The following is a 144,179-nucleotide window of genomic DNA, read 5'->3' as shown; positions in this document are numbered from 1 at the left end:
ATTGCAGTGCTATTCAAGATTTCAAAACCCAAGCAGCTGACCTAAAAACCAAACTGGAAAACAGAAATTATCCAAAAAAGGTGGTCAATAAAGGCTTCAAAAGAGCCCGGAACAACAACAGGGAGGCCCTTTTAGAACCTACAGAGAAAAAGGAACCAGACCAACGCCCCATCTGTGTCACAACATACAACTCCAATTCGAACCAGATCACAAAGATTGTGAACAGGCACTGGAGAATACTAAACTGCGGTAAACTAGATTTCCCAAAACCAATGTTCGCACACAGAAGAGGCAAGAACCTCAGAGATCTGTTGGTCCACACAAGACCAAAAAAACTCACTAACGATGAATCCCCTAAACTATCAACAGTTGGCGGGCACCATCCATGTGGCTCATGTACGTCGTGCCAGTACACGCAGAAAAGTCGTAATATCACTTTCTCCAACCAGTCGACTTGGGAACAACGTTCCTTTACAAACTGCAATAGCCGTAACCTGGTGTATCTGATTACTTGCCCGTGCAAAAAAGAATATGTAGGCATGACCACTAGGCCAGTCAAAATACGGATGGGCGAACATCGCAGCAACGTACGCTGTAAAAAAACTACATCTAGAATGGCCACCCATTATGCAACAATGGGACACAGTATCGACGACCTGAAATGGACAGTCATAGAGGCCTTCAAAAGTGACAAGGACCTTCTATCCAAGGAACAACGTTGGGTTTACCGCCTGGGCACCCACTTGACAGGGTTGAACGATGATATTCCCTGGTCCCAACTCAGGGTGTAACCCGGCGAGGACACCTTGACCATGACAGTCCCCATGTCGCAAAAACTGAACTAAAACATTAATGTCAAATTTCAGACGACACCCTTAAGTATCGGTTGGTTGTATTAGTTAATTTTGTGTGAATCAAGATTTGAATGAATACACTGCATATATCCCAGTTTTTTAGCAAAGTGATGTGGATATTGGAATGACAGTCCCCATGTCGCAATATCTGAACTAAAACATTAGTGTCAAATCTCAGACTATACCCCTAAGTATCTGTTGGATGTATTAGTTATTTTTGAGTGAACACAATTTTAATGAATGCACTGCATATATCCCCGTTTCATAGCATAGTGATGTGAAAATTGGATTGAAAAAACTTGCATTCTGCCCCTGTTCACAGTCAGTGGGGACATCGATCGTACCCTCAGTCCCAACTCCTAGGCACGCATACGCGAAGGAACATTACTCCTCCGCACATGCGCAATAAGAAACGAGAGACAGAGCCCTTCCGCGCATGTGCGATTTTGTCTCTCAGACGCCCGGATACACGCGAATGCGTATTATGGTAAACTTTACCCTGCCTCCCAACATAGAGTACACGGAGATAACAAGGCTACAGGGCATCTGTGTGAAAGGAATACAATCTCCCAAGCGCGTTTCTCTCCATTCCTTTTGGGCATTTAACAATGGCGCCCCAGTTACGTGGCAAAACAACTCGGTAGAGCCTACTCACTTTTTTCGAGTTAATCAATCAACAGAGCAATCATCCTATTTTAGCCACACTATATAAAGACCCGCCCCGCTCTGGCTTACCATTACCACGGAAGCCACTGACGAAGGAGGAAGCACCGAGGTGCTGGGGATCAGTAAGTACGGCATAGCCGATAGAAAAGACCTGGAATCCTCTATCTAGAACAACTCGGTCCCTTTAGCAATGCAAGTTCTCAGCAAAACTTTCTCTCCTTTTTTCCCCGATCTCTTTCCACTTTGCAGCTGGACCCCACTTACCCTTCGCCCAGCGCTGGCTCATGGGGCATTGTCTCCTTATTTCAAAAGTATGTATCTTGATGTATATACATTTCTCTCCCTTGACAGCTAGAATATGGTGTTCTACAGTGTTGTGTGTGTGTAAGTGTGTGTCTTAATATCCGTTTCCACGCTCATTTAACTTGGCGACACGGCCTTTTACAGGACCCTCTGACCTGCCGTGTACAATACCTGCACGTGTGTTTCTTTCCTTTTTTTTTGCCTTTGTTTTTCTTACAGGTAACCATTAGTTTAGCGCATTGGGATCAGCGCCTTTCTAAAACCTGTGTTCTTACTCTTTCAGGCTTACAACATCAGAAATTCTGATTTAGCTAGAATACGTATATCTATAAAATATATTTATACACATTGATAATACATTACACTCCCATATTGTGGTAGAACATTAGTGAGTGACAGGGGGATCTATACCCGGTCCTGACGAAGGGGCATGTCGCCCCGAAACATGTTGACCCACACAGGAGAGCAAGCTTAGTAACCCGCCTTTGCTCTCCGCCTCACCCCTTTTAACAATACCAGCCAGTGCCTAGTAAACAGTTTTTTCTACCACTAGGCCAGGTATTTTTTAACTTCACTTGTAAAAACACTCCTGACCCCACTGACACTCACCTCATTTCACTCACATAGTACTCACAATTTAAAGGTGCTCCTGCGTAGTCGCTTGTCGCAGCACTGCCCCGTCCCGCAGCGGGGGCGGGAAGACCCCGATGATGAAGCATGACACCAAGGGCCCTTTTGGTGTGTGAGGGGTATTTTAACACACTAAGTGTATTCCAGCAACACTAGAATACCTACTGATTGAATTTCAGGTGGTCTTTGTTGATTATTCGTACTTTCGCAAGAGGAGGATTAGCCCACCGCGGTGCTGAGTGGCACCACCTCTTCACTCCCTTTTTTGATATCCCTTACTGGGCTCAATGCTTCACAAAAAGGAAGGCACTAACTGCAGCTTTGCTTGTAAAGAATCTTTCACTAGTTAGAGCGGCTAGGAAGGACTATGCTAGGTCTCTAGTGCAGGCAAAGCGTGACTGGGAAGAACAACACTGGCAGGATCTTAAATCCGCAGCCCAGATGAAAAACTCTTCCTTATCCAGGGACTTAATAAACAAAGCTAGGAGAGGGGGAGCTGAGCCCATCACGAACCACATTACTGAACATCAATGGCACTCTCATTTTTATGAGCTATACTGTGGAGGAGTAGAGCTATGTCCTCCTCCACTAGTTAATGAGAATGGTGACGTTGTAGTCATAACCCCAAAAGACCCTTTCTCCAGTATGGAGGTAAAAACGGCCATCAATCATCTGACACCGGGAAAGGCGGTTGGGCCGGATGGGCTCCCTGGGGACCTTCTATTGAATGATCCTGAAATCTGGGCATCCCTTATTTCCCTAATTTTGAACCTAATCGCCAGGGGACATCCAGTGCCGGACTCATGGAAGGGAGCCGAGGTGATAACGGTGTACAAAAAGGGGTCAAGAGATGACCCTGCCAACTACAGACCGATCAGCCTGATTGACGTGGGCCAGAAAGTGGTTGTCAGGGTTATCATTGCTCGGGTTGGGCTTTGGATGGATGAGGAGAATATCCTCTCCCATCTCCAAGCGGGATTCAGGCAAAAGGTGGGCACAATGGATCAGGTCTTCCGATTTCTTACCATTTATTGGAAGACCGTGACAATTGGGAAGGGCAGCCTGTACATGGCATTTATAGACCTCAAAACAGCTTTCGATTTAGTGCCACGCTCGAAGTTATGGTGGGTGTTACAAAAAATGGGTTTCCCCCCTGCTCTCCTGGAATTTATTATGAAATTACACGAGGGGAACTACGCAAGGGCCAGATGGGGTTCCCAGGGACAGCTCACGGAAAGGGTGCCTGCGAAGAGAAGAGTACGCCAGGGTTGTGTAATGGCGCCGACTTTGTTCTCCCTCTATGTGAATGGGGTGGTGGACCATTTGAGGGAGGACCCTGCCGACGCCCCATCCCTGGCGGGGGAAAAAACTCCCACCCTGCTCTTTGCGGATGACACTCTTCTGATTTCGAAAACTCCTTTTGGCCTTCAAAAGCTGTTAGATCGCTTTTGCACCTTCTGTGAGGATAGAGGTCTTACCATTAATACGTCTAAGGCAAAGCTTATGGCTTTCTCTCCTTCCATGAGATTTAAGAATAATGTCTCCCTTAATGGTACTCTATTGGAGTTGGTAGACTCATTCGACTATTTGGGGGTAAGGGTCAATAGTCGGATGAACTGGAAGGACCACCTAACAAAAATGCTTTTAAACCATAAGCGTGTCTCTGGAGTGATTCTTCGGGAGCAGCGAGAGTCGATAAGTAAACCTGTAGCCCCGGGCCCTCTCGATGTATGATGGCCAAGCATTGCCTTCGGCATTGTATGGTGTTGAGATGTGGGGGTTCGAGAACATACATGACTTAGTGAAATCTGACAATAAATTCCTGCGTGATCTGGTGTCCCTTCCCACTTCTACCCCGCTAAAACCATTACGTCAAGATATGGGTAGGCGATCTCTAGCAGACATAGTTTGTCTGCTTCCGCTACTTTATTGGGTTCGTCTGAGGCGGACCCCAGAGCTTTCAAACTATGCGGCTGCCCTGGACGAAATAATCTCACTCAGTGCGGGTAACAAGATCAAGTGGCTAAATAACCTTCGACAGCTGGTCTTAAAACTAGGTTTGAATGATGCATGGGCCACCCAAACACCACCCTCAAAGGATGTAGTAAAGAAACTTTACTCGGATTGGCGACAGGAGGAGGGTTTACGCAGAGACACCGGGGGTACCTTAACAGAGCGGTTCCTAGAGCTTAAGCCTGTTAGGAAACTTGAACCGTTACTTGACTATATACAAAAACCCCTAGACAGAACCCTTTACTTAAAACTCAGGTTTGGGACTCTGACGGTGAAGGATTTCACGGCAGGCTGGAATGTTTCAAGCTCTCCAGATAAATCCTGCCCTGGGTGTGCTGCTCCGAAGGAGTCCGTGGCCCACCTCCTTTTTGCTTGCCCAGCATATAGGGGAGCAAGAAGGACTTGGGTAAAGCCGATATGTAGGGAGCTGGGCCTTAGATGTCACAAGATGGCCATGAGGGTGCTCGTTACGGACCCCCTCATCGTTAGTCTTGGTCTGCGCTGTGGCAACATTTCTGGGCAGCGCATGGTTGACTCGCTTGCGCAGGTTAAAGACCATTCATGCACTTTATTCCCGCCCTTTCTTGAAGTCTTATGCTGCTAGGTTTTTATGTTTTTAATGTGTATATAGTATTTTTTTAAATATTGAGTGTATTTTATATTTTTTAATCGGATTGTTGTACGGACTGACGAATGCGAAGGCTGTAAGAAAGTCTACTTTTATGATAAAATGTTTTTATCGAATAAAGTATTACTACTACTGTTTAGGATGGGACCTAACTGCTAGAGCTGTGGGCCTCGAAGCTGGAGAACCTGGTTCTAGGCTCGGCAGGGATGTTCAACCTCCTGTGATTCTGGGTAAACCACTTAATCTCCCAGGCCTAACGCAATGAATGTCTCTCTTTGTAATGCAACTGGTGCTCAGTAAAGTGCAAGTTCACTGATACCTGCGGGTCGAGTTCGCGCTATATAAAACTAGAACAAAAAGAAACCAATCATCGAAAGCATCTTAATAGGCTATAAATAACATTAGCATTGTCCCGAAAAACAAAGCAGACTCGATTATTGGACAATGAACTCCGAAACAGATGGTTTCGCGCAGCCAACACAGTACCCATTGAGCTATCCATTTAAAGGCTCTGTGCTGACAGAGCGCCAAGATCCACAGCTCCATGGCGGCCTCCGTTCCTCTGCCAGGCTTCCCCGGGCCTCTGAAAGGACAGTCCCCCTCCTCCCGCCGTGCCGTTCTGCCCGATTGCTGTTTTACGTCGACGTGGTTGGAAGCTGCTTCATTCACGAGGTCAGTTGCCCTCCTTATACAACACCCCCTCCTCCCTGGAGTCTCTCCATGTGGGCTATGCCCGGGAGGGACCCTGTACCAAATAGGGTACATGCCACTCCAGCGGGGCCGGCGCACGCCTGCGTGGTGGGGCTTGGGAGTGTGGAATGGGAGTTAAGGGGGGGTGTGCCCACGAGGAAGCTACCGCTAGGTTTAGGCCTCTTTCGCGGGGTTCAACCCGCAACCCAGCACGGTGACACCTCTCTGGGTCTCCCGACTGCAAGGGGGCCCAGTCGTCTCTGGCCGCATACGCCGCCTGGCTAGGATCCCTGGGTGCGGGCGGGCAGTGCCCTGAGGCTGCACCGCGAGGCCCGGCTTATGACGGCTAATTTGCTCTCTTAACTCGGCCACCTGAGTGGTTGTGCCAGTGGGGGGCAGCGAGGGAATGGGGCCCGTCGTTTGGTGGGCCCCACGTGGCAGCAGTCGGATTTTGGCTAGGACTGATTCTTGGCCTATGACTCCCGATGCGTGGGGGAGAACCGGTAGCGCCCCCCACCCTCTTTTCCTAGGGTTTCCTGGAGCTCGTGGGGGCGCACGCTTAGGGACATGATCGTGTCACTTTCCGGTTATTGCGGGGGAGCAATTGGCTCCCGTAGGGAGGAGGCCATGAGGAGAGTCGCTGGCAGTGGTCGAAGAGGGGAAAAAAAAGTAGGGGAACTGTGGGCGGAGAATCAGAGGGCGGGAATAACCTGAGGATTGGATCAGTGGGCGGAGTTAGAGATGTGGCATGGATGCGCAAAATATCCCAATCTTTAGTATTTGTGTGGCATTTCACTGACCAGTTACAGCTTATTATGTTATGTAATTCAACCAATGGATACACATGATTATTTAACGATTAATATGAGCTATTGACATTAGAAACATATTCCACTTTGTGAATTTATTTTAATCACAGAATGTCCCAAAAATGCTTAAAAGTGGAAGCACGAGCCATTTGTTTCCGAGCCATGGAGTTTCTGTCGTCAGCAATGTACACAGAGACAATCAATTTTACGTGTGTAAATGACTGTATAGGAAATGTTACATAAGACAAAGGACTACAAGGTGTAGGAGTCACATTATAACCATACTAGTAGACAGTATAGTTTAATAGTGATTGGCCTGGAGAAACACAAACTCAGAATTTAAAACTTAATATCATGATTGGGGGTTCTCTTTAAAAATCATTATTGATTTGTATCAAAAATAACACTTTTTGCAACATTAGGATAATCGAAGGCTTAGGGAAAAAAACATAACGCTCTAGTTTATACCTTGCAGTTTGTATGCAGCTCTTAGATGAAAGTTAATAGCTCACTGTTCTTTGTTAGGATTTTAACTTATAAACTGCAAGTAGCAAAAGGATCTCACTGACAAAAGCAGTAACCCACTGACCTATTTACAATATGTGCACTTTGTGATGGGCCTGGTACATTTTCTTTGCAGCAGGCACATTAACCCTCTGCGCTATCTTTCCATAAGTCAAAACTTCCAGTAGACAAATCTCTGATCTCGCTCTAGGAAGAAGTTTATTCATCAGAGTTATCATGACATTTTTATTATTGCCGAAAATAGCTGGCGGCCAGGACGGAGGCAGCAAGTGCTTTTAAAACCATAATGTACGACGCCCCCACTCAAAGTCAGCGCCCCTTGCGGTCACACCAGTCGCACCGCCCTAGAGCCAGCTCTTCTCAGGGGTCCTGTGACCTCAGTGGGGAGCCTTTCCTTGAGAAATCACCTACCAGAGGGAGTGCCCGCCTTCCCGCCATCTCGCCGCAGCGGAGACCGAATCCGCCAGTGACCGGAGGAGAAAGAGCCGAGTCCCCCCTGCCGCCGCAGCTTAACATCTACGCGGAAGCAGAGCGGGGGGACTCCAACACCCAGGAGCCTGTGCGGGGGCGCGCGACAGTGACGCGCAAGAAGGCGGCCGGAGGCGCCTAAAACAGCGTCACCACCTCCGCGTAGCGGGACGCGAGCGGGACACAGCGCGGGGCTAAGCCCGGGCAAAGGGCGGGCCCTCTGTGGCCCTCAGAGGCCTGAGGAGCCTGGCCTGGGCCAGAAAATCTGCCTGATTGCCATTTGCCCACGGACTTGGTCACAACTGAACTGTAAGTAGGTTACCCACTCGTTTTACTTTGCAATCGTGACCTTCAGGACTTTGACATTCTGGGATTGGCTGTTTTATTCTCCAAACATACCCCTTGCCTTATTTCTGGGTACCCGTAGGGTCTGTCATGAGTTGCCCAGAAACTAGGAGCAGGGCTGCGGCAGGAGTAAAGAAACTGACTGGTACCCTGGATGACTTCATTGTGCGTACTAACGCTTTAATCGATGAAGGGATAGTAATTATGGATAGAAGGGTGTCCCAGGATCTAGCCGCAGCTAGACGTTCCTCCCTAGGTCTTATCGCCAAAGCTCGTACTCCTAATAATGTTTCTGCTTTGGGAAATCCAGGAAACGCACAGAACGTTAGGGGTCACGTCGCCCCAGGCTCACAGGAGGATCTGGAGGCTACTCCTAATCTTTCTCTGCTTGTGACTAGCACTTCAGTTGAAAATGAGACTGAAATTTTAACTATGGCTAGTGATTTAACTCATAGGGGTTTGAAAGAGGGGGCGATCCCCAAACAGAAGATTAACACTCAAAAAACTGTTAAACCTAACACGAGCAAAGGGAGAAAGGTACATACTAGTAAGAATCAAGACCTGGCCACATTAGAACCTGTGCCTCTGAATGTGAATATTAACCGAGTTGCTCATACTAGTGATAATGGGGCAGTTCATCATCCCAATGTTGGCTTACCACTGAGTCTCCCAGATGATACTGTCTTAGATAGCAGTCTGGAGAATATTTTGGATTTAAGCGGCGCAGTTATGAATCTAGCTGAAGGTAGTGAGGACAATAGTAGCCTAAATATGGCTAACAATAACATCTTGGTAATGCTAAAGACCCTCCTCGAACCAATCGAGGTTAGGCTACGATGTTTGGAAACTATACTAAAAAACATCCATAAAGATATAAGTGCCCCTAGCTTTCATCTGGAAAATAAAATTCCACCTGCAAAAAATCAATTGACTAGGCCGCCATCAGCTGCCAAAAATGTAACTACCACCAAATCACTGCCAAAAACCATACCAACCCCTAAAACTCCTGCCCCGACTGATAAACTAGTGCCAGTCCAAGAAACTCCTAAACCACTACATGATAAAGATAAAGATAAGTCTAGAAAACGGGATGTGCGCAGAAATATACATTTACCCCCAAAAGCCGCACCGTACGTTGTGGTCCTTACAGGAGTCCCGCAATTAAATGAAAATTCTAATGAAAATAATGGCGGACTTGTAAACAAAACCATCCATTGGCTGAATGATAACTACCCTCTCCCGCCAGCTGTTAAAAGTAATATTTTGATGGTTGAAAGGGCCCCATGGATTGGGTATAATAAAAAAAGGACACACGGCGATTGTGTGGTAATAACATTTGAGAATCCATTAACTGCAAAATATATTACCACAAGACCCCCTAGAAATCATGACCTCTCTGTTACGGCTAGGGCATTATCTTATTTTTATCCTGAGGGCGAACATCCTGACAATAGGTGGAGCTGGACTAGGGACAACAGATATCAAGGGGGTAATAAGGGCTGGGCTCCTGATAGTAATCACTATAACATGCAAGGAGGGGGGAGAGATGAGGATGGTTGGAACGTAGTGAAATATAGATCAAGGTCCCCTCACTACCGACCACAGAGTTTTGACCCAGGATGGTTAGGCAATCCACAATTTCCTCCGATCTTCCCGTGTTTTAACCGGTTTGATTGTCTGGAAGCGGTGGATTGACTCCCAACGATAAATGATGAGGTTTTAAGGGCAACTAAACCTGTAGATCTGGGGCCTACAAAATCTTTGGGGTGTGTCGAGATTCAGGAACCTTATGTTGAGACACACGAAACACATGGGGAGGACGAGACTATATTAGGGAGTCTGGGTAGTGCTACTGGAGCTATTGTCGAAGAGCCACTTATAGAAGAACATTGTAAGGTGGTTTTTTGGAATGTGGCAGGACTAAAGCAGAACATTTCTAACCCGTCCTGGTGTAATGTAATTGCCGAAGTGGGCATATTAGCTTTACAAGAAACCTGGACCACCGCAGCAATACACCTTAATGGTTATAGAACTTATTTTACACCTGCGGTGGGGGGAGCACACGGAAGACCTAAGGGGGGACTGTCCGTGTATATATCGAACCTCCTAGTCACCGATAAAATTTCCTTTTCTCCTGGTTCCAGTTACTACCAGAAAATAGTCATTGACACAAGGAAGGGTATAACGATTGTTCTTTTTAATTTTTACAATAACTGTATAAGTAGCGCAATTAAGGATGTATTTGCTAATATAACTGCAGATATACAGAATGAATTTGAGAAAAAAAAGGGTGAAGTCATGGTATTATGGGGGGGTGATTTTAATTGTACGTTGTGCAAAAAGGGCCAGAAGGGTATTTGCGGCCTGATGTTGGAGCAGGATATTAGTTTGACGCACTTTGAACACACCCTTCTAGGTGATTCATTAAACGAGATGATTTTTAATTTTGATTTTGGTTTTACGAACGAGCTAGCCCAACACACAATGCCATTTGTTCCAACATTTGTGGGGCGGGGGGCTTCGACTGTTATTGATTTTAGCCTCTGTACAAATAGCTCGGCGGGCAGATTGATCAGTTCTAGTATTATGCACTTACCATTAAGTGACCACTACCCACAGGTATTAAAAATGGAGAACCTATTTTCTGTTGTGGATCATGAAATAGGTCCCAATATTAAGGCGCCGGATGTGAAATTAGGTACCCAAAATGGATATAGCCTTAAATGGAGTAGAGTGGTCCCGGCTGATTTTTTGTCTAAATTACTGAATAAATGTAGGAGTAGTTTTTTGACCTGCCTGAACGAGCATGCCAACAGAAATGAAATTTTAAATAATTTTTATATTATTTCTATTGCAATCAAGGAGGCGCTGTGGGTTGCAAAGAAAAACTCCCTAAAGTACAATAGAAAATGGTTCGATAATAAATGTACTAATGCTCTATCAAAGCTTAGACATGCGATCCATAAAAGACCACGGGATGTAACCCAAATTAGAATCCTGAGGAGGGACTATAATATAGCATTGAAAGACAGGAAGGCGGCCATAAGAAAAGAGGCTTGGGATGATCTATGCGAGGCGTCACAATCAAAGGACCCGGCAGCTTTCTGGAGGGCAATTAATACCCCCCTTCTATATGAAAAAAAGGCACGTATGGAAATCGCCATCCCAGAAGATGAGTGGGTGGCGCATTTTTCCTCGCTTTATAAGGCTGTGGAACCAGTCCTTGACATAGGTCAGGACTTTAGGTGCCCAAACATAGACACATCCAAAGTCTTGGTTGTAACCCTCCCTGAAGTTCTGGCGAGCTTGAAGGCAACCAAAGGGGGTAAGGCGGCTGGACCAGATGGTATACCAGCAGACCTCTATAAGGCTAATATGGAATTATGGGGGCCTTTGCTTGTCCAGCTTTTTAATGTTGCTCTGGCAAAGGGCTTAGTTCCCACCTGGCTTACATCGATTATAGTCCCAATATTTAAGAAAGGGGACAGGCAGAATTGCATGTGTTATAGGCCAATTTCTTTATTGGACTCCTCTATAAAAATTTTGGGGAGAGTAGTTTTAGACAAATTGCGAATCTGGTCAGAAGAGAATGGGGTGTTAAGCGATTTTCAATTTGGGTTTCAAAGAGGCTTAGGGACCATAGAGCAAGGATTGAATCTGCTCATCCTGCAGCAGAAGTATGTACGGGTTAAAAAACAACGTCTATACCTCACCTTTGTTGACTTATCGTCAGCTTTTGACTGTGTTTCACACAATAAATTGTGGTCAATCATGGCCGAGTTGGGGGTAGACAATGCCATTATATGCTTCTTGCGAGATCTATATTTCGGGGCCAATGCAAGTGTCCGTTTTGGGAAAGATGGTGAATGCACTAGACAATTTGGGATTGGTCGGGGTGTACGCCAAGGGTGTGTTTTAGCTCCATTTTTATTTTTGCTATACATAAATGGATTGGAGAAACGTCTCGTGCAGGAGGGTAGGGACATGCCTATGGTGGGTGGAAGGCCTGTCCCTGCCTTGATGTACGCTGACGATGCCGTTTTGATGGCACGAACCCCAATGGCGTTACAAACCTTGGTTACCTCTTTTAATAGTTTCATGCTTGGCTTAGACTTGAAGATTAACTGTTCAAAAACATTGTCCATGTATTGTGGGCCAAGATTAAACAAGCATTTGAAACCTATTTTTATAAATTCCAATCCCCTGGAAAAGACTTCCACTTTTCCCTACTTGGGAATTCTGTTTCATGAAAGTGGATCATGGAATAGTGCAATCCAGGCTAGATCCCTGTTGTTTTCCAAAACCATTATGGCCTTACAATGTTTTATGAGAAAATTAGGGAAAAAACCCATAAAAGATATTTTAACCATTTATAGGGCAACCTGCTTAGCAGTAGCCACTTATGGATCAGGGCTGTGGGGTTACTCAAATATTAGCACAATTCAAATCATGGAAAATAAATGTTTACGCCACATCCTGTCTGTACCTGAAAGTACTGCAACTATGATATGCCATGTTGAATTGGGAGTAATTTATGTTACTGACACGATTAGGATTCAGCCAATCCTTCTCTGGCATAGGGTGTGGACAAATGATGAATGTCTGGTTAATCGGGCTGTTTTAAAGGACATTTTAGCATTGGACAATATCAATGATTCTAAATGGATATGTTATGTCAAGAACTTCTTCAATGAAATAAATTGTGTTCAATACTTTGAGGACCCACCAACTATGGCATACATATCAAGAAGAGATTTGAAAAATTTGTGTATTGCCCATCTCAGGGACAAAAGACATTTAGAGGAGGCAAGGAAAAAGACTGTCTCTGCCCACCAGGATATTCTATGTGGAGAGAAATTACAGCCTTACTTGTCCTTATATATGTCTAATCACGAATGTTTCCTTTTAACCCGGTTTAGACTCAATATTGTTTTTAGAGTCTTGTCTTTTCCTGTGATGAATTGCTGGTTGAAAGAATTACCCTTTTGCCCATGTGATGATGTTTCCCCACAGTCTGATATACATATCTTATTTTTTTGTAAATTTTATACTTTTTTTCGCAAGAAACTTATCATCCCTATTCTCAAAGACTTAAATATACGAAGATGTCGCTTAGCGTTTTTAGAGTGCCAGAAAGTGGAAACTGTTTTTATGGTAGCCTCATTGGGTGAATTTTTTAAATCCATTTTTAAATGTCGTAAATCGATCTTAATGAATTAATCTCCTTGCTGCACATATGTATTTTAAATAATGAACACATGACTCCCGTGTAAACTGTATTTTCTTTATGCTACTTTTATGGTTATTCTTGTCTTTTTAACCGAATAAAGTATTTTGAATTTGAATTTGACCTCAGTGACAGAGTCACTGTTGCTCTAGGGTCTGCTACTTCGTAGGCCTGCCCGCAGGACTCTAGGTGAACTTCAGTATGGATTGTGGTGGGCAAGCCTTCAAGGTGAACCCACACTTGCCACTGCTAGGGTCCACCTGCTGGTGCTAACACACCAGGGCTTTTCTGGGGCCTTCTAAGGTCTGGCATGGGAATGTGCTCCCTCGGGAGAGTGGTCTGGGGGACTGTTCATGAAGGCTGAACCTGGTTCCCCAGTTCTAAATTTAGCAGCTCTGCCCCCAGTGCTACATCTGCTCTCTCACTGAACACCATACTGCCCCACTGAGAGAAACTCATACTGCCTTCAGCTACAATCCAATTTGACCTGCTATAAATAACTGGATGCGACTCAATTCAAATTACACACGAGGCAAGAGCAATATGCTGCCTAAAAGAAAAGGTAACAACATCCTGGAAAAAGAAAACACTCATAAGGAATGAAAGATTTAATAAAGCATGTAAAATGTAAGCAGGAACATGGTGAACTTAACTCTTTTACAGTCATTATTCAGAAATCAACATGTATTTTTGCCTGAAAAGTTAAGGACATAACTACAGGGCCCAGAAAGGACCCATTTCTATGTCCACTGCTTATATGCTTACAAAACGTAAGCAGTATGGTTTCAAAAGACCACATTTGTGAACACAAAGCCGCCATATACGTTTCGTTTTCCAATCCACTCATCAACCAGGTATTGCAGTACCTCCAGGCAGGGCCGGTCCTAGGATTTTCGGGGCCCTGGGAAAAAGGGAATGTGGGAGACCCCTGAAATCTACATAAGTGACACCTTCTGATCTCGGGGAAGCTGCTTTGTGCAGACTCCACTTGGGCCACAGCTCCTCTTCTCAGCCACCCCAAGCAACTCTTGTACAGCCCATTTCGAACTGAAGGTGTGAGAATTGCTTGGGGGCTGAGTTAAACCTGTGTGGGCTAAAGTGCTGACAATGGGCGCCCTGCTAAGTCTCTGAAATGGCTTGCCTGAGAGGTGTACCCTCCCCTAGGCCTTCCCACACCATCCCTTAGAGGCCCCATGAGGGGGGGTCCTCCCATGAGCCCGTTTGTGTATCATTTCTTTCACTCTGATCAGCATACATACACGAGTACTAGTGGGGTGTTAATTGCCATTGTGGGGGGCCCCATCCTGGGAGGCAGAGTGTCAGGCCCTGGGCAGCTGCCCACACTGCCCATGCCTAGCGCCGGCCCTGCCTCCAGGTAGGAGGTACTGGAAAAAAACAATAATGTTCAAAGAAAGACAAGAAAGCAAAAGTAGCGCTTTACTGGCAAACTCTGTAAAGTGGCGCTAATGTGTTGGGGTTTGAAAAAAATTATCTGGCCACTTTAAGAAGACTCCATCTTGCTTTATTTAATTATTTTCAGAGTTTGAACATTTTATTTCCGAGGCTGCACTTCGGAATAGAAAAATGTCAAAACGGCATTTCCAGCAAATGGGTTTTCTTTTTTGCATCCATTTCACAGGAGTACAAATGGACGACAGAAAGAGATGGTGAGAACCATTTCTTGATTCATGATTTTCGGAAAAGTGAGAAGGAGTTAGACAGAAGGAGAGGGATTAGGAGTAAGAAAGAGGGGGCTGCTGCCAGCGGCAGAGCAGAAGCGGACACCTTCCTTGTCTTATCTGGGCAGGAAGTAAGAGACAGAGACCTTTTCCTTCTCTGCTCCCCGCCCGTCTACGAACAGAATATTTCTGACGTCCAGGGACGCATGTTCATAATAAAAAAGTAGGGGAACAGAATTAAAGAATTAAAGAAGTAGGGGCACGCCGTGCCCTGCCGTTCCCGCCCACTTCCACCACTGGTCGCTGGGGTCCATTTAGGGAGGGTACTAGAACCGCTGGGGCGTAGGTGTTACCTATGCTACCCATGTCTGGCGACTCGGACGGTGTTCTGTCACTGTTTAATGTGACGCGGAGATTGAGCCCCGGGTCTTGAGGTGTGAGTCAGGCGCCTGACTATGTGCCCTGGGTGAGGGTGGGCTGTGACTTACATGGCCGCCCAGGCTGGGTAACGTACGCGCACTGAATTCGGCCACCCGAGTGGTTGTGCTTGGAGGGGGCAGCGAAGGATCGGGGCCGTGCAAAGGTATGGCTTGCCTGCCCCTTTCCCGCCTATACATGCCCTTACCAGCTGCATCTCCCTTGCGCTGCTGCCGTTCATGGGGGTACGGGGCTGAGGGGATCGAGATAACTCCAAGTGATGGGACCTTAGGAACAGCTGCTGATTTAGCTCGACATAGCTGGTGTTTTAGCATTAAGGTTACATTCGTCATACCTTAATGCAGGGGAAACGAGTTGGAGCCTCTACATGAGGCTGATCTGCCGGTTATTCGGGGTATATTTATTATCCTTTTGGTACCTATAAATCGTATGCGTGACCAACTAACATACTTGGTGCTCAGGTAAGCGCTCTGGTACCGGAAGTTTTAGGTATCTGTTTTGAAAGTTCAAGTATTATAGTACACTAAGTTGTTCGACTGGGGTTGAATAGGTTGTCTGATCCGCTTGTTTCCTTGCCCGCGATGTTGCATGCATTCTCCTGCTATGTGGCCAATTATCAGCTGTAGTTGCAGAGCAGTTTGAGGGGGCACAGTTGATGGTTATCTTTGCAAGTTTTGGCGTGCGCACGTAGCGCGTCTTGTCACTTGTGCTTCGGGGCATACTACTTCTAGGTAGTACTGTGGCCACAGGCCGCCTTGGCAGATGCATTTAGATAACTTAAACAATTTTCACCCCACCAGCACGTTCGTGTTAAACGTCTGCAAGCTCGCCCTGGGCAACTTTTTACCCCGAGGAAATTTGTATTTGCCTCAAGCACTTATCTTTACATGAGAGGGACCCTCGCATGTTACTGCACGTTTGTAAATTTATAAACCTTGTAGAGTAAGTACAGCTATTTCTGATAATAGAGATGCATCCCCAGCACAAAGGTTATAGCAGCACACAGCAGTCACGGTGTGCGGAGTGGGGGGATGCTCTAAAACTCCTATCCCGCACCATTGTAGCTGGCTACGAGCAACTTAGCAGCAGCAAGTTTACCTGTTAAAAAATTGCCCTCGGGCGTGGCACCGTCACTATCTCAATCACCAGCGCCCTCACAGCCTGCCAGTACAGCGCTGTCTATTGTAAAGATGTCTACACCAACAGGCATCATGCAATTAATTAGGCATTACTATTCTCTTGCCTGCTGCCCAAGCCATTCTGATAGCGTCGCGGGCCTGGTATAGTCTGAATTTCACACTTGCACAAACTCAGGGTTAGAGTTGTGATGCTAATATGATTGGCAGCACAGCAGGTGCAAGGTGTGGGCCAAACTGAGGTGACCGCCTGAGGTGAATGCAGGCATATAGTTGCACTATGGGCAGCAGGGTGCAGTGAGTGAGGTAGGCGGGCTGACAGGGGTCTTGGGAAGTTCCCGGGAGGGTCTCTGTCAGTGACGGCCAGGCTGATGCACCAAGGAGGTGACAGGATAGAATGCTTACTTTGTCAGGGGCTAAATCCAAGCACACAATTTGTAAGCTCTTTGGTTTAATGCCACTCTGAGAGAAAGTAATCATGGACTTTAATTAAGTGTTGCAGTGGAGCCACAGCAAGGGGCCCTCAGGCTAATGCGATTTCCATATAATATCCTTTGCTCAATTCATGATGGGCCCAGTCCATGACAGACATTAACCCTAATTTCCCTCCCTAACGGGCTAAGGCTGATGTGTTTATGACTGTTGTCTGTGTGGGTGAGCTTCTTGGCGCTGAACTGCATGGGGGCGAATGCCTCACCCCCCCATGGTTACCAGGTACTGTAGTTCCTTCGCAGTTTTGTTACGCAGGAGCATGCGGTGAGCGTTGCCAGGGGCTTGAGGTCCACTCTGCGCAGGGGTCGAGGCCCAGAAGGTTAGTCGAAGGTTCTCTGCACAAACTGGCCAGTAGAACCTGCAATGCGCAGGCACGCTGCTGCGCCTGTTGTAGCTGTGCAACTGCTGCCTGAGGTAGACACTAGTAGTGCAAAAAAAAAAGAAAAGGGGGTACTTCTATTTGATTGGTACCTGCATGCGTTACTAAAGCAGGCAAAGGTTACAGCACAGGAACTCTTTTTCATCCAGAATGAAGGGTCATTAGTCTAGCAGTCCCTTCATGGCAGAACATAAGAATTGTATACATTCTTCTAGGAAGCCATTATGAGCAGGAAGGTATTGAACCATGGAGAGGCAATGGTTGTGGGTTCCTTGCACACCAGCAGTAAGAGAATTAGATTTACTTGTGGTAGGCCTGAGCACACACACTTGTAAGGAAGTTATGTTATGTTATGTTATGTTATGCATTTTTATTAGGCGCACAGCTGCTCCAGCGAAGGAGCGTCCTGGCGCCGCGACAAGGTAGCAGCACAACACAACAAGATAAAAACAACAGAGGGAATGGGCTAAGGGAACAGGAAAGTTTTCACCGCTCGGCGGAATGAGAACAAGTCCCTAAGGGCGCGAATCGCCGGGGGAAGAGAGTTCCACAGCATAGCCGCGACTTCAGCCAGCTGAGCTCATTACGAGTTTCGGAGGCTGAGGAGTTGTTCCCTCTCCAGGGGTAGGTCAAGGATGGTGGTGCTCAGTTGGGTTCTCAACACCGCAGCGGTTGTTGCTCTTCCAGGGGAAGGGATAGGTTAGGCACCCAATAGCTCACCGAGCCGAAGCTCTTCTGAGGGTTGAGCCCATATGTTGGTAGCAGGAAACACATGCTTTGCAGCACCAAGTTACCTTTCAGAAGGGCATACACGGGAATTACGCAAGTTGGGAGTGACATGGGCAATGGCTAGCACAATATACCAACTCAGAGTACTGCCTCAGTATTGCCTCTGGAGGTCCCCACTCACTTAATTTCCACTAGGATGTGTGCTCTGGAATTGAGGGCATGTTACAGTCTTGGAGTTACGCATAACATTCCTCACCCGGAGAGCCATGCAACGCGGGGGTGGAAGCTGTTTCCAAATCCTGGGGAAAGAATGGGTTAAGCACTAGAGTCTACCATGTATTGAGAACATGTGTCAATTCTATTTCTAGATAAGGCAGAAAAATTCACTGATTGTTCCGCCCCCCTGCTCCCACCCACCTGTCTGCTCCATGGTACACATTAGCAGATACGGGGATGTGCACGACTTTCTCGGGTAGGGGCAGCAGCGGGGCTGCACAATGAGGAAACATGAAGTTAGGTATGGCAGTGCTTATACAGTGCACAGGAAGCTGAAGCTTTAATGTCAAGTGGTAACGGGTGGTTTTCCATCGAATACCAGCAGCTGCAACTGGGGGATCCTCTCATTTATGTAATTCCTGCTTATTTGTGGTTTCCGCAGAGTTTGGGGCAGGTAGAGTTTATAGAGGGTTGGTCAATTTGTCAACATGTTCTAGGCTCTGTGGTGACTTGCGGGGGGGTTATTAAGGTATGTAGCTGTCCCTCCCAAAGCCTGAGACATAAACGCTGCGCTCTTATAGAATGAAGACTTGGGGGTTTGATGTGTATGCCTATGAATTCAAATATTCGACCCAGGTTCTTAGCTTTGCTTGAAAGGAGAATTTTTCATGCAACGGAACTTTGTAAAAATTAGGAACTGCGATGTTCAGCAACAAACGGCACCTCAGATCTGTCGGGGTGTTTTTTTTTCTGGTGCTAAAGACAACATCAGTTACTTGTCTTCACCGGTGCCTCTGACAGTTGGCCACAAGGTGGCACTGTCGGCCTTTGAGAGAGGTCCACTACAGCAGACACTGAGTAAGTAAGGTCATTGTTGTCTATTGCCTTCTGCCCAAACCATTCTGGTAGCCGTGGGGGCCTGGAGTGCCTCATTTGTCACACTTCGTTCGAGTTACATAGAGGCGCGGGTCAGCTCTGTGTCAGCTCTGCAATTTTCGATTGCCAAGTTTGCTGCGCCTCAAGGACAGAGGTTGAATGTTCCTGACAGGTTTGGCTGGCACTTTGGGTTCACATTGGGTGGTGATTATCATGATCCTTTCACTGGCGGTCAGAGAAAGTAGATAAGTTGTTTGGATATAGCAGTGCATGATCTGGGACACTTAGCAGTAAACCGGAAAACAGGAATCACATAGAGCGTCATCTGTTAGAGGATTTCAGAGGTGTCAGTTCTGTTTGGACAAATGCTCCTATAGTAAGGGAGCTCCATGGGGTAAGGCGTGAACGGCTAGGAGCTGGGGGTAACCAGCAAAGGTCGTTTCCTGGGTTGGTATAGTTGATGAGCTGGGCCAAGGGGCGGATAAGCACCATGCACAATCTATAGGTCACAGTTTTTGAATACTAACACATCCCGTGCGTAATCTATGTCACAGTTTTGAATACTAGCACACGTCTTAATCACAGTTACTGTTAGGTTCTGATTCCTATACTCCTGCACAACATCACATATATGGTACATTCATGTACACGGCATGTGGGAGGTAGGACCAGGATGAAAGGTGTGCTGGATGAGGCTCAAATACAAAGCGGTGTGGTATCTTTCCAAGGGGCACATCTGGTTGGGCAGTACGAAACTGTAAGTGCAACCGGGGATCCCCTCATTTAGGTTGGAATTTGCTTATTTGTTATTTTCGCAGAGTTTGGGGCAGGTTAACTATCCGCATCTTGTCTTGGTGGGTTTAGGGTGTGGTCGGGTCTATTGACCGAGTACAGCCTTTCCGCTTGGTATTCCGGGGCATGAAGGAATGCCAGGCAAGACTCTAGCAAAGGCAGGTAGCAGTACTTTTGGGGTATGTGATGTATTATCTCACAGGCAGGCCGCCATGCAGGGGGATCATGTACCTAGGTCACTCACATCAGGAAGAGGTGCCCAGTGGTAGCATGGGGGGCACGGCACAGAACACGACACTGCGCATGTTAGATGCCGGGGACTTGGGGCTGCACTACTGCACATGGTAATGTAAAACCTGGACTGATTTACTTGCGGGGTATTGTGGTGGTGGTCCATAACCCATTCTCAGGATCACCCCTTGTTAGGCTTATCTAACAATCATCTTAGGGGGCTTTTAATTTACAGCCTCTTGTTTCTGCCATACTGTGAGTAGGTTAGCCTGGGACTTTATTAAGTGCCGCAATGGCCCTCTAATCGATAGTACAGCATCTAGCTTACCAGGGCTATTTGTACCTTCATTGGCACCAGCAGCGGCTCACAGGGGTAGCAGAATGCTCCCTTTTAATTTGCCCGGGATTGGGGCTCGGCGGGGGGGGGGGACTCGCCACCCGATTTATTGGTAATACACCTAGGAGGTGATGAGTTGGTTCCCTTAGGGCGTAGGGTCCCTGAGCAACATGCTGGGGTCCTGTGAACTATGGGGGTCCGAAATTACGCCCAGGCTTATTGGAAGGGCGCACGGTCAGGGGATGCCATAGAGACCTCGCACAGGCGGGTGAACAGCGCGATGCGCAAATTCACGGAGCAAAGAGGCTTTGGTTTTGCCAGGCATAGGTTGCTACATGCGAAATGCACAGGGTGCTCTGAAGACGATGGGATACACCTATCCAAAGGGGGATGGACCTATTCCTGCTAGACTTAGCCGAGGCATTGGTTGCAGCAGGTTGTAATTGAAAGGTCAGTATAAGGTGGGGGGGCCCTGGGGAGGCGGGGGCCTCACCCAGAGCCATGGCGAAGTTACAGGGCGATCCAAAGGCTGGAAGGTACAGAAGGGTACTTTATAGAGCAGCACAGTAAGGGTGCGAAAGCCAATTATCCCCCAGGGAGGTCCTCGCGTGGGATCCTGGAGAAGCGACGGCGCCCCGTTAGCCCTATGGGCGGTTGTGGACCTGAGCAACAGGGGGTTGCCTGCAACTCTCCGCCCCCCTGTAGTGGGGAGGGGCATGAGTAAGGGGTGGACTGGAGGTCTGCCGGTGGGAGGGGCTATACCTTCCCCCAAATTGACAACACCCCCGCGGTTAATATCACTGGGGTTTATGGCTCATCAGGTGGTGCCCCGGGCCTCTGAAGGGGGCCCCCTAAGAGGGCGGCCACCCTTAGTGTCACATGATGGCACAGACCCCAGTAGCGGTCTAGTGTCGGGACCTGTCGGGTCCCCGGGTGACGTCACTTTCGGCGTGGGAGGAGTCGGGGGGAAGAGGTATATGTACCATCATCGCCTACCTTGCGCCCTCTTTGGTCCTGGTCGCGACGAGGGCAGTCCCCCTCCTCCTGTCGCGCCGAGCTGCCCGATCGCTGTTTTCCCTCCCTACCGCGTACCCGGCGATTGAGCAGCAGGGGGGGTGCTTCATCTAATACTCTTTGCTTTGTGTTGCAGGCGGAGTTACAGGGCGATCCAAAGGCTGGAAGGTACAGAAGGGTACCCTCTACATGAGCACAGGTGGGCAGGTGGTGAGGGGCTGCCTGACCCTGGATCGCCCGTAAGATAACCCAACATGTTGGCATATTGTTATGCAAATAAATCTGCAACAACTTTCTCCACCAAACAATTGTGTTGTGTCTGTTATTCAGATAAGTGTTGTGGGAGGGCTGGGGTATGGGCCGATGTTGGCACTAGTAAACATGCTCGAGACGACATGCCATACTTTCCCGTTGCATCTCCCACCACAGGTAAAGCTTGCTCTGGTAGCTGCTGGACAGGCGGGGGCTGTTGTTCCCAAAGATTCGCCTTCTCCGACCTGCAGACTCCACACGACAATGCTGTAGAGCTCGAGCCAAGCCAAGGGTTAGCTCTAGCTCAAAGAGCCCATGCACACGCATGTCAGTCGTGCACTAAGCATCACTAGAGTATGAAAGGGTTTCCCCAAAAGTCAAGAAGAGGGGGTTATTTAACAAGCTGAAGCATTTCACCTTAGTACATCAGATCCTTTGCAAAAGAATGTATTAAAGTGATATCTCTTTTTTCAAAGTGATCGAACAACCACTCCTGCCTCAGCCCTGAAACTATTGATGAACTTAAGAGGAAAGTCAGTTGTCATGTGTACGGTATATTTTAAATTATATTATTTCTGGAGTAACATTATAAGCTATTAATTCTAAACATAGATGTTCTGTACTGCGCACATCGTCAAAGTGCGCATTCAAATGAGCGCCCATCTTCGATAATGAACAACAGGAGTCTCTCTAAAATAAAGCATTTGCTTAAGATCACGCGATTTGGTGAAGATGGGACTGAGCCCTGATATTTCCAGTTTCACCTGTGCAATTATGCCTCTAGATAAGGATCTTTCTGTTTTGACTCCAAGGACTCAGATTCAAGCGTGAATTGCAGGCAGCATTCACCTTTTGTATCTGGGAGTTTGACATAGTGCTGACCTCTGGACATAAAAGCGCATCACTGCAGAAACAGACTCCGCTACATGTTTTTTTCTGGGTTTTTTTTGGGCATAGGGAGATTTGCCTATGATTTTGATATGGTCAGGTATTGCCGAGTCCCTCACCCCTGAGCATTCCCTTTCTTTCCAAACACCTTATGCACTATGGAACCACAAGCCCTTCCTCCTCCCCCAAGGCATAAAATTGAACATCACACAGTGTCTTGGGTTAAGGGTTGTAAAAACCCCAGCTGCAGAAAAGTCCAGTCCGTTAAATTAATATGTACAGTATTACAGTTGGCTAACTTTAAATATTATACATAGCCATACCTGTCATAACTAAATGATCAACATTATTCCTTTTCTGTGTATCCCCTTTTGAGCCTATACGGCAAGGTCAATGACAGGTCCAAGATTGTGCTGGGTCCCACCCTCCTACCGGAGTGACCTTGCACAGGAGGCCCAGTTCTCCAGAAGGTTACCTCCCCCGGGCACCCCCTATGCCCTCAATATTATCTCCAAGGGGCTATGCTGTCATGCCAAGTTTTTAGCGCCAATGCGCTTGTGCGGGGGTTGGCCCAAAAGCCTACTGGAAGAAGAACTTCCCTTCCCCCCGCACCCTTCCAGCCTACCGGCCATCACTGCCCCCTGGAGTTCCATGAGAGACCAACTGTCCCTCTACCAGGCGTCCTCATTTGACAATGGTGATACCCACTAAGGACTGTAAAAGATGCCCACCGATCATGACCTTACTGCCAGAGGTCAGCATAGTTGACCGAGTATCTGGCACCCCTTGCCCTCTAAGGTCATGCCCTGCTCTGCGGCCCCTCTAACCAGGCTTGTGAGTTCTCAAGATAAAGTTAATTACCAATTTTGGAGAGATGCATGCCAACCTTCAGAAATAACTTTTACCCTCTGATGGACCCATGCACAATAGTCTGTAATTTTGGGGATCAAAACAATTTATCAAACCCCTTATTTATTCTCTATACTGAGTGGTTCGGGGCCCATACTGACTCACCCCCAGCTGGGGACCATGTGCGACCTTGCCAGCACTGCCTGCGGGCATTTCCTCGCCAGCCTACCCACCTCAGTGATTAATGCTACCATCACTCCCTTCCTTCCCAGGTGGACTAGATCGTTGCCCCCAGATACAAAATTACTGCTGCAGGGGGCATGTGAGTCCTATCGAGCAAACTACCCAAAATATCTCTTAGCTGGCCAAGACGAAAACCCCCACGCCCATGTAACGAAACATTGAAACCGGACCGACATGCCCGGTGTGCATAATTGCCTGTAAAGAAAAATTGTTTCAATCTGCTCACATTTGAGTGACCAACTATCCATACTGCCAGTTCTCTTCGCCCCCAGGCGGGAACCTGAGCTGCGACAGAGTGCTCTGATGACGGTGAACCGTTGTGAGCTTCCTCCCTGCAGGACAGGACATGGAAACTGCAAACCAAAGACAACAAAGACACCTTCAGTAATGAATAGGATCCTTTTTTAAAGCATGTGAAGACGCACATAGCGCTTGTAACAACCTGAAGACCACGGACTGATCCTCTGGACCGCACGCCCTGACAGGCCACTGGCCGTGGCTTCAGTGGAGGCCCCTATCCTAAAAGAGTGGGTACCAAACCTTGATGGGTCCACCCCGGCTGTCTTGAGAGCCAATCTGATGACTCTGCTAAACTGTAATTTGGTTAGCGGGGTCCCATCGCCATGTATTGATAAAGAACTGTCTGCACCCCGTTGCTGTGTGGGAGGAACTTTTCAAGATTGCTGATGGGACAGCAAACACTCCCCTGTGCTCTTTTCAATATAATTTGATCCCCTTTACCATCCTGATCGGTCTTAGACCTAGGGATGGATACAAATAGTGATCCTTCATGCACTATCACGTGATTGAATTGCAGCCCCGAGCCAGTCTTGTTTATTCCTCGCTACCAATTCCCCACCCTGAAAGTGCCTTAGAAAGCTAGAGTAAAGGCTGATTTAAAAAGAAGCTCTACCCCATACGATTTACAGACCTGGTCTAATGCCCCGAGTAGTGTTGACAAAGTGTCAATGCCAATTGGGTGCCTTACGTCTGGTTGGGGACCCTGTAAGCGCTGCCACCCCCTTAGAGCTCTTTGCACTATGAAAGTGCTTGTGGGATCGCGCTTACCCTGCATTTTTGCAAAGAAGGAAACCACTGCCATGTGGCGCCTTGTGCATGCCACAGTGCGCCCCATCCCTCATTGCCCTCAGAAATGAGACCACAGCCGAAGACTCATGCCATGCCTCCTCCCATTCTCCCTCAAGAAATTGCAATAGGCACCAAAGGCCCCCTCATAGGCCCGCCTGGTCCTGGGTGCTAGATTAGCTGCCACGAGGTCCGATAGCGGGGGGCTCCAAGTTGCCAAAGCCAGTCTGGGAAAGGCGTTGGGTTCACTGCTGCTCCAGGGTGGTGGGATCGGAACACCTGCATCTTAAAGCGAGACAGCACGCCAGCAGCATGATTCAAAACCCCAGGGACATGTTGTGCTTAAACAGTACATTCAACTTCATACATATGAGTACTATTTCCTCTTGCAGCCACAGCATCATTGTACACTTAGCTGATTGGTGGTTAATGCACTCCACCACAGATATGTTGTCAGACCAAAAGACTAAGTAAAAAATCAGCGAATTCGAGGATTTTCCAGAGAAATCGCTGATTTTTTTGCGATTTGCACTATAGTATTTTCTACTGGCTAATCCAGTCAGTGCTCCCTCATTGGGTAAATGTATAGTGCTTTTACTACACTGCAGCTGCGTAAAGGGCCAGAAGATGTGTCTCCAGTGACCATGTGTGACTGTAACAAACACGCAGTAACAAACATGGCCTTATAGGCTCAGAGGTCCCTTAAGTAAGCTGTCCATCATAGTTGGGAAAGGGCAGGAATACATTTCATAGCGCTAGTGTGTGTGGTGGGGCCAAACGGACGGGGCTTCAATGCGAGTTCACATGCCTCTTGTTTATAAAGGGTCAGAGACCGAGCAGGGCAGCAGATAAGGAGAAAGCAGGCTCCTTGTCACAGGAACTACACGGGGATGGCGCTCAGTAAACTCATGGATGCAGAGACCTCCTCAAGGTTACAGCTCATTTTCGGCGGCAGATATAGGGATAAAGGACACTTGCCCAGCCTCGACCTTGCTCACAATTTGTTAGGGCTAATCACAGCACCCTCTGGTTCACCACTGTCACCCTCTGGTTCACCACTGTCACCCTCTGGTTCATTACTGCCACCCTCTGGTTCACCACTGCCACCCTCTGGTTCACCACTGCCACCCTCTGGTTCATTACAGCACCCTCTGGTTCACCACTGTCACCCTCTGGTTCACCACTGTCACCCTCTGGTTCCTCAGTGCCACCCTCTGGTTCACCACTGCCACCCTATGGTTCACCACTGTCACCCTCTGGTTCACCACTGTCACCCTCTGGTTCACCACTGTCACCCTCTGGTTCACCACTGTCACCCTCTGGGTCATCACTGTCACCCTCTGGTTCATCACTGCACCCTCTGGTTCACCACTGCCACCCTCTGGTTCACCACTGTCACCCTCTGGTTCATCACTGCCACCCTCTGGTTCACCACTGCCACCCTCTGGTTCATTACTGCCACCCTCTGGTTCATCACAGCACCCTCTGGCTCACCACTGTCACCCTCTGGTTCACCACTGTCACCCTCTGGTTCATCACTGCCACCCTCTGGTTCATCACTGCCACCCTCTGGTTCACCACTGCCACCCTCTGGTTCACCACTGCCACCCTCTGGTTCACCACTGCCACCCTCTGGTCCATCAGTGCCACCCTCTGGTTCACCACTGCCACCCTCTGGTTCACCACTGCCACCCTCTGGTTCACCACTGCCACCCTCTGGTTCATCACTGCCACCCTCTGGTTCACCACTGCCACCCTCTGGTTCATCACTGTCACCCTCTGGTTCATCACACCACCCTCTGGTTCATCACTGCCACCCTCTGGTTCACCACTGCCACCCTCTGGTTCATCACTGCCACCCTCTGGTTCACCACTGACACCCTCTGGTTCACCACTGCCACCCTCTGGTTCACCACTGCCACCCTCTGGTTCATCACTGCCACCCTCTGGTTCACCACTGCCACCCTCTGGTTCATCACTGTCACCCTCTGGTTCATCACACCACCCTCTGGTTCATCACTGCCACCCTCTGGTTCATCACAGCACCCTCTGGTTCACCACTGCCACCCTCTGGTTCACCACTGCCACCCTCTGGTTCACCCCTGCCACCCTCTGGTTCATCAGTGCCACCCTCTGGTTCACCACTGCCACCCTCTGGTTCATCACTGCCATCCTCTGGTTCACCACTGCCACCTCTGGTTCATCACTGTCACCCTCTGGTTCACCACTGCCACCCTCTGGTTCATCACTGCCACTGTCATGGTCGGAACGCCGACCGCTGATCCTCTAGTGCCCATAGCCTTATAGAAAAGGGCCGCTGCCCTTTTCCGCGAGATGCGGGAGACATGGTAGGGGGAGGCGGCCTTTAGGAAACTACCGCTCCCAGCTGCCTCGTTGCTCGTCGCGCGCGCACAGGAAGTGACACGACGAGAAGGCTCCGGTCCGCTTGAAAGCCGAAGCCGGAGAAAAACAGAGCGCTGATTATTCTGTGTGCACGGAGCACACGTCCTGAGACCTCCGCGTTTTTCAGCCTAGAGGAAGCGCTCAAGTTTGGTGGGGTAAGGGTGTCAGTGACACCGCTAAAAGTCAAATACTTTGTTCATCACCATTGAGTGTACGGCGTGGGTGACGCCGACAAGAGTCAAATACTTGTTCATCACCATTGCATTTACGGCGTGGGTGACGCCGCCAAGAGTCATTCGAACCTCTTTTACCACTAACTATAATTTCTACACGAGAGGTCTATCGTGTTTCTAATAACATTAAAGCATTGCACTTCTATCGCATTCGGAAGGGGTAACCTATGATGCCAGGTGGTATATCTTTTCAATACCCAAAAACGACATAGGATTGCAACCTGAATATTTACAAGGACAACATTATATTTTTAATTTACAAAGCTATGTGGAATGCCATGACATATATATGTTATTGAAGTGTGTGTGTGTTTGTTTCGTCTTAGCAGGGGGTCTTAGAGTGGTAGCTCGTATAGCTTTCCTTCTGCCCTTGTGAAGCCTAACTACACACCCAAACGGGTGGGTACCAGAGTTACTTTCATTGCATATATCTATTGTATATTACAACTGTAGCAAGATGAGATGAGATGATTTTTTGTTCATTTATTCCCAGTATCCATTATTGCAAGACATTACCAAGGTCAGCTTCCACGCAGGAAACCATATAGTCTAAAAAAAGGCCTGGAAGTCTACCTAACGTCCTTCTGTACAAGGTTTTACCACACTTTTATCTTTCTTTACAGGTAGACAGTGACTACTGTGTGATTTTTAGTAGGTTCTGCTTTACATAACAATATAGAGTTTATATCTCATAGAAACCTTTTTTCTCCTCTACAGATCTCCCTCCCTGCTGTTCCCATCCTTTCCTCCCAACCCCCGATTGACCCCCTTAAACTTCCGTGCCATTACGGCATTTCGGAGCAGAGGTGGTCAATGGGGGGGGGCCATTTTAGCAACGAGCCGATCCTGAGAGGCCTTCGAGAGAATCATGACAGCCACCCTCTGGTTCACCACTGCCACCCTCTGGTTCACCCCTGCCACCCTCTGGTTCATCACTGCCACCCTCTGGTTCATCACTGCCACCCTCTGGTTCATCCCAGCACCCTCTGGTTCACCACTGCCACCCTCTGGTTCACCCCTGCCACCCTCTGGTTCATCACTGCCACCCTCTGCTTAATCACTGCCACCCTCTGGTTCACAACTGCACCTTCTGGTTCACCACTGTAGATTATGGGAGAAAGCACACCTGCCCAGCCTCAACCGGGGGCTGGTCAATGTGTTACTGAATTTGAGCTTCAAGTCCGGCACCTGCTTCCTTATCTGTAAGTGCTTCCTGTTTTGGTTTAATTTTCGTGACAGCCTGGAGCACTGTGCCATACTTGTAACTATTCTCTGACCCTGCTTCGAGGCTCAGAGCAGGGTCAGAGAATAGTTACAAGTAGGCAACGAACTCTGGAGGCGCCGCTCAGGAAGCACTTACAGGGTTACAGCAGTTGACCAAGTTGAAGTTAATTTCTTTGTAACCATTTTGTAAATGGTTACAAATAAATTAGCTTTCAACCTGGGCACCTGCTGTAACCCTATAAGTGCTTCATGTACTTCAGTGTTTGAAAATCCGTCCCGCTCGCGATTTCGCGGATTTTTCTGCAATTTCGCGAGATTCGCGGTCCGCTAAATTGCAGAAAATCCGCAAATTTCGCGAACGGAACGGATTTTACGCCCATGTTTACAAAAGACCACAGATTGATTGCACAGCTGTTCTGCCCAAATGGATAATGTCACCAGGATGGGGAACAACTCAAGAACCCAATGTTACCTGTCAGTCCCTCCCGCGCAGACCACACTGGGCCTAAATGGCATCAACCCCTTCGCTACCTGCCGCATAAATCATTAGGCCAATCTCCAGGCTGGATCTAGTGGGCTGGGCCACACTACATTGCCATTGAAACCATGCAGGAATGCCATCCAAATAAGCATATCCTGCCAGACCTCGCCGGACAACCTGGTGTGGTGATGCTTTTCCTTGAGACTTGACATTGACTGAGTGATTGTGCGTGAGAATGGGCGTGCCATGGGAATAATTTTTAATGCAAAATTCAACTGTCCCACCATCTTCTGCAGCTGGTGCAGGGTAACCTCTTCTTTCTTCAAACATTCCTGTAATAATAAGGTGAAAGCCAAACAATTTTCTTGGGCGAAACGTGACACGCTGTTTACCGAATCCAGTTATATGCCTAGGAATTCAATCTCAGTGGCCGGTACTACTGTTTTGTCTCTTGCCAAAGGGACACCAAATTATTGCATGAGTGCGCAAAACCCCTGCGGTGCCCTACCACATTCCTGTTATCCCGCTGCTACCAAGAAAAGGAAGTCATCTAGGTAATGTAACACTGAATGGTGTCCCGTCACCTGCCTGAAAACCCACTCAAGAAAGGAACTGAATTTCTCCAAGTAAGAGCAGGAAACAGAGCAGCTCATGGGCATGCATTTGTCCATGTAATATTTCCCTTGCAACTGAAAACCCAGCAAGCGGAAATCCTGTGGGTGCACTGGCAATAGGCATAAAGCTTATTCAATGTCAGACTTTCCTAGCAGTGCGCCCGGTCCCAGTCCCCTTAGCATTTCAATAGCCTGATCAAAAGATGCATACCTGACCGTGCATAGATCCCCATTGATGGCGTCGTTCAGTGACTGACCCCTGAGACCCGCCAAGTTATTAATTAAACGGAACTACCCTGGGTCTCTCCTGGGCACTACCCCCAATGCAGAGCAGACAAAACCTTCAACCGGTATTTCATCAAATGGGCCAGCCATCCTCCGCAGTCTCAATTCTTTTGCAATTTTTGATGCTGCTATCCCATGGTTGGATCTTACAGATAGTTGATTGTTGCAATGCGAAACCCCCACATAACCAAGTGCAGGAATTCTAAAGCCGTCCTTTAAACCTTCTACTAGGATCTGCGCTGCAGTGGGACAGCTGTACTTATTTAACCATGGGATCAGAGCATTTGTTATAATTGGGGAGTGGGTGCCTTGGTGAGGCTTCTTAACTCCCCTGTCCTTTGATTTTTTTTTATAAACATTTGGACTCTAGATGTGAGGCGTCACCACAGAAAGATGATGTATATTTAAATTTGAATGTGCCTGATACCCTAGTGCATGTTCTCTTGCTGATATCTCAACATGCCCCCTTCTCCCTGCCTCCCGTGGCCCAAAAGGGCTGTCCCATAAGGGCTGTCCCCATGCAGTGTCATTTTTAAAAATATATTTTTTTATTAATTTTCAAATAACATCTGGAAAATAATACAACATTATTGGTACTCAATAAATAATATTGTCATCCCATCGCGTCTGAACATTCCAGTTCCGGCATCAAAAGGGAGGACAAAACAGTGGTGTCCTATGCTATAAGGGTTATGGATTCCCCATCCCTATCAATGCTTCGTATCCTCCACTTAGATGCAGATCCAGCTTCGCCATTGATCGGGAACCAATAATGCCATGGTAACTGAGTAGTAGAATAACAAGAAAAATTAAAGCGAGCCCCCCCCGCCCCTGCCCCCATGTACCACTGGTGTGCCTTACCTACTTGCAGCGCATAAATGTGAGTCTATCTAGTCCCTCTGCTGTGGTTAACTTAGTAAGAGCAGAACAGGACAAGGGATCCCGCTACCACTCGAGTCCAGCCTTGGCGCCACTGGGTGTCTCCAGTGCTACTCAATTGCTCTCATGGAGCATGGCGAACCCGTCAAGGCCTCCAAGGCTGAACTGACTTCCGAGTCCACCTCAGGCACCTGCAACGCAACAAGCAAAGCTTCCCAGGCCCTAGCTGCCTCCATCCCTTTATCACTATCAGCCCGCATGGCCTGCAGCAGCCGGATTGTACCTTCACTCAGTGCTCATTTGAGTAATTCTGCCATCCACCTCCTGTGATTGGGCCCTCTCACTGATTTCCAATGCGCCGTGATCTCTCTCTTAGCCAATAGCAGGCCTAGATCTATAAACTTACTTGTCACCTTCATTTTAGAGGTATGCGAAAACCAGTGCTGCATACTGGTGCCCAGGTCCGGTTCTATATGATGTTCTGTGATTTCACAGAGCAAGTCGACCACCTCCTCCCAATACGTTCCCAGCTGCAGACAGCCCCACATCATGTGATGACAATTTACCCTTCTACCTTGCAACGGGGGCACAGTGCAGTATCTGTCTTAAAATATTGATTTACCTTAGCAGGGGTTAAATATGCCCTATGCAAAATGAACCAATGAACCAATTGAAACCTGGCATTCCGAGTGCTTTTCCAGGCTCTCCGAACTAATTGGGCCCATGTCTTCATGGGGATCTCCTTGCCTAAGTCCTCCTCCCACTTACTCTGCAGCTCCCACAAGGGTTCCAGCCCCTCAGTCAGCATACGCCTATTAAGACACGTAATGGCCTTGAAGGTGCCCTGCTGCCATCACTACATACAGGCATGCCATTGACGTCTGAGGTTCCGACAGCCCCGCTTTCCAGTGGCATTGTGTTGCCGAGACTAGGGCTGAGTGTAACAGGTAATCTCCCGGAGCGAGGCCATATCTATCTTGCAGGGCCTGAAATGGCAATAAAGCGCCGTCTTCGTACAAATCTCCCAGCACCTGCACACCGAGCACCTCCCTTTCAGCCCATGCCGTCCAGTCCCCGGCATGCGGGAGAGCAGTACACATCCCAAACGGAATCTCCGGAGCATAAGGGCGGTTGAACCCAGCTCTCCGCTGGCTTCGATTGCACCACAGTCTAAGTGTCCGTTCCTCGTTGGTGAGCTGTTCAAGGCGCAGCCGCTGCTGAAGTACTATAAAGGACAGTACATGGCATGTAACGCACCGGCCTTCAGGACCGTCTGGGCCCTGGAACTCCCTAGCTACAGCTTGAGTGAGCCATTGTAACTGAGCTGCTAAATAATGTAACTCAAAGTCCGGCACTTCCATACCCCTGTCAGCTCTCGGGCGCATCATTGTGGTCAGTGCAACCCGCCATCTATTAGTCCCCCACAGAAATCCCCCAGTCATGGAGCGGAGCTGCCTGAAAGTGGAAACCGGCACCCAGATTGGCAGTGTCCTAAAATAATACAGCAACCGGGGGAGCGCTATCATCTTCAGAAGCGCCACTAGGCCTGCCACAGAGAGTGGTAAAGTGCTCCAAAACACCATACTGCTCCTAAGGCCTCTAATGGCCCTACCCACATTGCCCTCCAACAAGTCCTCAGGTTTATGATAAACTTGTGTTCCAAGATAGGGCAAACATCTAGGCTCCCAATGAATGCCTGCAACCTGCGAGGGGTCCCCCTCTAACGGAACCACCGGGAACAGACATTTTTTCACCCAATTCACCCCAGCCCGAGATCGTGCCGAAGGCATCGAGTAACTGCTTCACTCCCTCCAAGGCCATCTGCGTGTTTGCCAGGAAAATAAGTAAATCATCGGCATAAAAGAAAATATACTGCATATCCCCGCGCAGTTCTAACCCTGGATAATGCCGCCCCAACCTGGTGTGCGCAGCCAAAGACTCAATGGCCAAGGCAAACAACAACGAGAATAGCGGACATCCATGTGACATCCCCCTCCCTGCTAGACAGGAGGGAGAAATTGCCGTCCCCGTCGGTATGCAAGCTGTCGCAGACCTGTAAAGGATCTCCCTCAATCCTACAAAAGCCCCCCCAAGACCGTGCTTGCGCAGAACCCGGAACAAGTATGGCCATTCCAGGCTGTTAAACGCCTTTTCATTGTCTACCGAGAGGACTGCTGAGGTGGGGACCATGCTATGGTCCTCTCCCAAGATGCTTAGGAGGCGTCTCACGTTAGTTGCCTTGGTGCATCTTGGGATAAATCCCGCCTGATCTCCATGGACCAACTGCACCATATATGGAAGGAGCCGAGTCGCAAGGATCCTACTAAGTATTTTATAATCAGATGTTAACATAGATAAAGGGTGATATGCCGACCTATCCAGGGGATCTTTTCCGAGCTTCAGCAGAGGGACAATTTTAGCCTTACGAGTGGAGGCCGGCAGCCCGCCCAACCTCCTGGCTTCCTGAAAAATGCAAGCAGCTTAGGGGCCAATATATCGATATAAGTCGAATAAAACTCTATCGGCAGCCCGATTGTGCTCGGTGTTTTATTGCACACCATATGTTTAACCGCACCTCAAATCTCCCCCAAGGTAATCTCCTGTCCTAGTAAATACGCCAGTTCTTTTTTGAGCCGTGGCAATTCTACCTCAGCCAAGAATTCCTCCAGCACGTCTCCTGTAGCCTCAAGCTTGCTCCTGTACAGGTCATCATAATAATCTAAAAACTGCCCATTGATCCCTCGCTGGGTATACACTGTTACTCCCTTGGATGACTACTTATCAAAACAGGGAGCGACCCCACTACCAAGAGAAGGGGTACCACAGGTAAGTAAGAATTCAGAATTCTCTTGGGACAACCAAAAGGTTGTCAACTAACACATAAATTCATATAACTCCCGATATTCAATGGGTCAGATGCACGCAATCCTTGCACACAAAGTTAAAAACTGACCCTATTTGGCAATTATAATACACACACTCATAACTACCCAAGGTATATGAAAAAAAATGTATATTTATTAAAAACAATTTATCAACGAATTTTACTATTCTAAAAAGATCATAGATTGATCAGATTTACAACAATGTATTAAAAACCACAGTACCATACATGTGCAATTTATGAGAGACGCAGAAAAAATGCAATCTATTAGTCACATCACATGTATTGTTCCACATGGAATTCATTTCATTTGTCTGTTCAAATGTCCATCAATAAAATCATCTATCCTGTGGATGAAGCCAAAGCCAATATGGGCGTGCCCCTAGGGGCAGCATTGGCCAACCAGGCCAGCAGTGTGCTCGCTTTGTCCCGTTCCGCATGCGCCCGCACCAAGTATGCCCTATGTTCAAAACAGCGCAACCTCTCTATTTGAGTCGCTACTCCCTCCCTAGCGGCCAAGAGTTCCTCCTGCGCACCCGGGTTCCAGGGCGGGATCTCTCCGCCGGCCGCAACCGCTGTTCCTCTTTCTCTACATCTTGCAAAAGCGTCTTCCGCACTACCACCATTTTAGTTATGCATAAACCCCACACCACCACTTTAAAGGCATCCCACTCCAGTGCCAAGTTCAACGCTGTACCCTCATTCTTGAGGAAATAGTGCTCTATGCCTGCTTGCACCTCCGCGCGGAAGACAGGGTCTTTCAAAGCTTCCGGTCGTAACCGCCAGATAGGAATCACAGGCCTCTCCCGAACCCATTGTAGCTCCAGCAATAACGGTCCTCGCAAGATATTCACTGTGTCCCACTATTGCATGAATGTCCGGGGAGCCTAACATGGCATCTAACCTTACATGTAAGTCATGCAGTGCAGAAAAGTAAGAATAATGCTACTCCCCTAAATGCTGTGCTCGCCACATGTCTATAAGCCCAGAGCTATCTTGCCATTCTCATCTGATTTTTTAAATTCTGTGTGTGGGTGCATCAGGCAAAGGAGGGTGGGATCTGTCCATTGTAATGTCTGTGATAGAGTTGAAATCACCTCCCAGTATCACCGGGCCAGTTAAATAGTGCGCCAACTTCCCCGATAAGTGTGCAAAAAAGTCACCTGTTCCACGTTAGGGGCATAGACACTGCATAACGTCACATCCACACCATTCAAGTGCCCCATTACAGCCACAAATCTCCCTTTTGGGTCCACTAACTGCTGTGTCGGTTGGAGGGGTACCCCAGCGTAACCCATATCAGCATCCCCCTAGCAAAGGCAGAATACGTCGTATCAAAAAGCTGTCCTCTCCATCTGCGCTGCAATGCCAGGCCTTCAGCGCGGTCAACATGGGTTTCCTGGAGGAAAGCAATCTGTACTCCCCTTCATACCAAATAAGCATGGACTTTGTGTCATCTCAGCATTGTATGTATCCCCTGTACATTCTACGTAATGCATTTTAAATCCCAAAAAACGACAAAAACTTCCAACAACCCCTCCCCAGAACAGGCTCTAATAGGCTAGTACCCATCCAAACTATCAAACCAACTGATCCTCTGGTATCTACCAGAGGTCCACTCAGGGAACAAAAAGAAGGGTTTGTGTCCTAATTTCCATAAAGTGATGCTGAGAAGTGGATACCTGCCCACACTCACCCTGTTGGGTGTAAATACAAAAGGGTTGTCTCATATCAAACGTCAAGCACTGTTAGAAACAGAAAAATCATCATCCTCAGCTGTGGAAGACCGATAAGAGCCGAAAGGGTCTAAGAAATTGCCAACCATCCCTCCCCAGGTCTGGAGATCATCTCTCAGTTTATCATCATGTCTACACATTTTTTTCCGAATCTCCTCTGCCACCGCCCATTCAACCACATCCCCCTCCCAACATTACAGACTAGGACCCACAGTTCACATCCATGTGATTGCTACTACTCAGCGCTTGATTCAGAAAAGGGGGTGGTGATGAACAGAGTGTCTGAATTAAGCAGACCACTCTTACCCAGTCCAAAGATCAGGGCTTGATCCATCACCGTTATTTAGCTCACTGCCCCATCCCAGCTCAGAACCTGGCTATATGCAAATTAGTCTGTCCCTGGCCCAGTGCATCATGGGAACAGGGCAGACCAAACTACCAAGCCAATTCTTCACCAGAAAGGAGACAAGCTTCCGGGGACCGGTTTCTGCCATTTCAGGCGTCGTCGGCCCGGCTTGCTTGAATCCTGATGGAGCAGTGAGCAAGGGACTCATGTCTGAGTATACCCTTCCACGCTTATGGTGGACAAAATGATTCAGAAAAGGGGGTGGTGATGAACAGAGTGTCTGAATTAAGCAGACCACTCTTACCCAGTCCAAAGATCAGGGCTTGATCCATCACCGTTATTTAGCTCACTGCCCCATCCCAGCTCAGAACCTGGCTATATGCAAATTAGTCTGTCCCTGGCCCAGTGCATCATGGGAACAGGGCAGACCAAACTACCAAGCCAATTCTTCACCAGAAAGGAGACAAGCTTCCGGGGACCGGTTTCTGCCATTTCAGGCGTCGTCGGCCCGGCTTGCTTGAATCCTGATGGAGCAGTGAGCAAGGGACTCATGTCTGAGTATACCCTTCCACGCTTATGGTGGACAAAATGATTCAGAAAAGGGGGTGGTGATGAACAGAGTGTCTGAATTAAGCAGACCACTCTTACCCAGTCCAAAGATCAGGGCTTGATCCATCACCGTTATTTAGCTCACTGCCCCATCCCAGCTCAGAACCTGGCTATATGCAAATTAGTCTGTCCCTGGCCCAGTGCATCATGGGAACAGGGCAGACCAAACTACCAAGCCAATTCTTCACCAGAAAGGAGACAAGCTTCCGGGGACCGGTTTCTGCCATTTCAGGCGTCGTCGGCCCGGCTTGCTTGAATCCTGATGGAGCAGTGAGCAAGGGACTCATGTCTGAGTATACCCTTCCACGCTTGTGGTGGACAAAATGATTCAGAAAAGGGGGTGGTGATGAACAGAGTGTCTGAATTAAGCAGACCACTCTTACCCAGTCCAAAGATCAGGGCTTGATCCATCACCGTTATTTAGCTCACTGCCCCATCCCAGCTCAGAACCTGGCTATATGCAAATTAGTCTGTCCCTGGCCCAGTGCATCATGGGAACAGGGCAGACCAAACTACCAAGCCAATTCTTCACCAGAAAGGAGACAAGCTTCCGGGGACCGGTTTCTGCCATTTCAGGCGTCGTCGGCCCGGTTTGCTTGAATCCTGATGGAGCAGTGAGCAAGGGACTCATGTCTGAGTATACCCTTCCACGCTTATGGTGGACAAAATGATTCAGAAAAGGGGGAGGTGATGAACAGAGTGTCTGAATTAAGCAGACCACTGATCTTTGGACTGGGTAAGAGTGGTCTGCTTAATTCAGACACTCTGTTCATCACCACCCCCTTTTCTGAATCATTTTGTCCACCATAAGCGTGGAAGGGTATACTCAGATGTGAGTCCCTTGCTCATTGCACCATCAGGATTCAAGCAAGCCGGGCCGACGACGGCTGAAATGCCAGAAACCGGTCCCCGGAAGCTTGTTTCCTTCCCAGTATAAGAATTGGCTTGGTAGTTTGGTTTGCCCTGTTCCCATCATGCACTGGTACAGGAACAGACTAATTTGCATATAGCCAGGTTCTGAGCTGGGATGGTGCAGTGAGCTAAAAAACGGTGATGGATCAAGCCCTGATCTTTGGACTGGGTAAGAGTGGTCTGCTTAATTCAGACACTCTGTTCATCACCACCCCCTTTTCTGAATCACTACTCAGCGCTTAGCCAGCAACAGGCGGTACAAAAGGGGGTGGTGATGGACGGAGCATCTGAATCAATCAAACACTCACACCTAGTCAAAAGATCTGGGTTTAATCCATCACCGTTCTTTAGCCCACTCTGCCACCCCAGTTCAGACATGGCTATTTGCAAATCAGTCTGACCCTGTGCCTCATGGGAACAGTCCAACCCGAACTGCCAAGCCATGTCTTCCCTGGACCGGAAACAAGCTTCCGAGGACCGGTTTCTGGCATTCCAGCCGTCTTCAGCCCGGCTTGCTTGAATCCAGTGGCAAAGTGAGCAAGGGACTCACGTCTGAGCATACCCTGCCACACTTACGGCGGCCAAAAGCAGTACAAAAGGGGGTGGTGATGGACGGAGCATCTGAATCAATCGAACACTCACACCCAGTCAAAAGATCTGGGTTTAATCCATCACCGCTCTTTAGCCCACTCTGCCACCCCAGTTCAGACATGGCTATATGCAAATCAGTCTGACCCTGTGCCTCATGGGAACAGTCCAACCCGAACTGCCAAGCCATGTCTTCCCTGGACCGGAAACAAGCTTCCAAGGACCGGTTTCTGGCATTCCAGCCGTCTTCAGCCCGGCTTGCTTGAATCCAGTGGCAAAGTGAGCAAGGGACTCACGTCTGAGCATACCCTGCCACACTTACGGCGGCCAAAAGCGGTACAAAAGGGGGTGGTGATGGACGGAGCATCTGAATCAATCAAACACTCACACCCAGTCAAAAGATCTGGGTTTAATCCATCACCGTTCTTTAGCCCACTCTGCCACCCCAGTTCAGACATGGCTATATGCAAATCAGTCTGACCCGGTGCCTCATGGGAACAGTCCAACCCGAACTGCCAAGCCATGTCTTCCCTGGACCGGACACAAGCTTCTGAGGACCGGTTTCTGGCATTCCAGCCGTCTTCAGCCTGGCTTGCTTGAATCCAGTGGCAAAGTGAGCAAGGGACTCACGTCTGAGCATACCCTGCCACACTTACGGCGGCCAAAAGCGGTACAAAAGGGGGTGGTGATGGACGGAGCATCTGAATCAATCAAACACTCACACCCAGTCAAAAGATCTGGGTTTAATCCATCACCGTTCTTTAGCCCACTCTGCCACCCCAGTTCAGACATGGCTATATGGAAATCAGTCTAACCCTGTGCCTCATGGGAACAGTCCAACCTGAACTGCCAAGCCATGTCTTCCCTGGACCGGAAACAAGCTTCCGAGGACCGGTTTCTGGCATTCCAACCATCTTCAGCCCGGCTTGCTTGAATCCAGTGGCAAAGTGAGCAAGGGACTCACGTCTGAGCATACCCTGCCACACTTACGGCGGCCTAAAGCGGTACAAAAGGGGGTGGTGATGGACGGAGCATCTGAATCAATCAAACACTCACACCCAGTCAAAAGATCTGGGTTTAATCCATCACCGTTCTTTAGCCCACTCTGCCACCCCAGTTCAGACATGGCTATTTGCAAATCAGTCTGACCCTGTGCCTCATGGGAACAGTCCAACCCGAACTGCCAAGCCATGTCTTCCCTGGACCGGAAACAAGCTTCCGAGGACCGGTTTCTGGCATTCCAGCCGTCTTCAGCCCGGCTTGCTTGAATCCAGTGGCAAAGTGAGCAAGGGACTCACGTCTGAGCATACCCTGCCACACTTACGGCGGCCAAAAGCGGTACAAAAGGGGGTGGTGATGGACGGAGCATCTGAATCAATCGAACACTCACACCCAGTCAAAAGATCTGGGTTTAATCCATCACCGTTCTTTAGCCCACTCTGCCACCCCAGTTCAGACATGGCTATATGCAAATCAGTCTGACCCTGTGCCTCATGGGAACAGTCCAACCCGAACTGCCAAGCCATGTCTTCCCTGGACCGGAAACAAGCTTCTGAGGACCGGTTTCTGGCATTCCAGCCGTCTTCAGCCTGGCTTGCTTGAATCCAGTGGCAAAGTGAGCAAGGGACTCACGTCTGAGCATACCCTGCCACACTTACGGCGGCCAAAAGCGGTACAAAAGGGGGTGGTGATGGACGGAGCATCTGAATCAATCAAACACTCACACCCAGTCAAAAGATCTGGGTTTAATCCATCACCGTTCTTTAGCCCACTCTGCCACCCCAGTTCAGACATGGCTATATGGAAATCAGTCTAACCCTGTGCCTCATGGGAACAGTCCAACCTGAACTGCCAAGCCATGTCTTCCCTGGACCGGAAACAAGCTTCCGAGGACCGGTTTCTGGCATTCCAACCATCTTCAGCCCGGCTTGCTTGAATCCAGTGGCAAAGTGAGCAAGGGACTCACGTCTGAGCATACCCTGCCACACTTACGGCGGCCAAAAGCGGTACAAAAGGGGGTGGTGATGGACGGAGCATCTGAATCAATCAAACACTCACACCCAGTCAAAAGATCTGGGTTTAATCCATCACCGTTCTTTAGCCCACTCTGCCACCCCAGTTCAGATATGGCTATATGCAAATCAGCCTGACCCTGTGCCTCATGGGAACAGTCCAACCCGAACTGCCAAGCCATGTCTTCCCTGGACCGGAAACAAGCTTCCGAGGACCGGTTTCTGGCATTCCAGCCGTCTTCAGCCCGGCTTGCTTGAATCCAGTGGCAAAGTGAGCAAGGGACTCACGTCTGAGCATACCCTGCCACACTTACGGCGGCCAAAAGCGGTACAAAAGGGGGTGGTGATGGACGGAGCATCTGAATCAATCAAACATTCACACCCAGTCAAAAGATCTGGGTTTGATCCATCACCGTTCTTTAGCCCACTCTGCCACCCCAGTTCAGACATGGCTATGTGCAAATCAGTCTGACCCTGTGCCTCATGGGAACAGTCCAACCCGAACTGCCAAGCCATGTCTATTCCCTGGACCGGAAACAAGCTTCCAAGGACTGTTTTCTGGCATTCCAGCCGTCTTCAGCCCGGCTTGCTTGAATCCAGTGGCAAAGTGAGCAAGGGACTCACGTCTGAGCATACCCTGCCACACTTACGGCGGCCAAAAGCGGTACAAAAGGGGGTGGTGATGGACGTAGCATCTGAATCAATCAAACACTCACACCCAGTCAAAAGATCTGGGTTTAATCCATCACCGTTCTTTAGCCCACTCTGCCACCCCAGTTCAGACATGGCTATATGCAAATCAGTCTGACCCTGTGCCTCATGGGAACAGTCTAACCCGAACTGCCAAGCCATGTCTTCCCTGGACCGGAAACAAGCTTCCGAGGACCGGTTTCTGGCATTCCAGCCGTCTTCAGCCCGGCTTGCTTGAATCCAGTGGTAAAGTGAGCAAGGGACTCACGTCTGAGCATACCCTGCCACACTTACGGCGGCCAAAAGCGGTACAAAAGGGGGTGGTGATGGACGGAGCATCTATATCAATCAAACACTCACACCCAGTCAAAAGATCTGGGTTTAATCCATCACCGTTCTTTAGCCCACTCTGCCACCCCAGTTCAGACATGGCTATATGCAAATCAGTCTGACCCTGTGCCTCATGGGAACAGTCCAACCCGAACTGCCAAGCCATGTCTTCCCTGGACCGGAAACAAGCTTCCGAGGACAATTTTCTGGCATTCCAGCCGTCTTCAGCCCGGCTTGCTTGAATCCAGTGGCAAAGTGAGCAAGGGACTCACGTCTGAGCATACCCTGCCACACTTACGGCGGCCAAAAGGGGTACAAAAGGGGGTGGTGATTGACGGAGCATCTGAATCAATCAAACACTCACACCCAGTCAAAAGATCTGGGTTTAATCCATCACCGTTCTTTAGCCCACTCTGCCACCCCAGTTCAGACATGGCTATATGCAAATCAGTCTGACCCTGTGCCTCATGGGAACAGTCCAACCCGAACTGCCAAGCCATGTCTTTCCTGGACCGGAAACAAGCTTCCGAGGACCGGTTTCTGGCATTCCAGCCGTCTTCAGCCCGGCTTGCTTGAATCCAGTGGCAAAGTGAGCAAGGGACTCACGTCTGAGCATACCCTGCCACACTTATGGCGGCCAAAAGCGGTACAAAAGGGGGTGGTGATGGACGGAGCATCTGAATCAATCAAACACTCACACCCAGTCAAAAGATCTGGGTTTAATCCATCACCGTTCTTTAGCCCACTCTGCCACCCCAGTTCAGACATGGCTATGTGCAAATCAGTCTGACCCTGTGCCTCATGGGAACAGTCCAACCTGAACTGCCAAGCCATGTCTTCCCTGGACCGGAAACAAGCTTCCGAGGACCGGTTTCTGGCATTCCAGCCATCTTCAGCCCGGCTTGCTTGAATCCAGTGGCAAAGTGAGCAAGGGACTCACGTCTGAGCATACCCTGCCACACTTACGGCGGCCAAAAGCGGTACAAAAGGGGGTGGTGATGGACGGAACATCTGAATCAATCAAACACTCACACCCAGTAAAAAGATCTGGGTTTAATCCATCACCGTTCTTTAGCCCACTCTGCCACCCCAGTTCAGACATGGCTATATGCAAATCAGTCTGACCCTGTGCCTCATGGGAACAGTCTAACCCGAACTGCCAAGCCATGTCTTCCCTGGACCGGAAACAAGCTTCCGAGGACCGGTTTCTGGCATTCCAGCCGTCTTCAGCCCGGCTTGCTTGAATCCAGTGGTAAAGTGAGCAAGGGACACACGTCTGAACATACCCTGCCACACTTACGGCGGCCAAAAGCTGTACAAAAGGGGGTGGTGATTGACGGAGCATCTGAATCAATCAAACACTCACACCCAGTCAAAAGATCTGGGTTTAATCCATCACCGTTCTTTAGCCCACTCTTCCACCCCAGTTCAGACATGGCTATATGCAAATCAATCTGACCCTGTGCCTCATGGGAACAGTCCAACCCGTTTCCGGTCCATGGAAGACTTGGCTTGGTAGTTCGGGCTGAACTGTTCCCATGAGGCACAGGGTCAGACTGATTTGCATATAGCCATGTCTGAAATGGGGTGGCTGAGTGGGCTAAAGAATGGTGATGGATTAAACCCAGATCAGTTGACTGGGGGTGAGTGTTTGATTTGCTCAAACGCTCCGTCCATCATCCCCTTTTGTATCGCTTTGTTTGCCCTAAGTGTGGCAGGGTATGCTCAGACGTGAGTTCCTTTCTCACTTGGCCACTGGATTCAAGATAGCCTGGCTGATGAGGATTATGAATCCGAAACCGGTCCCAGGATGCTTGTTTCCGGTCCATGGAAGACATGGCTTGGCAGTTCGGGCTGGACTGTTCCCATGAGGCACTGGGTCAGACTGATTTGCATATAGCCATGTCTGAAATGGGGTGGCTGAGTGGGCTAAAGAATGGTGATGGATTAAACCCAGATCAGTTGACTGGGGGTGAGTGTTTGATTTGCTCAAACGCTCCGTCCATCATCCCCTTTTGTATCGCTTTGTTCGCCCTAAGTGTGGCAGGGTATGCTCAGACGTGAGTCCCTTGCTCACTTGGCCACTGGATTCAAGATAGCCTGGCTGATGAGGATTATGAATCCGAAACCGGTCCCAGGATGCTTGTTTCCGGTCCATGGAAGACATGGCTTGGCAGTTCGGGCTGGACTGATCCCATGAGGCACAGGGTCAGACTGATTTGCATATAGCCATGTCTGAAATGGGGTGGCTGAGTGGGCTAAAGAATGGTGATGGATTAAACCCAGATCAGTTGACTGGGGTTGAGGTGTTGATTTGCTCAAACGCTCCGTCCATCATCCCCTTTTGTATAGCCAGCAACAGGAGCACATGTATGAATTTAAATGCAATGTCCTGGCCTTTTTTTGGGGATGTCTCTCAAAAGGAAAGTGATGGGTTCTGCTTGACATGGGATTGCTATGACTGCCATTGGCAGAGCAATTAGTTATCCAATAGGCATGCACAGATTGGCAATTCCATTCCAAATGTAAAAAAGAGGCTGCAGGGTGTTGGCAGCGTGGGCATTGCAATGGCCTGAATCAACCCATCCGATACAGAGTCAAAAGAGTTATAGAAGTGCGATGATGAAAAAGAAAGTGAGTGCTTGAATCTGGCATTGCTCGAAATGGACTTCCCCAGGCTGCACATTCTAGCCACTTGGGTGTCATCAATATGCATCCCCAGCTCAATGTCCCAGGATGCTCTAGCGGAAGTGGTTGGCACTTCCGGTCAGCTGACATGGCTTTATAGAATAGGGAAACCAAATGACGCTCCCTTCTGAAACTCCAGCAAGGCCCGGAAGGTGTGCAAAGTGCTCAGGCTGCCAGGAACAACCTCCATACGTCTTTAACTAAATCTGTTAGGCTAGAGTGTTGTTTAAATTGCCCCACTCAGAAGTTGAAACTGTTCTGGGCGTCCTCAAATGAGATAAACTCTTCATTGGGATGTAGATCCATCAGCGTCATGACATGTTCACCGAGCCCGTGAGCACCCTAAAGGCAGGCAAGTTCCAGAATATAAAATCCCGGGCAAATGGGGCACTTTTCTAAAGCAATTTCACAAGCCACGCCCATAAAAAGCAGTTTGTTTAATCAGATAAGGCACTTAACCAACACCTCTATCGCCATTCGCCACCCGTCCAGATCAAAGAGGTAAGCAGTAGCGGTCAGTGGTGGGAGTAGCTGCGGGGGTGACGTGGGGAGGGGGAGGGTGGGGGATAGTAATCTATGGATTACAGAAGATTACAGGTAAGTAAACATATAAATAAATAAAACGAATTTCGTTGCGCGCACTGCATCCCCAAATGCGATGTAGTGCACCCTGCCCCTCCCCACGTCACCGCCCGAAAGCTACTCCCACCACCACCCGCTACTGGAGGTAAGTAGTGTGTGCAGATGCCAGTAAACTTCCTGGGTAAGACGGTCAAATGAATGTTGAAAGGAGTAGAGGCACCATGGCCAAAAGACCATTAAAGAGATAGCTATTAGCCTCATGAGAGAACAAGCAAAAGGCAGTAGGTCTCGCCTTTGATTAATTTAACCCCTTCGACGCTCATGATGAGCTGGGCTCGTCATGAGGTAGCCTCCTCGCACGCTCATGACGAGCCCAGCTCGTCATGTAAAGTGCACTTTACAGATTCCCAGCGTACGGGCGGAATTCCGCCCGCACGCATGCGGTTAAAGCCATTTACTTTGCTAATGGTATTGTATAGCTAAGCAAATGGCTTTAACTTAATAAAAGGCAAGACCTATTGCATTTTTAATGTTTTATTTTTGTTGCAATTTAATGAAAGCTTTCACGAACATGGCAAAAGTCGCAGCATGTGGTTTACGCACACAATGCCGATTCCGATTCGGTAAAATCCCCTACGAATAGCTGTAGGGAGCGTATTTCCCATACACATCGTACACCTTCAACGTCCCCATACGTACGATCAAGTACGATCCAAATCCAAAGCAGATCTCCGTACGAATCGTACCAAACACCGTACGACAAAAAAAATACATACGATTTGTATCCGGTTCACGCAGTACGCTACGTCCGTACGTAAACAAGCAGCAGTTTCCGGCCCAGCAAGTAAGATTCGTCTCTGCGACACTCCGTACGACCCTTTTTCTGCGGGACCCGAAAACGTCCGTAAAAGCAGAGTCCGGCCCGAACCTCACCCCCGGTACGCGACATACACGCCATGAACCCCATCGTCCGTGTCATCCCAGTCCTGTACGCCTACGACCCGGTGCACAGAAACTGACGACGGCGCAGACGGTGAGAACAACGTACCGCAGCAACGGAAGTGTACCTGTACGGTGCGTCTTACACGCTCGCATATACCACCATTGCAATAGTGATACGAGCCGCACACATGCCATGAATGTTGGGGTACGGTGCGTTTCACGCGCTCGCGTATGGCACCATTGCAATAGTGATACGAGCCGCACACACGCCATGAATGTTGGGGTACGGTGCGTCACACACGCTTGCATATGGCACCATTGCAATAGTGATACGATGCTCACACTCACCAGGAATGATGGGGTACGGTGCGTGACATATGAGGAGTGGGTGGATATGACTCCCAGCTGTGCCAAGACATATGAGGGATGGGTGCAGAGGACTCCCAGCAGTGCCTAGACATATGAGGGGTGGGTGCACAGGACTCCCAGCAGTGCCCAGAAATATGAGGGGTGGGTGGATATGACTCCCAGCAGTGCGCAGACATATGAGGAGTGGGTGCACAGGACTCCCAGCAGTGCCCAGACATATGAGGGGTGGGTGCACAGGACTCCCAGCAGTGCACAGACATATGAGGGGTGGGTGCAGTGGACTCCCAGCAGTGCCCAACAGTATGGGGGTGGGTGGATATGACTCCCAGCAGTGCCCAGCAGTATGGGGGTGGGTGGATATGACTCCCAGCAGTGCCCAGACATATGAGGGGGTGGGTAAACAGGACTCCCAGCAGTGCCCGGACATAAGAGGGGTGGGTGCATACGACTCCCAGCAGAGGCCAGAGATATGAGGGGTGGGTGCACAGGACTCCCAGCAGTGTCCAGACATATGAGGGTTGGGTGCACAGGACTACCAGCAGTGCCCAGACATATTGGGGGTGGGTGCACAGGACTCCCAGCAGTGCCCATCAGTATGGGGATGGGTGGGTATGACTCCCAGCAGTGCCCAACAGTATGGGGGTAGGTGGATATGACTCCCAGCACTGCCCAGACATATGAGAGGACAGTGCACTGGACTCCCAGCAGTGCCCAGACATATGAGGGCTGGGTGAAGTGGATTCCCAGCAGTGCCCAACAGTATGGGGGTGGGTGGATATGACTCCCAGCAGTGCTCAGACATATGAGGGGTGGGTGCAGTGGACTCCCAGCAGTGCCCAGACATATGAGGGGTGAGTGCACAGGACTCCCAGCAGTGCCCAACAGTATGGGGGTGGGTGGATATAACTCCAAGCAGTGCCCAGACATATGAGGGATGGGTGCAGTGGACTCCCAGCAGTGCCCAACAGTATGGGGGTGGGTGGATATGACTCCCAGCAGTGCCCAACAGTATGAGGGTGGGTGGATATGACTCCCAGCAGTGCCCAGACATATGAGGGGTGGGTTCACGGGACTCCCAGCAGTGCCCAGACATATGAGGGGTGGGTGCAGTGGACTCCCAGCAGTGCCCAGACATATATGGGGTGGGGGCACAGGGTTCCCAGCAGTGCCCAACAGTATGGGGGTGGGTGGATATGACTCCCAGCATTGCCCAACAGTATGGGGGTGTGTGGATAGGACTCCCAGCAGTGCCCAGACATATGAGGGCTGGGTGCACAGGACTCCCAGCAGAGGCCAACAGTATGGGGGTGGGTGGATATGACTCCCAGCAGTGCCCAGACACATGAGGGGTGGGTACACAGGACTCCCAGCAGTGCCCAGACATATGAGGGTGGGTGCACAGGACTCCCAGCAGAGGCCAGATATATGAGGGGTGGGTGCACAGGACTCCCAGCAGTGCCCAGGCACATGAGGGGTGGGTGCACAGGACTCCCAGCAGTGCCCAGACATATGAGGGGTGGGTGCAGTGGACTCCCAGCAGTGCCCACATAAATGAGGGGTGGGTGCACAGGACTCCCAGCAGTGCCCAACAGTATGGGGTGGGTGGATATGACTCCCAGCAGTGGCCAGACATATGAGGGGTGGGTGCACAGGACTCCCAGCAGTGCCCAGACATATGAGGGGTGGGTGCAGTGTACTCCTAGCAGTGCTCAACAGTATGGAGGTGGGTGGATATGACTCCCAGCACTGCCCAACTGTATGGGATGGGTGGATATGACTCCCAGCAGTGCCCAGACATATGAGGGGTGGGTGCACAGGACTCTCAGCAGTGCCCAACAGTATGGGGGTGGGTGGATATGACTACCAGCAGTGCCCAGATATATGGGGGGTACATCATCATCAGCAGACCACAACTACATGAGGGCATGCGCACATCCCTAATTTGTGACTATAATGATAGTGCCAGAGCAACACATCACTTACACCGGTGTCCGACTCCCTGGAGGATGGATTACTGTCAGACACTGTGTGACACACCACATGTGGGTGTGAAGTAAAATTCCACATGCATACCCACCCATGGAGGCTGTAGGCGAAATACACACCCTACCATCATGACACAATAGTGTATAGTCATGTACTAGCCCACCAAACAAAGAAAGCGAAAGGGACACACACTGCCACGTACATCCCTGGGCTGATATGAATGTCCAGGTGGTGGTCAGACCACCAAGATGTAGTCTCTCATGGAAGGAATAGGGTTGAACAACCTTAGATACAATGCTCAAAATTGTGAGTCATGTGCCTAAATACCCTGCAGAACAATTTCCAACATTTGGGTAGGCTGTGATAACACACATGCATAGTGGTAAAAAGGGTGAATGTGTACATGAAGGCATTTGTACATACTCAAAACACAAGTACAGTGGGTAGCATGGATGGCACAGACTAATGAGCAGTACACATCTGTGAGCAGGCATGGCCATTGTTGAAGGGAACCGTCATCAAAAATGGAAATGTGCACACATGTCAGCACAACAATTGTGCAACTGTCTACAGTGAAGATCTCAGGTGTCACATAGTAAGGAACACTCCTTGGGACAATGTCTGTAGCCAAACTGAACCCACACAACCAATGATTAATTGCAGAGACATTGTGATGGCACACAGATACCATGGTCCACCTCATGACCATCATCAAAAAACATCTTTCAGAACCCCAAAACATTATCATGACACCAACTCCAGGGCCCTCAGCACCAACAGAAAGTACCTGAAATGCAATAGTGTAGAATGCAAAATATAAGGCTTTATTCAGCTTTAAATGAAATGAAGTGCAAAAATGAGTCACAGCTCAAATAAGGCCAATGGCCAGTCCACAACAATGTCTTGTAGGGGGACGTTGGGGAGGTCGTCTACCCCAAACTTGCCTGCACAGGAATGTTCTAATGGGCTGTTGACCCTTGGGGGGCATCATCTGGGTCAGGACCAGGCACCGTAGGGACAGTAGTGGGAAGGGTAGGTGTGGTGGGTGCAGGGGAGGCGTATCTTCCTCAGTGGCTTGTGCAGCGCCAATGGTGTCATGTATTCCTATAGGTTCTGAATCGATCCCCCTATTCCTGACCCTATTCTAGTTAAACAAACCAACAAGTTAACTAGCAGTCAGCCCATGAGGCAGAAAACCCCCATGATGCAGATACCGTTATCTGACGCAGTCACACTACGGCACAGGAACGTGTTATCTGATTAGGTCATAACGCTTGCGATCTAATTAGACAAGCGATATTCCTCCAGCCCCTGATAAGGCATACGGAGTTCTCATAACAAATCAAACCTATGACAACCTGGGCAAAACCCTGCGGCCATTGTTTTGATTTCACCGAGAACTTCAGTAAAAGAATGTGCTAACGAGCAAGTCGTATGACATCCTTATTGACGTATCTATGTCCATCCTTATGTCAATCTCGGCACCTTAAAGGTATAAATATTACCGATCTTGCCCTATGCAAACACACGCGTGGTGACGAGACGGAGCAGCCATACTTGCCGAAGCCAAGAGCAGAGCAGACCCCGCTGGCAGCAGCCCCGCCTTCCTGACGCGCTGAGAGACGCGCTGCTTTCTCCTGCCGAGAATCCAGCACCGGCGTTTCTGGGTAGCCCTCGCAGGCAGCCTGGAATATCGAGACCAGAGAGAGAGATACCATTCCTCATTTCATCCTAACTTCCAGGTACAGAACTGTATAACCCCTCGCAGAGAATTCTTTAGTTATTCACTTGGCAAAAACAAACTTAACTTAAACTGTAACTTTCTATTCCCGCCCACGTATTAGGCTTAGGTCAGGTACACGGGGTAGGCGTATCTAGAAACACCAGTTGAGCACGTTTAGTCAAATGTATATGTGTATGTAATATATTTTATTCATTTTAAAACATCTTATGGCTTAGAAACCATATCAATGTTTTTACAGTATTATTTTATACTATTGCTTTTAATGTATGCACTTTACTTAGCTATAAGTATTGCAATAATATCGATCCATTTCTCTTGTATGAGAAAAGAGACTGATCAATAAATAACACCTTTTTATTGAACACGCCCGTCTCTTCCTTTTCTCTACATTCTGATGAGACTAAGAATGCACGTACTGACTGAGTAAAATAAATTGCCTTTTGTTCACACGACTCTCGAGATATACTCTTGATTAGGGGAGAGCAAAGTTGTCATGTTCTATGGTTGTCAGAAACTAAATCCCTTCTTGTCTAATCAGGGAAGTTAAGTCCTCCTTGAACATTCGAGAAAGTTTCTAGTGAACTCTGAGCTAAGCTGGCAAACCCAAAACTTTAAGTCTAGTATCGACAGTAGTAGACCTAGTTAACGTCTGGCCTAGGCCTTTACTGCTGTAGGTATTATTCCAATGCGCAGAGCCTATTGGGATGATAGGAACTACACTACATGGCGCCCAACGCGTTTGGAAAGGGCGATAAAACTAACGTAAGACATTTAGAGTAACTCAGTCGTGCTTTCTCACTCAGACCCCTTTTCCCAAATACTCCAAAGACGTCTGGAGTGGGTGAAAGGTTATATCCGCCAGACCTCGCAGGAGGGAACTCCTATGTATGGTTCTTGGTATAGTCAACGTTGAAGGATACACTGTTCCAAAATATTGTGCATCTAATCTTTGTTTCCATAAGAAACCTGATCTGCAAACAAAAGAAACAACCTTCAGGACAGTAAAATGTCAGACAATGAAGAAGAAAGAGAGGCAGTTAGATTAGCAGCTGAACTCGCAGCGGCTGATGCTGCAGCACTAGATGCGGACGGGGATATAATACTCATCCCGGTCATCAAAAGGAGATCTATAACCCTGAAACTTATAGAAAATGGACTGACACCTAGAGGTGGCACAGTCATATTCGTAATTGAGGCACACGAATATCGGCAGACAGAGGTATACTATTCATGGATACATTTTCCAGCAGCAAATGCTGTAACAAAGTACTTCCACTATTACAAAATAGAGGAACCTCCTAATGAGTACACTCCTTTCGAGGAGGTGGAAGTACCACTCAAATTTCAAGAGCATTTGCTCTTATTTGATGGCGCCCTAAAACATAACAATCACATCACCAGGCTCGGTCCTTTAGGTAGACCAGGAGCAACGTGGCCGGTCCTAGCCGGATACACACCACATCCAGACATCAATGGGATGTCTGCAGCAGAGCTGTTAACACAGCTAAAACAATTAATAAAAATTCATAGACAATTAGTTCAGTATGTGATGCGGACATCAACAATTCAGCCAGCGATTAAACTTCCACAGCTGACCCCTCACCAGGGGAACACAAATAAAATTACACCACAGAACATCCAATCCTGCCTAGGTAAAGTACCGGCTAAACGGGAACAAATACCATTCTGGCTAGCGCAAAAAATCACCCAAATAGAGGCGGTGTTTCCTGACACCACCCCGCTAGAAAAGCACAGGATTCTGACTATCTGCCTTCCAATGGGAATCGCACCACACATTGAGGACTGTGACACTTGGGGTACAGTCTTTGCTTCCATCTACACAAAAACGCACGGTGTTCCATCCATTTCGGTAATACCAGGTGTGCTAAAACAAATTCAAGATGAATATGGACCTGAACCCGCTTTAACTCTTGGTATGAAATTACTAAAAGACTTCAAGCAGGTCTCGGCTATATTATTAGCCAACATAAAGGGAGAAGCAGCAAACGTGGCGATCCGCCAGAGGTTAAAAGAGACAGATATAGCAGACCAACCAGCTGAAATTGCCAGAATCATAGAAAAATCCTATGAGGAACTAGGTAGAGATAGTTTAGGTGGAATACCAGTAAAACCACAACTGACTGAAAGTCCAGAAAAAATATTTTTTAATAACAATTCACCAAAAAAGAACTGGGATGGAAACAAATAATCCAATCCTAAAGAAAAGAAATTCCAGTCCAGAGGAAGGTCTCCTAGGCGAAGAGAGAAATCTCCGAACCAAAGACACAGGTCACCCCAGAGTGACCCCTCTGGGAAAAGATATAACCTTAGAAATAGGGATAATATAAAAAAGCCTGATAGATATCAAGACATTGATACACGTCCCTCTCAATCTTTTCAGACTTCCTCGCAGAAATCGGAAAGAAGAGGACGATCAGAACAAAGAGAAGAGCACACCAAGTCCAAAGACAAGGAAGCTGCTCAGCTAAAAAAGAAATTACAATTTCCAAAAAAGAAGGTAGCCAGTATCAAGGTAGTTAACAATGCCGAGAATACTGAGGACACAACTGAAAAACGGAGATTGGGCTCAGACAATGCTAGACAGCGCAGCAGAAGTGAGCATAGCTCGCAAAGTCCTTATGAATCATCTGGAGACAGTGGACACGAATGAATATCTTCAAGTGGAAACTGCAGACACCAGAGTTAGCAAACCTCACAAAATATACAAAATAACATTGCGTATAGAGGGAGATAAGACTAGGAAAATAAGGGGACTATTTTGGGATAATCTCTCCAAGGGCTATGATATCCTTCTAGCTGAAAAAGATTGGCCACCAGAGTTTGTAAGGGAGTGCCCTCATGGCGAAGAAGTAATTATGCCTGCCTTCTCAAATCAAATTCCAATTCATAAAAAATACACACTTGCTAGAAAGTGGGCAGTGGCTCTAGCTCCTGCTTTATATAAAAATCACGTGGGATGGGATGAGGATTCTCCTCCTCACAAAATCCAGTTAAAATCACAACCAACTGCACAAAGGCAGTACCCAATTAAGCAAGAAGCTAAAAAACAGGTAAATGAAATACTAGATCAGCTAGAATACCAGGGGGTGATTGAAACTTGCACCTCACAAATGAACAACCCTTTGTTTCCGGTCTCCAAACCAGACAATTCATATCGTCTAGTTTTGGATTACCGACACCTTAACACATGTTGCAAAACTTTTGCAGTGCAAAACTCACACAGTGCTGCACTAATGAATAACCTTGGGGCATATTATCAAGGGGGTTTATCTCCGCTTTTTTGGCTTTAAAAGCCAAGAAAGCGGAGATAAAATTATCTCCCTATTACCAAGCTGTCGCTAACACCAGTTAGTGACAGCTAATAGGAGATAGCGACCATCTTGGGCCCGCTTTGCATGTCAGTGATATTTATCACTAATGACATGCAAAGTGGGCGTGCCAAGATGTTAGCGACTGGAAACAGTCGCTAACATCGCTATCTCCTATTACCAACTTTTGGAGATATTCGCGCTAAGTGCGAATATCTCCAAAAGCTAACACCTGCCCTGAGCAGTTCTTCACCATGTTATCCAATGGGAGGTGGATAACATGGCTAAGAGCATTTGCTCGATAATGCATGAATATCGCTGACTTTTCAGCGATATTCATGCATTGCGGCCGTTTTTTATCGCATTTGCGATAAACCTTGCTAATAGCAAGGTTTATCTGCGATAAAAATCGCCGATGTGCGGCGATAATTTTTGTCTCTAAACAAGTTAGAGACAAAAATTATCGCTAGTTGTTGGTAATATGCCCCATAGTGCGCAAAAAATACAAAACAACATTAGACATCTCTAATGGATTCTTTTGTCAAAACATAGCACCAGAGAGCAGATATTTAACTGCATTCTCAATAAATGGCACTCAAAAACAATTCTGTCGGTTAGCCCAGGGGTACAAGAACAGCCCGGGGGTATTCTCAGCGAGAGTAACAGAATTACTACAACTATATGATGATGAAGCATTATCTTATGTCGATGACATTTACTTAACAGATGATGACTTGGAGACTCACTTGAAGAGAGTGAACACCATAATACTTGGGTTCGCAGCAGAGGGTTACAAATTCAATTTAAAAAAATCCAGAATTGCCCATCTGACAGTCCTATTCTTAGGATATGAGTTATCAAGTGAAGGCAAAAGCCTGGCTGACAATTTCCTAGAGAAATGTGCCGTAATCCAAGCACCTAGAACACTAAAAAACCTACAGTCGATTCTAGGCTTCCTAAATTTCGGAAGAACATACATTGCAAATTACGCAGAAAGGGTCAAACCCCTTTATGATCTGATAAAACCAGATTTTAAAAGATCCAATTGGACTCAAATACACACAGAAATTTTGTGATCCCTACAAACAGACATGCTAATTAAAACAAAATTAGAAACACGTGATAACACACGCAATCTTGTGATTCGAGTCATCCCAGGAAGATGCGGATTCACATACCTGACCTCTAATGAGGGAGAAAAGGTACCAATTGCATTCAAATCACACTTGTACACAGAAGCTGAACAGAAATTCAGCAACAAAGAAAAAATTGTTCATGCAGTTCAAACCGCAATAGCTAGAGAAAAAGATCAAGCTGACGGTAGACATGTCACAGTCAGAACAGCAGAATCAGCCTTTGAGGCACTAACAACACCGTGTAATTTACCAACAACAACATTGAATCCAAAGTGGATACAATGGGTGAATTCAATCACAACGGACAAAGTATACTATTACCTTGATCCAGAACTAGAAGAATTAAAAAATCTAGAATATGAAGAAACATATCCTCTGCCAATCGACATTCTGCCTCTACGACATTACGCCTGTGTAATTTATACAGACGGACATGCTCAACCTCCCGTTTGGGGAGAACAAGCATACAACCCCACATGTGGGATTACAAAAGAAGTGTGGCGCGGAGGTAAACTAAAACCTCTATTAACAAAAACACACTCAATAGAAACTAATTCTGAACAACAAACAGAAATAATAGCATTGAAAATGGCGCTAGATAATGCGGATCGCGAATTCCCGACACTTATAGTGTCAGATTCATATTACTGCGTCAAATCATATAACAAGGATTTGCAGACATGGATTCAAAACGGTTACAAAGATGAAACAGATGCACCAATAAAGCAGAAACTGCTCTGGGAACAAATAGCTCTTTTACAAAAAGAACTACCAAAGACTCACGTGACACACTCACTGAGTCATCAGCGTGATGGCGTTCACGTTGCAGGGAATTCATTGGCTGAAACAGCCACAGCGGCAGCAACTAAAACGGCTCCCGTAGATCGAAAAAAGCGTACATTAAAATACATTGACGGTGAAACAGTGCTGGCAGTAAAAACGTCATCAAAAGGCGACTGCTCAGCGTTACCGATCAACTATCCACTCAATTATACATACATAATCGATGCAAACTCCGTCCCTTTTGCTCGAATCCCTGGAGTGGGGGATAGAGTGATTCCAAACATGGACAGGAGAAACTTGTTAATCGCAGACGCACATATGGGCGAGGGTCTCAGACACCTCAAACTAAAAGATTATCTGGAAGAATTACAATCAAGGTACTGGTGGCCAGGCATGAGCCTGCGTCACACCATGTTTGTAAAAAACTGCCCAAACTGCAACAGAGATCGCAGTGGGGAGAGAAACAGTTTAATACCTCGTCGGTTTACTCCAGGAAAAATCAGGAGTAAAAAGGAAGGGTTGCGATTAACTTATACAGGCTAGTTCCACTTATAATGTAGATCACCAGCACTCGGCTGACGTCCGGACTGTTATACAAAGATTTGCGAGTCTAAATGGCATATACGCTAAGAGCATGCTACGTTTGACCATTGTTTTCACTTTAGCCCTCCAGCCTGAGGGGAAACATGGCCAAATGAGCATAGCCCAGCGGGAATCTTCTCACTTCCTTCCTGAGGGTACGGGATGGTGTAAAGAAAAAACCAAGGCATAAAGCAATCTATAACGGAAAGGATATTAGGTACGGGAGCTGGGTGGGTCAAACATCTAATAAGTGTCCAACGTAGTCTCAATAACTTGCCAAGAAATTCTCTGAAGGGATTCAGTCCGTACGAATTATTATTCAGAACTAGGATGATTATCTCTGACCTTGACAGTCAGACTTCAGTGGTGAAAGAAAAAAGCTTTGATATCAAAGACCGTTTGGCTATTTTGCAGGACTTAAACAAAACAAGAAAAGACCTGAGCAACATAAAGTTGAAACAACAGCCAACAACCACTGAAGAACCACCACCTGTCCCAGCAAGACCTGTCTGGATTCCTAAAGTCGGGGATCTAGTCAGGGAGAAGATCGCGGTAAAGAAGGAATTTGGGCCTTCTTACAGACAAGCAGTTCCTGTCTTGTCTGTCAACGGGACAAGATCAGTTGTACTACCGCCACTTGCTGGTAAAAAGGAGAACCGAGTTGTATCCATCGACCTGGTAAAACCACAACATGTGGCCGATAACAAACAGTAGGCCAAGTGGACTCCCAATAAGTAGCAGAACACCAAGGTTTGCTACCAGTACAGAGGTCCTAACGAAGAGGCTCATCACATTCGAAACGCCTACAGAAGAACAACAAGGACTATGCAACAATGCAATAGAACTCAGACCTCTGAAAACCCAAATAAAAACATTTAGCAGAGACACACCAATCTATAATGAAGTACCAAGTGAAAATGCAAGAAACAGTAATCCTGAAGCAATTGGAACAATTGACAGAACAGCATCTGGCTACTTCATAAACTTCGATGATTTCTCTGAAGGCTTCAGTGAATCAAAGACACAGCCATCATCAAAAACCTTTAAAGATAAAGCTAAAGAACTTTTGAAACAACTGAAAGAAACATATCTGATTTCTCCATGGATTGAATTTTGGGTGGGTTTTGGTGCATTTATACTCATACTTTGGCTCATCATGATACTAACATTGGGACGCTTTATTGAGGGACAATATGCAAAAATGGACACAGCAAGTCAGAAAATCAACTTGATCCTCAAACCACACACATCTTCACACGTCGAGAAAAGAGAACTTTCTTCAGCCAACTTCACAGCCAATCCGATACCTGGTGGGGTAGCCTGGGACAACACTGACTATGAAATTTATGGTCCGGTCGAGATCCTGAAATATCCACACCAAATTAAGATCTCCTTGAGTGACTTTGTAAAACCAAACTCGTTTGCTGATGATTGGGACTTCGAAAGCATTAATAATATGATGTCTGATTTAGTAATGTCTGCTAAATTTACCAAACATGATTATTTGCAGGGTTCTACCAATTATGATAGTATGTACTGTTATAACCACTATGATAACCATTTTTTACATAGATCTGCACAACCTAGAAATGTTTTAAACTATAATCAATGGGAACATTGTGCAACACCTCCAAAAGGGAGCTCAAGAACCGTTTACGACAAATATTCATATTTTTCAGGTTTTAACACAAGTAATGCTGAAGCATTTTATTTTAAATTATCAAATAAGACAGGGACCAAGACCATGATAACCAACACAAAATTGTTATATTCAGACTCATTCTTTGAAAAAATTAATACCTTTGGATTTGATTATTGGGACAAAAATGTTGAATTGAAAAGTGTTTGGGGTACAAAAGATTGTCAAGTACAGGGTATAGAAGCTTTGTTTAGAGCCTGCATGATCCCAGAACAAATGATATTTTTAAATGACACTGTTCAACAGACCACCTGTCTTGGCTTAGCCAAAATCAAAGATTTAAATAAACCGTCTATTCCAAAGCCAACAATGTTTAGCAATAACTCTGATACAGATGAAGAGATAGACGTAAACCATATATTAAACCAAAACAGAACACATCCTGATTGGAAACAGTGGTTGATCTGGCCCACAGATACTAATAACTGTCAAGACAGATTCCTGAACAAAACACAGGGGTTCAAAATGACCAGGCCAGACCCTAGATATCCCCAAAGACATCACCCAGGGATAATAACCACCTACAGTGTGGGCAAATTATGCCTTCAATGGCTAAAAACTTCCACACTGGCAGAAATTAAGCAACACCTAACTTTACTTACTGATGGTGCTGACTTGCGTGATTTCACTATGGGACCACGCAAACAGCGTCAAAAGCGTTTCATAGCAGCCTCTGTATATGCAGCATACAATGAGGCCTGGAAGGTTACTCAAATTGAAACAGCAGAGAGAATACGGGAAATTGACCGTATTAATTTGGAAAAATCACTTTCTGTAGTGGACAATGGGTTAATGACTCTGTCCTCCAGAATTTTTTCTTTGGACAGCATTGTGTCTTCAGCAATCGATATATTATCGCAAGACTTACTGTTATTACAACACGGTCAGTCACAATTGCGTTCTATTGTACAGCTTGGCTGGACGTTACAAAATCTGCGTTCAGGCTATGTGCCTTGGCGTCTAATCAACACAACGTCATTATTCCAAATCTTTAACCTTACTGATAGACAAATCAGTATGGCACAAAAGGGTGCTGATTATACAATCTTGAGCATTGAAAAACTCGAAAGATTACCAGTGACAATGTCAGAACGACCTGTCAGTGAATGGATAATACATGGGATAATAAATATTCCAATCTCAACCTTCAGGTTTCAATACTGCCAAAAATATATACAGGCTGGCATGTACGAGAAATTGGGAAAGGGGTACCTTAAAACAACATGGAACCTGCCCTATTCACATGCATGTGTCAGTAATAAAGGACAGAAAGTGTTTCTTAGTGGCAACAAATGTGCGATGTCACTAAGTGGCACACTTCTGTGTAACGGAATTAGTTTGCATGGAGCCTGTGAAGGGAATTCATACAACCTTTCATGTCACCAGCAAGGCGCACCTGCAACAGAAATAGAACCATTCTTTCAAAGACTCTATAATGGGAGTTACATTCTAATTGTAGACCGCAGATGTTGTAGTCTTATGCCCGGGACTCCTTATCTAGTAACTACCACTGCGAAGGTCAAGTGCTGTGGACGCTCGTTGTTCCCCAGCTCCTTCCCAGACAGGGAGGCAAGGGCATGGCCCGATTTGAAAATTACTTCTATTCGAATAGATACTTTAAGCAGAATGAAAACAGTGCTTCTTCAGACGCCTACCAGGCTCTCGTCATCAAAAGAAACGTATGATCTACAAGTCGCAAGGTCGACTGCAGAGATACATACATTATTATCAACTAATTCCCCCGTACATTTCGCGGAAATCCTGAATGAAATCTTAAATATTTCTGATACCAATGGGGGTCTCAAAGGTATTTAAGACAGTATTTTCAATGGCATTAACACCATTCAAAGCCATACTGGGTATTTTTCCAGATTTCGTCCATTCGATTTTTGGCGGACTTCCCCTGATCCTGGGACTAATTGCAGGAATCCTATTCTTAGTCCTTATTTTTCGTTATGGCAACCCATGTCACAGACAAAACTCTGGCGACAAGAGAAGAAACAATCCTAGCCATTGGATACCGGGACCGGATATCAAAAATCCTGGGACTCTCCCGGCTTAGAGACCCGAACATGACTTGGTTTCTATCATTTCGACCAATGTGGCAAAGATGTGTTTTACCTGTATTGAGGTGTCTGCTATGCGGAGAAGAATGCGTGTTAGACACATGTCTGACGCTACAATCGGATGCGCCAATGGATGCAGAAACATTGTTGAGCCCGATCAAGGTTCATGCTTTGTGCTGCCCTCAAAGGCTACCAATCCTGATGACGGCATTCGTGGAAGCTTCACCACTGCGATTGATGGGTAGTGAAGTTCAAGATGAAAGCAGCATTGAACAGGTACGACCTTCTGTCAGCAATGCGAATCAGAATGTCAATGGAGACAATCATGCACAAGAATGCATGATTACACCTATTTCCGAGTTAGTAGAACTTTCCCAGGAAGCTGTTGACAGTTTTTTCGAAAGCCTAAATGATATGATGTTCTCACCCGAACAGAAATAGAGACTTTTGAGCAAGCTCGCACACGGCGTTCCCTGAATTCGGCCTTCAAATTTAAATAATAAAGTCACATGAACTATTTTTCACTCCAGTTCACGGACAGCAACTCTTTCAGAAGCCCCAATTCATTTTTTCGGTTTTTCGGGACACTTATCTTCTGCTTAAAGTAAGAAACTATTCCTAAAGAACTAAGATTTCTATTTTTAGATACTTTATAAACTTTAGCTGCCCGCTGGTATGTTCACAAATATTTTATTCTGTGATGGAATGGTCTCGAAACTTTTTTCTGTATTTAAGAAACCATTTCATGTGTAATTCTCATATACCAAATAAGCAATAATGTATACAAATGCGTGATTACTTTAGCATTATTCCATAGCTTGAGTGCATACAATATATATGTCTGCAAATTTTCCGTATATTTGAAGAATTTCAAAATGCATTTATGTATTTTGGGGTGGTAAGGTATACACACTACTCTATAGTATGTTGTACTATGTTATACTATGCCTAGATTAGTAAATATGTCCATAGTTAGCGTGGAGTGGGTGTCATGTATTCCTATAGGTTCTGAATCGATCCCCCTATTCCTGACCCTATTCTAGTTAAACAAACCAACAAGTTAACTAGCAGTCAGCCCATGAGGCAGAAAACCCCCATGATGCAGATACCGTTATCTGACGCAGTCACACTACGGCACAGGAACGTGTTATCTGATTAGGTCATAACGCTTGCGATCTAATTAGACAAGCGATATTCCTCCAGCCCCTGATAAGGCATACGGAGTTCTCATAACAAATCAAACCTATGACAACCTGGGCAAAACCCTGCGGCCATTGTTTTGATTTCACCGAGAACTTCAGTAAAAGAATGTGCTAACGAGCAAGTCGTATGACATCCTTATTGACGTATCTATGTCCATCCTTACGTCAATCTCGGCACCTTAAAGGTATAAATATTACCGATCTTGCCCTATGCAAACACACGCGTGGTGACGAGACGGAGCAGCCATACTTGCCGAAGCCAAGAGCAGAGCAGACCCCGCTGGCAGCAGCCCCGCCTTCCTGACGCGCTGAGAGACGCGCTGCTTTCTCCTGCCGAGAATCCAGCACCGGCGTTTCTGGGTAGCCCTCGCAGGCAGCCTGGAATATCGAGACCAGAGAGAGAGATACCATTCCTCATTTCATCCTAACTTCCAGGTACAGAACTGAATAACCCCTCGCAGAGAATTCTTTAGTTATTCACTTGGCAAAAACAAACTTAACTTAAACTGTAACTTTCTATTCCCGCCCACGTATTAGGCTTAGGTCAGGTACACGGGGTAGGCGTATCTAGAAACACCAGTTGAGCACGTTTAGTCAAATGTATATGTGTATGTAATATATTTTATTCATTTTAAAACATCTTATGGCTTAGAAACCATATCAATGTTTTTACAGTATTATTTTATACTATTGCTTTTAATGTATGCACTTTACTTAGCTATAAGTATTGCAATAATATCGATCCATTTCTCTTGTATGAGAAAAGAGACTGATCAATAAATAACACCTTTTTATTGAACACGCCCGTCTCTTCCTTTTCTCTACATTCTGATGAGACTAAGAATGCACGTACTGACTGAGTAAAATAAATTGCCTTTTGTTCACACGACTCTCGAGATATACTCTTGATTAGGGGAGAGCAAAGTTGTCATGTTCTATGGTTGTCAGAAACTAAATCCCTTCTTGTCTAATCAGGGAAGTTAAGTCCTCCTTGAACATTCGAGAAAGTTTCTAGTGAACTCTGAGCTAAGCTGGCAAACCCAAAACTTTAAGTCTAGTATCGACAGTAGTAGACCTAGTTAACGTCTGGCCTAGGCCTTTACTGCTGTAGGTATTATTCCAATGCGCAGAGCCTATTGGGATGATAGGAACTACACTACAATGGTGGAAAGATACTCAGAGCTGCACACTGCTGCCAGTTCCTCCAGACCAACCTCTGCACCCGTGGTCACTTTGGGAGTGGAGGTAGAGGGCTGTGAGGGTTGCGGACTTTGACTCTGACTGCGTGTCTGTGGTCTGACCCCAGTCCCTGTGTGTGTGCCTGCAGCCCTCTGAGTTTGCATGCCAGGAGGTGTGCACTTAGACTTTTGTGGTGGTGTGCTGCTTGTGTCCGTTGGTGTGCGTGATCGTACCTTCCTGTGTGTGCTTTGGACAGGTATGGGAGAGGGGAGTGTGGCTGGGTCCGAAGGAGGGGGAGAGACGGACCGCTGCAGGAGGGCAACTGCTGTCGTCAGTGAGGAGTCCATGGATGTGAGAATCCGACATTGGTCAGACATCGTAGCTGACATGCCCTCCATGAATGACAACAACTGGGTCAGTATTTGAGTCTGGCCATGGAGGACATTCAGCATTGATGTCTGACCAACCTGAATCTGGTGGAGTAGGTCCACGGACTCCGCACTGAGGGCAGCAGGGGAGACAGGGGCAGGGGCTGCGGTGCCGGGCCGAGCCGAAGGAGACATGGGGGGCAGCACGGACAGAAGGAATCGGAGCAACTGGGAGGGTGGAGATGGTTCTGGAGGAGGGGGGGATAGACACAGTGATGCTGGCAGCTGTTGCGGCATATTCCCCCTCCACCTGGGAGTCAGAAGCGGATATATCTGCGTGGTAGGACGTGTCGCCTTCCAAGAGGTCCGCAGGCTGACTCCCCTCACCCTCCGTGCCACTGACTCCCTCCGACTCCTGAGCAATGGTGGCACTGTGGCTGGGTCCCTCCTCTTGGTCCGTGCTAATGTCTCCTTCTGTCTCTGTGGATGATGCTGTGGGCAAGGAGAAGAAACAGAAATGCATCAGTCACCTGTACACATCTGACACATGAGCACAAAATCAGTAGGTCACACTGCAAATCATGGCATGCATCATGAGTTACAGCCAGATAGCTCTGCACATATTTGAGACTTGTACTGCCCAGTTGGTATAGACACAATGCTACTTGGACACAAGGATCGAAAGAACACACCAGGCCACAACTTGAATGAGAATTACACTGAGAAGCTACTGTTTGTTTACAGGAGAGCAGATCAATACAATGAAGGGATACCACCTCAAGTTCACAAAGAAATAAACAGTAGTGGTGCCCCTCAGGGCAAACTAACCCACCTCACTCCCCAAGGTGACACCACACTCAGAGCCCTGTAAGTACATTGGGCAAAAAATAAATGTAAATAAATGTTGCCATCTTGGGACTCACCACACTTTACACAATTGACATGTATTGAATGTGCTAATTCGCCACCTTGAAAAGACAACACGTATGTGCCTGCATGCCAGATGTCTCACAATGAAATGCACACAAAAAAGATTTACACATTCTTTGAAACAGCTGGCACCCTTTAAGATAAAACACTGTTAGAAACAAATGGCGTTGCAGATTTGCCATATACATGGTCCAACGGAGGTCTTGATGGCTTGACACTCATTAGTTTGTACAATTGACAACAAAGGAGTTTCAAGACCTCAAGACCACTGTGGGGACATGTATATGGAGATTAAGGCACACCATTAATCACTAACACTGGCCTCTTTCAAAAGCTGCCTGCTTGTTTAAAAAAATTGGAAATGTCGTTTTGTGTGCACTACCTTGTGAGACAACTATCATGCAGGCACATAAGTGTCCTTTACACAATTCGTCATATTAACACATTCAAAACATGAATAACTTTTACCAAGTGTTGTGAGTGCCAAGGTACAATCATTAATGTGAGACAACTTGAAATATGTCAGTCCTCACAGGGGCATCCATTCCCTGAATACACAGTTGCTTGCACATAAGACTTACTGGCTGTCATGTGAAATGGCCCACATGCCCCGAATCAGGACAATGCTTAAGCTAATGGGCCTGCAATTGTGATGAACAAAATCATTGCTGCATTGTGGACACACCCTTATCCCCAGGCAAAATGTCAACACAGAAGTGTGCACACTAAGACAAAACAGCGTTGCATCACAACTACATACATGTGGCAAAGATGTATGAGGCACAATCATGTCTGGAACCAAATGACATAGGCTGTGAAGCCCCAACTGAAAGCACTGGCCACCATCACAGGCGCAGTGCATGGTAAAACATTGATCAGCCAATTCTCACCTACAAGTCAGACCTGGCAAGGCTAAATCAGGCAGGCCCATGTAGACCTCTCCTGCACAACACCCCCATCCCTCAGTCAATGTGATTGATACAGCTCAAGAAGTGAGAACTCAGAATCTGGGTAACAAAAACGGCGCAGCAACAATTCTAAAAGTAACCCAAGCTCACCTCGTGGGGCAGGCAATACATATTAGTCACAAACAACCAACAACAGATTGTTGTGAATAGACACAAAGGCACTGCCCAGTGTGAATATGCACAAGCCAAATCTTGTATCAATGTCCAGTGGACACATGTAGCAGACACAGGAAAAATACAAACTATGCCAGGGACCAATGCCACAGAGGCAGACCCATGCTGAACCCACATAGAATGGGCACAGTGTTGGATGACACACATGATTAGGAGGCCAGGGTGTCTCAGGGGACTGTAGTGGGCACACTGATCCGTGGGTCTGAAATGAGCTGACTGTACCATGAGTAACCGTCATGACACTATGCATATCTCCCAACTGATGTATATCATGCCTGAGAAAACAACATGGGTCATGCATGCTGCAAGGGTGTGCAGTTGAAACCTCACACTCCTATGTTGAGACTCATCATCAGTGCAAACAAATATGAAGCCCAAACACAGTGCACAGGTCATGGCACAGGCAAGTTCCCAACACATGTCACAGACCACCCTCCCACATGATGTGCAAATCAATGCGCAGTCTAATTATCTTGCACCCTAGATGAACATGTGCAAATGTGATTACACACAGACCAGGGGGCGCATGTGAAGGAGGGGAAGGGATGAAAATGAGCACCAGGTGACTATGGGGAATCGAAAAGACACTGCACATATAACCTGTCTGACCAGACACCCCAACTGTGGGAATGTAGCCAGGCTTCAGAGCACCTCAAGAAGCAGGTGACACACAACACAACAAACAGCCATGTACCGACCCTGTCCTTGCTGCTGTCTCTCCTGCAACTACCTATTGAGGTCTGGAAACACCACTGCCAGGACCCGGAGCATGTGGGGGGTGAGGTGACGGCTTCCACCATGCCGGCGTGGAGGCTCCATCTTCAGCTGGACACGGGTCCAGCATCGGATGTCTTGCCACCTCTTCTGGACGTGGCCCCTGCAGACCTGACGGCCCTGACAATGTCCATCCAGATTTCCCCCTTCTCATAGGCAGTTACCTGTCAGGAAGACAAAGTGAAACAACATCACTACACCTGCTCCATGTCCCAGAGACACACACTTGCACACCATTGATAATGTGAACAGGGCATAGGATGCTGACAGGACTTGCATCATTATCCATGTGAATTAGGCCTGTGGACAAACCCCAATGCACTACATGGCATTGAAAGGCAACAGATGGCGTAACGGGTGCAACACACTCACTGATCATGGCACACACTGGCCAACACATGCAACTGCAGGGTTTGGGACAGCACTTGGCAAGCAGTCACATATCCCACTCCACTTAAGAACCCTCAGCAGACCAGACAGACACACCCTGGCACAGACCACTCGCCTGTCACTGACAACAGCGGATACAACCCTCACTTTGCACGTGTGCCACTTGACAATGGGGTGTCACAGGTGTGGTGCTAACTTTGCAAGTCAGGCACACAGCACTGCTTACTTGTCATATCAGATGGCTAGAGCTGCTGCATACGCCATGCAGCAGTGGAGCAACACATCACATACACACTCACCCAGATGACAAGGAACATTCACACACTTCAATGTCCATGAGGTTAAACACATCATTTGGACAATCTCACCACAGGTCCCCTCAAGTCATAAACATCTGTGAGTACAGTCACCGTCACTCCAGTGGGAACACTGTTCCACCTCAGGACATTTGGGAATAAAGCCACCAAGGTGTGGCACGGCTGAAGGTGTCATTCACTATGCAGTGAATGTCACAGTAAGCACAATGCAAGTGAGGAGTGAACACACATGAACTACATCATGCTCTGCATGGGAGACACCACCATGTACACCCCCGGGACTCACTCACAACCACATTGCATGTCTGTCCCACCCATACACAATGCCTGTTGTGACACTCACACAACAGGTGCACAGTCAAAGGTAGTGCAGTCAGCACTCACCTGCTCCCCTGGTCTCCCATACAGCTTGCTGTACTGTGGTAGAAGGGCATCCAGCAGGGCCTGGTTTTCCTCTTCAGTGAATGCTGTGGCCCTCTCCATAGTACGAGCCATAAAATACTAGAGGATGCGGAGACAGCAGCAGTGTGGTCCACTCCAATGGTGTGCAGGCAGGTGCCCTCTCAGGGCTTCAGGCTGCCTTAAATCAGTGCTGCTGAGGGGCTTTCAGTTTGAGGAGTACAGAGTGATAGGTCAGAATCCTTTGCATCCTACGTTTCCACCAATCCCTTTAAACATAAGGCTCTGACACACATTTGCTTGGTTTAAAATTTTGACCTTCAGCTTCACAATCATTTTGCAACATTGTATATTTTTGCCCAACTGACTTCTGCAGGGCACCTGTAGCACACACTCAAATCTCAGTATCTATGACAACTAGGATGCATTCAGTGCCTACTACTCGTCCCCTAGGTGTCCCCTCAGTTTTTTTGAGATCCACACACGTGTACGGTGTGTTTCACGCGCTCGAGTATGGCACCATTACAATAGTGAGACGATGCGCACAAATGCATGGAAAGTAGGTGTACGGTGTGCTCGCGTATGGCAGGATTACAATAGTGAGACGATGCGCACACGCACGGAAAGTAGGGGTACGGTGCGCTCACGAATGGCACAATTACAATAGTGAGACGATGCGCACACATGCACGGAAAGTAGGGGTACGGTGTGTTTCACACGCTGATGCCAATGCAGGACTATGGTGCGTTTCACATGTTGCGTTTCACACGCAGATGTGAATGCAGGGGTACGGTGTGTTTCACACGGTACGTTTCACACACAGATGTGAATGCAGGGGTACGGTGCATTTCACATGTTGCGTTTCACATGCAGATGTGAATGCATGGGTACGGTGTGTTTCACACAGTGCGTTTCACACGCAGATGTGAATGCAGGGGTACCGTGCGTTTCATACGTTGCGTTTCACATGCAGATGTGAATGCAGGGGTACTGTACGTTTCACACGTTGCATTTCACACGCAGATGAGAATGGAGGGGTTTGGTGCGTTTCATACTCTCACGTATGACACCATTACAATAGTGATACGAGGCGCAAACATGGCAGGGATGTAGGTGTACGGTTCAAACAAGGTCTATCAAGTGCTTGTCATTGCATACTTACATGTGCATCTAATCTTGTTGTACAATCGATGTGTTTTGACCTGTTGACACATGTCATGTGCACTATGTGTTACACATCACCTTTACACTTGTCCCATATGTATCATTATGCAGATGTTGTCATGCACATCAACACTGGGATGGCACAGTCATCACTACGGGCACCTGTCTCATGATGCCAGGGACCGGGGCATTTTGTCACTTGACATTTCACGCTCAGCATGACCCTATGTGACTATGTCCGGTGTGTGTCATGTTAAACATTGAGCTTGCTGTTTGTGTTCCGTAACCTGCATCTGCTGTTGGTGCATCTAACATGGGCCTGTGTTGAGATGGGAATGGTTTCACATGTACGCACACCATGCCACATGTGCATTCCCACGGCTTTTGGGTCTGATGGCATCATACATCATTTTTCCCCAGGCATACATGTCTGCATTGTGACAATGGCTGTGTTGTTTTGTTGTCACATGCACACCTTAATCGCAATGTGTTTGATAAGTACATTTGACATTCCATGTGACCTGTGCGTGTGCCTTGCAGTCAGCTGTCTGGATGGGTTGACAACCTTCCACTGCAGGTTTGTTGACGTGTGTCACTCCAGTGATATCTCGGGCTGTTCACTCAGACCAGCAGCTCATTTGAGGGCATGTCATCTTTATTTGTCAATCAACAGGTGTATCTGCTCAGCCCTCCACAGGGCTTGGTCGCCCCACTCACTGCTGATGCTCCTGCCTGGCTTGCCGACCCCTGCCTGCAGATTCCTTCGCTCGCTGCCCGCTGCTCCTGGGAATTTCCCGCTGCTCCTGGGAATTTCCCGCTGCCCGCTGCTTCTTGGAATTTCCCGCCGCTGCCTCCCTGTGGCCCCGCCCCCCTGTGATTCCATTCGCCGCCCCGCTCCCGCCACCCAGCTGCTCCTCCCTCCCGGCTCCTTACTTAAGGGGACCACAGAGTGTGACCGCTCAGCCCTCCACAGGGCTTGGTCGCCCCACTCACTGCTGCCGCTCCTGCCTGCCTTGCCGCCTCCTGCCTGCAGATTCCTTCGCTCGCTGCCCGCTGCTCCTGGGAATTTCCCGCTGCTCCTGGGAATTTCCCGCTGCCCGCTGCTTCTTGGAATTTCCCGCCGCTGCCTCCCTGCGGCCCCGCCCCCCTGTGATTCCATTCGCTGCCCCGCTCCCGCCCCCCAGCTGCTCCTCCCTCCCGGCTCCTTACTTATGATGCCCCCAGAGCGACCGCGCAGCGGACGCGCGCAGCGGGAGCGCCGATTGAGCGCCGAAGGTGCGCCAAAGGTAAGACCCTCTGCGCCCGTCCGTGCCTGGCCCGTGCCCACCGCCAGGACCCCTGGCCCTCCCCGCCGAGGCAAGACGACCCGACTGACCTACGACGCCGCCACTCTCAACGCACTCAATGCCGGCCGGACCCACGCCTGCTGCCGAGCCACCCCGAGACGCACCCACGGACCCTTCACCTGCTGCACCTGCAAGTTCACCTGCCTCCGAACCTGCCCCACACCCACCAAGACAAACACCAGCAGCAACCACCTCAAGTGCATCCTGATCAACACCCGCTCCGTCCACAGACACGCCGTGGAACTCTGGAACCTCCTCGACGCTACATCACCGGACGTCGCCTTCCTCACGGAAACCTGGATGAACGCCTCCTCTGCACCCGACATCGCCATCGCCATACCGGACAGGTACAAGATCATCAGGAGGGACCGCATCAACCAGACCGGAGGTGGCATCGCCATCGTCCACAGGAACACCATCCGCATCACGACCGACGCCAATGACTCCTTCGCCGTAGCCGAACATCTCCACTTCCAGATTCACACCGACCCTAAGACGACCCTCAGAGGCACCCTCGTCTACAGACCCCCGGGACCACGCACACAATTCAGCGAAGACATCACAGACTTCATCAGCCCACACGCCCTCCCCTCCACTGACTACATCCTCCTCGGGGACCTCAACTTCCACCTGGAGAACAACAAGGACCGCAACACCACCTCCCTGCTGGAAAACCTCGCCAACCTCGGACTCAAGCAACTGGTCAACACCCCCACCCACTACGCCGGCCACACGCTTGATCCCGTCTTCTCTTCCAGCAAGTACATCACCTTCAGCCACGCCACCGGACTCCACTGGACTGACCACAGCTGCGTCCACTTCAGCTTCAAAAGATCCACGACCCACCACCACCCGCAACAGGTACCTCACAGGAATTGGAGCAAGATCACCGCAGACCAGCTCACCACCTCCCTCAGCCAGAGCCCACCCGCCAACACAACCCCAACGAAGCAGCCCGCAACTTCACACAGTGGCTGACCGCCTGCGCCGACAACCTCGCGCCACTAAAGAACCCTCCCAGCAGACCCAGAAGCAAGAAGGCATCCTGGTTCACCGACGACCTCAAGGACTCCAAGAAGACCTGCCGCACCCTCGAGAAAGCCTGGCTCCTCAACCGGACCACCGACAACATGACCGCCCTCAAACACGCCACCCGCAAGCACCACCAGCTCATCCGCACCACCAAGAAGAAATCCCTGAAGGAACGACTGGACAACAACGCCCACGACAGCAAAGAGCTCTTCACTATCGTCAAGGAGTTCTCCAACCCCAGCACCGACACCAACGACATCACTCCGTCACAAGACCTCTGCGACTCCCTCGCCTCGTTCTTCCACCGCAATATCGCCGACATCCACAACAGCTTCGGCGCCCCACCCACGCACCCAACCGTCGAACCACCGCCCCCCACCGCCACCCTTCGCACCTGTACCACGGTGACCACCAAAGATACAGCCCGCACGATGAACACCATCCACTCCGGATCACCGACCGACCCCTGCCCACACCACGTCTTCAACAAGGCCGACTCCACCATCGCACCCCAACTCCGGAACATCATCAACGCCTCCTTCAACACCGCCACCTTCCCGGAGAGCTGGAAGCACGCCGAGATCAGTGCCCTCCTGAAGAAACCTACAGCGGACCCCACCAATCTCAAAAACTTCCGCCCCATCTCGCTCCTCCCTTTTCCTGCTAAAGTCATCGAGAAGATCGTCAACAGACAGCTGACTGCCTTCCTCGAGACGAACGGATCCCTCGACCCCTCGCAGTCCGGCTTCAGAGCCAACCACAGCACCGAGACCGCCCTCATCGCAGCCACCGACGACATCCGGACCCTGCTCGACAAGGGGGAAACAGTGGCCCTCATCCTCCTGGACCTCTCCGCTGCGTTCGACACGGTCTGCCACCGCACCCTAGTCCAGCGCCTCAGCAACATCGGTATCCAAGAGAAGGCACTGGAGTGGATCATCTCGTTCCTCGCCGGAAGAACACAAAGAGTCCGCCTCCCCCCGTTTCGCTCAGAGGCCACCGAAGTCATCTGCGGCGTCCCGCAAGGATCTTCACTCAGCCCCACCCTCTTCAACATCTACATGAAACCTCTCGCAGCCATTGCACGCCAGCACAACCTCAACATCATCTCTTATGCCGACGACACCCAGCTGATCCTCTCCCTCACCAGAGACCCAGACACCGCCAGAACCTCCCTACACGAAGGGATGAAAGACGTCGCCGAGTGGATGAAGGACAGCCGCCTGAAACTGAACTCAGACAAGACGGAAGTCCTCATCCTGGGATCTTCGCCCTCCGCCTGGGACGACTCCTGGTGGCCCCCAGCCCTGGGCACCGCACCGCACCCAAGCCAACCAACCACGCACGCAACCTGGGCTTCATCCTGGACCCCTCCCTCTCGATGACCAGACAAGTCAACGCCGTTTCATCATTGTGCTTCAACACCCTGCGTATGCTTCGCAAGATCTTCCGCTGGATCCCGACTGAGACCAGGAAGACTGTCACCCAGGCACTTGTCACCAGCCGACTGGACTACGGAAATGCCCTCTACGCCGGAACCACAGCCAAGCTACAGAAAAGACTCCAGCGCATCCAGAACGCCTCCGCCCGACTCATCCTGGATGTCCCCCGACGCAGCCACATCTCGAGCCCCCTGAGGAACCTGCACTGGCTCCCCATCGACAAGAGGATCACGTTCCGGCTCCTCACCCACGCACACAAGTCTCTCCACGACCTGGGCCCCAAGTACCTCAACGACCGCCTGACCTTCCACACGCCCACCCGCCAGCTACGGTCCACCAGCCTCGCCCTCGCAGCCGTACCACGCATCCGAAGAGCCACCGCCGGAGGAAGATACTTCTCTTACCTGGCTGCCAAGACTTGGAACTCCCTCCCCATCCACCTTCAGCTGACCCAGGACCATCTCGCCTTCAGGAAACAACTCAAGACCTGGCTGTTCGAGCAGTAGCATACCCCTCCCCCCAAGCGTCTTGAGACCCTCCCGGGTGAGTAGTGCGCTATACAAATGGCATGATTGATTGATTGATTGATCTGGGTTTTTGTAGGAGTGCCAGCAAGCTAGCATATGTGTCCTAGATGTATTGCACACGCCAGACTCCATAGTGACCTGATGTGTAGTAGCAGTTTTGCATGTGCTATGTACATTGATATCGATGTTGGCTGACAGTTATTCTCCATTCTTCCCAAATATGTCCTGCAGGGCACCGCCTCTACCAAGGCCATTTCCAGACTTGGCTACCACGAGGGAACGTGCCTGCATCCACGTTGCAGATTCACTCGACAGTTGATTCAGGAATGACGAACAGGCTGGAACCACATCTCCAACCGCAACACAGGTATACTACTGCGCTGACCCCCAAGCTAAAGGTGATGGCAGCCCTCCATTTTTTGCTACAGGTACATTTCATTTAACCATACCTGATGTTGGTGGAATGTCACAAACGATGTTCAGCCGAGTCCTGCGTGATGTTTTAGCAGCCATGTTGGAGCACAGTGATGAATTCATCAAATTTCCAACTCCTGAAGATTTGAGAGATGTCAAGGGGGAATTCTATGCCCTGAGAGGGATGCCACATGTCATTGGGTCCATTGATGGGACACATGTGGCTTTGGTGCCACCACAGGCTCAGGAGCAGGCTTACCGCAAAAGGAAACTATAAATGCCCTGGTGGTGTGTCTTGCTAACATGCTGATTTCCCATGTTTGTGAAAGTTTTCCACGATTGGCACACAAAGCATTCATCATGAGGCGTAGCAGGGTGCCACGAATGATGCTGCAAATGCGCAACGATCGGGCATGTCTTGTTGGTGGGTAAACTCTGTTTGTCCTGTGTGTTTCAGTATCTTTTGCTCTGACGGCATCTCCTGAACCACTTATTTACATGATGTATAATTGTAGGTGACTCGGGATATCCCAACATGCCATGGCTAATGACACCTCTCCGCAACCAAAGAACAGCTGCAGATCAGCGGTACAATATTGCACACGGGCAGACCAGGCGAGTGATTGAGCGGACGTTTGGCCTCATGAAGAGCCGATTCCGGTGTCTCGATAAGACCGGCGGATACCTCATATATGCTCCGGCCAAGGTCTGTAATATCTTCATCGTTTGCTGGATGCTGCACAACATGGCAGTTGACAAGGCAGTGGCACTCATCCTGGATCCTGAGGAGCCGGAACATCCACCCGCTGAGGATGAAGGGCTTGGTCACGATGCAAGTGATTAGGAGGAGGAGGATGATATCCGGAGTCAGCTCATACGCAACTTCTTCGCATAATTGTGAGTCACTGGGAATGAGTGTGCAAGCTTGTAGCATTGAGTGGCATGTGTTGCAATGTGTGTGTCCACTGACTGTATGCAAAGTCACTTTGATGTGTGTTCTGATGTGTCACGCAAGTGCTGATGTCATGCCACACAGAAATGAGCAATGACGTACCTTGAAATTTACATGTGTACTACATTGTTCCTGTTTTGTACATGCCCATACATGTCTTTAGCAAAGATTTTTAATGGTGAGCCCTTGTGTGTCTGTCATTCTCAGGTTGTTGTGCCTGTTGTCTGTTTGTGTCATCTTAGTCCTCCTACTATTCCTCATGATGATTGCAATGTCGGCCGAATCAGCGTTCCATGTGTAAATGTCAGTTCGGGTAATAGATCCAAACAGGCTGTTTGGGGTTGGCATGGTTTGGGAATGTGTGGGAACTGTTTCCGTGCATGTTGAAGAACCATCCATACATGTCTCATCACCATGGATGAAATTACATGTTGCACCACTCCCATGACAGGACATTCACCCTTCTTGACAGTCATCTGTTGTGGAGTTTTGACTCTGGTGAAGGCATCAATGTGTGTTAACCTTGCCCCTGACACATTGCGGATACCATGGGTTGATATTGTGTGGGACATCACAACCACAGGCTCCATGGGGAATTGCAGCATCACTGTGAGCAGCAGGATGTGTTTGGCTCATCCACTTAATCTTGTGTTCCAGTACAGTTTGATTTCCAATCAACCATGTTGTGAAGGTGTGGGCCAGCGTATGTCCCACGTGTTCTGTCAACTGTCCTGTGAGTCTGTTCGTATGGATGCCTTGCCCCTTGTGCCATTATGTCATGTCACTGTCACGTTGCTGCCTCAGGGCTGGTGGAGAACACTGCTTTGCAAGCCTTCTCGGTAAGTTGATTTTAACTTTCTATTCCCATGATGCCAGGAATGTTGCGCTGATGACGTCACAGCATTGTGCTGTAAAAAATGTAAATGCTTCCGTGGCACCAGTCAGGAGATGTTAATCCCAGGATTCTCTTGTGGCGTGCTAAATATCCTGGTCACGTTAGGGGTGGTTTTGTGGCATTGCTCCTCATTACTCTCTGTTGGGTTCTGGCCCAGCAGCTTGGTATGTTAGGCATTTCAAAGCCCAGTTGGACGAGCCAATGGCTGTCTCTTGTGGGTCTTCCTTGTGTTTAATAATTCCCTCCCTCGTTGAATGAGCTTCTTAAGCCTCTTGCGGGTGATGTGTAATTTCCCTTCTTGACCCTCACTGATTCCCAGGGGTAACTACGGATTGTTGCCTTTGTGTGAGAGCACTGCAGCGCATTCAAATTTCTGTTAATTGGAGCCTTATTCATACACTGTGATTTCCTTGATTACCGCATGGCTCTAATTGCATTGAAGCAGCCTGCAGAGTGTTATACCCCCTTGATTTAGCTGCAAAACTCTGCTATTTTTTATGTGTCCGTGTTCAATCCTCAGATCTAGTATCATTTTCATTACCGTGATCCCAACTAGGATACAGTGGCTGTTGTTTTCCTTTACAGGTGTAACTGTTACAGTATAGGTCCTGAGGTATTCTGTGATTCAGTGGCAAGAAGTGTTGAATCCTTATGCTTGTTTACCTTTGTTTCAGATCTCCATCCCTGCTGTTCCCTTCCTTTCCTTCCCTCGCCTGATCACCCTTTTGAGTCAGTCATTTCTACTCAGACCAAGGGGCTATCGGGAGATGGACCACTTTGAGCATCGCACCTTTCTGAGGATTCAAGGAACTGACAGTCCCAGGCAGTCGTGTGCACATTGTTTCACCAGCATTACAGGTAAACTCATTGCATGACTGTTATTTTCTTCTGAGCAATGGCACTGGCCATGGACATTGACTAGAGCAGCATGGCCTCAACACAAACTTGAACCATTTGTGTAGAAAATGTGTTCCCCACAGTACAATGTGCCTCATTACTGTCACCGCAGATCTCTTGCAAGTTTGCATGCGTCATCTATGGCATAATTGACAAAGATTGTGCATATGGGAGTATGTGTACTGTGGCAACATGCATGCAGTTTATCATGGCTAAAGATCCATATTGTGCATGAAGTATATGGTTGTGTATGTATTGTTGCAGCTTGCTACCCACAACGGGCAGGCAACACCTGGTGACGCTGTGTGTCCTGTGTGCAGCTTGGCCTTTTGGTGCCTGATCCTGTGCCCGTCATTTATGGTGATTGTTCATCCATTTTCGTTCCGTGACCCATGAGTAACCAGACACTCCTTCCTTTCTATACACCTGTTACATTGGGCCTTTCAAACTTCCTTGTCTTTGTGTGCTAGTTTTTGCGTGGCGTCTCATCCTTCCAGCCATCATGTGTTCACTCATTCCTGCTGCTGCCTCCCCTGCGGCACCGCACCACAGATTGCCCTGATTCTGCAACACACACGCCTCCCATATGCTCCTCCCTTCCTCCACCCATTCTTAATGCAGGCAGCAGCTTGTCAGTGCCACTGTTGCGCCACCTCTGTGCCAAAGGCAAGACCGTCAGCGCCTGCAACGTGCACAGTGCAAGATCCTCTGGTCCTTCCATGACGCATGTAACACAACAGACTCATGCTCCAGCCACCCTCCATACAGTGAACACCAGACAGTCATCCACCTGCTATCAGACAACCCCTAAGCGCACCCATTACAGCTTTGCAGGCTATGTGTGCAACTCCTACTGCCAACACTGCGCTGCCCCACATAACAGACCATGTCCGTACAACCAGGTCATGTGCCTCCTACTGCACACCCGCTACATCCACCAGCACGCCATTGGACTCTGTCACCTCATGAACACAACAGCCCCACACATCGCCTTCATTACAGTAACCTGGTTGAACGCATCCTCAGTACACAGGGACCACACCAACAATCCAGGACGATGAATTGCAATTCTTTCTGTCTGAAGTACCCCCTCAGAGTCACATACAACAGCAAGGACACACTCAGCATTGTCAAACATCTGCACTTCAGGTTTCACACCATTCCCCTGACCACCCCCAGTCTAACTATCATCTACAGATCTACCGGCCTACACCCACAATTCTGCTAAGCCATCTCCAATGATAATAATAGTCATGTATTGAGCGCACATCTAACCCAATGGGGTGTCCCAGCCCTGTAGTGTGCCGAAAATGAGGCAGCATACGGAGGAGCAACTAATCAAGCAGGCTAAATATCCAGGTCTTAAGGGCTTTGCGAGACTCACATGCAGACAGAATCAGACGCAGCGGAAGAGGTAGCTTAGTCCAACATTGGGTGGTTCCTACATGAAAGGTTTCACCTCCTGATTTAGGTTTTGCAAACCAAGGACTAATGAGCAAGTGTTTGTCATTGGAATGTAGAGATCGTGATTGACAATAGGGACCACGGCCTTGTCCTGCCCTGAAGGCGAGTGTAAGCGCCTTGAATTCTATTTGTGTAGCCATGGGCAGCCAGAGTAGTCTAAGATACGGGGAGATATGTTGTCAAAGTGAGACTCCACATACCAGACGGGCAGCAGCGTTTTGACCCGTCTGCAGTATACGGAGCAAGCCTAATGTGAGACCCACGTATGAGCATTTCGTGTAGTCTAAATGGGAGGTAATCAGTGCGTGAACCACCGTTTTCCGGGTTACATTGTGCTGATAGCGAACAAATCTCTTGATTTTAATCTTGCCAAAACAAGCGGCACCCGCCTCTTGTGCCTGTGTGGCAAGGGATAGCTGATTGTCCCATCTAACTCCCAGATTCCTGACCAAGTCCTTGTGTGCCGGAGCAATGGCCAGTTCCTCTGGCCACCACAGATTGGAAGAGAGGGGAGAAGGTTGGTTAAAAAAAATTGGATCTCGATGTTATCCGGATTAAGTTTCAAGAAATTGTGGTACATCCAGGCCGCAATTATCTTGAGACTATTTTAGAGTGGGTCAAAATTTGTGGCACACACAGCATTTAAGGTGAATAGAAGCTGAAGGTCATCAGCATATGCTATGATTTTGACTTCAGACATGGCAATCGATTCAGCCAGCGGTGTAAAGTAAATATTAAAAATCAGAGGGCTCAGAGCAGAGCCCTGCGGCACGCCCCACTTGAGTGGTTTGACTGTGGAGATGAATGGATAGGTCAGATAGTAAGGACGATGTCCAGTTCAGCACTGAGCCCCCCACACCTATGGTCTTAAGGGGTTTCAGAAGAATGGGATGGGCGACGGTGTCAAATGCTGTAGACAAGTCTAACAGCACCAACACCGCCTTGGAACCTCCATCGACTGCACAGCGTATAGAGTCTGCCATTTCAATGAGGGCCGACTCTGTACTATAGCCGGGATGGAAGCTGGATTTAGAGTCGTGAAGGAGGCTATTATCTTCAACAAAGACCATCAGTTGCTCCCAGAACATTTTCACTTAAATCTTGGCCGGAGCTGGTAAAAGAGAGTTAGGTCTATGATTACAAGGAGATTCAGGTTCTTCATTGGCTTTCCTTAAGATGGGCAGGAGGAACACGTGTTTCCACACATCCGGATTAGAGCCCAATCTGAGGGAAAGGTTCCAGATGGCGTTTAAATGGTGATTGGGAATCTTAGCAAGGATGTCGTATTGCTTGGCGGGCAAGGGGTCAGTAGGGGAACCGGATTTACACATCTGCAATTTGAGCAGAGAGGCTGCCTATGAAATTGTGTAAAAATCTGAGACCACAGAGCTGGGAAACGGCTTTACTGATTGGTCCTCAGACATTGGACGACTACATCAGCATGCAGGCCCTCACCTACACAGACTACATGGGTCAGGGAGACAGCAACTCCTGGCTGGAGGACAACCACAGCACCATCCTGCATTGGTACATCAACATTTGCATCCAGTTGTCCAAAAAACAACATACTGCACCACACTCCGCTACAGATCCATCAAAAAATCTTGACCTAAGTCAACACAAACGAGCTGTGTGCACCCTCACACAGGACACTCCAACCAACGACACTGCCACACCCTGTAACCACACACTCTGGATCAGCGACTGATCCAACACTCTTGCCACATTGGCAGACTTTCCTGTGAAGCACAACAACAGTTAAGCCACCAGGGACAAGGCAGACCTACTGGACTCATACAGGTCTAGCCGGACTCATGTGCAAACCTTGTAAAACAAACAACCATCCGTTACCTTTCAGCCCTGAAATCCACAACACACAGACATCGCCATATCATCAGCAGGTACAAGACGACAACCTTCAGGTATGGCCTAGGCACCAACACACACAACATGAATGACCTCATCGGCATTGTGAGTCAACTACCTAACTGCAGCTCTCCATCCAAAAGACATCCCACCCTTGCAAGGCCAAAGGGATCACTTGCAACTTACTACCACTGCAAGCTCGTGGACGTACACAACAGCCTTGCCACACAGAGGCAGACAGCACTATTTTCCACAGGACATACCCCCCCCCCTCAGGTCCTGGACACCCGTCAGCAGCAAAGACACCACCTGGCTCATGTACACCATCCACTCCGACTCTCCATCAGGACCCTTCCCACACAACATCTCAATCACAGCATACACCATCCTCGAAGCCCACCTCCGGCACGTCATAAATGTCTCCTTTGAGTATGACACTTTCCATGGGAGCTAGAGGCATGCAGGAACCCAGGCCCTTCTTTGACGATGGACGGAAGTACCGCAGGATCTCCTGGAACATCACCCTGCTTCCCTACCCGCCAAATGTCATCAAGAAGACAGTCAACGAGCAACTGACCATCTCACTCCAAGCAAACATCTCCAGGCAACCCGCCCCAGACCATCTTCCACAGTAATCACCCCACTGCAACAGCCCTCATTGCCACCACCAACGACATCTTGGACCCTGCTCAACAATGGTGAGACTACCACCCTCACCCCATCGACCTCTCAACGGCATTCTACACCATGTGCTACCACACTGTCAGATCACACATCTCCAACACTGGGATCCAGAGGAAGGCCCAGGATGAAATCGCCAAGTACCTCACCAGCAAGGTCCAGGGAGTCCGCCTCCCCCCTTCGGCAAGTAGTACACTGGGGTCATCGGGCCCATGCCCCAGGCCTCATCTCTCAGTGTGACAATCTACAATGTCTCCATGACCCCCCTCTCCAACATCACATGCGCACACAATTTCATCATCATGTCTTCTGCCATTGACACCCACCTGCTCCTCACCCTCACCAAAGACCCAGCCACTCCCAGATCCAACCTTCAAGAAGGTATGAGGTGCGTTGACAAATGGATGAACATCAGCCACATGAGGCTGGACTTGGACAAGACTGAGCTCATCATCTGAGGAATGTTCACTTATGGCTGGAACAACTCCTTGTGACACAGTGGCATGGGCAGCGCACAAGCACACATTGGCCACACATGCAAGCAGGTGCACATCGTACACTCCTCGCTCACAAAAACCATGCAACTCAACACCATCTCTACGTCATGCTGCAAGTCCCTCCGCATGCTGCAAATGTTCTTCAGATAGATCCACTCCTAGTTAAGACAGACAGTCACTCAGGTCCACAACACCAGCCGGCTCAACTACAGCAACACCCTCTACGCAGGAACAACAGCCTGACTCCAGGAGGACTTGTGCACATCCAGGGTGCATCGGCACACTTCATCCTCAACATCCCCTGCCACAGCCACATGACCGTGCACCTGAGATACCTACAATAGGCTTACTCTCAACAGCAGGATCACCTTCATACTCCTCAGCCACACTCAGGAGGCACTCCACAACCCCAGCCCCGAAGACGAACATGAACGTCTCCCATCCAACACCCCATTGCCCCAACTCCGTCCAGCCAACCTTGCCCTGGGCACCATTCATCACATCCACAGTACAACTGCATGCGGGAGATAGTTCTCCCACATCAACAAACAGACCTGGTACTCCCTCTCTGGGCACCTCCACATGACCCATGACCTCTACACCTTCATAAAACTCTTCCAAAACTGTCTGTCTGAGCAGTATGGCAAGCCCCCCCCCCCCAGCAGATTGAAACCATCACAGTTGAGTATTGCGCTCCATGTATGTATTTGATGATACATTGTGACCTATGTGTGTCCTCGACCGGACTCCGATCCCAGTGTATGGATGGATTGTGCTTGTTCCACACTCTGGCATACTTTGACATATCCCTGTTGAATCCTGGTAAATGACTGCAACATAAATTTCACTTGTGTTTGTTTTGTTTATTTATCGGTCTTGTGCAGAAAACGTGAGTAAGTGATGGGTGCTGTACAAAAATGCCGGGAATCCAAAGTTCACAGAGGAAGATGTGATGCTTTGCAGTTTGAGTCAACAGAGTCCAGACCACATTGCTTGGCATCATTGGTCAGACTGCAACCAGCAAGTCCATGTGGGAGAGTAGGACAGTCAATGAGGTGATGCTGTTGCACACAAAGTCCAGGTGCCAGACCAGCTGACCTGGGAGATGCGCATGGCCCGCTGCCTCTCACTGTCTCTTCCGTGGATGACCCACCTACCTTGGGGGACCCTCATATGCAGGCCTTGACAATGCATGGGACGCTTCGTCGGACGATTCCTCCTCCTCCCTGTGCCTGGTGGTATTCTTTGCCTTGAAGTGTCTTGCCTGGTGACACAGGGAGGGTGCTGCATGTTGTCAGCAATCCGACGGAGTGAATGGCTTATGTCCCTTTGCACTGCCAGGAGCTCAGCCAGTCTTGCCTCCATCCGTCCTTGGTGTTCTTGTTGACTGGAATGTTGATTGGCCTGCAGGTTTATGATCTCTGTGAGGGTCCCCACTACCTGGCTGAACTCCCTGGTGTCCCGCCGGTATGCCTCCATGATGTTGCGGAGTTCAGACATACCGGGCCCTGCAGCTGGCTGGTCAGGTTCTCGCCTCCGCCTGCTGCCACTCCCACCACCCCTGCCCACACGAGCCAGGCCTGCTGTTGTGGGCACATCGGCTCGACTGGACCCCTGAGTGATGGCAGTGGTGGTGTTGTCTGCCCCCTCATAGGTGCCCGCCGAACCTTGTCCCTCATTGTCTGACTGGCTCAGTTCTTGAGTGTGGGCAGGGCTCCGAGCTGTCTGCTGGGATATGGCAGGAATGGTGGTGGTGGTTGGTGCAGGTGTACCTGATCCAGGTGCTGCAGGGGTTGAGGCACCAGAGGTGCCAGGTCGGTTGGGGTCATCCGTGGAGTGGTAAGGCGTCGCTGTCGGTGGGATCAGGGTCCTGCAGAGCTTGGGACTGTGAATCATCTCCCCATCGTTGGGGTTCGATTCGGCACGTTGCCCTGTGGGTGTGAAAGACAAACAATGTTAATGCCATTTAATGCAAAATCCAATTTTCATACACATTGTAGTTGGCACTGTTCCACCTGGTAGTTGTCCATGCTTTGGATTGTCCTCAATGTTCACTTGTGGATGGGTATGTTGTGGGGTCCGATTGATATGTGCTCCAGAGTCATTGACATGAAGGGGAATATTTACAATAACTGGCACAGCCCTGCATATCAGCAGGGATTCACCAGTCATTGTGCACCACAGCTATGCCAGCACGGATGCAACACATTCACATTGTGGAGCACCGTGGTGGAAAAATGCCACAGCTGCGTCACACATATATGCCGTATAAGTAGGCGCATTGCTGGAGTTGCGTCACCAGCGCAACACAGCTCCAGCAATGGTCTGTGGGGCCCTATCTTCACAATGTTGCTTCAATCCTTACACCTGCATCAGCCATGCACAGGGTTTTGACGCAGCATGTGCTTAAAAGTGACAGATTCACATAGCCACTTTTGGGAGACGTGGCTGCGCCGTAACGTCCATCACTCCCTCCCCCTCTGCGCCAGAACACCTACTTCTGGCGCAGGGCTTTAGAACGTGACACATCTCCCAGATGTGTCACCTTGTAAATTCCCAGCACCATGGCACCACTTTTGTGCCGCCGCTGTGTCACAAAGGTGACGCAACTGCGGCATGAAAGAAGCGCAAGGGGCTTGTGAATGTGCACCGTGCATTTGTTGCTTGGATGCTTCATCAGATCTGAATTGGTTTTGTTGTGTTACATGACCATTGTGACCGTGGGGCACTCCATTGCCTGTCCCAGGAGGGTATATTTGTGTAAGGGGTGTGTGTGACAGGCCGTGCTAGTAGTTGGAGTCTAAGTTGGCAATGGCCTCCCTCGTGGTGTGGCTGTCCCCCCATGGAGCATGCTGCCATGACAGTGGTTGTGAGTTCCTGCGCAAGATCTCTGACCTTGTTGTCCTGGTGTTTGTGTTTGCACTGGTCACAGGAGGGCCTTGGGCTGCCTACACCAGGGCCCAGTGTCAGCTATCTTGTCAGTACATTCCCACTCCATGTGCATTGAGCATGGTGCATGGGTGTGTACCTGGGCCATATGGGATGAGTGCAATTGGGCATGGGCATCCACAGAGATGTTTATAGGGGTGGGCAAATGTTTAGTTTCATCACCATCCTGCTTGCACCCTTCTCACCCTCCCCCTTGCATCCTTCTCACCCTCCTCCTGCACCTTCCTCCCCTCTGCCTTGCACCATTCTGGCCATCCCCCTTGCACCCTCCTCCCCTCTGCCTTGCACCCTTCTGGCTCTCCCCCTTGCACCCTCATCCCCCTGCCTTGCACCTTCCTCCCCTCTGCCTTGCACCCTCCTCCCCTCTGCCTTGCACCTTTCTGGCCCTCTGCCTTGCACCCTTCTGGCCCTCCCCCTTGCACCCTCCTCCCCTCTGCCTTGCACCCTTCTCCCCACTGCCTTGCACCCTTCTGGCCCTCTGTCTTGCACCCTCCTCCCCTCTGCATTGCACCCTCTTCCCCTATGCCTTGCACCCTTCTAGCCCTTCCCCTTGCACCCTCCTCCCCTCTGCCTTGCACCCTCTTCGCCTCTGTCTTGCACCCTCCTCCCCTCTGCCTTGCACCCTTCTGGCCCTCTGCCTTGCACCCCTCTGGCCCTCACCCTTACACCCTCCCCCTCTCTGCCTTGCACCCTTCTCCCCACTGTCTTGCACCCTTCTGGCCCTCCCCCTTTCACCCTCCTCCCCCTGCCTTGCACCCTCCACCCCTCTGCCTTGCACCCTCCTCCCCTCTGCCTTGCACCCTCCTCCCCTATGCCTTGCACCCTTCTGGCCCTCTGCCTTGTACCCTCCTCCCCTCTGCCTTGCACCCTTCTCCCCACTACCTTGAACCCTTCTGGCCCTCACCCTTGCACCCTCCTCCCCTCTGCCTTGCACCCATCTGGTCCTCTGCCTTGCACCCTTCGGGCCCTCTGCCTTGCACCCTCCTCCCCTCTGCCTTGCACCCTTCTGTCCCTCTGCCTTGCACCCTTCTGACCCTCTGCCTTGTACCCTCCTCCGCTCTGCCTTGCACCCTTCAGGCCCTCTGCCTTGTACCCTCCTCCCCTCTGCCTTGCACCCTTCTGGCCTTCCCTCTTGCACCCTCCTCCCCTCTGCCTTGCACCCTTCTGGTCCTCTGCCTTGCACCCTTCTGGCCCTCTGCCTTGCACCCTCCTCCCCTCTGTCTTGCACCCTTCTGTCCCTCTGCCTTGCACCCTTCTGACCCTCTGCCTTGCACCCTTCTCCCTACTGCCTTGCACCCTTCTGGCCTTCTGCCTTGCACCCTTCTGGCCCTCCCCCTTGCACCCTCCTTCCCTCTGCCTTGCACCCTTCTGGCCCTCCCCCTTGCACCCTACTCCCCCTGCCTTGCACCCTCCTCCCCTCTGCCTTGCACCCTCCTCCCCTCTGCCTTGCACCCTTCTGGCCCTTTGCCTTGCAGCCTTCTGGCCCTCACCCTTGCACCCTCCTCCCCTCTGCCTTGTACCCTTCTCCCCACTGCCTTGCACCTTTCTGGTCCTCTGTCTTGCACCCTCCTCCCCTCTGCCTTGCACCCTCCTCCCCTCTGCCTTGCACCCCTCTGCCTTGCACCCTCCTCCCCTCTGCCTTGCACCCTCCTCCCCTCTGCCTTGCACCCTTCTGGCCCTCTGCCTTGCACCCTTCTGGCCCTCACCCTTGCACCCTCCTCCTCTCTGCCTTGCAACCTTCTGGTCCTCTGCCTTGCACCCTTCTGGCCCTCTGCCTTGCACCCTCCTCCCCTCTGCCTTGCACCCTTCTGTCTCTCTGCCTTGCACACTTCTGACCCTCTGCCTTACACCCTCCTCCCCTCTGCCTTGCACCCTTCAGGTCCTCTGCCTTGTACCCTCCTCCCCTCTGCCTTGCACCCTTCTGGCCCTCCCCCTTGCACCCTCCTCCCCTCTGCCTTGCACCATTCTCACCACTGCCTTGCACCCTTCTGGTCCTCCGCCTTGCACCCTTCTGGCCCTCTGCCTTGCACCCTCCTCCCCACTGCCTTGCAGCCTTCTGCCCTCTGCCTTGCACCCTTCTGGCCCTCCCCCTTGCACCCTCCTCCCATCTGCCTTGCACCCTTCTCCCCACTGACTTGCACCCTTCTGGCGCTCTGCCTTGCACCCTTCTGGCCCTCTGCCTTGCACCCTCCTCCCCACTGCCTTGCACCCTTCTGGCCCTCTGCCTTGCACCCTTCTCACCCTCCCCCTTGCACCCTCCTCCCCTCTGCCTTGCACCCCCCTCCCCTCTGCCTTGCACCCTTCTGGCCCTCTGCCTTGCACCATTCTGGCCCTCTGCCTTGCACCCTTCTGGCCCTACCCGTTGCACCCTCCTCCCCTCTGCCTTGCACAATTCTCGGCAACCCCCTTGCACCCTTCCCACCCAATTGAGGGTGCTGCCACCTGGGACAATGGCACCATTTCAAAAGCATGATGGACTAGGGCCAGGCCTGACTGGTCCCACAACAGAACCAATGCACCAAACAGCTGTGGCTCGACTCTGATGACTTCATCTACAAGGATCACCATCTCCTCCTTTGTGAACTTTGGATTCTTCTGTGCGGACATGATGTGGGATGAATGTGATTGGGGGTGTGTATGTGTGACGGTGTGTATGGATGTGGGTGTGTGGGTCTCAATGAAAATGGGGGTGTGGGTCTGAATGTGATTGGGGTATGTGTGAAGGTGGATGTGTGCAGTTGTTGGTGTGTTGTCAGTCTCTGTAGCTAAATGGGTATGTTGCAAAGAATCTTGGTTTGTGTGTGTGGGCCCTTTTTATTGGTCCATTTGTGGGTGGGGCTTAGTTTGAATTTTTGGTGGGTGTGTTATAAGGGGTGGGTCTGAGTTAGGCCCTCTGTTTGTCTGTTTGGATCTGGTTAGTACATTCATTTCCAATGATTTGTACACAGGAGACATGTTTTGTGGTGTTGTGCGAGTCGTTTGCACCCTCCTTGTGCTGTTTTTATGGGTTTGCGTGAGCTTAGTTCAGGGGGAGTTCGTTTCGTATTTGATTGTGTGGCTCGCTCATACGCGACGTTTTTACGGGGTTTGCATGCGCTTCGTTCAGAGGGGTTCGTGTCGTATTTGATTGTGTGGCTCGCTCATACGCGATGTTTTTACGGGGTTTGTGTGCGCTAAGGTTCAGGGGGGTTCGTTTTGTATTTGATTGTGTGGCTCGCACATACGCGACGTTTTTACAGGGTTCGCGTGCACTTCGTTCAGGGGGGTTCGTTTCGTATTTGATTGTGTGGCTCGCTCATACGCGATGTTTTCTGTACAAATCGCAGTTCATACACGACGATGTTTACCCGTACGAATCACGTTCTCTGTCTCCGGTCTGGATCGTACTTGTCGGGTCGTACAGCATCTTTACGAATTGTACGGTTCATTTTCCGAGTCCGTATCGTACGGATTTTCGCTTGATTTTCGTACGATTCGCTAGGATTCAGACGTATTTTTTAGAAACGAGTCGTACTACGCGATTCGGACGGATTTGTACGATTCGTATGGAAACGGCTACGAATACGGATCATCGCACGGATTCCTTTCCCGAATCGGAATTGACCCCATAATGTTGCTTTTAGCTTATAACTGAGGGTGCACAATAGATGGTGAGATAGGTAAGAATAAGAAATTAGCCTCTGAGACAGTTGAAAAGGGCTGGAGGGCATTTGTTTAGCCCGACTGTTTATAGCCACGTCTGAGTGTGACTAGAACCGGTATAGAGTGGAGGGAGGGGGTGTGGGGCGTGAGGAAGTGAGCAAGCCAGGGGCAACGAAAATCTGTGTGTTAAGGCCCTACAAATTAACCTGTGCTATGGTGAAAAGTAGTGCTTTAAGGCATGTGTATGGCCTGTGAACAGTATAAAAGGCAAAATTATTCAGTAAGGGTAAGCACAAGGTGCAGAAGGCTATTAGTAAATGTGTAATGCTACCCTGTGAAATAATGCTATGTTGAAAGATTACTGTGGTAGCATGGTGGCTAGACGCAAAATCTGAGCGCGTGCTATGTTGCTATGTATATAAATGTATTGTTTTTTTGGGTAGCGGCTTGAAATACATACAGCGTTTGTTAATAGCTACGTTGGACTTTGACGAGCACCAGCACACAATGGAGGATGGAGGGACCGTATTGGGGGAAGGAAGGAGTAAACAAAGGGTGAATATAAGTCTGTGTATTAAGGCATTACAAATTAACGTGTAAGGTAGTACAAAAAGTGCTTTAGGGCATGTGTCTGGGCGTGTACGTAAGGCAAAATTATTTATCATGGGCAAAATTAAAGTTGAAGAAGCGTATTAGCAAATGGGTAGTAAGCTACCCCGTGGGGTAATGCTCCGTTAGAAGAATATTATTGTAACACTGCCGGTGCAGTAACAAGTGTTGGAAGGCATGTGTGCGGATCGTGGAAAGTATGTAGGGTAAAAGTTTTTTGCTAACGGCAAAATTAAAAGCGCAAAAGCCTATTGAAAAATTGTAAGATGATACCCAGTGTGGTAATGTTGTGATAGAAGATTATCATGTTAGCACTGCGGCTAGGCTTATGGTGGGTGCTTGTGCAGTAACAGAACACGCCCTATATAAAGTAATTTATTGGTTGTCAGGGTCTTGAAACCCGCAGAGCATTTGTGTCTAGCGACGCCTGGCTGTGAATAGCACCAGCACACAATGTAGAGTGGAAGGGCAGGGCCAGGGAAGGGAGGAAGTGAGCTAGGGGCGAACAGGAGTACGTGTAGTAAGGCGCTACAAATTAGCCTGCGACACAATAAAAAAGTGCTAAAGGGCATGTGTGTGGGCTGTGAAAAATATGTATAGCTAAATGATGTATTAATTTATTAAGGGCAGGATTAAAGGTGCAGTAGTGTATGTGCAAATTGGTAATACACCAACTTATTGGGTAATGTCCTGTTGGAAAATAAAAATTTGTAGCACTGCGGCTAGCTAAACACGCTTGCTTGTACAGTGAGAGAGCGTGTTCTATAAAAATTAATGCATTGTTGTGGTAGAAGCTTGTAACCCGTACAGTGTATGTTTATAGGCAGGCCCGTCTGTAACCAGCAGGAACATATAATGGAGGGAGAAGGGGCCCGACGGGGAGACGGAGGGAGCGAGGGGCGAACGAGAGCGCTACAAATTATCTTGTAAGGTAGTAAAAAGTGCTTTAGGGCATGTGTGTGGCCTGTGCAAATTATGAAGGGCAATATCATTTATTAATAGCAAAAATGCAGAAGCCTATGAAATGTGGTTAGTGGTACCGTGTGGGGTAATGCTAAGTTTGGTTCAGCTGCTTTGAACCAGTACAGCTTTTGTGTACACTGCTGCTGCGCTCTGACCAGCACCAGCAAAGAACGGGAAAAGGTGGGGCGAGACGGGGGGAGGGAGGAAACGAGTGAAGGGCGAATGGGAATCCATATGTTAAGGCGCTACAAGATGGTGTGATAGATAAAATTAGGGAATTTGCCGTTGAGACAGTGGAAAAGGGCAGGAGGGCATGTGTTTGGGCCGACTGTTTAAAGCCATGGTGGAGCATGACTAGAAGTGGTATAGAGTGGAGGGAGGAGAGGTTGGACAAAGGAGAGGATGTGAGCGCAGAAGGGGCAAGGAAAATCTCTGTGAAAGGCTCCACAAATTAACCTGTGAAGTAGAAAAAAAGTACTTTCGGGCATTTGTGTGGGCCGTGAACAGTTTGTAAGGCAAAATTATTTAGTAAGGGCAAACACAAGGTGCAGGAGCCTATTAGTAAATGGGTAGTGCTACGCTGTGGGATAATGCTGCGTTGCAAGATTATAATGGTAGCACTGAAGCTACATGCAAAACTGAGCGCCTGCTGTGTATATCAATGTATTGTTTTTTGAGTAGCGGCTTGAAACCTGTACAGCGTTTGTTAATAGCCAAGTTGGGCAGCATCTGTGTATACCCATGGCGCGCTGTGATTAGCACCGGCACAGAACTGAAAGCGCGCTGTGTGCGTGTTGTACTAAAACACTCACATGAATGGATTAGTTTGGCAGCGTGAAACCTATACAGTGTTTGTTAATAGCCACGTTGGGCAGGGTCTGTGTATACCCATGGCGCGCTGTAAATAGCACTGGCACAGAACTGAAAGTGCGCTGTGTGCTGGTTGTACTAAAACACTCACATGAATGGATAGGTTTGGCAGTGCTTTAGTTACCAATCAACAAAAGAGTGACAATATAGCTAAAGTAGAAGAAACAGAAAGAAGTAGTATAGTTTCTACCACCAGAAAAAATGAAACCTGTAGGGAGATAAACATACTTAGTATAAAGAAAGGAACCCTCAGGCACCAACTGAAAGTCGATAGCCAGTTATATTCATTGGGTCCTTGTAGGAAAATGATAACGAAAGGGTGTGGTGGAATCAGTGAGTTAAAAGGAGTGTGGACTACTCCTCAAACTGAAACTCTCTTTTAATAAGAGGGTAGTTCTAACTCCATTAAAACCAGTGAAGAATAGCGGACATATAAATGGTTATGTTAGTTTGAACCATCACGTCCTTCAAGTTAGTCAGAAAAAATAAAGAAGAAAAGGGTCGACATGTTTCTCCTAAGGAGCCAATAGTCAGCTCAGCATTGGTCAGGACCAGAAAGAATTCTTCACCACACGTTTGGCACACGCTAAGGCGCCTAAACTAAGTGGTGTAGAGAGAATGAAAAAAATGAAAAAAATTCTTACAACCTTAACTTTAAGTGTTGCACTGATGTTGTTTCCTTCGGTCTCTGCAGATTATGAGAGACAGGGAATCTGTAATATATAATATATAAACAGAACAACAGAAATACAAAAAAAAGAAAATACTATTAAAACCAAAATCCAATTCAGAGGCTTTAAAACAATATTTTCGTTGTTTGCAACCATACTCAATCACCCTTAAGAATCTCCCAACAGTCATTCATACTCTTGCACCTGAAAGAATCTGGCAGACAATTTCACAACTTGTGAATGGCAAAAAAGGTAATTTGCCTGTAAATAGAATTCTGCAAATACATTTAGCAGCGTTCATGGCATTATTTTAAGCCAGCCAGGACCACGTTATCACATTATAAACGGGTCAAGCAGCATGTACTATAGTTAAAAAAAGCATCTATTTTTCAAAAGTGCATCTGTTTTTCAAAAAGTGCTCGTTTAAAACAGAAATGATAATAAATATTAATAAATGCCCCTACTTTAAAAAAAAAATTCAGTTTGTTCCCCTACTTCTTTCTTTCAAAAAGCATCTCGGGACAGCAAGAATAGTCCAACTTAAAAACGATCACTATTGGCAGCTCGCACTTCTTTGTTCAACTCCAGAGGCTGCAGCAGCCCCTCCCTGAGCTCTCACAGACTGAAGGCAAGCACATTGTCTTTCCTATTGAGGTTGATTCTCCCCTTTTGAATGACAATGCGCCGCCTTCTGCCTTTAGCATGGAGTTAGTGATTACAGAGGAGCTTTTCCCAGACAGAGTACTGTGGGGAACTTGCCACCATGTGAAATTTGTCAATGTTATACACAGAGCGAACTGGGCAGTAGCAATGAAGGGACCGAAGGGCAGACAGAAAAGGAGAGGTGGTGGGCGGGAGAGGTGACCGGGCAGGAGAAGTAATGGGCAGGAGAAGTAATGGGCAGGAGAAGAGACGGGGCAGGAGAAGTGACAGGGCAGGAGAAGTGACAGGGCAGGAGAAGTGAATGGACAGGTACAAGTGACAGGGAAGGAGAGGCAACAGGAATGGAGAGGTGACAGGGCAGGAGAGGTGACGGGGCAGGAGAGGTGACGGGGCAGGAGAAGTAACGGGCAGGAGAAGTAACGGGTAGGAGAAGTAACAGGCAGGAGAAGTGATGGGGCAGGAGAAGTGACGGGGCAGGAGAAGTGACAGGGAAGGAGAGGTGATGGGGCAGGAGAAGTGACGGGGCAGGAGAAGCGACGGGGCAGGGGAAGTGACGGGGCAGGAGCGGTGAATGGGTAGGAGCGGTGAATGGGCAGGAGCGGTAGACGGGTCAGGAGAAGTGACAGAGCAGGAGCGGTGACGGGGCAGGAGCGGTGATGGGGCAAGAGAAGGTGTGTACGGGGCATATATACAGACGGTAGGAGCACAGAGGGAGCAAAGGGTGAAAGGGGATAATAATAAATAGTAGCAGGTGGGGGAGGGAGAGAAGGAAGCACTGAGTCCTAAAATATTATGTAAGGTATAAGAAGCATAAAGTGTATGTGGCCTAAGAGACATGAAGCAAGGTGATACATGTGTAAGAGCAACAAACCACGGAAATAAAGGGGCACCGAGGTCTGTATCCCCATGTAGCGCTAAGAGCAGAGAGAGCAGGCAAGAGCCTAAGAGCGCAGCAACTGGAGGTCATGGGTTAGTGAGATTTTAGTAAGGGCTATATTTAACGCACTACTCAGTGGGGTAATGCTCCGTTGTAATAATATTGGTATAGCACTGCCAAAAGTTTTAAGATGGCTGCTTATGCAGGTTCCAGCAGCAATCTATAATGGAGAGAGAGGGGCCCGACGGGGGAGGGAGGCTGCTTGAAACCAGCACAGCGTTTGTGTGACCAGCACCAGCACTGAATGGAAAAGGTGGTGCGTGACGGGGTAGGGAGGAAACGAGCTAAGTCAAATCCGTATATGTGTAAGAGCAACAAACCACGGAAATAAAGGGGCACCGAGGTCTGTATCCCGCATGTAGGCACTGGGAGCAGAGAGAGCAGGCAAGAGCCCAAGAGCGCAGCAACTGAAGTGCATGGGTTGGCGAGATTGTAATAAGGGCTATATTTAATATGCTACTCCGTGGGGTAATACTCCGTTGTAATATTATTGGTATTGCACTGCCAAAATTTTTAAGATGGCTGCTTATCCAGTTATTCCCGCATCACTAAGTATTAGCACAAATCGCGGAATCCCCTAGGGGTGTATTTGGATAGAACCCCCACGTACCTTTTAGATCCGACGGCATGGTCGCCCGCGCTGCTGCATGCTCTGCAGTTCCTGCGATTGTCTCAGCAAGATCTCGGCTTGTGCTCTCTGCCTCCCCCCCCCCTGTCTCCATCGCACACAGAGCGGAGTCTCAACCATGGGGGGGCAGACACAGGCACACACAACTTAAAAAAACAACAATCGCGGTACCGCAAAGTCAGCCGCGTGTTTAGTTTTGCAATGCGATGCGATGCGAAAGTGAACACGCGGCTGACTTTACAAAAGCCAAACGCAAAGAAAAAAGTGCGTAGGAAATAATAAAGGGAAGAGTATCACGCCGCCGGTAAAAGATCAAATTCCGGTGGGCGTGGCCAAAAGGCAACAAGGCGGCAACAAAGAAGCCTCCTTTACAATGAGAAGCCAGGGTTTTGCATGCAAGATGACGCTGGCCAATTAAAAAGATGGGCGGGGCTTTAACTCCGCCTCCGAGAGCTTCGGAATCTGTATTGATTCCAAGAAGCTCTTGAATGCTGAGAGCAGCGCATGCGCTGCTTTCGACAGCCGATACCTAAAAAGGAACAGTGTTCCAAAATTGGATAGGAGGACCACAGGCCCTCCATGATCCGGGGGATATTTTACAGCAAGCGCTACAGCTCGTTGTGCGCCACTACCATGGCCAGATAATGAAATCTATCTGTTTTCTAGCAAAGGGTCAAGTCCAATTAGCACTCTGGAGTCCGGGAAGGAGAGAACCCAGACGGAAGCTCAAAGACTTCTTGTAGTTTATCCATAGGGCAGAGATTTCCCTAAATGTGTCCAAATGTTCCAAAAGCAGGGACAGGGAGTGTCTGGGTGCCGTTAAATATAAGAGGGAGTCATCTGCATAACGAGATACCTAGGCAATGATCTACATGGCTAACAGCGCCTATTTTAATCCCCAATTGCGCCATATCTTGCCGAATTCAAATGACCATTGGCTTCAGAGCGATAGTGCAAAGGAGCAGGGAGGGTGGGCCTCCCTGACGTGGTGGGTGTCCCTCTGCCGATTGGCCAACCGTCAGCGCATAGTTTACCGACCCACAGTGGGATTGGTGTAAAGAAGCCTCACCCTGCTTCTAAATTGCAGTCCAATTCCCACTGCTCCCATTACCAGCATAAGGTACTACCAGTCAACCTGCAAACCTTTTGTTGATGTCATTTTTAAGGAAAAAAGATATGCTTTCTTGTCCAGCACTTTTTCCTGTTTTTCCACAGAAACCTAATTTTTGTGATACATGGTGTTTTTTTGTGTTACCTCCAGGGGAATCCACAAACCCTGAATATCTTTAGAAAGCACATGTGGGGGGAAATGACATACATTTGGCATGGATACCATTTGTGAGGAAAAAAGGTACTAAGGCTTAAGCATAAATTACCCCAAAAATGGTAAACATTCTCAGCCCCGGGACGGGGAAAACCTCAGCAGCTAGGGGTTTAAACATATTTTTGCTATGGTTCCTTATTTTAATTACATGAAAATGCATGGACAGCAAAAGGAGCAATCACATGTTGAAAATGTGGGCCTCTTTATTCTCATTTGAAAAAACAAAGGTCCTGAGCAATTTGAGGGATACAAACAATTGTAATATAGAACCCAATAGTTGCTATATAGTTCTCCTGTCCAGCCGGACCAGGAATTTATTTTAATTAGAATGACACAATAAAATTCGGAAAAAAGACATCAAATATTAATAATAGGGCACAGTCCTGTACCGTACCAATGGAAACGACAACGTGGTAGAAAGAAAGTATAGAAAAGGAGTTTTGCAGGCAAAAGAAAGTGAGCAACCTGGACACTTTTTAAATCAGTGTAGGTAGAGTTCTCCAGAGTAAAACATACATAAAATTACACAATGGTTACATGTATGTCCACTTAAAAGAGTCGACGTTTCGATCCATAGCTCTAAATAAGAAGGATCATCATCAGGACTAGAAACAAAACTATTTTGCCTGGTATGAACAATACGCCTGTTTTAGGGAAAGAACAGGGAAGGAAAAGCACAATAAAGTTTTTAGAAAAGCCGGAGTATGAGAGGTCAGCATTTCAAACAGTTTGCACACATTTACATTAATCGGACCCGTGGTGGGCCTGTTGAGGGCCTGTGCACAGGTGAGTCATGCCGTGCAAACTGCATAGATCCAACACTTGGTAACACATTTGTGAAATTTATAAGTGACTGTTGGGATTTGACCGTGTGAGCGACGTGAGTGTGGCTTGCGGTGTTTGTGAATGGCAAAGAAAGCTTGCAAGGATTATTCCAACAATTATGTTAGAACTCTGACCTGGCGTATAGGTGCATGCAATTCCGCGGGGCTACGAAATTTGTGCACATAGTTTTACAACTGGGCCAGTGAAGGGCTGACAGGGTCGATGCGGGATGGTATCGAGACTGTAACGCTTACCTCGGGTTAGAGGGAGCTTAATGCTGAGCGTAGAATGATGAGCAGGAATTACTCTAGCAGTTGCTTGGGCTGCGGAAAATTGTAGGCAGGCGCTGTGGGGGCAAGAAGGGGGAGGAAAAACAGTGAGCAGGCTGAGGGCAGATCAAGCATTGTTCGCCGAGTTTAAAGAGACCTCAGGACATACCAGGGATTTGGCGGTCATCAGCGTTTAAATATATTGAGAAGTGGCTGCCGCGTAAGATTAACCGTGGTTTCCGGTGTGCTTGTTTTGATAGATGATTCGCTGTAATGAAGGAAATAGGGATAAGAAAACTTGGATCCAAAATGAGTAGGGAACGGGAGTCCATAAGGGAAAATAAACTTACCCAAGTACTGATCAGTGTCAGGATCTATGGAGCGCTGATACGCCGAGGTGCTATTGCCGTCCGCTTAGCTAAAGAGTCACAGCGTGGCCATGTTGTTATGCACTAGGCTCGGCAATCAGGTGATCGCGAACGTAGGTAGCGTGCCTATAGGGTGTGTGAGACAGGGCCGATTGACCATGCAATCGTGGCGGCCATCTTGTAACGATATAGGGTGAATGGGAATTTGGGACGTGAATCAATAAGAAGGTCTATAAGAACGGCGCAAGTGAAGGGACAACATTAGTGACATTCAATTAACCCATAAGAAATATAAACAATTTTAGAGCTTATTTCACATTCAAATTTTGGTGGAAAAACCGACAGTTACTGTAATGTACAAAAGGTGCAGTTAAACCAGAGAGCAGTTTCTAGGTCATTTTTGCGGTTAGGTTCATTTGTGGATTGCAAGATTAAATCAAAGTAGTATTCTCATGACACTAGGTAACAGCCATTGGTGGCCCAATCTGAATTGGAAATCAGTGGGAACACTGAGGATCAGTTTAGTTTTACATGTGTGTGTGTGTATGTATATATCAAAGCAATACTCTTTCAGGCATAGAGTGATGCATAAGGTATGTAAAAAAGAAGCAGAAAACTCTGGGTAGTTCTCAAGTTTAGGTGGAAAGCATCTCCTGTATAGAGCACTCTCAACACCAGCGACACTCTAGACCTGCTCACCTCAAATGTCTGCTTTTCTATCAAAGCGGAAGAGGTGTGGCACAGCGGTCAGGGTGCCTGACTCTGGACATGGGTTCACGGTTCGATGCCCAGCACCATGTGACTCCGGGCAATAGCTCACTTAATCTTCCCAAGGGCCCCCAGCGCTGGGACACCACTTCGGAGGTAGCTGTGCGCTTTACAAATACTGGTAGTCAAAGTTTTTAAGCATAGGACTAGCACAGTGCCATCCACGCAGAGATAGAAAGGTACAAAATCTTTTGCCATTTCTACAGCAAAGGCTTCAAGCATAGGACTAGCACAGTGTTGTGCATGGGGAGCTACAGAATGACAAAAGGCATTTACTACTCCAGGCACAGTATTACAGCCTTGATTGGGAAAATACCAACCAAGCCAACCTGAAATGGGTAAATGCAACGCCTCACAGAGTTTCGCTCTACTTACAGCTCTTCAGAGAGGTAAAGCTTTGTCCAGACACAAGGGAGCACTTTCTAGTCCTGATGATGATCCTTCTTATTTAGAGCTATGGATCGAAACGTCGACTCTTTTAAGTGGACATACATGTAACCATTGTGTAATGTTATGTATGTTTTACTCTGGAGAACACTACCTACACTGATTTAAAAAGTGTCCAAGCTGCTCTCCTGCTGCTCTCACTGAGTTCCTGCTGCTGCTCTCCTGCTGCTGCTATCACTGCTCTCCTGCTGCTATCACTGCTCTCTTGCTGCTGCTGTTCTCCTGCTGCTGCTGTTCTCCTGATACTGCTGCTCTCCTGCTGCACTCACTGCTTTCCTGCTGCTGCTGCTGCTCTCCTGCTGCTCTCACTGCTCTCCTGCTGCTGCTCTCCTGCTGCTCTCACTGCTTTCCTGCTGCTGCTGCTGCTCTCCTGCTGCTGTCTCTGCTCTCCTGCTGCCACAGCTCTCCTGCTGCTATCACTGCTCTCCTGGTGCTATCACTGCTCTCTTGCTGCTGCTGCTCTCCTGCTGATGCTGCTCTCCTGCTGCTGTCTCTGCTCTCCTGCTGCTGCTACAGCACTCCTGCTGCTGTCACTGCTCTCCTGCTGATGTCACTGCTCTACTGATCCTGCTCTCCTGCTGCTGGAATAGGCCACGTATTCACGCATACGTTTACAAAACTGCTGCTTCTGTCACTGCTCGCTTGCTGCTGTCACTGATCTCCTCAGATTGCTGCCACTGCTCTCTTGCTGCTGCTCTACTGCTGCTGACAGTTAGGTCACTGCTCTCCTCACACTGTGGTCATTGCTCTCCTGCTGCCATTGCTCTCCCCTGTCACTCTTCTCCTGCTTCTGCTGCTGTCACTTCTCTCCTGCTGCTGCCACTGCTCTCCTGGGGCAGCTGCACTGCTCTCCTGCTGCTACTGTCACTGCTCTTCTCACACTGCTGACAGAGCTGTCATTGCTCTCCTCACACTGCTGTCACCGCTCTGCTGCTGCTGCTGCTGTCACTGCTCTCCTGCAGCTTCTGTCACTGCTCTCCTGCTGACTCTGATGTCACTACTGTCCTACTGATGCTCTCCTACTGCTGCTGCTGTCACTGCTGTCCTGCTGCTGCTATCACTGCTCTCCTGCTGCTGCTGTCACATCTCTCCTGCGGCTGTCACTGATCTCCTGCTGCTGTCACTGCTTCCCTGCTGATGTCACTGCTCTTCTCACTCTGCTGACACTGCTGTCACTGCTCTCCTCTGACTCTGCTTTCACGGCTATCCTGTTGCCGTCACTGCTCTCCTGGGGCTGATTTCACTGCTCTCCTACTGCGGCTGTAACTGCTTTCATGCTGCTGCTGTCACAGCTCTCCTGCTGCTGCTACTGTCACTGCTCTCCTCACACTGCTGACAGAGCTGTCACTGCTCTCCTAACACTGTTGACAGAGTTGTCACTGCTGTCCTCACACTGCTGTCACCGCTCACCTGCTACTGCTGCTGTCACAGCTCTCCTGGTGCTGCTACTGTCACTGCTCTCCTCACACTGCTGACAGAGCTGTCACTGCTGTCCTCACACTGCTGTCACTGCTCACCTGCTACTGCTGCTGTCACATCTCTCCTGCTCGTCACTGCTCTTCTCTCACTTCTGTCACTGCTCTCCTGCTGCTGCTCTACTGATGCTGACACTTATGTCACTGCTCGCCTCACATTGCTGTCACTGCTCGCCTCACATTGCTGTCACTGCTCTCCTCACACTGCTGTCACTGCTCTCCTCACACTGTGGTCACTGCTCTCCTGCTGCTGCTCTCCTGCTACTGCTGTCACTGCTCTCCTGCTCCTGTCACAGGGTTCCTGGTATGCTTCTGCTCCTAGTGAATTGGATTTTGGCTCTGGTTCAGTGATCTTCCATTGGCCGTGTTTGCTCCCTAAGCAGTTGCTGTGGGGGCTGGATGGGAACAGATTTTATCCATAAACCAGCATCGAATTGTGCCTCTGGGATCATCGTCTGTGGTTGCTGGGAATAAAGATTTTTTGCTTACTACTCGGAACTCATAAGAATTGGCTATTCCGTTTGGTGGTAACTTTGAAATATGGCCTGGCTTTAATATCTTACATTTATTTTAAAGTTGGTTTTTATTTTATTTTTTCAATTTTTTATATTTTTAAATCATAGCTTTCTGTGTGCTTTGGCTTTCAAACTGTATAATTGCCTTTTTTAAACTGATTTTTAGATTTATTTTATAATCACTTCTATGTGCATATACTGTGATACTATTTACCGTAGCTTTCTCACTATTAGATAGCATATTAGTCAACTTATGTCCAAGGAGTGGGTGTCATGTCTCTTAATTTGGCCTGGGGAGAAATGCTGCCATTTTGACCTTGAAAACGTTTCCTAAGTTGCCTTCTCTTTCGCACAATGACTTTTGACACACATTTTCATGCTTGACAATGCACGATTAACTGCTCTGAAACTACTTTCCTTACAAATTCCACTTAGTAAGAACATTATCACAACACCTTGAACATCACGTACAAGGTCTTGACAACACATTGTGCAAATGTAGTTATTTGTTTTCATCCGTGAGGTAGCTATCAATAGATCATAAGAATGTCAGTTTGACTAAGGTATCGGCTCAGCGAAACAGCCATTACAACGTGGCTGATTCCAAGCAGGGCCTTTACCACGCATGCGTTACCATGCATACACAGTTACCACAGGTAGCCTTCATCATGCATTGTTTTACAACATACGTGGTGAGGACATATGCTGGTTACTGTGGTGAAGGCACCTGCGTAGCCAAGGCTATCTGCGTCGTTAGAGGAGCAAAGAGATCTTTCCGCTTCCTCTTGATGACCTGTGCTGTGCCTCACAAGAGTTGCCTCGTTGTTGTCCTGTTAAAGTAAAGGGGATTGCTTTTGTAATCGAGTTTGGACTTTAGACTGGGGGTGTCAGGAACTGGGGGCCGGGGGCAGGTTGCACCAGGGGACATATTTAGGGATCAGGGTAGGGGCTGGGTATTTTTTAACAGGGCTGGAGGCCAGGAGGGGGTCGCACTGGGGTCTAGATTAAGGGCTTAGGGCAGGATCGGGTATTTTTTTTATTTAAATGGCAAAGTGGGTCACGCAGGGTTCTTTTATTAGGGATTAGGGCAGGGGTCGGTGTTTTAAAAGGGGTGAGCAAGGAGGGATGTATGTCATTACCACGCATGCTTTTACAACGCATGCCTTTTCTACGCAACTTTCACAACGCAAGTCGTTACAACGACTTGCGTTGGGGGGTGCTGGATAGTGAATAGATTAATTTACTATTCCAACTCCAGTCCCCGTGGATAGTAGGGAAGGTTTTGGATAGTAAATTAACTATTCCCTATCCTAGAGCGCCCCCCAGCGCAAGTCGCTGTAACGACTTGCATTGTAAAAGTTGCGTGGTAAAGGTACTGCGTTGTAAAAGTTGAGTTGTAAACGCTGTTCCCCGCAAGGACGGCAAGGGACCGGCTTGAGGCCTAAGTGCAGGGGTTAGGGAAAACTTTTATCATGCACAGGCCTTTACCATACATACTTTAAACAAAATACATTGTAAAAGCATGCGTGGTAAAGGTTATACGTGGTAAAGGCATTTGCGTTGTAATGCATGCGTGGTAAAGGCATGCATTGCAACAGAATGCGTTGTTCCGTCATACAAACATCGGCTCGATAGCAAGGATGCTTTTTGTTATAAATAAACAAGCATTTCCAGGTTGGGGCACAGGCACACTTGCTGCCATTGCGAGGTCAATACACACTGAAACATCATGCCCAGCTGCTTGTTGATCCCTGTGTGAGGAGGTATGTCCAACCTGTGACCATGACAGGGACCTACTTTCCTGTCAGGTAATGGAGGTTGGATCATCCAATAGACAGAACACATATATACACCCTCGGCATCTAGGTTAGAGAACGCCTAGTAGAAGTATGCTATAAATGCAAATATATTGATTTTATATGCTGATGCAGCAAGATTACCAGCTTGGGTTACTCAAACCATACTCCCCTGGGCCCATAAAACATTCATACAATAAGCTGGCAATCACCGCTGGTGATCAGGACTTATATTTACTTTGTAATAACATTTTCCTGTGCACCATATCTTACTAAACCTTTTCACCTTAGTTCTTAATTTTCTCCGGTCAATAGATCAGGTTGTTAGCATAATAGGTAGAAATGACATTTACCTTTATTTCTTTGAATGACCACAGACTCTGGAGAGTTTTAAAAACATTATCTATGCAATAATTTTGTGAGTCATACGAATACATGTCAAACACCAACTTTCAAGGAGAAAATAATAATCAAAGTAAACATAAAGACTTAATAAAATCTCATGATGTTGGTACCTGGAAGGGTGGAAAAGGAAAACCACACAGATTTACATTTACCTAGAATGGTGTGAGGACCAAACCCTGGCCAAGGAGCTGGAAAAGGGACTCCCGAGTAGTCAGGAGCCAACAGATCAGGACAGGTTCAGGACAGAACAAGTAACCTCTTCAAAGTGGCTCGCCAGCGTAACTCCCCTCTCTGGTGCTACTCTCCTCGATTATTTCCCCTTCTGGATGGATAGATTCTTCTCCCTCAGCAACATCTCCGACTATTCTCTCTCTGGGTCTCCTTTCTCGATTCTTCTGTCAGAATGCTCGAGCAGCGTCTCTGACCTCCGTGGCATCCACCGTCTTCTGCTGCAGTGATAGGTCAGTGACAAGTCTGCCTATCTAAGTGACTGCGCCTACCTTAGTTATATTATTCTCAGTGTATGTACCACCCCCCAATGTTTCAATATTCGTGAATCTCCTACTTTTGATTGGGCAATGGTATGGGGAGAGGTCATCACACTATACTAATGTAATGTCATTTTCTTAGACTTATTGTTCTATGTTTCCTCCCCTTTATTACTTTCGCAAGCTTTATTTTCTCACCCGCATTTCACATTAGGATCAATACATTGTATGAAAATTGTAGCTTCTTCGTCTTCCCCTCTCTGGCTCAAGAGGTGCTGTTCCCAGGAGCGTCTTCTGGTTAAACTGTACTTGGCAGAGTTTCAATGTCACAGCTCGGACTTTTCCTGTGGTTGCACCCCCATATGAATTTGGGGTATGTCCCCCGGGATCCTATAGCCCTCCTATATCGAGGTTCAATGAAGTTCATACCATGGTTTGGTTATAAAACTCGATGTTTTATTAAGTTACAAATCCATTTTGTCGATCTGACGTTTATTTTTACTCATTCCATTCATGAATAAACATTTGTGTTTTTAAACGCTATACATTTCGCTTCTCCCAATGCATTGCAAACCATGGTATGAACTTCATTGAACCTCGATATAGGAGGGCTATAGGATCCCGGGGGACATACCCCAAATTCATATGGGGGTGCAACCACAGGATTACTTTGTACACTCGTAGCGGAGAGTGATACCCCGGATAACCATACAAACTAGAAGATTGTTAAAAAAGTAGTGCGCCCTATTCTTCATTTAACAGCTCGGAGTTTGACAGTGTCCAACGTGCTTGCGCACAGCCAGGCAAGATGGAGATTCAGTCACCCTCCAGGCCCAAATACAAACTAATAACAAAGCCGAAGAAAAACATGTTAGAATATGAAAATGAATTAATGCAGTGTATACCACTTATTCCTACACTAATCCCTTTAATTTATTTAAACTATTGCGTTAGCAGTTTAGTAAGACTAAACACGGTTTAGTTTAAGCATAAGCATGTGCGTTAACATGTGAGGTTCAAGCGGTCATCTTAAATGCCACTGCGGAGCTTCAAAGATTTCCCACCAAAGCGAAAGATGTCATCCTACGTAGATGCAGTAGACCCATGCGCAGAAGATTCCCGCGTTTTCGGCAGCCATATTAAACCACTCGAGTTACTTGTTAGTAAAGCACATTGGTAAGCTTCCCCTAGATTAATTAAATGTTGTGTAGTGCAATTATTAGTATTCACAAAACATATTGGTTACATTTATTACATGTTATTTGAGAGGACTAAATCCGAGCAAGTTTTCTTACGGACGAAACCTTGTTCCATCAATGCCTGCATACATACATTGTTTTACTAAGATAGTGGAACTGAACATTCCGTTCACTGTCCTTATATTGTAAATCACTTTTATCTGCGTCTGTCTATTGATCATTACTGCACATATAGTCTATACAAGAATCACAATGGTTCATTAAATATTGAAAAAGGCCCGCTGTGTATTCCTTGTACATTACTCTGAGAGAAGGAGAACACAAGGGGTTCTAGATCCATTGCCACGATCCCTGAGGGAGTGCTCAGGGTTGTCATGTTTTGTCGTTACCAAAACCATTTGCTACCTCCCTAGGTTTAGGGTTGCAAAGGGTGGCAATGTGGACTGGCTGGTCTCTATGACGACATACCTTGGGTGGTGCCCAGAATCGGTCTTGCACCAACCCTACGTTTATGTTGCACAACAAACGTGCAGTTTCTACTGGAATGGGGGACCCACACATCACTATGTGTGCAAAATATTGGTTTCAAGTAATGTGTAGGATCAACACACTCTATATTTACCCTTAGTCTGGGAAGGCTCCCTGCTAGAGTCCATAGGTCTCAAAGGAAGGGAAACACAAGAAATGATGGGATGTGTGAATGCAGTCTGGGTGGCAGGAAGTTAGTCCTTCTCTTTATGTTGATTTTCACAAAAGCCATTCTATTTGCATGGCAATTTTCTGAACCTCTGGAACTAAATGCTCTGCTGTAGCACTTACACTTACTACAGTATTGACCAGCCTGTCATCTATTTCAACTAATTACTAAAAACATTATTTAAACCAAAAGTGATGTTATGTCAATTTTTCTCATTTACATTTGGAGGCAGTGTATTCAAATTCCAGCTTATGCAAATCCAGTCCTAGCCCTTTTGGGGTTTCAGTGATTACCACCCTAAAAAGCCATCTATCATTCTTCTGACATTTCTAAAATATATGTGTCATTATACTTAAAAGAACATGTAAAAAATATACTTTTTTCACAAATTGCACATCTCACATTTTCTGATGTTTGAAAAACGTATTTTTTCAGATTTTTAGTTTACTGTAAAAAATCTGGAAATCTTACTTTTTCGAAGCAATACATGTGAAACCCAATTAACTTATTTAGAGGTTGTTGTGATAGAGATCGCAGGTCACCCGACCAATAATTTTATCATATACGTTTCGGGCCCATAAACTTCAATTCACCATATACATTAATCAGGTGACCTTACAACTCTACTACCAGTAACCCTGATTCCTTCCTATTTATTTCTACTGTACCCGACTTACCAATCCACCGTTACGGGTACCTATGACCACAACGGATCAGGGAGCTAGCTGTAAAAGAAAGGCAGGCAAATACAATACCAAACTTTTTATATTTCCGTGTATTTATAAAATAACCACAAACTACTGGGAAGTTTTAAAAGCTTTATCTAGATTTCAGATTCTGAGAGCAAACAGTTCACGACCAAGAGACAATCAATGATTAAGATAATGAAGATCAACCCGCCCAGCAGCGGCCATTTTTAGGAACAAGGGTTATTGAATTAGTAAAACACATATGCAAGCATCACTAGGACACCCAAATATTCAGAATAAGGGAAATTAGTAAGACGTACAGGTTGAGTTATAGGGTTATAAGTTATTCGAGGTTCTTGATTTCAAGCAAGTCGCATAATATGCGAAATCTTGCTTCATCAATCCCCTCTTTGATGATACTTACTATCATCACAAACTAATGGAACCAGATGCCAACTTTTCTCACACTTTGTTCATCTCAATCTCTTCCAGCATTCGATTCAATTTCTCCTTCACATCTTTATTAGGGTGAGAATTTTTCACCCTTTTGTAAATCTGATTATTCAGTTCTTCCAATTCAAGTTCATCCACACTTCTCTTATTTACAGTGTACTTTTTGGTGTGCTTGCGACATTTGCAACAGACAAATATAAGGAATATGATGAAACCTATCACTCCAATTGGCATCAGTACCTTAAACAAAAAACCTTTACCTAAATTAGCAAACCAATGACCTACAGCGGAGAGACCATCAGTAAGTCTCTTCCAGGCACTATCAACCTCAAGTGGTTTGAGTTCTTTTTCCAAATTTGTAATGTTCCTTACATACTTTTCGATTTGCACACTTTTGTCCGGTATGTAAGTGCAACAATGTTGCGCTTTCAGCATCCGGCAGACTCCGCCCTCTTTTGCTAATAAGGTGTCAAGAGCAAGTCTGTTCTGTAAAACCATTGATCTGATCGCAACCATTTCGGTATTGACCAGCAGAAATCCATGAGCTGTGTCAGTAGACAACACATCCACTATTGTGGATAATTTGCAAATTCTGTGTGTGTTCAGAACCACTCCCACTCCAGGTATCAGTGCACTAAAAGTACTACCCATTATTTCACCTACGCTTTCTCTTTTACTACGCACTAAGCCATTAGTATTTTCATTGCTTCCAGCAATTTCATTCACATGGTATATTTTCGGGAAGACAATGCCAAAGTAGCAGCTTCCATACCAGTGATCCGGCAATTTGAAATAAGCCTTGTTTCCACATATATAATAAATTCTGGGAAACCCAGGTTCTGTCCCATTTTTGAAACCCCAACCTCCAATTACCTTGTAATTGTGTTCACATTGACTGGAACCAATGAAAATGTTATTATAATAACTAGTCTTTTCACAGTGAAGACAGAGTTTCCCCCTTTTCTCGAAATCCAGCAACAAAGCAGGGCCGCTCCCACCATCTGAGGTGCTTTCCATGTTTTCAGCCCATTTAGGAGTTTTCTGTCTTTTATCATTTGCCTTTCTTTGGAAACTCTCCCTTCTTTTCTCTGCCATGTTTAGAAACATTTTTTCTTGTTCATGTAATGAACAGGTCAAGTTATCTCTGTGTGCGTCATTTAAGTCTATGGTACCTATAGTGAGAAAGTATTCTCCCATATAACGGGTAACGTCACTTTTAGTATGTACAGGATTCAGGTTTCCACGTATTGGAAGTTCAGAAAATATCACGTTAGAGTTAGAATAGTAGTACTGTAACGGTCCTCTTTTATAAAATAAGCTTGCTAAAATACTACAGGAAATTCCATAAGTCAGGGGTAGGTGATGATAAGTCACGCCTTCAGCTACAGAAGTAGGTAGCTTCATGCAGACATAGCAGTCTTCTATTTCCATTGTTTCTACATAACGCACTAACAAGTTTGCGAATACATTTAAATGAGCCTGGTTCTTAATTCCGTGATAATGTAGTCCTTCCTCATCTGGTGCTTCTAAGTCTGATGTTGTTTGTCTAAGTGCTTTTTCACGTCTTTCTACACTTCGTGTTGTCAGTTCTTCAGTGTCAGTGGTCACAGTCTGTGTAGGGTCAATATTAGTATTTTTGCTCACCATATAAGGAATAAAAACTGTTAGTCCTATCCAAATGATTAACACTAGGGCTACACTACATATACATACTTTGCAGCAAGCATATTTTGCAACAACTGCGTCTAGGCCTTCCATTCACATTTGAATCAGACATTTTCGCTCAGAAGAAGTTTTCAACCCTTCTTTGTAACTTTGCACAGGTAGCTTACACTGAGCAACTTCAGGTTGGTTCGTCTTCTTCAGCAGACTGATCAGCAATCTGTTCTCCGTCACTTTCGTCAGTTATATCAAGATCCTCAAACTCTTCCAATATCAGATAAGTCCATTCAGGATCTTGGTATTTTTCGTTCAGTCTTTTTATTCGATCACTTCTTCTTTTGGAGCTTTCTCCAGCCTGCTCTGCTATACGAGAACTTCTCCTCCTTTCCTCAAGTTTTTCTTCTACTGTTTTTAGTCTCAGTCTCTTAATATATCTTGGTTCGATATTTTTCTTTTTCTTGAGTCTTTTAGCTGGTACTGTGATCTGGCTTTCTTCTAATGCTCTTTTATTTTCATTTGTTTGTGGCACTTCTGCTTCTGTTTCTTCCCTTCCTGTCTGACTAGTCCCAGGTCTTGTATCTATTTCTTCTGCCTGGTTACTAAGCTGGCCTTGTTCAGGTGTATACTGGATTTGGCTTTTGGGTGTTTCAGTTTCTGTGCCCTGAACACGTTCTTCTAGTTCTATCTGTTCCTGTTCAAGCACTTGGGACCCTTGATTTTCTTCTGCTTGAACTTTTACACTAGTTCTGGACTGTCCCTTTTCAACTTTAGGAGTTTGTGGAGGTGTGTCAATCACTTGCTCTATCCCTGTCTGACCTTCTTCGTCTTCAGATTTTACATTGATTTCGATAATATGATTATCTTCGCCTGTGCCTGTCTCTTCCTCTCTATCCCACTCTCTGTCTGCTTGTGCTCGACTTCTTGTTCTGATGGGGTCGTCAGTCAGGTCGATTATGGGTATCCACTCATCTTGACTGGTGCTCGGTTGTTCGTCGTCACCTACTTCAGGACCATCATCTGGAGACCCCTCAGCTGGACAACCTTCAGCGTCAGTTTTCTCGTCTCGGATCACCTTCTGTGTATGGCTGGCATGGATCCACTTTGGAACGCCGGTACACTTCACCGCTGTCGTGGTCACCAGTATCACTTGGCGTTGTTTTCCCCACTTCGGTGCAAGGCAACTTGAACGAGTATGTTTCTTGAGTACAACCCAGTCGCCAGGAACCAATTTGTGGACTGGAGTTGTTGGATTGGCGACGGCGTCTTCCCCAATCTGGCGAGAGATAGAACGCACTTGGTCACCCAGTTGCTTGCAGTACTCAAATACCAAATCATCAGAAATGCTTAACAGTTTGTATCCTGGTACCCATGCCTGTCTCATTACTCTTCCCATCAGGATTTCATGAGGGCTCAGGCCTGTTTTTTGGTCTGGGATACTTCTGAGACCCATCAGAACAAGAGGCAAAGCATTTATCCAGTTCATGCCTGTAGATTCACACATCTTTTCTAATCTCGATTTTATAGTGCCATTTATTTGCTCCACCACTCCAGAAGCCTCTGGACGATATGCACAGTGCAGCATTTGTGTGATCTTGAATGCTTTACAGAGCTGATCGATTACCTCATTCTGAAAATGTCCGCCTCTATCTGATTCAATTGTGACTGGCACCCCGAACCTAGGTATTAATTCTCGCAGTAACAATTTGGCTACAGTTATGGCGTCATTATTTTTGGCAGGGTAGGCTTCCACCCATTTTGAAAACAGGCAGACAATGACAAGGACATATCTCATTCCCTCACAACGAGGCAGTGTGATGAAGTCAATCTGTACTCTTACAAAGGGACCTCCTGATTTTCCAATTTTCCCCAATTCGACTACTGTTTTCTTCCCAGCGTTAAACTGCTGACATGTCAAGCACCTCTGGCAGACTGACTCTGCTACTTTCCTGAACTTCGGATTGTATCATGTTTGTTGGAAAACCAGTACCATGGCATCCCTACCAATGTGTGAATTTCCATGTATCAACCTGGCCATTGAAGCAAGCAGATGTCTAGGCAACACAGGCATACCATTTGGGCCCACAATGACACCATCCTCACTTCTCTGTCGACAACCAAGTTTCCTCCATTTTTCCTTTTCCTTTGATGGCACAGCATGCTGCCAATCTCTCAACTCTTCCCAGGTAGACACATCCTCAAACACCATAAGTTGGCAGCTGTTTCTAGGTCCCCCCAATTTGATATTTACAGACATGCGATGTTTGGCACAATGTTGGGCCACTTCATCAGCAAATCGATTTCCTAAGGTCACATGATCAGTGCCAGATTTGTGAGCAGCACATTTGACCACTGCCAATTCTTTTGGTAATTGGATTGCCTCCAGTAAATCTTGTACAACTTTTCCATTTCTAATGGGAGTACCTGATGAAGTCAGAAACTCCCTCTGTAGCCACAATTGGCCGAAGTCATGCACAACCCCATAACAGTATTGACTGTCAGTATATACTGTTATTCTTTTGTTTTTCCGAATTTTACAGGCTCTTGTTAATGCAATCAATTCGGCTACTTGTGCAGACTTCACTCCAAATAAACAGGATGCTTCTTCAATGCGTTTTACTGAGACTACAGCATAAGCAGCACTTACGCCTACAAGTTCGTGTCTCATACATGAACCATCCACGAACAGCTCCTCATCTTCCACATGTAAAGGCACTTCCTTAATGTCTGGGCGTGGTTTAGTACTGAATTCTGTCAGGTCAATGCAGTCATGCTCGTCCTCTCCCTTGGCTTCTGCAATCATTGAGTTAGGGAGCAGGGTAGCTGGATTCAGGATATTGCACCGAGTAATGACTACATTTGCAGCACCCACGAGAATCCTCTCGTACTTAGTCAGCCGACTAGGGGTGAGATACTGGGTCTTAGTTCTGGTCAGTAAAATCACAACTGCATGTGGAACATACACAGTTACAGGATGTCCCATGACAATAGATTCACTCTGTTCTAGACTCGTGCAAGTTGCAGCTACTGCTTTCAGACATCCAGGTTATCCAGCAGCCACTGGATCCAAAGTGGCAGAAAAATATGCCACTGGACGTCTAGTCAAACCATGCTCCTGAGCTAAGACTGACAGTGCACAATTATCTCGTGTGTCACAGAACAGGGCAAACTCCTTGGAATAATCAGGCATCCCTAAAGCAGGGGCTGTACACAGACATTCTCGTAATTTAGTAAATGCTGTCAAGCTTTCATCATCCTATTCCACTGGGTCCTTTGCTCCTTTCTTGGTCATTTTTATCAAAGGCTTTGCTAGGACTGCAAATCCCACAATCCATTGCCTACAGTAACCTACAACTCCAAGGAACATTCTGACTTCTTTCTGAGTACGGGGTAACTGCATGTTCTGAATTATTCTGACTCTCTCAGAAGTGACTTTTCTGATGCCTTTTTCTATCTGGTGTCCCAGATATTTTACTGACTTTGTACAGAACTGCAATTTGTCAGGGGATACTTTATGTCCTTTTTCACCTAGGTGATTCAGTAAGGCAATGGTGTCAACAACACAGTCTCTCTGACTTTTAGACGCCACCAAGAGGTCGTCTATATATTGCACCAAAACAGATTTTCCAGGTAAGACTAAAGATTCAAGGCACTTTTTCAGAATCTGATTAAAGATAGAGGCACATTCCGTGTACCCTTGAGGGACGCGATTCCAAACGAACACGTGACTGTCGAAAGCAAATGAGAAAAGAAATTTGCTGTCTGGATGCAATGGGATCGAAAAAAAAACGTGACATAGGTCTATCACGGTGAACCACTCAGCATCCCAGGGAATCTGATACAGGATCACTGCTGGTTTTGGAACAATAGGGCAACATGGAACAACAATCTTGTTTACCTTTCTCAGGTCCTGCACTACCCTGTACTTGCCACTAGGTTTCTTGATTCCAATTATGGGTGAGTTACACGGACTACTCATCACTTCTTGCATGATGTTTGCTTCTAGCAATCGTTTTATTTCAATGGCAACTCCTGCTCTCACTTCTGCACTCATTTTGTAGGGCTTGGTATTGGGGTAAACTGCATTTACTTTCATAGCTATTTTTATTGGGTCTACATTTGCCATTAATCCTACATCCTTCCCAGTAAAGTCCCATACTTCTGGTTTCACTATCTTTTGGAGTTCTTCGTGTAAGTCTTGTATAGTCATTTGTTTAATTTCTGAGACTGGTCTAATTAACATTAATTTGTATATGCCATCCTCGTCTGGGGTTTGAATTTCGAAGCCCTTTGGTGTGCAAAAGATGGTACAGTTCATTTTGCACAACAAATCACGTCCCAGTAAATTTACTGGACTGGTATCACAAACTACAAATTTATGCATTTCTTTGAAATTCCCTATTGTGATCTCCATGGGCTCAGTAACTGGGGTACTAACGAATTGATTAGATACACCCACTACTTGGATTGCTTCTCCCGAGAGGGGTAGGTTTGGAACGTCCGCTGTTCTCACAGTAGAACGGGTAGCACCAGTGTCCAATAGAAAGGTGACATCATTTCCGTCAACCTTTCCTTCAATGTATGGCCCTGACTGGTCTACCGGCAAGGAGGCGCCAAGTAGACACTCCTCGTCCTCCCCTCTCAGGCCCCGTCAGTATTGGTCGTCACAGAGAAAGGTATCATTCAACAGAAATTGCGAACTTGCTGCATTTCTATTCTCATTGCCTCCCCAGATTTCTATATCGTCACCCTGTGGTGTTTTCCCCTTATAATTTGGTTTTGGCGCTCGGGGCAATTGACTTGCCTTTACCTGATGCTGGGTCTTTCTTGGTTTTTCATTCTGCGTCTGTGGAGTTAAATCAGGGTTTTGGGTATTATCATGCTGTAAATATGGACACTCGTCTCTCCAGTGCCCAATTTCTCCGCACTGGTGGCAGGGAAATTTCTTTTTAGCTTCTTCTCTGCTCATTTTTACTTTGGGCTTCCCTCCACCCCCAGAGCCTTGATTTTGGGTATTCTTATTCATTTTATTCAGTTGCTTTTCCTGTTGTTCTGCCAATTTTACCTGTGCCCACATAACTTTCTCTTTCAGAGCCTTTCGCTTGTCTGCCATCTCATCCTCGCAATACTTTGCATATCGTAAAACCTCATCCATTTTCTTAGACTGCCAACCAATTTTATTGTCTTTTATCCACTGGCAAATTTCGAGTCTTAAACCGTTTACAAACCTGTAAATGAAGTGGGTCATATCCTTCATCTCGATGTTATCTATACCACTGTAGGTTTTAAACACCTGTAACAGTCTCTCATAAAAAGAGTGCACAGTCTCATCCCTTTCCTGCGTGGTTCTATCTATCTTGGTCCAATCAGTTTCCTTTGCAGGCACCTTTTTCTTCAAGTGTAACATGACCTGGTCATATTTTCTCATCACCTCATCAGAGGGAGCACCTGTAACCGGGTCCCTTGTATATTCTTTGTTAGGCCAATCAATGGCAACCTTACATTCGGTCCATAAATCCACAGGAACCACTATATCGAAAAAACCATCCATGTCTTTCCATAGGCATTTTTGCACCTTTACAAACCTTTCCACCTGCCTGTACCAGTCCACAGGCTTTTCTCGTAATTTTGGAAAGTCATTGGTAAAGGACACAATATCCTGTCTGGACCAGGGAACGTGCACATATTTTCCACCTGGCACTTCGCGCATAGGGTATAACTGCTCTGGCTTGTCAGCTTCCTTTAGAACGAACTCAGGAGTCGTCTGTTTGGATCTAGCCTCATCTTTCTTCTTGGCCCATCTGGCTTTCCATCTTTCTACATCTCCCCATTTTTGCAGCACTGTCAATAATTCTTTGACCTGTGCCTTTTTTCCTGACACATTCAGGTTTTCCAAATCTTTGTCTGAGAAATCTGCTCTGTACGGTTTTTGCAATGGTTTTGATTTTGAAATATCTATTCCCATACTAGCTGCAGTGTCTGTTAGTTTCTCATGGAGCACTCTGGCATTCCGGGTAAGACTCTTGCCTATAAACAGCAGCTCTTCTTCAGAATAGGTATTTAATCTATCTAGTCCTACGTTTCCTGCCATCAGTTCTTCTATTTCTACTCTCAGTTTGTAGATATCTAAAGGTTTCGACTGAGGAGCTTGTTTTTCTAATTCGCGACTCCATCTTTCAATTTCTTCAGGAGTCACAAACGTGACACTCTTAGTACCCGAAGTCGATTCCATTTGAATCGCTCTCGTATTGAAAGGATTATGCCTTTTCTGTAGTCTTTTCCCTGCATCCCTAATGGGCAGATCCATTAGCGAGACCTCAGACTCACATTCACTTGTCTGGTCATCTATGATTAAGGGCTCTGGTCTCAGCTGTGCTATAACTGGGGTAATAACTGGAGTTTTTGGACTCCCTTGTCGATCCCCATACAACTGAACCACTGGTCCAATAGTTACCGGGATTGTCAATGCTTCAGGGCTTGTATTTAACTGGGAGATTTTCTGAATTATCTCGGCTCTTTGTTTAGCTAGAGCCTCTCGCTCCTTTTCCTCCAATAACCTGTCTAAGGATTTTTCATGTAATACCTGCGGGGTCAAAGTTGGAGCATAACTCAGGGCAGTGGGATGCGTCTCACTTGGTCCTTCACCATAATTAGGTTTTGGGAACAAACTTCCTGTGCCTAGGGATCTTGGTTCTTCCTCATATGGAGGTCTTGAGAACGGAATTCCTGAAATTGAGGGTCTCGCCTCACCTTCATATGGGGGTCTAGAACAGAAGTCTCTTTCTCTTGAGTATCTTGGCTCCCCACTAAATGGTGTTCTTTGACCGATATCTCTAGCACCTATGAGTCTTAAACCCTCGTTATAGGGAGGTATTTGACAACCCTCTCCTACACTTACAGATCTGGCCTCATCCTGGGGAGGAATTCTTCGAGAATTATCCCCTACACTAGAGGGTCTGTGTCTGTCATTATAAGGAGGCGGACTTCTCATAAACATGTCATCTAATAATTCCTCATCCGACTCCCCAATGGGCACCCAATGTTTGCACTTTTCTGTCTTCTTCTCCCACGCCGGAGGACCACCCATTGGCATCATTGGAAACAGTCCTTCTACAATCATATTCTGTCTCCACTGTTTCTTCTTTTTGTCTCGGGTCTCCTGTTTTAACTTCGGATAAAATTTTGTTAACCCTTTATCCATTCGGGGCTTATCCCTTTCAAAAGCCTCAATCTCCCATTCCTCTAGTGCTTCGTACTGCATCAATCTAGGTCTGGGATGTAAATCATTCATTCGGGTTCTCAAATTAAATAGAATCCTGCCATTAAATGTACCTTCTTACGGAAAAGCCAAAATGTAGTCATCCTTTGTGTATTCCGCCCAGTTTTCCAACCATACACACGAGTGGTACCCTTTATCAAACATCATGAAAGATGCGGGAGTATTCGGTGGCGGAATGACAACACCTTCTCTAGTTTTAATCGGTTTGCCCTTTTTGAAATAATTCTTCACCTTATTTACAAGGGATAATTTTCTCTTATTTCCGTACATAGTGCTGGTGTTATGCCCTTTTCACTGATCGTTCTCAAACCCTAAATGTCGTGGATCAGGTCTAGTATGCGGTCTATACGAATGCCACATACGATTTCTGTGAGCGACTTTGTTTACAAATCACTCCCAATCCGAATGCGCCTTTTATTTTCGTGCAACCAATAGAATGCACGAGTTCACAAATTTCGACCAATGGGTGCGCGGCCTTTTCGCGAGACGGTTCTCACGCTTCGGCACTCACCCCTCCTTTACAATTCCAGCTCTGCTACACACCCGCTGTTTCGACCAATCCCAGCGCGGCACAGAGTGACGTCAGAGCAGCTCCGCAACTGACTCCCTCCTTTACAAGGTAACGGAAACTTGATTTCTCTTTTAAAGTGCAAGTGCTTTTAGTTATTTAACAACATAAACACATTCACCACTGTACTCAAGTGTCTAGACAGTAAAGATTTGTTTCACTGCAAGTCAACTACTTCCATTTACTTTTCACACACTACGGATAGATCTCTTCTGCCTACCCTTCACTCAGGCATTAGGGAACCTGCTACTTCTTTGACTCATCCACTTCTTTTCGGGATATATACAGAGCCTAAAGTTTCACCAGCGAACCCCTTTGCTATCACCCAAGCTCCGATGAACCTGCTACTCCTTCCGGTGTGACCCTTACTAGGTTATATCACAATAGAAGTTTTGCCAGCGAACTCGTTGCTATCAATTATTCGAACATACATTCAGAAAACCCTAATTACTGCTTCCAGTTCTGCCTAACCTGCACCAACTTTCCTTGAACCAGTGACCTCAAAGCGCAGTGGATTCTCTTCACCACTCGCTATTCAATTCCCCGGGGATTCCCAACAAACATAAAACACTTTACTCACGAGTGGGTTAATACATATATCAGTACAATAATAAGAAAAATAGTTTAAAACATTTCATAATTTTTCAAAGCAAAGCATTTCATGTGAGTGATCAATTCACAAAAATGTTTACCTTTTTAGCAGCAATAAAATTTAGCAGCATCCAACCTATCTAACTTAACTAGTCCTACCTAACTTTAACTAGTCCCTAACCATTACCTCTGCTACCAGAAAATTACTGATAGAGATCGCAGGTCACCCGACCAATAATTTTATCATATACGTTTCGGGCCCATAAACTTCAATTCACCATATACATTAATCAGGTGACCTTACAACTCTACTACCAGTAACCCTGATTCCGTCCTATTTATTTCTACTGTACCCGACTTACCAATCCACCGTTACGGGTACCTATGACCACAACGGATCAGGGAGCTAGCTGTAAAAGAAAGGCAGGCAAATACAATACCAAACTTTTTATATTTCCGTGTATTCATAAAATAACCACAAACTACTGGGAAGTTTTAAAAGCTTTATCTAGATTTCAGATTCTGAGAGCAAACAATTCACGACCAAGAGACAATCAATGATCAAGATAATGAAGATCACATAACCATACAAAAAGTAAATTAGGGCAACCATTTATGAGACTAATGGGAGATAAGAACAGGAAATATGCTAATCAGTTTTCAGAAATGGAACTCGAGAATGGATAACTAAAAAAGGGCAAATTTATGCACGTACTAGAAATTCTATTACTAGGAAACACTACAACGGTCGAATAAAGTTTGACAAATCCTATGCAATCTATAGGTAGGGAAAAAATGGAACACGCTAACTTCCAGCAACTTTACTTCGATCAGATTAGAAAAAGAGAAAATTATAAACCACATCTATATGTCATAAACAGTATGGAGAAAAGTGCATAAAGGAAGGGTAACATAGGAACATGCTAGAAAACAGCAATAACGTTTGAGCTTTCATTCAGTAGCCTTGAAAAAGCATGGAAAATCAATTATGCGCAAAGGTATGTCTTTATTAAAGCAAAGGCAGAAAAATAGAAGATGCAGTATAGAGTTCTCAGCACTATATATTTACCTAGAATGGTGTGAAGACCAACCCTGGCCACGGATCAGTCAAGGACAGGAAATACCCCAAGGAAGGACAGTCATCAATGGGACAGCAGGTGCAGAATGGACACCCCAGGACAGGACAGGAAGACCAGATTAGGATCAGGACAGGACCACCAAGGCACGACCAGCACCCGCAGTTTGGAAGCAACGCCTGCGCTCCACCCTCTCTGCAGCTATCAGTCAGAACCCCGATTGGGTTAGCGAATTCCCCAGCAAAGTGCTCCGCCAGCACTTAAGGTTTATTAAAACCTCCAGAGTCTATGGTATATTTCGGACAGAGTGCTCCGCAGCACCTCTGTATCAGTCACCTATTGAGTGCGTTGGGTCAGTGACAGGTCAGCTATTCAGACAAGTCGGACAATTTCTCTAGCTAAACCTAGGCTAGTTATACTGTTTTCGGGTCAGTGTACCACCCCCCAAATGTTGCAAGTGTTAGAATCCCCAATTTCGATTGGTCCCCAAGTAGGCTAGGTCAACACACCAATCACAATTTACGTCTACAAGCCCCTATTGACATACTTAGGAACCGCTAGCAAATTTGGGGTTCCCATGAGATACTCAACAGAATACAATAGAAGAAATACATTTGTAGCAGTTGCAGCACAGTTTGACTTCTTCGGCTGGGTGAAGGTGCATCTTCCCAGGCACATCTTGGCTGCCACCTCAGGTTGGCAGTCGTTCAATGTCACGGGCCGAAGTCGGTCATGCGCATTAGTGTACTTCAAGATGGAGTCCCGTGCATCCCATCAACCCTCAATACCGCGGTACATGAAAAGTAAGCGAAAAACAAATTAAAACATAGAAATAAATGAATTCACTGTATACCATGAATAGCTACTCTATACCCCTTACTTTATATATACTATTGCGTGAATGATTAGTGCAAACAGACAATAACACGAAAGCATCTGCACAAGCTTCACCACGTTAGGACACAGACAGCCATTTTAGAAGCAAGTACGCAGGCGCACAGTTTCCCACCAGAACTGCAACTACGTCACGTCACGTGAGTGTGACTAACGCATGCGCAGAAGAAAACCCGCCCAGCAGCGGCCATTTTTAGGAACAAGGGTTATTGAATTAGTAAAACATATGCAAGCATCACTAGGACACCCAAATATTCAGAATAAGGGAAATTAGTAAGACGTACAGGTTGAGTTATAGGGTTATAAGTTATTCGAGGTTCTTGATTTCAAGCAAGTCCCGTAATATTCGAAATCTTGCTTCATCAGTTGGGCAGGATACTCCGTCACAACAGCTTCGAAGCATGCCATTCGCCAAACTCTAAATAAGGCTTTAAATGTTATTTTTAAATAGTTATTTTTCTGGGGGAAAAAAGATAAATTTTTCTTTATTTGTAAAAAAAAAATGTTTAATCTGCTGAATTTAAAAGCATCTCTACTTTGATTAAAAAAATTACATTCAGCGTAGTTTTTTCCCATGACTAAAAAAGATTTGCACATCGCTGCATATAAACTTCAAAAGAAGTTTTATGGAACAGCGCAATATCTTCTGATGCTGAGGTTTTCATATTCTGTCTCAGCTAAGGCTTTTCTCAGAATGTTCATGAGAAGCAATGGCTTCTAATCTACACAGCGACCAGGGCTTGAGGCCTCGTCTGTGTGATATCATAAATCAGAACCCAGGCCATAGCAACTACTATCATATCAGAACCTTCAGTGTGCAGAGAGATCTGGACGGGAAAGGCGAAGTACCAGGGCTCTCAGAGGCACTACAATGGAGGGTCCCAGTGGCCTCACCCCAGTGGACTTTGCCGATGCACCCGGAACCAGCCAGGACCTTCCTGATTATGAGTCCGATGGTAAGAGTCTGGAATGGGGTCAGAATAAAAAGAGGCAGACCTGAGCTGTAAGGAAGGGGTGGTTCCGCCCAGGCACAAAGCACAGCCATGACACAAACGTGGCATAAAAACCTCTGAACTTAAGGGGGTGATGTATTTGTAGAGGGCAAGTGATGACTACACAATTTGTTCGAGTCGAGGTTGGACCCTGAATATTCACTGAGTAATAAACTATGTTTAAGTGGATGTGAACAGTCGACAAGGAGCCTGCCAATGTTAAAACAAAGCCCATGCTTAGGGCTGTATAGAACTTAACACTGGACCATATAAATACAAAATAAAGGTGTGACAGAGCTACAATACTGAAACTTTCATGACAAATAACATCTGCACATGGCTGGTTCTAGGCATAGGCAGCTGCCGTGGGCTCAGCTAATGCACTAATCTGGATACAATTTGCTAACATTTCATTGAACTTACATGATTTGGAGAGACCACACCAAACCTTTCCATCCAGTGTGACTAATATAATGTATTCCATTTATTTGAAATCAAAATATGTGCCTATTTTATGTGTTAATATTTAGGGTTTTGTTTTACTGATATGCGCACCAAGAAAGTTGGTAATTCTAAAGTCGCTCAACAATAGACATTTGATGGCAGTTCCTATGACGTTATTTTCTGTGATTTCATAATGAATGCAAATTGGGAGAGGCTCACACATTGCCTTTGTACCCTGGGCCCCAGAAGTTCTAGGATCTGCCCTGCTCCCGTCTTGCAGAAGTCAATGGTGTCAAGAGCGGTTGCCAGCCAGCACAGGGACCAAAGTTGGTTCGAAGCCTTTGCACCTACATATCTAGGGATGCACAAATATCATCTCCATTGTTTCTAATTCCTCTTTGTAGTTACTGTAGAGCCATTGGCCAGCAACAAAATGTAATGCTTGTATGTTACACACGCGGAGAGGTGTGGCTCACTGGTTAGAGGCGGCAGACCTGTATGCAGAGAACGGCCCGGGACCAGGGTTCAATTCTCGACGCGGCAGGGTCTTCGACCACGGTCAACGGACTCGATAATTCTCTCCTCAGTGCCTACTCTAACCAGGGAACACACTCGGTAACTCTGGGCATTAAGCTTGCCTCATCTCTACAACGGCCCCCCACAGACGCCGGGGATGCCTGGTTTCACCCTGGAGATACCCAGAAAGGGACCATCTCACAGGGAAAACCAGGACGGGTTCCCCAGCGGTCTACAGCGCCAGGACACTCGGGTAGAGTAACAGTGCGCTTTACAAGTATCCCACATTACATTACATTTTACATTACGCCACATTGTCTTCATTTTCCCTACACAGTTTATGTGAATATATATATATATAATTTTTTTAATTATTATTTTATTTTATAACTTACTTGCAATATACAAACTGCAGGGTTACATCCAGAATGAGGAGCAAGCTGCATTAAGCCATGCCAAACGTTTGCTTTACAACGGCAAGCTCTGCTCTTATGAGCACTTTAGCTCACATTCTATATGTTTAAATGTCTTACCACACTTCACACTAAATACTACTAGCTATGTTAGAAACAGGAACATCAATCTCTATAAATAAAACACATGATAATGGAAAGAAGAGATTAAAATAAATGCTTAAATCCACTGTGCAAAATCAACATGATGGATTGGCAGAAAATGTATTTAGGTTTCGACCTAGTGGTGCTAGACGGAATCTCTTGGAATATATTCGTGGAGAAATGGTGGAAAGTAGACTGTGGATTCTTTACAAATTGATAACAGTCCGGCACATATTAGTACACTGCAAAAGACTGCTTTTTTTCATAGCCTGGATGGTAAATCTTCCATTATTTGTAGTACATCGTTATGGAAACTGCTGCTTTAACCTTCTTGCAATGGTAGTTGAACCATCAGACTGCCATAAAAACATGGTTGGCTTTGGCCGGAATTAATACTGTTATCACCCCTAGCATCACACATGGACCCTGTAACAGTGCAGATACTGTACCTGTTCAGAGAGTCAAGGAAGCTTGCATTGCGGAAGTTTATACTGTAAATGTTTTATTAACCAATAAAGACCCTGACTGCTGATCCATGAGGTATCAGTTTTGCGAGTGAATGGAGTTTTCTTTGCTGGTGCCCCTGGCATCACAATGGACCCTGAAACAGTGCAGATTCTATGCATGTTCAGTCAGAGAGTGAGGGAAGCTTGCATTGCTGACGGTCATTCTGTAAACCTTTTGATAACCAAAAAAGCTTCTACTGCTGATAAACATGAGGTTTCACTTCTGAATGTGAGTGAAGCTTTCTTTGCTGGTGCACCTGGCATCACACATGGACCCTCAAACAGTGCAGATACTGTGCATGTTCAAAGAGTGAGGGAAGCTTGCATTGCTGATGTCCATGCTGTACATGTTTGGTTAACCATGAAAGCTTCTACTGCTGATATACATAAGGTAGGGGTTTTGCTAGTGAGTGAAGCTTTCTTTGCTGTGCCTATGCTGTGTCTGTTGGATGGAGGTATAATTGCACTACATATTCCCATTCGGTGTCTCGTGTGCTACTGAGTGAAGCTTGCACTGCTGGTTTCCAATATGTACCTTTTCTAAGAACGATAAAAGACAAAACTACTGTTGTCCAAGTGGCCCAGAGAGGGAGGGAAGTGATCACCACTAATGTGCATTGTGAACCTGTTTTGGTAATGGTGGAACCTTACATTTGTAATGTCAAAGCTGCACCTGTTCTGTGAGGGAATGTCGCTGCCACTTCTGCGGCCATGCTGTACCTCTCTGAGCAGGAGAAAAAGTGCACTTCTGATATCTATAGGAATTCTGTTCTGTGAGAAAAGGAAGCTTGCAATGCAGATGTCCATTCTAGTTCTCTGAGGGGAGGGAATCTTACCCTGTTAATGTTTCTGATATACCTTTTATGTTGGTGTGGGAAGCTTCCACTATTGGTGTCCATGCATTACCTGTTATGTAAGGGAGTAAAGCTTGCACTTCTGATGTCCAAGAAGAACCTGTTCTTTGTGTTAGGGAAGCTTGCATTACTGATGCCCATATTACATCTTCTCTGTGGGGGGTAAAGCTTGAACTTTTAGTTATTTGTTATGCCTGTTCTCTGCGGGAGGACAACTCGCACTTTTGAAGACCATGCTATACATAGTCTGTGAGGGAGGGAAGCTTGCACTGGTGATGTCCAGGCAGCATATGTTCTGTTATTAGAGGAAGTTTGCACTGGTGACGCTAATGTCACTCCTATTCTTTAACAGAGTGAAACACACATTTCTGATGGACATGCTGGGACTACTCTATCATGAGGTGAACACTGCAGTGTTGATGCCCACAGTGTACCTTTTGTTGTAGTGAGGGAGTCTTGCTCTGTTGATGGCCATGAGGTACTTAGTGTGGGAGGGTGTGAAACATGGTCAGAGAGGGAGGAACGTGTGCACCACCTATCTCCATGGTGTCCCTGTGGTTGTAGCAAGCAAAGCTTGCACTGATGATGCCTGTGCTCCACCCTTCTGTGAAGGAAGGCAGCTTGCTCTCCTGGTGCTAATTCTTTGCATATTCTGTGAGTGAATGAAGCTTGCATTGGTGATGTCAATGCTGTGCATGTTCCCTCATCAAAGGAAGCTTGAAGGTGTCATGCCCGTGCTGTGCTTATAATTTGAAAGGGAGACGTTTGCACTGATGATGGCCATGCTGAACTTGCTCCTTGATGCACTGAGGACTACCCTGTAGGTATCCACACTGCAACTCATATGATAATGAGGGAAGCTTGCACTGTTGCTTTCCTTGTGTTACCAGTTCTGCCATCAATAGATGCTTGACCCACTGATTCATTGTTTATGTGAGTAAGGCTGTCTCTGTTGACACCCATAATAGGGTCTGCTCTATCATGCTCTATTAGGGAAGGACACTTGCTCTGATCCTGTTGTGCTGGACATGTTCTCTGTTTGATGCTTGTGTTTGAATTGTGCCTGTTCTTTGGAAGTGGGCAACATGCATTACTGATTGCCAAACTACATATATTCTGTGAGTAAGAGACGCTTGCAATGGTTATATCCATGCTGTAAATGGTTATTTCCAAAGGGCACTTGCACTGATGATGTCTCCCACCACAGGCATTGTGCAACAGAGCATAGAGATACTCAAGTAGTGTGTGTGACTGTCAAGCATTTCTGTGAAAATGTTCAATAGGTTGGTGCCAACTTGTATACATGGTTCAGAATTTTGGGAATGAGTCAAGCAATTTGCCAGCCTCTACATGGCACATAAACACTACAAACATTCACAAAAGTACATTGAATTAGTTAATCGGGTGCCAAGTAACTCTTGGAAACTCGGACATCCTTTAATTGTCTGGAATTATTGATTTGCTTTCCTTTAAGTAAATAATTATAGAAAGGCACCGTTATACTGCACTTTACACCTCTAACTGTTACTGTCTGAAATACATGGATGAAAACGAGGTGTGAGAGCAAAGGAACTATTCCCATTGGCCCAGCCTGGCACCTCGAAATTTTTCAAAATTCATTAATTATTATGCTAATATAATTTATAATTGTAAGCGCTTAGAGACCCCGGGGTGATTATGCGCTATATAAATTAAATAAATAAATAAATAAATAAAGGCTGTGACACTCTATTATAAATGTAATGTTGCCGCTTATAGAATGGATATGTGGTTCTAGGTATTAGGTCCCTGGATTAAGTGTTCATGTGTCTAGCTCGTGTCAGTCTTGTAGATGGCAATGCCATGGTGCAGCCTCCCCGGGGTGGTTAACTGGCAGTGTCCTCAAGTGAACACCAGGCAGCCCATGCAAAACATTCACTTTTCCCCGCCTACTTCAAGTAGGTGGTAAAAACGGAAAAGGTTCCCCAGTGAATGGTTGTGAAAACGGACCACTGCCTGCTCTTAAAAAATTAAACTGAAATATTTCATTTTTCTTTTTGAAACACATCCCAATTTCGGTTAAAGAAAATGAGCTGCATTTCCACAAAAAAAAGTTTATTGAAAAGCAACCACAGACACGTTGGTTTGCTGTCCCCAGCAGGCCACCATCTCTGTGTTTTTAGTGATTCGCAATGGGTCGCAAATTGCGATCTGCCTCATGAATATTGATGAGGCAGGTCCATTTACGAACCTTTCAAAACCGCAGTGTCAAAAACTGTTGTACATCGTATTTTGTGATTTCCTAATTGCAAGTGGCAAAGGCCCACATGCATCAAGCATTTTTGTATTCGCAAACGGTGCGATTCCTTAAAATCGGCCGTTTGCGAATGCAAAAGTGCTTTTTGGGATGCATGAAGCAATTTTAGAATTCGTAACATGTGTGCGAATTCTAAAATTGCGGGTGCTTTTAAGAAGTCGCAGATGTGCGATTTCTTAAAAGCAATGCATCATTTTTTTAAAAAGGGAAAATTCGCAAATAGGGTGCCACATTTACCGAGTGGTTGAACCACTCGGTAAATTTGGAAAAAGTGTGTAAAATGTGTAAAATGTTTTTTTTTCAACATTCATGTTACGGACACACATGTCCTTAGGACATGTGTGTGTGCAACATGATGCGAAAAATACATTTCAGGGGTGCATGGGGGGGTCCTTTGGACCCCCCCCCTGCACCCATGAAATTTTCTAAGTGCCACTCGCAATTTCCATTGACTCCTATGGGCCTTTTGGCCCATAGGAATCAATGGGAATTGCGAAAATTAAGTTAAGAAATCGGTATTTCTTTGGGATTCGGTAAAAATTGCGATTTTTACCGAATCCCAAAAGAATACCGAAAATATTGATGCATATCATTTTGCATTTCTTAATTTGCGATTCCTTATTTTTCGCAAATTAAGAAATGCAAAAAGACACAATGATGCATGTGGGCCAAAAAGTCACAATTAGGAATTCGCAAAATGTAGCGGTTGTACAGGTGGCCCAAAATCATAAAAACATAGCAAGGGCTTCTTAATGAGGCTGGATCTCCATAAATATCCAGCGCTTCCTTTTTTGAGTCTACATGTATTTCCTTTTATTGTACATTTTTAAAAAAAACAATAGGCTTAATCATTGTTTCACCTATGCAAACAGTTGACACAAAAAGCAATATAAGTTAAGCTCCATAGATGGGCTACTGTATTTGCTAGTCATCGAGAAGTGCTTGAATGTTTGCCCATCTCTGTGTAGGAAGTTTGTGCAAAATGGGGAGTGATCCATCTGTATGATTGTAGCATGCTGAAAACCTCACATTTTTCTCAATATGTTATCATTTTCTGATAATGTTTCCTTTACAGAAGTTTCGGTATGTATCGGCTTCTGTGAATTTCAAAAGCTCTACTTCAGTCCGGATGCAGAGGATCATGAAAAAGGTAAAACTGAAGCATATGCGTATATGTGGTGGGTGGTAAAAAGGCCAACTAAAATCATTTCTTTCTCCTTGCTCAAAATGAGTTACCCATTGCTACTGTAAAGTAGTGGCGTAGCTAGCCCTTAGGCTGCCGACGGCGTCCCCTGCATTTGCCACCCGCGGAGGATGCAGGTAAGAGCGGGGTGGGCCTCCGCCTACCCTAAACTCATGCCAACTGGGGAGGCATCCACCCCCTTGATACTGCCACTGCTGTAAACACCGTGGATGGCCAAGATCTGACATAAAATTGGTATAATTCATAATGTCTTCACTGTGGTGTGGTAGACTATATTTAACATACTCATCAACCGACATGTTCAAAGTAGCTATATCAAAACATTTCAGAAATGAGGATATGAGTAGATTTTAAATCTTTACTTCCTTCCTGGCTGATCATAATCATGAAAAATATTTTTCCATATTTAATGACGAATTAGTCAACCACAATACAAGTGATTATTTTGTTCCTAGTGAGCCTGCCCTGGTAGTAGTGGGATTTCTGTAATTGTTTTGAAACAACCTATCCCCAGCGCTTTAACACATCTTCTATAATGGACCTTTCCACCAGGCCCTGAAATACCATCTATTTTGATAGATAAGGTCTTGGCCTGTTAGTCTTAGATTTAGTGTAGTCCCCTTCAACCACCAGCTTTATCTCCAAGATGCCTTTCAGAGAATATTACACTATGCAGATACCCTCACTCACTGACCCAGTACTGATGTATATAATTAGGTGATGAGACAGTGCTCTAGGTAATTAACTTTTTAGAGGACATTTGGCCTCTTTGCTTGCTTAAGCGCACAAAGATGCATACGATTTGAAAAATGGGGCACTGTTTATGTATCCTCAAGACTAAGGATTATCTATTCATTTTTAATAATATCGATATAAATGCAATTTTGTACACCAAAAGTACATTTCAGAAGTTGGCTTAAAAAATGGAAGACTACCTTTTGAAATGGCAATGGATATGATTGGTATCCACTTCTGTGATTTTAGTGGTGCAGTCATTGAGTTTTGTTGTAAACAACTGATTGTAAACTACTTAAAAACACCAACAAAAGTGGGCTCATAAATAGAAAGGGTGAAGAGAAAAGGTTTGAGGATGACCCTGCAGAGAGAGCCAAATCCAATAGGAATTGGTTCTGAAAAGGACAGCATGAAAGTCATGTTTGCCTCCTCATAATGACTTCCTTTCGTTTTTTGAGAAGGTAGCAAGATGGTTAGAAATTGAGGGGATGCAGAGTAACAATTATTATTCTCGCATTGAGCATCTTACGTGTTTCAACCAGTGGGCCTATCCAAAGTCTGCCGCTTTTGTGAGGATTGGGGATCCTTAGTGTCCTATGTTGTTAGCACATACACAATCAACACAAGCTGGTATACACAAAACACCCAATATAATGAATAATGCTGGATGCTTGAATGCTTCTTCAGCACATATTATATGGTCCCTAATCTTAACTTGGGAAAACCTCATGGGGGAGTATGACGAGGGGAGCCTTATAGTCACACAGGTATCAAGGGCCTTACAGAATTTGGCTATTCCTAGGCGTTGACCTTATCCTTTATGTTTTGTTCACTTTTTGTGATGTGGATTCTATTTTAGGAGGACGCACACCCAGCCGCCGCCACTGCAGGTAAGTGGGGTGGTGTGGGGCCAGGTGAGGGGGATTTCAAGCGACGACCACAAGGGGAAATTAATTATCTATTTATTTTCCCTCACGGTCCTCTCTCAAAATCCTCCCTCACCTGGCCCCACCGCTCTTACCTGCAGCGGCCGCGGCTGTGCATACGTCGACAGCCCAGACATATCTCTTGTTCCGTCAATCTCCTGGTAGAAGGCGTTTATATGTTGTGATCATTATAAATCCACCAGATCAGTAAAGAAAAAAGGAAACAGAAGAAAGGCTATTTGCAAACCAAGCATTCCTGTCCTAACTACTTTCAGCAACTCTGAAGCAACTGAGATGAGTCTCTCAATCATTTCTCTTTCAAGACCTCTCTCATAAAGTGTGTCATATTGTTTTCCTCCGAGAGTTAGAAATTCCCTGGGTGATTCAGCCTATGACTATGGAGTTGTTTGATGATCAGTGCAGTCTCCACACCTTCCCTTTCATATGACCTTCTCTTGATACAATTTGTTTTACAGAGTGGCCTACATCTCCTGATGTTGATGAATACCAGGCTTTCTCCCCAGAGAATGTGACTGAGGCTGAAGAAGATGGGAGATCTTTTTCAATTTGCCGAGCAAATATTAAATGTTCTACATCACTGTATGCTCTCCCAGCTTCCGAGATGGTTGGCAACCCATGCTTTGGCAGCCTCCTACGAATACACTCTTAACATAAGATAGACTCTTGAGAACCTCATAGTTCGTGACCCTGCTCAAGAAGCAGTTTCCAAGACTAAGAGTATCACAGGATCATTAAGGAATGAGTGAACCTGGTTCACCGCGGAAGGGTTTGTTATAATGTATCTGGTATCCGCACAGATTTTGTTTTATTCTTGATTATTTTTAAGTCCCAGAGACGGCAAAGGGTACCTGCTTTCTGTGACTCCATGGTGGGGCATCTGTGCCACTGCTTGTTCCAGATGTGATGCACAATTTATACATTAACTTCAGAGTGGAGCAAGAAAAAAAGCTTTTAATTTTTTATTTTTCATCTTTGAACACTAGTCTTTTTCCACTGAGAGGGCCCTATCGTCCCACTAGCTCACACTGGATGTGTTCTTCAGTATCTAGAACACTAAAAATGAATGAAGATTCCAAAACAGATGTTAATGGTCAGAATGCCCTCCCTGAGCCCTTATTCATGTCCTATGATTTGAAGATGGGCTAATCAATATGCCATGTTCATGCTTTCTTCTCTATCTTTATTCGTATTAGAATACAGCTACATAAACGAGATGATATGGAACATGCCACAACCCACAGCATCATGTGCTTTTACAAAGCGGTGCTTGTCAGACGTGTTTCTGATATACTGTCTATAATGCATTTGAAACCAGTCATAATATTGTCATAACATTCTGAGCCACCTTTGGGGTCTGCATGCTATGTGTCTTTTCAATTCAAACAATAATAACATATTTCTCGAAAGCACTTATTGCCAAAATTCTTGCTGTTTCTAAACACTATAAATACAGGTGTTACTACTGATCAAGATAAAGGTACTGAGGGGCATATTTACAAGCACCTATCGCTACCACAACACCACTTTTCAGGCCTTGTGGTGGCAATAGGGGCTTTGCCTTATTTACAAGGCAGTATTAAGCCAGTTAACGTGGCTGAACGCTACCTTGTGAATAAGGCCCCCTTTCACGCTACTCTTTGCATGAAAGGGGTGGGCAATGGGTGTTGTGGTGGGCATTTCACCTCAACACCCATTGATTTTGACACTGCCCCTTATGTACAAGGGTGGCGTAAACATGGGACAGCACCAAAATTAAAAAATGTAATTTCTCCTTGTTTTTGCTGTTTGTGTGTGTGCTGCGTTGTGCAGCACACATGGAAACAACAAAACACCAATGATTGTACATGTGCAGAAAGGTGTCCCTTCCTGCACATAAACAATCATTTAAAAAAATTTAGTTTTGCAACTTCCATGTGTGCTGCATTAAGAAGCGCACATAGAAGTTACAAAACCGCATTCAAAGATTGTTTATGTGCAGGAAGGGATACCTTACTGAACATAAAAAATCTCCCGCTGCAACGCAGACACCCTTGCAATATGGTGAAATGGTGCCCGCTTTTACGTTAGGCAGCTAAAATTAGTGCCAGTGCAGGGGGAAACGCAGGGCTGCACCATAGTGTTCTAAATATAGTGCAACCCAGTCTTTCTAAAGTGACGGAGTGTGTCGTTCACCTTCTTGGCCTAACAACACGCTTCACCACTATACTAGTAAATATGCCTCTGAGTTTCTCATGCATTGTATCTTCCATAGATACACATGCTTGATTAATTTCCTGTTACCATGGGGAATGATTCAAGAATATCATTCTCTGTGGCGCCTGGGAGTGATTCAAGTGTGTGAATCTATGAAAGGTACCGATGGTGGAGAGCCGGAGTTACAGGTAAGTAACTTATTTCTTCATCAATTTTGAAAGAGAAAGGCTGATCTAGAACTTACTGGGTTTCAAAATTGAGACCTGTTAGTCACCCATAGACACCAGCAGTCATAGCTGAACCTCCTGAGCTACCTTGCCATGACATAATACTACATTACAAAGGACAATACCATATTACAATTCATTTATAACAACACATTCTGATGAGACTCTAAAGCATGGGTACTCACAAACTTTCTCTCGGGGGCCAAATTTCCAGTGTGGTTTGTGTCCGAGGGCCGCCCCGGTGGGGGCGGGGTCAGTGGGGAGGGAGCGGGGCTAGAGCAACAACAAAAAACTGTGACCACGAGGTTGAACACAGGTCCCTGCAGCGGACGCCTTCGTCCACTGAGCCACCGTACCCGGCATACACACATCTCTCTCTCTTTCTCTCTCCCCCTATTTCTCCCTCTGTCTCACTCAGAATGTCTCACTCCCTCTTACTCAATCTCTCTCCCTAACTCCCTCTGTCTCACTCACTCTGACTTTCTCACTCCCCTCTCTCTCTCTCTGTCTCCGTCTCCCTCTCTCTGTCTCCCTCTCTCTCTCTGTCTCCCTCTCTCTACTTCCCTCTCCCTCTCTGTCTCCCTCTCTGTCCTTCCCTCTCCCTCACTCTGTCTCCCTCCTCACTCTGTCTCCCTCCTCACTCTGTCACCCTCCTCACTATGTCGCCCTCCTCACTCTGTCGCCCTCCTCACTCTGTCGCCCTCCTCACTCTGTCACCCTCCTCACTCTATCGCCCTCCTCCCTCTGTCGCCCTCCCTCCCTCTGTCTGTCACCCACCTCCCTGCCTCTGTCACCCTCCTCCCTCTGTCTGTCACCCTCTTCCCTCCCTCCTCCCTCCCTCTGTCTGTCACCCTCCTCCCTCCATCCTACCTCCCCCCTCCCTCTGTCTGTCACCCTCCTCCTTCTGTCTGTCACCCTCCTCCCTCCCTCCTCCCTCCGTGTGTCACCTTCCCCCTTTCTGTCTCCCTCCCTCTCCCTTTCTGTCTCCCTCCCTCCCTCTCCCTCTCTTTGTCTCCCTCCCTCTCCCTTTCTCTGTCTCCCTCCCTCTCCCTCTCTTTGTCTCCCTCTGTCTGTCTCCCCCTCTTTGTCTCCCTCATCCCTCTGCCTCCCTCCTCCCTCTGTCTGTCACCCTCTCTCTGTCTCCATCTGTCTGTCTCCCTCCGTATGTCTCCCTCTCCCTCCCTCTGTCTCCCTCCCGCCCTCTGTCTGTCTCCCCCCGTCTGTCTACCTCCCTCTCCCTTTGTATGTCTCCCTTTCCCTCCCTCCTTTCCTTCCCTCCCTCGATCTCCTTCTGTCTGCCTCCCTTTCCCTCCCTCCCCCTCTCTCCCTCCCTCTGCCTCTCTTTCCCTCCCTCCCTCGCCCTCCCTCTCTCTGCCTCCTTATCCCTCCCTCACTCTCCCTCGCTCTCCCTCTGTCTCCCTTTCCCTCCCTCCCTCACTCTCCCCCCCTCCCTCCCTCGCTCTCCCTCCCTTTCACTCCCTCCCTCACTCTCATATTTCCCTCCCTTTCTCTCCCTCCCTCTGTCACCCTCTTCATCTCACCCTGCCTGTGTGTGCCTGGGCTGAGACAGCTTCCGGGCACACACACAGCTCCACCCCAGCACTTCACAGGTCTTTAAAAGACCATTTGTATGTTAATGAGAGAGGAGGAGGGTGGAGACGGGGAGAGAGGAAGAGGAGGAGAGAGGACTAGAGGGAAGAGGGGGATAGAAGAAGAGGGGGAGAGCAGAAGAGAGAGAGAGAGAGAGAGAGGAGAAGAGGAGAAGAGGGGGAGAGGAAGAGAGGAGGAGAGCAAAAGAGGAAGAAAGAGAGAGAGAGAGGAGAGCAGGAGATAGTAAGAGAAGAAAGAGGAAGAAAGGAAGAGAGAGAGGAGAGAGCAAGAGAGAGATAGTAGAAGAGAGGAAAAGGGGGAGAGTGAAAGAGAGGAAGAAAGGAAGAGAGAGCAGAGGGGGGAGAGGAGGAGAAAGGAAGATAAGAATAAAGGAAGTGGGAAGAGAGGAAGAACGAGAGAGGGGGGAGGAAGAAAGGAAGAGAACGAGAGGAGAGGAGGAGAGAGGCAGAGAGAGAAAGGGAAAGCAAGACAGAGGGAGAGATAGAGGGGGCACAGGGAGAAAAGGACATGGAGAGAGAGAGCGAGAGAGAGAGAGAGAGAGAGAGAAAGAGGCAGAGAGAGAAAGAGAGAGGGGAGAGGGAGAGATGGATGCAGAGAGAGAGACAAAAAGAGAGCGAGAGAGAAAGAGGGAGAGAGAAAGCGAGACAGAGGAAGAGAAAGAGGGGGCAAGGAGAGAGAGAGAGAGCGAGATAGAGGAGAGAGATAGCGTGAGAGGCATAGAGAAAGGGACAGAGGGGGAGAGAGAGAGACACACAGAGACAGTGAGAGAGAACGAGAGAGGAGAAAGAAACATACACACCCACGGGGGGAGAGGCAAAGTCTGAGAGAGGGGGGTGGGGAGACACAGGTGGGGAGAGAGAGGGAGGCAGGGAGAGACATAGAAAGAGAGAGTGGGAATGAGTAGGGTGTTGTAGGTGCCGCAGCGAGGCTTCTGATGGTGGCTAGCCTCTCCCTTAGATCTCCGGCTCACTCCAGAGTAGGGTGTTGTAGGTGCCGCAGCGTGTCTTCTGATGGTGGCTAGCCTCTCCCTTAGATCTCCATCTCACTCCAGAGTAGGGTGTTGTATGTGCCGCAGCGAGGCTTCTGATGGTGGCTAGCCTCTCCCTTAGATCTCCATCTCACTCCAGAGTAGGGTGTTGTAGGTGCCGCAGCGAGGCTTCTGATAGTGGTTAGCCTCTCCCTTAGATCTCCATCTCACTCCAGAGTAGGGTGTTGTAGGTGCCGCAGCGAGGCTTCTGATGGTGGCTAGCCTCTCCCTTAGATCTCCGGCTCACTCCAGAGTAGGGTGTTGTAGGTGCTGCAGCGAGGCTTCTGATGGTGGCTAGCCTCTCCCTTAGATCTCCGGCTCACTCCAGAGTAGGGTGTTGTAGGTGCCGCAGCGAGGCTTCTGATGGTGGCTAGCTTCTCCTTTAGATCTCCGGCTCACTCCAGAGTAGGGTGTTGTAGGTGCCGGAGCGAGGCTTCTGATGGTGGCTAGCCTCTCGCTTAGATCTCCATCTCACTCCAGAGTAGGGTGTTGTAGGTGCCGCAGCGAGGCTTCTGATGGTGGCTAGCCTCTCCCTTAGATCTCCGGCTCACTCCAGAGCAGGGTGTTGTAGGTGCCGCAGCGAGGCATCTGATGGTGCCTAGCCTCTCCCTTAGATCTCCGTCTCACTCCAGAGTAGGGTGTTGTAGGTGCCGCAGCGAGGCTTCTGATGGTGGCTAGCCTCTCCCTTAGATCTCCGGCTCACTCCAGAGTAGGGTGTTGTAGGTGCCGCAGCGAGGCTTCTGATGGTGGCTAGCCTCTCCCTTAGATCTCCGGCTCACCCCAGAGTAGGGTGTTGTAGGTGCCGCAGCGAGGCTTCTGATGGTGGCTAGCTTCTCCCTTAGATCTCCATCTCACTCCAGAGTAGGGTGTTGTAGGTGCCGCAGCGTGTCTTCTGATGGTGGCTAGCCTCTCCCTTAGATCTCCATCTCACTCCAGAGTAGGGTGTTGTATGTGCCGCAGCGAGGCTTCTGATGGTGGCTAGCCTCTCCCTTAGATCTCCATCTCACTCCAGAGTAGGGTGTTGTAGGTGCCGCAGTGAGGCTTCTGATAGTGGCTAGCCTCTCCCTTAGATCTCCATCTCACTCCAGAGTAGGGTGTTGTAGGTGCCGCAGCGAGGCTTCTGATGGTGGCTAGCCTCTCCCTTAGATCTCCAGCTCACTCCAGAGTAGGGTGTTGTAGGTGCCGCAGCGAAGCATCTGATGGTGGCTAGCCTCTCCCTTAGATCTCCGGCTCACTCCAGAGTAGGGTGTTGTAGGTGCCGCAGCGAGGCTTCTGATGGTGGCTAGCTTCTCCTTTAGATCTCCGGCTCACTCCAGAGTAGGGTGTTGTAGGTGCCGCAGCGAGGCTTCTGATGGTGGCTAGCCTCTCCCTTAGATCTCCATCTCACTCCAGAGTAGGGTGTTGTAGGTGCCGCAGCGAGGCTTCTGATGGTGGCTAGCCTCTCCCTTAGATCTCCGGCTCACTCCAGAGTAGGGTGTTGTAGGTGCCGCAGCGAGGCATCTGATGGTGCCTAACCTCTCCCTTAGATCTCCGTCTCACTCCAGAGTAGGGTGTTGTAGGTGCCGCAGCGAGGCTTCTGATGGTGGCCAGCCTCTCCCTTAGATCTCCATCACACTCCAGAGTAGGGTGTTGTAGGTGCCGCAGCGAGGCTCCTGATGGTGGCTAGCCTCTCCCTTAGATCTCCATCTCACCCCAGAGTAGGGTGTTGTAGGTGCCGCAGCGAGGCTTCTGATGGTGGCTAGCCTCTCCCTTAGATCTCCGGCTCACTCCAGAGTAGGGTGTTGTAGGTGCCGCAGCGAGGCATCTGATGGTGCCTAGCCTCTCCCTTAGATCTCCGTCTCACTCCAGAGTAGGGTGTTGTAGGTGCCGCAGCGAGGCTTCTGATGGTGGCCAGCCTCTCCCTTAGATCTCCATCACACTCCAGAGTAGGGTGTTGTAGGTGCCGCAGCGAGGCTCCTGATGGTGGCTAGCCTCTCCCTTAGATCTCCATCTCACCCCAGAGTAGGGTGTTGTAGGTGCCGCAGCGAGGCTTCTGATGGTGGCTAGCCTCTCCTTTAGATCTCCGGCTCACTCCAGAGTAGGGTGTTGTAGGTGCCGCAGCGAGGCTTCTGATGGTGGCTAGCTTCTCCCTTAGATCTCCGGCTCACTCCAGAGTAGGGTGTTGTAGGGGCCGCAGCGAGGCTTCTGATGGTGGCCAGCCTCTCCCTTAGATCTCCGGCTCACTCCAGAGTAGGGTGTTGTGGGTGCCGCAGCGAGGCTTCTGATGGTGGCTAGCCTCTCCCTTAGATCTCCATCTCACCCCAGAGTAGGGTGTTGTAGGTTCCGCAGCGAGGCTTCTGATGGTGGCTAGCTTCTCCCTTAGATCTCCATCTCACTCCAGAGTAGGGTGTTGTAGGTGCCGCAGCGTGTCTTCTGATGGTGGCTAGCCTCTCCCTTAGATCTCCATCTCACTCCAGAGTAGGGTGTTGTAGGTGCCGCAGCGAGGCTCCTGATGGTGGCCAGCCTCTCCCTTAGATCTCCGGCTCACTCCAGTGTAGGGTGTTGTAGGTGCCGCAGCGAGGCTTCTGATGGTGGCTAGCCTCTCCCTTAGATCTCCGGCTCACTCCAGAGTAGGGTGTTGTAGGTGCCGCAGCGAGGCTTCTGATGGTGGCTAGCCTCTCCCTTAGATCTTCGGCTCACTCCAGAGTAGGGTGTTGTAGGTGCCGCAGCGAGGCTTCTGATGGTGGCTAGCTTCTCCCTTAGATCTCCGGCTCACTCCAGAGTAGGGTGTTGTAGGGGCCGCAGCGAGGCTTCAGATGGTGGCTAGCCTCTCCCTTAGATCTCCATCTCACTCCAGAGTAGGGTGTTGTGGGGGCCTCTGGTGATGGACTGCTTCTTCCGAGATCAGCAGCTGATACCGCGTATACACGGTATACTAAAACTTCGATATTGTGTTAGAACGCCTTACCCGGTGCCACTGCACCTGCTGCTCGCTAGACCCACAGGCAGCCTGTCTCAGAGCTCCTTAGATAAAAGCACTTCCACTGGAAGTGTGTGCACTCTAAGCGCTGCACAAGGTGTGTTACAGACCGTAGAGGCCAGAGAGTCTCAAGAGAGCATTGTGGGATTTTTAGGTTTGGGGTGGTCGGCGGGGGTTGTAGGGTAGATGGGGGTGTGGGGGGCAGCGAAGGTTTAGGAAGGAGGACTATTTGGGGGAGGCCTGCCAGTCCCCTCGCCTGATGCTGGTGTCTGACCTCCTGTACCCTGGCCGGTGGGTGGGGGACCAGGGTGGTCTGATTTATTGCACAGTACTTCATTGTGGCTACAGTTTCCAGTGCCCCCTGGCATTTTATATACAGTTATGTGCGTATGACATTTCACGCATGCTTCTCATTCCAGGAGGCGCGTGAAATACTTGTCCAAAGAAATGGCTTTTTCCAGAGGTGAAAGAAAGCACTTCTGAGTCTGTCTGCTCTCAGGCTCCCACACAGGTGGGCGAGATCATACCTCAGGGCTTGTCTGCTCTCAGGGCATGTTACAAAAGGAAACGTTACATGAGGCAACAGTGACAATCGTGCATGCATCAAAAGCAAACAAAATACAAGCGACGATAGTTACAAAATGAAAAGGTAACATGACCCATAGTACTGCCCATAGTTGCACTTACCTGACGTTGAAGTATTTCCTACTGCAGTTAAGATTCTCTGTGGCTGCGGGCTGCGAGTACGTCAACCACGACACGGGTAAAAGGTCCTTTAAAAGCCAGCTGTACAAGCGCTAGTTACAGCTGACTTTTAAAGGGCCTGTGCTTCGCGCCGGGTGTGACGTCACGGAGGCTCAGGCCAATCAGAGGCAGGCATAAGCAGAGAAGATGGTCGCAGGAGAAAACGTTGTGAATACGTATTGAATATGTATTCACAATGTATGCGCCTGCGGCCATCTTCTCTGTTTAAACTTAATGGGAAGGACTCGTACTGTAACAAGGTCCGCGGGCCGCCAATGAAGGCCGGTCGGGCCGCCAGCGGCCCGCGGGCCGTACTATGAGTACCCCTGCTCTAAAGGGTGTAGCAGCCCATTAGTACTATGGTATATGCTACCTTCAAAATCCAATTACAGCTTAAAAGCAAATGCTGGTCTTTGATTATGGTAGCTCTTCATTTGAGATCATGTATTATATAATTTCACTAGTACAAATGAATGAGTCTGTTGGGATCGGTTTGTAGGCTCAAGACATTAGATAAGTTTGAATCTAAAAGTGAAAAAGTGACACTTCTGGAGGCAGAACAGAAAGGCAATGGGCACTACAATCATGCAGTGGTGCTATCTTTTATTCAGTTCTGGTCAGCGCTCATTATCTCATTCGGATATTGAGCTGAGGGAATCAGATGCCAGAGCTTTGAATTTTGTAGGTAATTATTGAGGGGGCTGAAAGAAGTCTTCCTCCCCAATAATGATGTATATTTCCATGGCTTTCTATTTAGTGAGCCTTTGTTCTGTTTCTACTTGGCATTTTTGACTTAATTCACTCTTTATTTGCTGGGTCTGTTGCTTAGTGGACTAATGCGTCCACAGTAGGGGCTGTGTTTGGCCCTATGGTCACAGGTTCAAATCCCAGTGGGTCCACTTAGACTTTCGTCCTTCTGACCAATAAAATTAGTACCATTAAGTTGGATAACAACAAACATCTGTTATTAAGCGCCAAGATACCCTTGGCGGTGAACGCAATGTGTATGTTATGTTATGTGATTTCTGATTCCTTCATTTATGAGACACTCTTGAGGTTCTTCTGGTTAGTTATATCCCAACTGTGGCCCTTATGAAGGCAGTAGGCATGCACCTTGATTTCACTCACGCTAAATGTTTTCCAACCAACACCCAACAGAATAAGGGGAATATTCATGTAGGGTTACTGCAGTGAATGGTGACCTTTTGTTTGCAGCCATTTCTTCGATTGGAATTGTTTTTGAACTTGCTAGAATGTATTTGATAACTCAATGTATGTTTTAGTAAACTTAGTAAGTGCTTTGCCTCTATTTCAAAAACATGCATAACATGCCCGCTTCTTCCCCTAGTCACTACACTTGAGGAGATGCCAGCTCAGCAACTTAGCTCATCAAATGCCTTTGAAAACCTAATCTATGCAGCAGAAACATCCCCAAAGAACATTGAATCTGAGAAGGATGTAGGAAATGAAGCGGTTATTGCTGAGCCTGAAACCATTTCTGATGCCTGTGACTGTGTTTGGCATAAAAATGAAGATCGTGTTATTGTAATAGGGTCTGGCACTACAGAAACAGCAGAGGAGCAACATGAGGTTTCTACTGAACTGATCTCACTAGTCAAGCCACCCATTTGTACATGCCAAAGAGAAGAGAACAGCAGGAGGATGACATATAGCTCAGACATTCAGTGTGAGTCAAATGATGATGTGAAAGTTATTCCTCATCATCCACCGATCTCGGATTTCCCTCCTGGTATCCCCATTACCAAGGAATTTGTGCAATGCTTTCTTGCGCAGGTGCAACGTAATATGCTTTTCCCATGTGCTGCTTGCTGGCAGGACTTTGCAACAGCGGACATGCTGTTCTCTCACGTGATCAACGGAGTCAGGGGGGACTTCAGCTGCCTTGTGTTTTTCCAGCGGTGGAAACTGATGAGAAGAAGGCTGTGCATGGTGAGCAACAGACTTGATGCTGCCATAGAGAGGCGTGACCGTCTGAAGAGAAAGAGAGAAGGTCTAATTTCTCTCCCACGTGCAGTATGTTCTAGCTGTGGGAGGAGCGACCAGGGGTACGTGAATAGCACCAGCAGCAGGTGCTGCAGTGGTAGCCGGAAAAGGAAGCAGCAAGATTATGTTTGTCATTGCCCACCCCCAAAAAGGCAATGTTCTGGAAGAGAGTAATTCTAGAACACCACTAGAGCAGACCACAAGATGCAATTGATCAGCTAATAAGTACATACTTTTAGCCAACACTTTAGGACTATTTAGGAAATGTTGATACACATTTAGGTTTAGCACATAATAACCCATTACCAATAGGACTATATTGATACCTAAGAGGCCCTTTACTCACGCAGCTAATTCACCTTGTTAAACCGAGCTCCTCTCCTTGGTCTGCAAAGAGCACATCTACAATTCACAGAGAAACTTTATCTGAGGCCTATGGCAAGACTGTCTGACAAAAACTGTAACTCCTTTACACTGAGCTCCCTTTATCCCTTGCAGGGTATTATGGAGACCACAGAACATTCAAAGTTCTGCCACCTTTGTAAAGCTATATGTCACTTCTACAGAGAAATATATCATTTGTGGCAGACAGGTTTACATTGAAGGACTCCCCAGAGAGCTGCTGTTTTACCCCAGGGTAAATTTGGTGATTTGAAACAACTTCCTACTTTAATTATCCCTTGCTGGGTGTTATGGAGGCCATAGAACATTCAAACTTCTGCCACCTTTGTAAAGCTATATGTCACTTCTACAGAGAAAAGCATCCACTTGACCAACAGAGTTCAGGGGCATGTACACTCTAAAGAGCAATTAAGCCTGCCTCAGAGTGTCAGATGTCACAGAGATTGAAGGACTCCCCAGAGAGCTGTTGTTTTACCCCAGGGTAAATTTGGTGATTTGATACAACTTCCTACTTTAATTTTCACCTCTCATTTTCCTTTACAGTTCAGTTCTAAGCTTACCATGGTTCCTTATTTCCTGAGGACTTCCTGGTTCCTAATCAAAGACTTTGTATCTGAAAGTGCCCCAACTCCCAGGTGTTACTCAACACCAAGATATATAATATAGGCTTGAATGAGTGAGGAACACGGACCGGACTTTGCATATTAGCATTATTTCCTGGCTGAAATTGTCATTGCTCCCTACCATAAAATAGGCACCAACTCCTGATATAAAACTGGCACAACTGCCTACTACACAAATAACACTACCTCTTCCACTCGGTGAACTTCCTCATAGAAAACTGCCATTATTTACAACTGCATAAATGAGGAATTATTAATCTGCATAGACACACAGGGTGGTAGTAAGAGGTATTTCAACTGTTTACAATAAACTCAACTTGGGCAGATGTCACCTAACACATTTCAAATGTTGTTAAATGTGGCATATCTGCACTTATACTAGTTGCTGCACCTGACCATGCTACATACAAAACCAGCCTAACTAACGGACGCATACATAGATTATCCTAATCCCACCACTTTCACTCACACCTCAATTGACACAGGCTTTGTCCTACTGACCTCAATGTAACCACTTTGCACTGCTGATCTTCCCACAATCCCCCATCCCTGTGTACTACCCGTACTACTTCTCCGTTATTTACCACTCTAAACCCTCACTGCTCTTATGTTGGCCAACACCCCAGTACCATCACAATCTAATGAACCCCAGCATCAGAGCCATGTCTATGCTTGAGACACATGAATTGGGAAAAAACTTCGGTAAAACAGAAAAGCATGCTACCCAACCACCACAATACATGGTGGCTGGCCCTTCCACAGAAAAGAACAAATCGGGGCTGTGACTTCTCAAAGCCAAGTATTGGGGATCAGGAATGGGAAGTTCTGCAACACATATAAGAAACATGGAAGGGCCATAATTTTAAATAAGGCCCCCTTGCCCATCACATTAAGTTTGTGCTTAGTCCACTTGAGAAAGTCCTTTTAAGTCTTTTTCAGCAGAGTGTGAGGTTAAGATTGTACGGTGATTCGACACCACAGATATATGCACACTCAAGTATTTAAAACTTAAGCAGCGTATTGGAATATCTGTTTGCCAACCAAAAGCAGCGTTATCCCCCTTCAGGGAAACTAAAAGGGATTTGCTCTAATTTGCATAGAGGTCCGACGGGTCCTCGTAGATTTACAGGATTTCAAATGCCCATGGTCCTGACACCTGGGGATTTGATAGGAAGAGGTATGTATCAGCTCAGTATAGTATCCCAGGCATATATTAAAGCAACAACCAATAGATAGAACAAAACAAACTAGTGCAGTTTCAAAACATGTACATTTTTAATTTGATTAAAAAAGATTAAATATAAAACAGTGCATTGATCATGATTAATAAAAAGATCTATAATGATACATTTGTATTCATAAGAAATTTTAGTTAAAAAAGGAGATTAGGTGGCATCCGGTCGACGCGTTTCGGCATAAACTATGCCTTCATCGGGACTTAAACCATCCAATTTCTAAGTTTGTACCGAAGTACAAGGCCAGTGCTGTTCTCTAATTATTTAAACTGCAGGACGGCTGTATATAAACTGTATCCACGGATATAAGGCTGGGTGCTTTATTTAAAATATTCTTTTACTTATATTTAGTCGTCATTCAGGATTTCCTTAGCCTAAGTTTCTTGTTAAAATATGGGCAGGTCACAATATCCCTCAGAGGATTATTTTATGTCCTTCTACTGGGGTCTTTTTAAGTAATTGTAGGTCAAATGATGAGGCCTCCGGTGCGTAGAAACAGGTCCTAAATATTTATAGGTGATGTTATTGCGTGGTGCCAATTCAATCGCGTGAGTTGAGTACGAAACTTATTAGGGGCAAGGTCATCCTGTGTTCTTTTATGTTCTGTTTTTAAAAGACCTGACACATTGGCGGTGTATCCGGAATTGTCGGCGTCCCTGTGCAAACTTAAGGAGTTACGTGCATTTCGAGACCCATTAAAGCGGAATATCATGATGTCTCGGCCGTATACTCGGGACTGAATTACAAATGCAATAACGCACGACGTAGCATCTAGCGGCTTTCTTTAAATTAGGAGCCTACATCATTTATAAAAACAGAACATAAAAGAACACAGGATGACCTTGCCCCTAATAAGTTTCGTACTCAACTCACGCGATTGAATTGGCACCACGCAATAACATCACCTATAAATATTTAGGACCTGTTTCTACGCACCGGAGGCCTCATCATTTGACCTACAATTACTTAAAAAGACCCCAGTAGAAGGACATAAAATAATCCTCTGAGGGATATTGTGACCTGCCCATATTTTAACAAGAAACTTAGGCTAAGGAAATCCTGAATGACGACTAAATATAAGTAAAAGAATATTTTAAATAAAGCACCCAGCCTTATATCCGTGGATACAGTTTATATACAGCCGTCCTGCAGTTTAAATAATTAGAGAACAGCACTGGCCTTGTACTTCGGTACAAACTTAGAAATTGGATGGTTTAAGTCCCGATGAAGGCATAGTTTATGCCGAAACGCGTCGACCGGATGCCACCTAATCTCCTTTTTTAACTAAAATTTCTTATGAATACAAATGTATCATTATAGATCTTTTTATTAATCATGATCAATGCACTGTTTTATATTTAATCTTTTTTAATCAAATTAAAAATGTACATGTTTTGAAACTGCACTAGTTTGTTTTGTTCTATCTATTGGTTGTTGCTTTAATATATGCCTGGGATTGTTATTTCACATATATTGCTTACCCTGTCCCAGGATAACTATCCGTATCAGGGGGTCCTTGTTTGTTAACATAGTCAGCTCAGTATAGTGCATTTGTATCTTCCATTGATCTTCCCCAGTGACAGCCCTATACTCAAGCGCCACAGCAGATTATTCAAGCAAGTGGTTGGAAGTTGAGAACAAACAGTAGAGGGTACAACGGAAACCCCTGCCTGGTGCCCTATCAAATGTGGAATGTTTACAACGGTCCCCCATTTATGAGGACTTGCTGATATAAGCTAGTCACATACATTTGGTATTTGGGACCAAAGCCCATACCCATTAGGAACTGATATAAATGGAACCATTTGACCATATGAAAAGCTTCCTCAAAGTAGGAGTGCCAATCGGCCTGGGATGTCATGTAGTCTAGCTAGAGATGTATTGACATGGCAAATTTAGTGATGGGTGCTACGGGTTGTCATAAAGCCGGACTGATCAGCATGGCCAGAACCCAGTGCAGCCTGGTTGCTAGTATCTTAGGAAATGCTTTTATGCCGCACTAATTAAGGAAATGGGACAATAAGAGGCACCGTCATCTCCAGGACATCCAGGCTTGGGGAGCATTACTATATTGGCAATCTAAATCAGGTGGGAAGTGAGTTTTTGGCACCGCTTCTGTATAGAGTTTAAGTAGATGTGGGATAATTGTATTCCAAAACTTACTATATTACTCAATAGGGAAACCAACAGGGCCAGGAGTCTTGCCCTTTTGTACGTGTTCTATTGCTGTCTCAATTTCCTCTACCATAAGCGAAGCATTGAGGTCATCCCTTTGAGCACGCGTTAGTTCTGGAAGGAGTATCTCATTAATCAGGAGTCCAGCCGGACCTTCCTAGGGTAGTATGCATAAAGTGTTCAATAGTAGCCTGCAATTATCTCTGCTATTGCAATGGATGTATGCAGGTGGTACCTCTCCCAATCAGTGATATGGAGGGATTACTTTGGAGCCCATATCTCTAGTGGCCAACCGGTAATGACGTTTCCCACTCTTGTCCCCATGTACATATGCCAGCCAGATAGATTCCCTCCAGCCTTGTTGAGCCTCGTCCAGCATATTCTGCTACAACGAGGTTCTAACAAGTTTGAGTTGTCAACGGAGAGTTTCAGAGGAGTCAACTTTCTTTCTCTAGCTCTATGATTCAGTCATTGTGGTCATTAAGTTGGCTATGTTTGTCTCTTTCTATCTCTTTAAGGTATGCTTTCGCCAAGCTTTAATTAGAGCTTTGTTAGTGCCCCACAGAGTGCTTGTCTCAGTCACCAGCCTTAGTTTATCTCAAAGTAGGAATTAAGCTCTGTAGCCAGGTACTCCATCCATCAGGTATCAGGCATTGAAATGCCATGTTGGCCACCTGCGGTGTGCAGGGTCCCCATGATGATAGTAACAAATGAGTGGTCTGATATCCCTCTGGAGAGGATGCCCTCTGCAGTGGCAAATACCATGTGGGTGGCTTGAAGAAGCAGGAGGTCTATGTTTGACAGATGCTGAGATTTGTACATATGTGTTAGCCCCAGGATGCCAGGCTCTTCAGATATCACATAGACCCAACGAGTTCATCCACGCCTCAAAGGATTTGGATTTCTCTAAGTGATGTTGCTTTGTAAGAACTTTGAATTGCCTGGAGCATTCCCACTACCTCTGTAGATTTATGTGATCCTGGGTCAGGGAGGTCTTAGCGGGCTGCCTGGGTTGTTCAGAGAAAAAGGTGGCATATTTGTCTGGTATTGGTTGTGAATGCATTTGGGATCCTCAATCTTTCACTGTTAGGACTACAGAGAGCGACATGTGTATACAGAAGTGCCACTTATCAATCGGCGGCTTCTCTGTAAATGTCTCAACTCATTCAACTTAACTCATTCAGTAAACGGCATCTCACCTTATTCAGGTCCAGCATCACAGCTCATGCATACCTTCGAATTCTCAATTCCACACTCAAGTCTTCGGTCCCTTGGGAAGCATGTCTGATACCGAAGACAATCATAAGCTGTCTTGATGGCTACTGGGAAAATGTATTCATACCATTGCAGCCATCTAGCTGGACAAGTCATGCATAAAATACATCACACTCTTTAAGGAAAAGATATCAGACTTCACTCTGGTGCCTGTGGTTGTTGTCTAATAATCCTAGACAATGAGGTATAACTCATGATGTGCCTCCTCTTTGTTTGGGAACTGTGGCACTTCGACCCTCCTAGCAACAATCTAGGCCTAGGTTTTTCTCTCAACTACCATGAGGGTACACATGAAACAAGCAGTGAAGCAGCAGCAGGGACATTTGAGCCAAGAAAAGGTTCCACCTCACCTGCATCCCTAATAGGTCCACTAATAAATGATTAGCATGCCTAGACTCCCATGCCAGGAAGCCTCTAGCCAGCACTTTGCTGAGGTTAGTGTCTGGGGTATTGGACAATACCTAGACAATGGAGTAGGGCCCACTCACTGCTCTACTGCAACCGCTTGCGTCTTTAGCACTTATGTGTGTTGCCAACTCACTGCCACATAGGAGTCCTCTGGTCCAAGCTTACAAATCCTCTCTTTCCAAAAGACAAATGCTCAGGAGTATTGTCAGGCTTTTCATCAACAGTCAATGGCTGTACACCTGTCACCAAAGCCCCAAGCGGTATATGGGCAAATATTGCTTGCCCTCACACATGTTGATGTTTTATGAAAGTGTTTGAAAAGGTCGAGAACCTTCCCAATTAATTTCTTACAAAGAATTGATCTAAAACGACAACATGCCTATAAATTAGAGTCAAGCCAACTTTTGGTTCTGGTTCAATTTCTTCAAAATTGAGTATTGTATCTCATATCTGAACCATGAAGAGCACTGTAAGACAAAGGTGTATTTTCATTTTTCTTCTGAATGGGGTTTCCTCTTGTGTTATCCAACTCTATGAAAATCCAAATATTGTCCCCTGTGAACAAAATGTTTTCTCAACTCTCTGTTTTATGACATTGTATTTCTACTCCCTGACGAAAACAATAGGATATTGTAACAATTATAGGTTTTTATTGTAAAGAATCACAAGTTGTAAATATTAAACAAATTCTAGTAAAATGTTTTGTTGTAAACTTCTGATATACCCTAAAGAAAACACTGTACCAAAACATCCTACAAAAATAAACTTTACAAACGTTTCAGCTCCTTGCTTGTGTCTGTGGTCTCTTTTTTGTATGAATGGTGCAGTGTTACCCCTTTATCCACAGTAAACACAATGGGGCATATGTACAAGCCCCTATCGCCACCATAACGCCACCATTATTGACGTTGTGGTGGCGATAGAGGCTGTGCTGGCTTAACGCTGTCTTATACATAAGGCCCCCTTTCACGCTATGGTTAGCGTGAAAGGGGTGGGCAGTGGGTGTTGCGGTGTGCGTTCCACTGCCTCACCCATTCATTTTGATGCTGCCCCCTATGTACAAGGGTGGCGTACATACGAGGCAGCTCCAAAATTAAGACCAGACAAAAAATGGCCTCAAGATGGCGAAGCGAGGAGAAATACATTATTTCTACTTGTGTTTGCTTTTTCCATGTGTGCTGCCTTGTGCATAAAGCAGCATGCATGAAAGCGACAGAATGGCATTTCTAGGATTGTTTATGTGCTGGAAGGACACCTTCTTATACATAAACAATCCTCCCCTGCACGCAGACACCCTTGCACTCTGGTGCAAGGGTGCCTGCGTGGGCGCTAAGTTGCTAAACTTAGCGCCATCGCAGGGGGAAACACAAGGCTTAAAATATGGTGCAGCCTTGTGTTTCAGAAGTGAAGGAGAGAGGCGTTAAGCCAGGAAGGCTAACGCCTCTCTACTCCGCTTCATGCACATATCCCCGATTGTTTTGCGATATCCAGCTGGCCCTTTCCAAAGAGTTAATTTTGTTTGTGGGTATTTTTGCTTCCCAGATATGTTGTTCACATTCCACTGGCTCTTAAAACCTGAAATTTCTTTTTAGAAAGAGCTGGCAGGGTGACTTTTAAATATATGTCATTATACCGATCCTAGAGTATTTCAGAAGCGCATTCCAAAAATGGTAACTTTCATTTGGTGAGTAGGAATATCAGATGTAGATTCTAGATATCTTGAACATGGTGAGATAGGTTGTAACATTCTGAACTCCAAGTAAGTAAGTTGAGTGGAGGTACCCACCACTGAAGTAGGGAAATCATGCAATGGAAAATGGCAACATATTTATAGAAGAATGCCCCTCTCTGTTCTCATTATGCAGATGTAAGCCAGAGAGAGTCTTTGCATTGCTGTGAGGTCTCATTGGTCAACAGTCATCAACTAAATAAAGCAGAGAATGGCTGAGGGCTTGCAGGAGGTGGGGATTTCACTAAGTGGTCCCAGGGGCCAGCACGGAATGGCTCATATTCATATGCTTTGCTGTTTCATCCATTTGTCCAACTGTGCCAGCACAATAAGTTAATTGCAATTAAAGGGAGTGATGAAAGGAGAGATAAAAGTATTCTAAGCAGCCTAGAAATCCAGCCAAGGTAATGTGCATTAGATAGGAAATGTGGTGGTAGGAGGAAGATTGAAGCAGAATAGAAAATAAAAAGATAAGCGGAAGAAAATAGACAGACCAATGCGGTCCAAAGAAAATGAAACAGTAAATGGCAATAGAGCCAAGAACATGCAGAAATTGTCAGAGCTAAGGGAGTAGAGAGACCAGAGGAATATGAGGAGCTAAATCTAATCATGTTCCATTCAATAACTCCAGTCTGAAGTTATCTATCCTCCTCCAAAAGAACCAGATCTGTGAAGGACATTAAGGTCCAACAGTTGCTGGAACATTAGATCTTAGTGGATGTAGCCTCATTTCCTGTCTTAGCTACCTCAATAACTGAACTAAGCTGAGTATTTGAGCGCAGGTCATCAATTTGGCTGTTTTGGTCCCCAAAGCTTGCGGCTTCATAAAGTGTCAAGCTTCATAAAATGTTGAGCTTTGACCATCCTTCTACATGCAGTGTGATATATATGCAGGAGAGAGCAGGTCTATCTGCCTTTTGAATTAGGGTAAACAGGAGCAGAAGGTCGACCTAGGAACAACAAGAAGGAATGGACTTAAATCTCCATCTGTCTGGCCCTGCTTCCTTTCCATATCATTATCTGCCTGAGGGGACCAGCTCCTGGCATTAAACCTGCCACTCTCCTCCCCGAGCCACCTTCCGCAGGCTAAAGCCAGGTGATTCTTGACCATCAGGAACTATGGACGGCAAGTGTGGAGGCATGGTAGCTAAGTGCAATATGCATAAGTTGGTGTAGAAGTAGGGGGAAACAACCTTTACAACGCAACTTTTACCACACAGTGCCTTTACGACACAACCATTACAACGCATGTCATTACAATGCATTGCACTGGGGGGGCGCTCTAGGATAGGGAATAGATTTAATTTAACTATCGAACACCTTCCCTACTATCCAGGGGGACTGGAGTTGGAATAGTAAATTAAACTATTCACTATCCAGCACCCCAAAGCGCTATGCTTTGTAACAGCATGCGTTGTAAAAACTGCGATGTAAAGGCATGCGTTGTAGTGTCATACATCCAGAAGTATGTATTAGTGTAGACTGAAATAGGTATTTTTAAGGTGACTGTGTTTATCCCATATTATTACGTGGAATTACCCTTTCAGCACTATTGCAGTCATGCATGTAATATGTCCTCATAATGTTACATGCTTGAAAGGTGTAGTGTCTGAGTATTTTTGGGGTATATGGATGATCTGATACCTGGATCTGTCAGACAAAGGATATATTTTGTGGGAACAGCATATGGGCAATGCAAGCTTATAGTCACAGATAAATAGATCCCATCACAATTAATAGGTTAGGCGCTGGTTAGTCAATATCTCACCAGAAGCTTCTCTTGATTAGACCATGGTATATTCAATTCAACAAAACCTGTCACAAGACACCAACCTGCAAGACACAGAAGACCTGGCGTCATGGAAAATAGCTGGTCTGTGGCTTTTGGCTCTCATCCTGTTTGAACCTTGTCCGTGGGCACCCAGAAAGTTTGGCGGCTATTTCGTATGTTTGTGTATGATTCCAGTGGTTCAACTTCCTTTAAGAATAAAAGT

Source organism: Lissotriton helveticus, chromosome 5_1 (assembly GCF_964261635.1).
Source record: "Lissotriton helveticus chromosome 5_1, aLisHel1.1, whole genome shotgun sequence".
Classification (NCBI taxonomy): Eukaryota; Metazoa; Chordata; class Amphibia; order Caudata; family Salamandridae; genus Lissotriton; species Lissotriton helveticus.
This window is presented reverse-complemented; position numbering follows the sequence as displayed.